The 144,179-nt window shown below is 38.2% G+C and overlaps 1 protein-coding gene and 1 non-coding gene across 2 annotated transcripts; one reads left to right on the top strand and one right to left on the bottom strand.

The window, feature by feature from the left end:
- The first annotated feature begins 41,956 nt into the window (after positions 1-41,956).
- On the top strand, positions 41,957-42,029 carry Trnas-aga. The gene has a single exon. It is a non-coding gene; the product is annotated as a tRNA-Ser (tRNA).
- A 30,815-nt stretch (positions 42,030-72,844) lies between these two features.
- On the bottom strand, positions 72,845-121,762 carry LOC117291619 (titin homolog). The gene is made up of 24 exons (XM_033773444.1): positions 121,224-121,762; positions 119,797-120,069; positions 118,758-118,914; positions 118,450-118,632; positions 117,700-118,013; positions 116,542-116,659; positions 115,055-115,303; positions 114,445-114,648; positions 113,633-113,911; positions 112,373-112,441; positions 110,042-110,245; positions 108,638-108,742; positions 102,395-102,495; positions 101,842-102,027; positions 99,978-100,245; positions 94,367-94,575; positions 93,369-93,588; positions 91,624-91,704; positions 90,218-90,519; positions 86,544-86,570; positions 78,607-78,681; positions 76,598-76,809; positions 75,245-75,417; positions 72,845-74,694 (listed from the first exon to the last, which is right to left on the bottom strand). Exons 1-24 carry the CDS (start codon positions 121,323-121,325, stop codon positions 74,282-74,284), a joined length of 4,524 nt encoding a protein of 1,507 aa, XP_033629335.1. The 5' UTR covers positions 121,326-121,762; the 3' UTR covers positions 72,845-74,281.
- Positions 121,763-144,179: the final 22,417 nt, after the last annotated feature.

The following is a 144,179-nucleotide window of genomic DNA, read 5'->3' as shown; positions in this document are numbered from 1 at the left end:
TTGGGCAATGAACGGTGGCTCATGTTTAAGGTATTGCATTCGAATTACTGCTTGTTGGTAGTTCTTGGCTCTGTTGTAGTTTTGAATTAACATTGTCAGTAGTAAATTAAACTGAGTCTTAAAGTTCCCCGATGGGATTCCGTTTGAACTGTTTCGACAAATCAAAGTTAAGACTAAGATTTTCACATAAATTGTGTCTTTACTTATCTCATTATCCAGAATTTGCGTTATTTTCAAGGACCAAAGTGCTTGAACTCCCGCAGCAATAATATTAAAAATGCAGTATTCTTCAGTGGTTCAAGAAAACAAAATTAAAATTAACTTATTTGCAAACACCGAGACCTCAAGTCCTTAGTATTATCTGATGTACAGGCCAATTTTTTTTTTTTTTTAAGTAACAATTACTATTGTCTCTTACTTAAACATTTATTTGAAAGCTACCGTGAGCCTCTCCAGCTATTTGTTAGTGTTTTTCTCGTGTCCCATTGCGTATTCCATTATTAATCATTAGTGTTTTGATGTCAAACTATACGTGTATGCTCCTTACTCGGTACTTCCTTGCATTAAACACATAACATATTGATGTTTTTGCTATAAAACAAGAAATGTTGTTTGTATTTTGTGTCATTCGTACATTTTTCTTTCCTGTTTCCGGCAAGCATGCCGCAAAGCATTGTAAACGTAGGAACGGCATACCGCTACATTTTACAATTATCTGTTAAATATAATACGCTACCGGAATAGCACAACACATAATACACGAGCACATGTCCTTTATCCGGTATTATAATTTCCCCAGTAAAACAATACTTCACAATTTGCAACCGGCTTTGATGCTAGATAGTATTTACAAACCAAAGTGAAACACGAGTAGGAAATGAAAAATTATATATCTAAATAATATTTAGATTTGGATGATTTAAGAAAACCAAAAGACGCACGAAGTTCTGATGTTGTATTGAACGCACTACACTGATGTAATGTCCATTGTCTAAGATTGAAGTAAATTGATTTGCAAAAGTACATTTTTTTATCTGGGAACATTATTGCGTTACTTCCATAGCTCTATAGTTATACTGAACGTCCTTAACCAAGGCAGAGAATAGACTTGTAAAGTGGAGTCTTTTCTACAGTTAATTTTCTTTTTATAAAGGTTAAGATGCACTAAAAATTGAAGCAGATTATATTTTTCTCTATTGAACCAATTGGGGCAACACTCAGCCATGGCTGTGTAATAAACGAAATAGTTCAGAAATTATGCGTAGACGGCGAGTATGAAAATAAAACGAAAAAGGGGGGAAAGCTGATCGGGTAAATACTTTTGAGATGAACTGGACTTATCTCACGTCCAGGTGATCGATCGCTGTATCTCCGGGTAACAAAACACCGATGGCAATTTGATATGATGAACGTTTCTCTACATCGCGGAAATTAACACAAAACGTACTGGTTCAAAGAACGGAAATGACGGACTCTGTGATACTTTAAGGCAGTGGACACTATTGATAGTTACTCAAAACAATTGTTAGCATAAAAACTTACTTGTCAACGATCAATGGAGAGCTGTTTGTAGCATAACACATTGTGAGAAACGGCTCCCTCTGAAGTAACGTAGTTTTCGAGAAAGAAGTAATTTTCCACGAATTTGATTTCGAAACCTCAGAATTAGATTTTGAGGTTTCAAAATAAAGCATCTGAAAGCACACAACTTCGTGTGACAAGGGTGTTTGTTCTTCCTTTATTATCTCGCAACCTCGACGACCAATTGAGTTCAAATTTTCACAGGTTTGTTATTTTGTGCATATTATGTTGAGATACACCAAGTGATAATACTAGTCTTTGACCATTACCAATAGTGTCAGTGTCTTTAACATTTCTTGTTTCAAGTTGTAAAGTAGCTGCAGATCTTTTAAGACGTCGACTCTTTAAAGATTTCAGACTCGGAGACATCTTTGACAACCCTACACGATGTTTGTCAGTGTTCCTATACACAGATGTATATGTCGGTCTATTGTTAACGCAAATGTCCCTGAGCCAAACTCAAACCTTCTCAGCAATCTCTCTCAATACATCAAGTCATAATTTTGAATACATGACTTTATGAATCTGAAAAGTGACTCAATTTTTAAACTTTTAAATGCGAAACTACATTGTATCTGCGTAACAAAAAAACATATCGGGTTCCAGAACAGTTGTCCGATGCAAGGTGCAATGCTGTGATTTACGTGTTCTTTGTATTATCATAAAAGGCAATAAGACTTAATATTAATGCGACAGAATCTAACTAATTTGTATTCCACAGCCAGCTTTAGTACAAACCATTGAATGAAATGAAAGGAAACAGAAGAAAGACCAGACGGGAGCGGCTTCCTCTTGGGATTGATGTCAACAACAGTGTTAAAGGGTTTGGGTGCTTTGTGTACGACACAAAACACAAACGTCCACAGATTTACATTAATCAAACATCGTTTAAAGAGTGGTGGTAGAAAGCTTCCCTTAAAACCAATGATTAATTGCTGAGGTGCTGTAGTTTTTAACAATCGAGAAAAACACTTTCACGATAGTAATGTGCGTCTCAGTGAAATGACAATTATGTTGGCATGTACAACAGACGTATGCGAATCTCCTGAATACACTTTTATGTGATTTTCACTTTTTTCTCAAAAACTTGACGACTAAGGTAGCTGAAGGTAGATTGTATTGTATACATCATTATTCACAGTAAGTAAATATTCCTGTAATGGCCATAAAATCTTGATCTACAAAAGGCATCGAAAACCCTTTGTATGCAATAATTATACACAAGCACTAAAGATAGAGTGTCACATCCACACGGATGTACTGGATTACATTATCCTTCAAGCCTTAGTTTAACATCCTTGATTTTCGATTCAATTCGAATTTATTTCCATACCGTCAAAAAGACAGCATTATATAAGGGTGCATACAATGTAATAGCGAACAGATCAACATATGCATGAAAGAAAAAAAATAAGATGGCATAATCATGACAGCGGATTTTACCATTAGAATAGATAGGAGGCATGTTCCTGAATGCCGCGGTATCTCTATTATCTCTATGGTAATGTTATTGCATCGAACTGGCGAGGCAGGGGCCAAGCTCATATCCTGTGATCATTGATTGAAGGTCATGTTTTTAATTACTAAGGACATGTAAAGGATGCGTTGCTAAGTGAGACTTTAATTGTCTAGGAAACATGTCAGTTCAGAGGTTTACAATCACAAGACTAAGCTAAATCTTCCACTATAGAAACAAAATCGAGAAGGGACTTATCTGAGCATTCAGACCTATGTACTGTATTCAATGATGAACGACCTATCTGACATGTGTATTCTTTAAAGCCATCGGACACTTTCAGAACAGAACAAAAATTAAAAGGTTCACAGATTTACAACTAACTCACAGGATTTACAGAAGGTAATGGGAAAGACTTCCCTTAAAATATTATTCCATGAAATGCTTTACTTTTTGAGATAACATTAAAACAATTATCAATTCTCGATATCGAGAATAACGGATTTGTCCTAACACATGTCATAACACGGCGAAACGTACGGAAACAAGAGTGTTTTTTTCCGTTGTATTTCCCCGACTTCGATGATCGATTGAGCCTGAATTTTCACGGGTTTGTTTAGTAATTTTTTATTAATAAGTTGTGATACACGAAGTGTTAGGCTTTGGACAATACTATTTACCGAAATTGTCCAATGGCTTTAATACTGTTTCGTGCATTAAAATTAAATGAATGAGGTAGCGAAGAGCGACTCCGGCTACAGCTATAGTTTGATTCATTTACAGCGTTGATGAATACAACGTTGCACTGACTTAGCCGAAGCCACAGCGAGCCGAATTTTTGGACTCGGATAAATTGTGATTTGATTTAGTCCCTATGCTGTCATGTGTTTCTAGTATTTGACCATTAATCCATCTATCTAACCATTCAATCTACGTATCTGTCCGCAAGGCTAACACTTTGACAACGATTTTGTCAGAATTATTATGAGTTACCTCAAGATTGTCAAAAACATTTGACAAAATGTTCCAGGACTACACCGGTCAGACATTGACCGCACTGTACTTACGACGGACACAAAAAACAAATTAAGACTGTTTACTGTTTAAAGGATTTGGGTAGTTTTTGTAACACAAAACATTATGTCCACAGATTTACATTAAACTTACACCGTTTGAAGATAATGATCGTAGAAAGCTTCCCTGAAAATTTTAGATTCTGAGGTGTTGTAGTTTTTTTGAAAATGAGTAAAACAATGTCGTGAAAATACGTTTTTACATGCTAAAATAATTTTCGTCTCATGATCAGTGAGTCAGTCATTTCTCAAAAATTACAGCACCTCAGCAACTAATATTTTCAGGGAAGCTTTCTACTATCATTATCTTCAAACTGTGTAAGTTTAATGTAAATCTGTGGACATTGTGTTTTTTTGTCCCCAAAAAGTACATAGACCCTATAAAGGCACTTGACAGTGACATCTTTGTTATTGTAAAAGACCAGTATTCTCACTTGGTGTATTCCAACTTACTTATGCATAATACATATTTAACCAATCTGTGAAAAAGTTGGCCTTAATTGGTCAAATTAAAGTTGTAAGAGAAAAATGAAACAAATTAACACTTGTTGCAAAAATGTGTGTGCTTTCAGATGCCTAAAAAATACTTGAAGTCTTAATATTTAAGTGAAAAAATACCTCTTCCTCTTCAAAAACTACGTTACTTCAGAGGGAGCCGTTTCTCGCAACGTTTTATACTAACAACATCTCTCCATTGCTCGTTACGTTAAGTAAGTTTTTATGCTAACAATTCTTTTAAGTAATTACCAATAGTGTCCAGTTCCTTTCATTAAATAAGTTTCAACCCTTGCAAAACAACCATGTGCTATAATTATTCACATAAACTGAACAACCGTGAACCAGTCAAGTTCAGCATGCCAACTTGTCCTAACAAGGGTGGCTTTTTTTTACGCATGCACAGACCCATGACTCCCGCTACATTACTCTCACAGTTTGCAGGACTCCGTTGTGTTTCGAGATCGAACCAGCGTGTGGTGGGGAATGTCACCAACAGGGCACACGCGACTTATATCATCAGCCATTAGTAATACTATACAGATATTTTAACTGACTACAATACCATTATTTAATGTTAATATTAACCTAGTAAAATAATAGCTGTATTGACGACTAGACCCACCATAGGGGGTTTGTAACCATACACCTCTGGAACGCAAAGAAAGATGAAACTGCCTGTAGGCGAAATGACCCCAATGAGTCTAATTTAGTTAACCTGGTCCCAGCCTCTCTTTTTAATTACGGGCTAAAGATGAACGGGATGCTCTGATGGCAGGGACATTGCATTGATTGTTAGTCTGGCTCACCTTGGAAAAATGTGGATTAATGGGTTAATTACCTTAAGGATAGGTTGGCTTTTTATTGCTGATGACAAAAAACGTCAGACCATATTAACGTTGGTTTACCCATTCACCGGAGTAATATGCCTGTGTGGTTTTTTTTTTTTTTAAAGAACTCGGGAAAGTACTGAGTACACAGTGCTAACACACATCGGTGTGTATATTGAGTAAAACCAAAAATTAATATTCTTTATCCCAGATGCATCTATTAACCTCCAGACATGCCGCCCAATGCTTTATTTGACATCCTTCGTTTCAATGTTTCATGGTTTAAGTATTATAGTCAAAAAAAAATGGAAATTAAAATTGTACTGTCTGATGCACTCTGATCCACTCGCATTTCACTGTGCAATTATATTTTACATATGACAATACAAATTTAATAATTAATAATAACAATTAACATCACAAATGGTAGATAGATTGAAGCTTATAAAATGATTGTTATAGTTTTTAGTTTTTAAAGAACTTGATAAACATCGGCATACATATTGTTTAAGGACAGTTCGAGAGAAGGGAAAGTATGGTCGCCGCTACTAAACATTTGCATAATTTTAAAAGGGCTCCCGTATTATATGAGACGATGCACACCGGGGATTTTAAACCTTGCACTCTGCGATTAATTTAAACACGGAAGTACATCAATCAAATTTAGTGGCAACTTGTGTCCGATTCTGCACACACCTCTTAGCCTACCACATATTTTACACATTTATTTTAATAAAAGTATATCTTAAAGGCACAGGACACTATTGGTAATTACTCAAAATAATTATTAGCATAAAACCTTTCTTGGTGACGAGTAATGGGGAGAGGTGGATGGTATAAAACATTGTGAGAAACAGCTCCCTCTGAAGTGCCATATTTTTTGAAAAAAAAGTTATTTTCAACGAATTTGATTTCAAGACCTCAAGTTTAGAACTTGAGGTCTCGAAATCAACCATCTAAACGCACAGAACTTCGTGTGACAAGGGTGTTTTTTCTTTCATTATTATCTCGCAAGTTCGATGACTGATTGAGCTCAAATTTTCACAGGTTTGTTATTGTATGCATATGTTGAGATACACCAACTGTGAAGGCTAGTCTTTGACAATTACCAATATTGTCTACTGCCTTTAAAGGCACAGGACACTATTGGTAATTACTCAAAATAATTACTAGCATACGAACTTACTTGGTAACAAACAATGGAGAGTTGTTGTTAGAATAACACAGTGGGGGTAACGGCTCCCTCTGCAGTAACGTAGTTTCGAGAAAGAGGTAATTTCTCACTCAAAATAATATTCGAAGACTTAAATCACACAAAATAGTGTATCAAGGGTGTTTTTCATTCATTATTTTCAGGCAACGAATAATACAAGGCAACGGAGAATACTGGTCTTTGACAATTGTCAAGTAAAAGACGGAAATGGTTAATTGGAACTGTGAATGATATATTGCCCCCCTTTTTAGACCCGCGATCAAAATCCCAATTATGAATACAGTCACGACACTGTCTTAAGCGTCTTCTGCTCACCACATCACCTCCTCGGGGGGTTTTCTTTCGTCATCACTTTTTCTTTTGACAACTCAAGGTGGCGAATTTCCCACCAGTGAGTTTTACAATATTAATGAATTTATGCCAAAGCAAAAAGCTTGTTAATTTCGAGTGAACACAAAATCAATACAAATATAGTAATGGAAGCTGAGAGCGTCTATACACTGTGCGAAACAGTGGCAGAAGTGACAAGTCTTTAGACTAGAGAATGAAGTATTTCGACTTTCGCAACTGAAACGGGAAATGGTATCCGGTTATGTGCATTAGTGGCGGTGACTTTGACTACAGAGCCGTAAATTGACACCAACAATGCATTGCAGTTTTGAACCTTGACCTACTTTCTATAAGATCGTTTAGTGCATAAAATTACTAAGCACAGAAAACTCCTGCTTAGCAGAAATTGAGTTACTAGCTTTACAAATTGAAGGATGTAGTGTACGTGGTTCTACTTCTAACTAACTAAGCAGCACAATGTGGGTAAAGGCAAAGCGTACGTTTGGTTTTTTGGAATAGTTACATTGTCTTAATCCTACACAACTTAGATGTATCTAATATAACTACCTGTCAACATGTCATGGTCGTGTTTTTTTTAGATATTGCCGAAAATCCGCAGGAATACAAACCCGAAATAGAAATACACAGTCTGAGAAACGTTACTAACACTAACGCTTCTCAGATTCAAATTTTGGGGCATTCAAACTGATACCTTTTTGAAGAAAAATAATTTCTTCCAAGTGAATTTTTTTTCGAAATGCTTTATACTATAATAGAAATCTGTTGTGGGCTTAAACCAAAAGGTTGTAATGACATTAATATTTTAAAAGAGGTTACCTAAAGCATTGTCCCGCTTGGAGCTTATGATAGCGCCCTGGTTTTGTCAATTCGATTATAAAGGTCTGCATTTCGTGGGCGAGTTCGAAGAAACAACAAAAGATACACCTCTCAAGATAAACAAAAGTACTTCACCATAAATTAATTTGTATTATAGAGTATGAATTGTGATTTTGCTGCCCGATGGTATAGTGTGAATTTAGAGACAGATTTAGAGTGGGAATTTCAAAGAGCTCTCGAGTCCAAACTGGATTTTCAAAAGAAGAAAACAAGATTTGGAACAAAATATTTTTAATGAGATTCCTTCTACCGGGGGAAAATGGAGAGAAAGAATTTACGGAGTGCGTCCTTGGAGGGATTTGCCACAAAAGAAAATGTAATTGCATCTCTCCGTTGGTCTTTTGTCTCAGGAGACGAGGAAATGTTGCTCCCAAGAAAGTCAAGGCATGAGGCTCTTTCAGCTCCGGGAGAAACGATGTTTATAGTCACGGTTAACAATAATATGATTTAGATAACAAATTTTGAAAAGGCGATTGTCAATTTACTTTTTGTTCATACTTATTCATGGGTAAGCAGAAAAAAATAAGTTTTTGAGGCCTTGAAATAAATGAACGTGCCGGTTGCAGTGTTAGAGCTAGCCCTGTTTTGCACGGACAGTTTTCTGGAAACACGGCCTATTTTTTCAAACACGGCTTGGTGCTGTAAATCAGGCCGTGCAACCAAGGTTGTGTGAAATATGAGCAGAATAATTAACATATTAAAAAAGATCTTTAAATTGAATTTGTGTACCCTCAAAACAAATCAAAAAATAGTTTCAGAATTTAATAACTTCAGAAAAGATATGTCATGGAAACATTGTTGAGGGACTCAGATCCCAAATCTAAGTCGACACAGCATGTGTTTAGTCGTGTGGTTTTTTGGTAAAATCGTACCACCGAAAGACAAACTGAACACTAGGCACTATACCACTCGCTTCAAAATCGCATTGAATGGGTGCTTTAACTTCTAAGACTTTGTTTTAAGCGGACGAAGCATAGATGGAAAGTGACTTCGAAGAAACGAAAGTTATCGAAGGTAAGACTTGACTACAAATCACCACCCCCTTGAAAAGAACATGTCATTAATACAAATTATTCAATAAAAAAGTTCAAAATGACAGCCTACCATTTTTAGGTGATCTTTAATTTTCCAAAAAATTAAACAAGTTATTGGACAAATTTAAAGATGTCCCGCAGCCGAATTCACGAAAGGCTAGGATTAATCCTATCTCGAGTTGGGAAGAGTAACTCGTCCTAACTTAATAGTGTAGTTGTCCTTGTGGTTGTGGCTATGGTTGAGTCGTTGAAGTCGTTGAGGTTGTTGCTACTGGGAGTTTTGGTTGTGGTTGTTGTTATGGTTGTGGTTGTTGTTGCTGTTGTTGTTATTGTTACTGTTGTACTGTTAACCGTAAACCAAAACACCTGATTTAGGCACCATATTTTGGGGACTTTGGAAAACAATTTCAGTTCAAAACTTTATGTAAAATTCTGGTGCATTATTCTGAACAACAGACACGATTATAATCACTATACGTGTAGTCGATTTAATGTACACATTAATCATGAGCAAGGAGTCGACTGTCAGACTAGAATTACAAACCGAATGAGTAATCACCGAGACCATCCTCCTACATATTATTACTCCCATTGGAACAGATTCATGATGGATTTCTCGACTCTCTTGGTATCTATCAACATTTCAACGGAGAAAATGGGTCTATTTCTTGGGTGTCGTTTCTTCATTAACTAGTTTGGCTAGTTTAGAGAAATTATTCTGATACAAAGTCATGGGATTCCAAACAGTGGATCCTATATTTGCTTTCTCTCAGCACGGAGGCACGTGAGTTAGAGTTCTGGATGAAATGAGGGGGGGGGGGAGGGGGGAGGGGTCAGACATGGACTTCGTCTCTGAACATGACTGATGGTCGATAGTTTTTAGACACACTGTTAAAGGGAAAGTGTGCATTTGTTATTTGAAGCCGTTCGATTTATTTAATCCTCAGCCTATATCAAAATAGAGATAATATATACAATAGAACTAACCTGCGAAAGTCTAACTTTAAAGCCATTATACACTTTCGGTACAGAAACAAAAAGTTCACAGATTTACAAATAATTTACTGGGTCTACAGAAGGTAATGGTGAAAGACTTCTCCTGAAATATCATTCCATGAAATGCTTTACTTTTTGAGAAAATATTAAAACAATATCAATTCTCGATAGCGAGAGTTACGGATTTGTTTTAAACACATGTCATGACACGGTGAAACTTGCAGAAACAAGAGTGTGTTTTCCCGTTATTTTCTCCCGACTTCGATGACCGATTGAGCCTAAATTTTCACAGGTTTGTTATTTTATAAAGTTGTGATACACGAAGTGTGGGATTTGGACAATACTGTTTACCGAAAGTGTATAATGGCTTTATATCGCCGAAAATCTGGGAGCGGTTTAAGTTCACGCAGAAAGAACTAAGCCGTACTAACAGGAATACACAATCTGAGAGGCCATACTTACTCACGCTTCTCAGATTTAAATTTTGGGGGATAAAAAAATTATACTTTAAAGTGAAATGATTCTCAAAAATGCTTTATACAAAAGCTGTTGTACTTCTAACCAATGAATTGTGTATTGCCATTACTTTTAAGAGAGTGATTGTATACCTGTCTTTATAATGTGCTGTTTGATTATTCTAATGTCAAGTGCATTTTAGTATACAGTGAAGCGACACTGAAATCAGAGAGTCATAGTTGTTACGCAGACGACCTGTGCGTATTCTGAAAATCAACAGGCCCATTTTCCCGCGCATAATGCATGTACGAATTCTTGTGCTGTATCCGTACCAATATAGGCTAACTTCCTTCTCGGTGACGAATAACCGCATAATAAATCATGTTGCTAACAGGCTGACTGTATACAAAATATACCTCATTTGCAATCATATACGATACGATTATTATGCGGAATAAGGAATTATATCATATCACTATTACCACATTCGACAAGTAGTGATAAATGATTTGAAGCTCAAAGAATTGGCATCAAATCTATTATAATGCGTTGTTTTAATATACGACCTGTTCGTGGTGGTTACGGGTTGTGAATAGGTCAATACTGCAAGCACATACCGAAACCATGCGAATGTGATAGGAACGCTTTCAATGAATATTCTTATTAACGACCTGTATGGTTGGTTACGGGTGGTGAATAGGTCAATACTGCAATCAAACCAAAACCATGCGAATGTGATAAAGGAACTCTATCATATCATTATAATGAATGTTATAATCAACGACCTGATTCGCGGTAACGGGTAGTGAATAGGATATTCAGTACATTTATTTCAATGCTGTCATACAAAACAATAATACAATAGTGTACATTTATGTCAAAATTAAAACAAGCAATATAGTATGAGGTATGATTAGGTACACAATACTTCAAAAAAAATAAACAAGTAGTATTTAAAGACAACATTTAGGTGTAAGGTTAAGCAAAATGCTTTTGTGCCCTAACCTATTGACATACAAACATGATACCAAGGAACACAAACAAAGACAAAGACAAGGGACAACATGGTCAGACAATAGGTGTAGGCCTACAAACAACACAAAGGCGAGTCATCATACTGCAATCATTATACGAACAGAATGTGAATGTGAAGAAACCCTGTCATATCATTATATCTATGCAGGTTTTAATTTACGAATATCAATCTCGACAACTGTGACCCCTTCAAATTACCCTTAAAGAAGGCAATGGGGTAGGCCAAGCATGACGACAACCGCAGGCAACATCGACACCGATTATCAAGGGGCTTATCTAAATAATACTATTGCATTTATTGTGAAAAAAAAATGATGAAAAGGTTCGGTTGTGTTCACTGTAGCTATGGACGCCCTGCGTACGTGTTATCGCTATGGCTATCTTGCGTGTAGGATAGACCGGACAGTCAGCCCGTGTGTGTATATATAGAGATGGTTCACACTTTATAATGATACTTATACTTAATTTATAACAAAAACCCTCATCCATTACTGTTATAAAAGTGTAATGACGTCATACAAAAAAAAAAGCACACGAAGGAGAAAAACACATGCAATATGTATATAAAAAACAACTGACCTATAGTGTAACTGTATCCATCCACGGTAAACGTAGCACTCTTGCACTTTCGTATCTGACGAAATTCCCGCGTTCGGCTTGCCGCCGATGACATATCTCCCTCCGCCACCGCCGTACTATCGACTGGAAACAGAGACCGTGGCAGCAGCTGGTGTTCCTCGTTTGTTTCCCCCGTCTGATATCTTTCTTTCCCCCTTGGCGATCTCGGTGTCGCCGCCGGTGGTCCGGGGGGTACAGGAACATAACTTAAGTCCTGGTTAAGCTTCTGCATCATAGCGAGTTAAGACCATGCTTGTTTCATCATGTTTGTGTTTCCTTTTCTCTTTTGGCGCTCTACACGTGCCCGTCCGTGATCCTCTGACCTACGGTAAATCCACTAGCCGTTGGCTTGAAGATAAAACGATATTATAGCAATCCCGGGGGTGACACGACCGTATAGCATACTACCTGTACACTGTGGGGATAATCACAACCACAGTATGCACGCATCAAGTTGGAACCGCACCACGTTATACTGTATAGTGTCCTTACGCGGTATAGCGCTCCACTATGCGTGGCTTTTACCAGAAACTCATCCACAGTAATTTGATGGAAAACCAGACGCCTGTTTCATGGTTCAATTATTTTAAAGGATTTTAATTCGCTAGAATTGATATCATAAATATAGCCACTGATATTACCCGTACCTGTACCGGCTGTACTTTATATGAATATCATATAAACCATACTGAAATTAAACAATAACATATTCAAATGCAAGAATATGAACAGAGGGCTACGTATGGAGGCAGTGTCGACAGGGGATTATAACAAATTAATCTGCTATGCAAATACACGTATATAAGCAAGGAACCATGCAGTCGAACAAAAAAGGGCATAAGACAAAACGGTATAAATTGGATGGGAACATTTTTCTGTTGACCAGATCTTGACTCCCTAATAAGTGTGATTTCCAATCTGTTTCTGATTTGCTTCATTCTATAAACAGCACTAATTACGGAAAAAGGTTCGTGGCAACAATTCCCAGTGCATTTGCCATGACGTATGTTAAGCAAATAATAGTGATATTATAGTGACTAAATGACTTGCAAAAACTACTTCAAAATAGATTGTCAAATTATATCAGGCAGAGGTCACGCTAAGGTCAAATAGATGCAAGATAGATCTGGTCTTAGCCTGCGGGAACTTAACGGCGGAAACAATGGATTTAGACCTTCCTATTGGTGAAAAACAAAGTGCGCCGGTTGACATGGCCGGTGTAAGCAAACCGTTAAATCGTGTTAAAACAAATTGTGACCAATTTCAATTGTTTTTCTAAAGATTTATAGGTTAAAATATCTTTTATGATTTAATCATTTGTTTCCAACAAATTCAACATATTTGTTAAGATTTGTGTAACATTTCTACAAACTATGGATATCTGTTTCTGATTTGCATTTATGACATAGTTGTCCAACCTCGACTCGCAAATACTCGGGCTGTGACGTTGTGATAGGCTCCATCTCAGTTTAGACTGGTCCCCTGTTCTTATCCTTCATGTATTGGTTTTACACAAAGGTACGTCGGGACATTGGGGGCAAAGGGGGCAGAGTGTAGACTTGGATAGGCTCCATCGCAGTACGTTGTGCTTGGGTTTACCTTTCTTGAAAAAGAGAGGGCCAATATTTTGGACATTGTTGTTATTCATTTCCCGAGAGTTCGATTGATGAATCGATCATGTGACGTGTGTCACATGATATCACCAACATGTAGGAGTCAAAGGCGCGAAACAATTCATAGTTCGTGATATTTGTAGCTTTGCGTGATTATGTGAAGTGCATAAAGCGCTATAAGAGTTAAATATTATTATTATTACAATTAAGACGTAATCCTTCCCATCTAAACGTGCATCCCTCCATTATAAGTACCAGCTTCATCAGCAGTCTAGCATTCTCCTGAAAATTAGAAGAGTATACTGCTCGAAACGTCGAGACGACGACGGCTGTTTTCAGAGCAACAGCCCCTCCCAAAATAGATTATTATACCCGCAAGTTCAGTTTACTTCCCGGATCATGGTACGTATTTTATGTGAAGGTTAACAAAAAGAACGGCGTCCTGACTCGATGGTTCACCCGTTAATCTGGACACATTCAAATTATAATGCAACCGGCAGGAACCAGCTTGTCAGACTACGTCACCACAACAGTCGTATGGGCTATGTTTTGCTACGAGGGGACAATGCATCATCTCGTAACAGTGTCACAAAGTGGTCATATATAATGACAATTTAAAAGCAGAAAAGGGGTGTCTCTACATTACCCGCGAACCAATTTAAATATTCCCCTGTCGTTCTCCCTAGTACAGGTGACTGATTATTGCATCGTATTTTGCTGGGAGACTAAAGTGCTCCAGCTTCATATACCGACCTACGACTCACAAGCGCCATATCAATCCGCTATCACTAAACACTGTTCCTGTTAAAGACACTGGACACTATTGGTAATTACTCAAAATATTTGTTAACTACCAATAGTGTCCATCAGTGCCTTTAAAGAGGACCAGATGTAAGGAATGTTCTCAAATAGACGATACGATCAAGCTGTGACAATAAATTAGTCCAGCCTTCTATTGTTCAGAACGACCCCCAAAAACATTAACCAACTCTTTATTTGGCACATCTCCTTCTACAATACACAAAGGGATATATACAACCAATAGATGAAGAGAATACTATTCCTTGGGTGGATTTCACAAAGGTAGTCCTAACTTAGGACTAGTCCTAGGCAATGCTAAGAGATAGGACCAGTCCTAAATTAGGATGAGTTACTGGCCCTAACTTAGGACTGGTCCTATCTCTTAGTATTGCCTATAGGGCTAGACCTAAGTTAGGACTACCTTTGTGAAATCCACCCCTGTTCATTCAGTACAATCAAGATCTAACAATTAAATAGTCTAGCTTTCTATTGTTCACTCAGAACAACCCTAAAACAATTACCAACTGTTAAATTTGGTACGTCTCCATATACAAGACACAACCATATACAAGACAGGGATATGCAACCAATATACAGCACATGGCTGTGTAGGAATCTTCCTGTCAATTCTGCCCTTGATAGATAAGCAACCTGTATGCCATCAAATTAATCTGTTTTATGGGGCAGAATTACTTAAATATTTATCCCTCTTTCAGCCTATAATTAATTGGTTTGAGCAAAAAACTCTATACCGCACAAAATAACCTATAGCGGTAATAAACTTAATGAGGGATTGCGACATTTTTAATTGTAAGGTCACTGTAAAAATACGTTTTTTTAGGCAGGAAGGGAATCTATTTATTCATCACGTAAAGAACATATAAATTGTTATCCATTGCTATAAATAAATTAAATTCAAGACTCAAAAAAGTACATTGCCACCCATTATGTTAATGGATATATTAATGTATCTTTGCTACAGGTTGGACGTTGAATAACATCGATATTATGCAATTTTAACATTTATTCAAAACAAACTGAATTGGCTCTTTTTTAGTACCCTTTGTCTCCGCTCATTTAGATGACTTTACCTGAATGGTTTATCCCTGCCGCAATATTTTGTTTGTCGTCCTCAAAGTTTTTCCTGATTTTAAAAATTTTATTTTAAGTTTTCCATTTAATTTTTTTTACGAGTTAGAAGAAAGAATCCCAATAGAAAAGTACTACGACAGTGGCAATTTTGATGAACAGACACCGCAATTGCAATATTTTGTTTGTCGTCCTCAAGTTTTTCCTGATTTTAAAACTTTTATTTGAAGTTTTCCATTTAATTTTCTTCACGAGTTAGAAGAAAGAATCCCAATTGAAAAGTACTACGAAAGTGGCAATTTTGATGAAGACACCGCAATTGCATCCCGGTGCGGCCTAAAACATTTCAATTTGTGTCGCCAGTCTCATAATCATCTCAAAAATTCTCCAAGTCCACGTCAGTGTTTTGTACACACAGCAGTAAAACAAACAGTATAATCAATATCATTATGTACGAGTAGTTGGCCGAATCCATAAACGATCTGCTCCATCAAACAATATCGCAAACTGTGATCCAACAAGTGGCTAATCATCCCATACTGGATGCGTACATGCAACAGTCGTCGATCAAATGTTCCGCATCAGGAAGAACGCCTTAAATAACCACTATCATCATCTATTTACACCTTGCATGAAAATCTATATTAACGAACGGACCTGGTTTGTGGGTTTAAGTGCCATTCGTTTCGTCGGGTTTATTATAAGTCTGACATTAACACATAACCTATCATTTACTTCATCGCTCATGTCTAATACAACCACGGGTGCTGTACGGACAGCCGATATATTTAGATGGGTGAGTACTGTGGTGTATGTGGGGAGGTTTTTGTCATCATTGATCAATGTTTTTCCAGTTTGACCCCGCGTAACCAAACCGAGGCTGAAGGTCAACAGCCGGGTCACTTTAAAATGAGATAATACTACGATAGTAATGGTTTTCTCTGTGTAATGTTCACACCATGTTTGTTTATGTTTTTTATCAAGGCATTGTTCTTGTACACATCTCCCAATGACGAAGAATGTATAACAATTAGGCGATGCTTTATGCAAACAAATCAACGAAAAATATTTTTTAATCTTGAAAAATCGATCTTGCAACCTTGTCAAATTAGTTCGTGTATTATGTTTATTACGAGGCTTTCAGCTTTTGAGCGATTGTAAAAACAGACACTGCATAGTAGTTTGTGTGTGTCTTTGCGCTGTCATAGTTGCGCTGAACTGTTTGTGTGAAATGCCAAAGAATAATTATTCGAGTGCGTCCTTGAAATTACCCTTAAACCTGAACCCGAAGTAGGTCTCATTGTAAACCATGATGGGATATCAAACAGTCCATCATTATTAGTCATCAATGATTGGCTTTTAGTCTTAAATGTCATTCAGATTTATTTCAGGTGAATCCATTGTCACGATTTAATGCACTGACGAAATACACACGTCACAGCTTTTGATAACAAAACTAATTAAAATGACATTTATGTATAAATCATCCAGTATTAAGTGATTCTCCACAATTATGTTCACTTTTTGTGTCTCCAAATATAGTATAAGAGTATAATACTATCTGACAAAGCTCTTTTTCTTTTTAAAGGTTACATGAAGGTCGGTACGGAACAAACACATCCGAAGACTTTGCCGCATACGTAAAAACACAATTGGCTGATTTATGTATCTGGAATTAAGTGCTTTCCCTCCATAATTTTCACTTTTTAAAATAATTTTTATTACAAAAACAAGTATAAGAACATAATATTTACATAAAGAACTATTCTCTTTTAAAGGTTACACGGAGGTCGGTTTTAAGGAGCAAACACAACTCGAAGACTTTGCCGGGTACGAAAAACACATTTTATTTTATTTTAGTCCCGAACATAGTGATTTGCCATTGTTCATTTTTTGTGCAACCAAAACAAGTTTAAGAGATTAACATTTACATCAAAAAAACTCTCCACTTTTAAAGGTTACACGAAAGGTTACATGGTCGGTAAGGAGCAAACACAACTCGAAGACTTTGCCGGGGAGATAAAACACACTTGGTTATGTATAAATCCTCCCGAATTTAGTGATTTGCCACAATAATAACATGTTCACTTTTTGGGTACCCAAGATAGTATAAGAGTATTATATTATCAAAAAACTCTTACACGAAGGTCGGAACACACTCGAAGACTTTTCCGGGGGACATAAACACGGTTGATTTCCTCGCGGTATAGACACTTTAAAGGAACACGTTGACTTGGATCAGTCGAGTTGGTATTTAAAAAGCGTTTGTAACCGTTTGTTATAGAATGCATATTATGATTGGAAAGATATTTTAAAAGTAGAATATAATGATCCACACAAGTATCACACGAAATTGCGTGGTTTTCCTTTTACCTCGTCCACAAAGACGGTCGGCCATTTTATGGGAGTCACATTTTTGACGCCCATAAAATAATGGCCGACCGTGTTAGTTCGCAAAGTAAAAGGAAACCACGCAACTTTGAGGCAAATTTGTGTGGATCATTGTATTCTACTTTTTAAACATCTTTCTAACCATCAGTGCATTTTATAACAAACGGTTACAAACGCTTTTCAAAGACCAACTCGACCGATCCACGGCAACGTGTTCCTTTAAGATTGCAATCTTTGTATAGATATCGGGCTGGGTATCCGTAAACACTGTCCCTAGTCTTGGGTATAGATCTTCAATTGATACAAGGCGTAGGCGAAGGCGATTCGAGGAGCAGAATTGGAAGCAACTTCATTATAAAGACGAAAATAGTTCAACTAAAAAAGAATAGCTCTATACCTGCGTTGGGCTAGACTTGATTTCAAGTCTGAGATGGCGGTTATTGTTCTGCATCAGTCACGGCAATAATGTATTGGCTACCGGGTTAGACTAAAAGCCGCGATCGCAGACTTGAAACCAGTTCTAGCATTGGAAATCAGTAATGAACATGAAAACAAGTGCATGAAATCAGTTAACCGAGATGGGATTATTCGGTTTAGCTCTTTGGAGTAGCTAATGAATATTTCGCGATTTAACGTTGTGTTGATGGTGGAAAGATACGGTTCGTTCTGTACTCAGCTCGCTCTCGTAAGAATCAAGAAGTGACTGAGTTCGAGGTTGTTATTTGAGTTGTACAATAAATGATTTTAAAAACACATCTCAGAACATTAATTTTGGTTTTGCCTTAAAACCGAAGAACAAAATCACAGGCATATTACTCGGGTGGGATACTTGCAATTCTAGAGCAGTTTTACCACCTAGACTTCCAAGATTGCCCGGTAGCTAGAGGCAGTTCGAATGGTTTGACAGCGGGTTGACGCAGAGCATTAACTGCTGTTAACATTAAAAGATCTTAGCACGATTGCTGTGTTTTATTTGAAACTTACATTACTGCAGCAGCGGCAGCCACGTCACACGGCCTTGCCATAGAGCTTTACCATAAAGCAAGCCTTGCTCTATCGGTCTTACCAACATGCAATTTGGAGTCATTAGTGATATTATTCTTTGCTTTATATAATCATGATATCCAGCGTCTGACATTTCAGGGTCTATTCATCAAGCTAATTAGCTGGCTCTCTCCATTAGGTTCGTCAACGGGGGACTAATGCAAACCATTGAAGCAATCGAGGGGCGCGATGTGAGCCAATCAAACAGAGAGAGTGAAGGGGGGGGGGGTCCGCCTGGGGGAAGAAGGAACCCTCTCAATGTCAGGGTCCTATTTTATTCTGGATCGGTTATTGATGAAACACACAGACACAATGGATCAATTAGAGTAGACATTGAAACCGACACGTGTTAAGTTTGAATATTGAAGAGAAGGGCACGATGTGTGGAGCAAACATTGCGGCACACCGAATGGTGGAATACATTCAAGTATGTCTTCATTATGTGATGTATTCACAAAAGAGTCACCGAATTCCGAAAAATCGACTCCGTAGTAATAAAAAAAAAAAACATAATCTACCTAGCAAGAAGATAAAAACATGGTGTTACCGCAAACCAACATTGATACCTCACCATGTAACGTCTCAAATCCTATACAAAAATAAAGCTTTTTGTTTTCTTTTGGAAACAGCCGTCTGTGGCTGCAACTCTGAGTTCATCTTCAGTGAACGTAACACACTGCTCTTTGCGTCTGTGATTCCAGGTCAACTACGTAAAATAAACTTCCAGAGTGATAAAAAAGTGCAGTCTCTTTTCATCTTCCCCTCCATGCATCTACACACCCTTGATGGAGAGTTATCATACGGGAAGAAACGGTTGACTCACTCCGTTAACTACTTTAGGCCTTCAGCTTATTTGCTTTTGACAGTATCAAAAGGCTTAGGGAAAGGCATATACAGCTGATGAAGCGTGGAGGAATGGAATTTAGCGGAGCAACATTACCGCGACGAGTGTGAACTATGGTCCATCATGCGAGACGGTCTAACATAAACAAAAACAAACCGTGAGACCAAATATCTACTGGAGAAGAGGTTTTCTTAAAGGGTCTGTATACGTTTGCTAATGAATGTGAAAATTAGAATGGTGATCATAAAACTAACTTGTCAGAAGTACAATGATTTGGGTAATAGAGTGCATTTTGTTAGACTTCTCACGTCGAAGTACTGCGGTTATGGAAAAAAGGTATCACCTTTTATCCTCAACAAATTGAATATAAGAAGCGTTACCTCGGTAACGTTTCTCATGTATTCCTATAGGGAATGTATTGCTGTGGGGATTATTCTTCGTGTGTGGACAAATTCGCTTCTGAGTTGTGGTGATAATCTTAAAAACGCGACCATCCAAAATTTCACATGTTAAATTTATTGTATGCAACTGCATACAATGATTAAAACAATCTAACGGTTATATAATAATAACAATAACAATAATAATGGACACTAAATAAGCGCCAGTATCCGCCGCAAGCGGCGCTCATGGCGCTACTCTACAAAAAAAAACTATTAAGCAATGAAAGCAATATATAGTTAGTAGAGTAAATGCCTACGACCCAACAACCGATCGTTCATGAAATTCGGTACATTTTATACAATTAGTATTTTGGTTAAAATCATGTCATCTTCCTCGATGGTGCTATGACGAGAACCGTTACAAAAGCCAAACACAGTTGGCAAATACAATCAAATATATAGTTCTTGTAGCGAGATGACAAATCTTGCAGTTATCAATAGAAGCTTAGGAAGAAACATTATGCAGAAAGAAAGACAAACGCAACAAATAGTTTACGCGAATATCTATCTTTGTGGGGAGCAAAATAGACCAAAGATGCCTACGGATGCAATACTGAAGTTAAGATGAAGAAAGATGCCATGTGTCACAATACGATTACAATGTTCTAGTTGCACGACTACGAGTTCTCTCTAGAATCGCTTGAGGGCGTGCTATTGGTAATCTTCTTTCTGTTTCTCCGAATTAGTACATTTTCCCATTCATATCGTGGTACATCGAAAGGGCCATCTGTAATACATGCAACTTGTTTGCGTCGATGGTGATCATTTAATCATAAAACAGCCGTCGGCGTTTTGCAGAGGGCTTATGGTGGTGCTAATGATGATTAAGTGCTTCAAGCGCCTAATGTACCGGAATTGGATGCAGCTTCATTTACGTACAGACAGTACATGCCTGAGATGCGTTGAATTCAACCAGTGTGCGTAGCAGAAATAAAATTAACAGTGAATTGAAAATAACGTCTCTTGTTTTGTCATTTTGAGCTACACGACGTCAACCATTTAATTCGTCATTTTCGTTTATTCAGTTCTATTACGGACGCGTTTGTAATCATTGGATAAAAGTAAGCAGAACACTTGACACCTACATCTTTTAATAAATTGCAGTAATATAGGAAGAAGCCTCTAAGCCTTCAATATATGGACACGTATATGTAACGATAGTCTGAACATCTGAAGCCACACTTCGATGCTCGTGAATAACGCCAGGCAAACTGACGTGTATTTTCACCTTTGACCTCACTCATTCCACATAGAGATATGCTGTCAAATTCTATTGCGGACGTGGCAGCAGTGTACTGTTTGGACATCTATGGCAAGCTCATGTCATTGCACGTATCATTGTACCCGATGGAATCACTGGATCTGACAGCAGGGACCTGTCTAATGTCGCGATGGTGAGGTTTGAAGATGGAATTGTGGTTCCAGAGGTCCAGCAAACCGAAAACTACTTCCACAATATAAGTTGGAGGTATTCAGTTGGAAACTCCCCCAAAAAAACAACGACGGCTGTGTTTGCAGGATGGAGGTTTCTTGCAGTCAGAGAGCTGATCGTTCAACGAACTTTGGACCAATTCAACAGCGACATTGAAATCTTAGGAGCAGACTCTTGATGATAATACAAATCAGAATAAACAGGATGAGCAAAGAACATCTACAAAAGTGAAATCCGTCTCCACGTCTGGTCTCAGCCACTCGTCAAATTTTGGGTAAATTTACCCCATTCCAGGCTTCCATTGACTCTTCCTAGGTCAGCGGAATATGTCGAGTCATGCTGACCCATATGTCGAGTCATGCTGACCCAATTCAAACAGACATCAGACGGTCGTCTGTCCCTACTCTTGACCAGAAAATAACGATCTGAATATGAGGTACAGAATAACTCAATCATGAGTTCAATAGGTCTCCTTTTCCGTCCTGACGCTAGTTGTCGGTCCCTGACGGTAGTCCCGGGTATCTCCGTTTTCCCAACTCGCTTGTGTCCATAACCCAGGTTCAAAAGCTGAAACAATACCAGGGGATAAGACACGGTGGATCTGCACTAATATTTACCCTTGCCAATCAGCTGCGTGTTCAGGGTAAATTAACGGCGCGTCAAAAGAGTCATAAAAACCTTTCTCTCGGACAAACATAGATGAGTATCCTTAGAAGACAACTCCAATATACCGTCAGCAAATATCTTGTGTTTGTTCTCCGGCGAGGTACCAAATTAAAGCCGGTCTGCAAACGTCTTATCACCGGTAAATTCCTTTCTTCAATGTTTGTCCAATATGCAGCGGCCTCCTACAATTATCTTCAAAAGGAAATACATGGAACACTATGATGACCATATCATAGGACGTTTGGGGAGAGTTTCGTTGTGTTGAAGGAATTATTTCACTTTCTATTATTAAGTTTTCTTGGTACTAATATCATCAGTGAGGAGTACCAAAAATATGCAGTATTATTATTACCCATCTCCTTATTTTCTTTTAAATATATTTGTTTTATACAATTATTTCAAGCTTGCCGAGAAAACTTTTCATTTGGTTTTAATACTACTACGGTCTTGGCCGAATCCAGGAACTGGGTAAATTTGGCCTTGCCTGTAACAACCTAAGATAATTGTTGAAGCAACAATGATGAGGAAAATGTTGGGTCCATTCAATTGAGCTTTGCAGAGATACAACTCACTCACAGAGCTGATGATGTTTTGCTTATTTCTGGAAGAACCAGCAGCTAAGGAACAGCCTATAACTCGACGTTTTGATCCGTGTACTCTGAATGTCGTCAGGAAAAAGCTTGACTGCTGAGTTGCTGAACTGTGTAAAGGGTTTGCTAAGTTATGAAACATAAGAGTTATAAATTCAGCATAACCATAAATTCGCGGGTAAAATAAAAGAAACTGATTGAACATATATTGTGGCTCGATCGATTTAAGCGATTCGGCTCATTATAGTTAGATGCCAACTTCCTTATTTTTAAAGGAACACGTTGCCTTGGATCGGTTGAGTTGGTTTTTGAAAAGTGTTTGAAACAGTTTGTTTTAAAACGCGTATGGTTAGAAATATGATTTAAAAGTAGAATTCAATGATCCACACAAATTTGCTCGAAATTGCGTGGTTTTCCTTTTACTTTGCGAACTAACACGGTCGGCCATTTATGGGAGTCAACAATTTTACTCCCATAACTCCCGAGGTAAAAGGAAAACCACGCAATTTCGAGTAATACTTGTATGGATCATTATATTCTACTTTCAAAATATCTTTCTAATCACATGGATCTTATAACAAACGGTTACAAACGCTTTTCAAAGACCAACTCGACCGATCCAAGGCAACGTGTTCCTTTAACATCGGTAACTCAAATTACGGCAAAAATAACTCCCCCCCCTCCACACCCCCATCAAAAACAACACCCCAACCAACCCCACCATTAGACAAGTGTACAGCCAAGTCATAGTCTTAAAAGTTATTTCACGTGTCATGAGAAAGTTACAAAAGAATTACGAACAAGTGTCCTAGTCACAACAGTTGGATTCGTGAAATTGCACAAATACCGCCCTCTGCCGGCAAAACAAACAATACAACGTCACCTTGGACTAAGACTAGACCACACAGCAACTATGCATCAACTCTACATGGTTAAGATAGACTGTCTCATATCAGAACAACCTCCAGTAAATCGATCAGAACTAAATAGACAATAATATAATAATATCGAAGTCTTATATAGCGCACGTATCTACCAAACAAGGTACTCAAGGCGCTGAGTATATACAAACTTTCAGAAAGATAGGTTATTGCAGTGATGAATTCTGAGACCCAATTATTTAGCACCTTATAAGGGTTTACAAGGTGCTACGGCGCATTAAGCAGCCACAACCAGGAACACCGGGGCGAACCCCTTCTCTTTACGATAAGTGCACTGGTTTCTTTTACATGCGTTACACAACACATGGGACCAAATGCTTTACGTCCCATCCGAAGGACGAAACAATGGTTAAGTGTCTTGCTCAAGGACACAGTGTCACGGCTGGGGATTCGAACCCACACTCTGCTGATCAGAAACACCAGAGTTTGAATTCGGTGCTCTTAACCGCTCGGCCACGACACTTCCATAATGCTATTATAAAAAAGAGGCCTTCTTTCTACGAACTGCTATTGAAACAGCCGTCTAACAATCATCTTATTACAAAGGCGCATGTATTTGGGAATTCTCGTGAATTGATGCTGTTCTAAGCATCCCTGTAATGAAAAAGATAATTATGTTGACTCGGAAGTAATTCTATCTGACAATAACTTATCACTTTATTGGTTAAACGACTGTTTCAAAATCACACGTTAAATTGTTACACACAAGAGTCGAAAATAAGTATAAACCATTCTAGTTCCAATCATGAAACAGTAGAATCATCAACACAACAACGACATCACTGAATGTTCAGTGACTTTCACCCAATCTACTATACACACCTTGGCCTGTAATCACACAAAACAAACATGCTAAGCACAGAAAAGTATTGCTTGCCAGTAACAGGTTACCAGCCAAAATTACATTAACTTCACATAATTGTCACTGGGGCCCCACTCAATTTTTGCTTAGCACAGAAAATTTGAAAAATCTGGGGCAAAGGTTCCGGCATATAAACTGCCACACGACTGTTATCATAGATCATACGTCTCCTCTAGGTCTTTCTGACAATATGGTGGGTGCCCTTTTTATGTATAGCGTAATAAGACATCTTTCTAGGATCATAACTCTTTAGTATTTGCAGGTGCTGTACGCCTAATGGCTATTAGATCTCCACCCAAATGAAATCTGATACATTTGCAACACAATATGTGTAGGGGAAAGTGCAGGAAACTCTGTAAAAACCTAGCGTAAAACTAGATTTAGACATCAAGGAATTATTGCTCTCGCATTGAAGGGAGATCCTCGAATGCAATTAGGTGCTCGGCGAAAGAACTTTGGTTGAACAGTGGCCAAAATAACGAAGTCGTTTTACAACCCAATCTTCCACATTAACATTACACGATAAAGGATTGTATATGCCTACGTTTGCTAATTTGAACCTATTTTTTTTTTTCAATCCTGTAAACATTCTTTACTGTTTACACCCACAAACTAACCTGCGACAACAAAAATACAATTCAAAGCTGGTATAGTGTTTTTGAGATATTGCCGAAAATCTGTAGCGGTTTTGTACACACCGGAATACTAATCCGTAATTGGAATGCACAATATGAGGAGCAAGTTTATTCATATTCAAATTTTGGGGGAGGCAAAGTGATATAATTTTTCCATAACGCAGTAGGCCTACTTCGAAGTGACGAGTTTCTCAAAATGCATTAATACTAATCAAAACTTACCGATTAAGTTTGTTTTGTCATTCATTTTTAGAGTCATTACCAAACGTAAACAGACCATTTAAAAAAGTACAACACGAAGCAAAAGGATTTTTCGGGTCGAAGGGGGGAGAACCACCGAAAACCATAGTGCGTTATAATAGATTGACAAGAAAGGGAATCGCTGGTTAACTTCAAAGTGACAACAGTGGTAAGAAGTGTAGTGAGGAACGGCATATATTCCGGAACACAGTTGAATAAACTAGAGAATTCGAACAAAGAAATCCAACAACTAGATCAATTTCATGTTTGGTCCACTTCTCTATTTACGTTCCCACGTCCTGGGCTGAACTTTAAAGACTTTTCGGTTTTGGTGCAAGTTCCCCACACGTCCCCTCTATTTACCCCAGATTGAATTCATCACATGTTTTTCGTCATCGATTTCTCCCCCGCTGAGGACATTTCTCACGAGTACAGCATAAATTCGAGATTTTAATACATCCTGTAATCCCAAACTTTTGGTGTACAACTATTTATGGATCAGCGTGTGGATGTGGATAGCACATCGAGGAACATTAGCAATTGAGCTCACGTATGTTTTGTCAGATTCTGACTATCGATATCCAGAAGGAGAGGGTGATGAGGTATATTTTGGTATTAATGCCGGACACCCTAAGGCATTAATTTACTTCTAAAACGTCTCCTCGTGAATCTGTTCTCCTCATTTTTCTCATGACTCAAACAACATGTAGTTTCAGAGTTTGTCATATCTTGTTGGGGTCTATGAAAACAAAGTTATATTATCAGCTCCAACTGGTGTTTTTGTGTTGATATTCCTTATATGCAAGTCGCCAGAACGCCACTTCAGTGTGTGGCTAGAATTTATTGTTTCCCGGCGGGGCCATTGCTACCTTCTCCTGGGCTGAAACACGGATATAGGCCTGGGTATCATCTACCAGAAGCCTGGTTGGTGGATCAGAAAGCACTACCTCCCCAACTTGCTACATCCACCATTAAATTAAGCCCACGTGAAAGACTCTGGTAAGGTCAAAACATCAGGCCATTAACTATTTTTGGGGGCGCACTCTTGGAGTTGCCGCCATCACCTGTTCTCCTTCAATCGCTGCTCTTCTCAGCTCTCCTACACTTCTACCACTCCACTTTGTCACATCCACTATATAGTATTTTCTTTCCAAAATGTTTAACTTCAGACGTCTGTGAAATCATATGTTCCCTCGTCCTTTAACAAATCGAAAGCCAGATTTGACACCGAATGTGAATTGGGAGTCCAGTCTTTCGAGTTATGTACACGTTGTAATGAACCTAAACATCACCTTCTTTATTTTTTAAAAATCATTCCATACCAATGGAAGATGATTGAAACATTTCATGGGCTGTAGACAGCCATTATCAGTAGGCCTACATTCATTATAAACTTGTTACTTTAAAATGACGTGATAATAATTACACCACTATAACACTATCTACTATACAAAATGTTTTGAGAATGATTAAACAATTTATATTTGGGGCCATGAAGCAAATTAATATCACATCGTAGCACACACTTCAGAAGGTCATTACATCACTGCATGCACATTCATTAACACTCATGACACTAATTAACAACAGTAAATAAAGTTTGCACGTTTGATTATAACGAGTAACCAACTTGCCGTAACCAGTGGGCGTGACACATCACGTCTTGAGACTATAGTGACGTGACAACGATCACATCAATGAAACGTTTTCCAAATTATCAGAGAGTAGAGGCCTATGCCAACAGTTAATTGCAAACCCAAACATTATCAACGAACAGCGCTTTGCAAATGTCCACAAAGTTGCACGATAGGTGGTTCATAGGCACTTCGTGTGATTACGGGAACGGTAGAATAATAATAAAAGTATTGATGCATGTTGCACAATGTTTTTGAGTTGATGTTTTTAGTATTATGAAGGCATCTTTACAGTGTACAGTTAATCCTCGTTAAAAGGAGCAGGTTATACGAGGTTTTGCTTATAAAAGATACATTCGGAAGTAGTGAATCTCATGTTCTGCTTTGTGTTTCTTTGTTTTGCTGTCCTCTTACGACAACATTCCTGTAACGAAAAGGTAAGTTGTAAACGAGATACCTCAACTTTACATGCTATTGTGTTTTATATCTTGTTTTATATCTTTTTCTCTTTACAGTTTTTGTTTGTTTTTGTATTCATATTTTTATTAAAGATACCTCTTTGAAACATTTCTCAATATCATTATACATTTTAACAACCTAAGATATTTAATGTATTTCCCATAAACATTTTAATTGATGAATTACACATGTTCATTGAAAGGTGAACTTCAAGTCGAGGTGAGAGCGGGCGCTATAACCATACGGCCAGTTACTTGACGTTAACATTCGAGTTGATACAGAGGGCGCTAGATTGAAATCACGAACGACATTTTCAGCGTTACTCGAGAATCATTATTGTTATAACACAAATCGATTGTCTATAGTTGTTGCTCGAATCTAGTTTTGAGTTTTGTTTATCATATTCCGAGTAACTTTTCTACACCACACGGCGAATAAGGTTTTCCAAATGAATCAAAGCAGAACGTTGGTTGCATGTTTAGAGGTTCCGAACGATCTTGTAGGGCTTGCGAGCAAATGAAAATCACCCAGCTGAAAACAACCTTTTTGACCAAGACTTATGAAAAAGTTGCAATTTCATGACCGTATAAAGTTGGTTTGTATTAGACATTGGACATTCAACTGGGTTTGTACAGACGTGAATGTCTAATGATCAATACTATAACAAACTAACTTTACTGTCGTGTTACTCAAAAATTATTACATTTTGTTTTACTTACCCTCATTTTCCGATGAGACATGCCTCTTCCCATTAGGTTCACTACTCGTTGAGTAGTTTCTACCACTCATTGAGTAGTCACGAGAGCCGACTGGCTGCTGCTTACTCAGCATATGTTTCTTACTCGGGCTCTTACGTTGGTGAGACATGGCTACTGGCTCTGTCCCACTACTGGTCTTGCCAGCCTTCTTATTGCGTTCAAGTTCCCCTGTGGTACCGTCCTTCGTAGATGCCTTTGCCGTAACACTACTGCATGTACTCCCTAGGTTGACGTACTGAACTGTGTTCTTTCCGCGGGGTCCGCATAGCCCAGCACCCATGAGTGTCCGTGATTGGTCACTCAGGACCACACATGCAGTTGTGATTGGTTCAAAAGTTTAGGTTATTGGTTCATTATACTCGTTTTCGCGGTCATTACTGGAGTGGAATGAGTCTGTCACAGACGCTTGGTGGCGCCCTGCTCCTCATTGCTCCAGTATCCCCTTTGTACACGTTTTTGATGATCTTTATTAGTGATACATTCAATTCATAGCCGATTTTCGATAATTAATACTTCGGAGCTAAAGGTTGTCTCAATCGGATGATTCCTTTTTGTCGTCCACAATATTATTGTCCTTGTCTTGCAACAGTGCGACACCTACAGAAGAAAAAAACAGTTCATAAACGTTAATGGATGGTGTCAATTGAGGGTGTTTCGCAGAATGTTTGGGCAACGGTGATTATAGTAGCCTGAACATCTGACGCCACACTTCGAGAAGTGTGAATAACGCCAGAGAGTGGCCTCCAACCTAGGTCAATCCCCGTCCATAATCACATTTCACCTACATTCGTTTCACATGCATGGATATACGCAGTCAAATTCTACGTATAATAACATTACGTGCAAGTGCACTGTTCATTTAATACACAGTGTATGTACACAACATGCAGGTTGTCTTTTCTCTATGCGCAGTCCCATCATGCATCACACTCGCACTGCACCATATTATTTCTATGCACTACATACGTGACGTACTTCCTGAACAAGAATCTGTGCAAGCGATTAGCCCATCCCAGCGGTCCTGCCCCCGATTTCACGAAGCGCTGCGATGCAAGTTGCGACCGGTTACACGTCGTAAGTTGCGATGCGTATAACTCGATTTCATCAAAGTTACGATGCGTCGGATACGTCGCAAGTTCCTCGACAACGAGGAAGAACACGTCGTAAGTTACGACTACCCATAGGGTATGAAAGGACATAACAATTACCACACGTAACTTCCGTGAACCAATCGGGAAGACACTAGACAACAAATGGAAATTTACCCTCCCCCCCCCCAAAAAAAAAGGGCCGGGTAAAGGAAAAGAAAACAAACACACGCATAACAAACGAACACACACAAACTAAAACAACTAAACAAATAAATAATTATAAACCACAACAAAACAAAAAACCTAAACACTAGTCCGAAACGGTTGAGTGAACTATAATACACGACTGTTTCATGACCAAGTTGTACACAACATAAAACATCCGCAGAACTTTAGCAGTTCATCCTCGTCCAAAGGGTTGTTTTTATTAAGAGTGAAAATAGTTTGTATTGCGACTCGTCGCGCTTACGACGTGTTTGGTGAAATGGATTGTGGAACTCGTCGCAGCCGCGACGTGTCTTAGGTCTGCGACGCATCGCAAACCCTACGATGCGTCGCTACTTGCGATGAGTTTCGTGAAATCGAGGGCTGGATAGACTGGCCGCTGGGGCCGAGCGAAGGACGGACCGAAAGTAAGCTTTCCATAATTATCTATGGTTTGATTGGTACGAGGTGATGTTTGTCAGCTGCACCCACATCACCTTGACCAATCAAAACACAGATATGTATACGTCACTGCACGTTTATCCAATGACATCAATGTATCCAATGATATCACTGGTGCCAAAAAGCAAGTCTTTATCCTTGCGGATAAATGACAGGGCACCAGTCTACGGTGATGACGTACCACTTTATCTCGTTGTATGGCAGCAGAGGGCGTCATTTATGATCACCATGACAACTTTTAGTAATTCGTAGGCGAATCAATCCTGCAAAAGAACCATTTTGTATTATTAAATTAAAGGTCGACGAGCAGTTTGTATCATTATTGTGCATTTTTAATGTATCGCAATAGACAACGACAATGTATGCAGTGTACCGCTGCTACAGCTAAAGATGTGAGCTGACTTAGGCCTGTAAGATGTCTACGGTTATTGCTATGTTGTTTGTTGGGGTGTTTGTTCGTCTGTGTGTTGTTTTGTTATCGGGTTGCAGTATTATTTTGATTACTGGGACGTGGGGGATATTTGTTGAGGTGTTTGTTTTTTTATTTGTTTTTCTAATTTCGGTTTTTTTTTCCGGGGTGTTGGGGTGTTTTAGGTGTTTCTTGTGATACGCTTATTGTGGGTCCCCATATACACAATGGAACATATTTAGTCCACACAGTATTTCTATATTCCGAAGAGGAATATTTTTTGAAAACGGAATAAAAACAACAACAATGGAATCTCGCAAGACCATGTATGTTTAGTTATCTGTTTGTTTGAGTTTTTGTGTTTAATTTACTTCGTGTTTATTATGTATAACTTAATGTACTTATTGATTTATGGTTTGGTTTTTTCCCCATCTTGAAAAATGCCTCCCGAAGATACCTCTATTGCTGGTCACTTAATTTTCTTGACTTGAAGGTACACGATTAATAATGACGTCAAATCGTCTACAACTGGTAGGCATTTTGGCTTACCCCCTTTGAATCAAGATAATGAACAACGCTTAAATTGGCACTATTATACCCTCTCCAATCAATGCAACGTACAATATGATCGACCTTTGAACCTTCCGCATTCAAATTTTGTTTATGTTCACTTCAGAACTAGATTGAAAACATTAACACGTCAGTACCGAGTCACGTGCACCATTATCACCGACCATAAGCAAATCCCCAAAGAAGTTGGTTTAAAGGCACTGGACACTAATGGCAATACTCAAAATAATTGTTACATAAAAACTTAGTTGGTAACATTGCGAGAAACGGCCCTTCTGAAGTGACGTAGTTTTCGAGAAAAAGTAATTTTCCACTAAAATATTTGAATTTGATTTCGAGAGCTGAGAAACAGATGTTGAGGTCCCGAAATCAAGCATCTGAAAGCACACAACTACGTGTGTTTTTCTTCCATTGTTATCTTGCAACTTCGACGACCAATTGAGTTCAAATTTTCACGGGTTTGTTATGTTGTGCATATGTTGAGATACACTTAGTGGGAAGACTGGTCTTTGACATTTACCAAAGGTGTCTAGTGTCTTTAAGGCTGACCCCTAAAATAGACGAGTCTGTGTGCACAGTGCCAAGTTTTCTCTTTAAGATAATAGTTGTTTGTTCCTCCTTGGAGACACATTTGAATGCAAGGCTCCTCTATTGGAATAAGATGTTTCACCTTGGCTTCTTGTGACCATGGCATCAGGAAGAAATCGCAGTGTTTCTTGTAAGACGTTAGTTTAACAAACAATTGCTGCATGGATGACGGGGCAGCGAACAATTCAAAGGGAAGACATGGAGGGAAACAGTCGACCTCCTTCCGGTACAAGACAGATTTAGTATAAAAAAAAAATGACTTCGGTGGGAAACGAGGGCGACAATTTCAAGTCATCGAACCACACGAACATGACTTGAACACTGATCAAACATTCACTGTTGTACTTTTTGTATATAGCATTAAGGCATCCATCATCAGTCCTTGAATGCAGTGGACACTATTGGTAACTACTCAAAATAATTATTACCGTAAAATCTTACTTGGTGATGAGTAATGGGGAGAGGTTGATGGTATAAAACATTGTGAGAAACGGCTCCCTCTGAAGTGCCATAGTTTTTGAGAAAGAAGTAATTTTCCACGAATTTGATTTCGAGACCTCAGATTCAGAACTTGAGGTCTCGAAATCAACCATCTAAATGCACACCACTTCGTGTGACAAGGTTGTTTTTTTCTTTCATTTTTCTCTCGCAACTTCGGTGACCGATTGAGCACAATTTTTCACAGGTTAGTTATTTTATGCATATGTTGAGATACAGCAACTGTGAAGGCTAGTCTTTGACAATTACAAATAGTGTCCACTGCCTTTAATATCAGTATATTAATCATTTGTAAAATGCAGCAATTTTGTTTTCGTGACAGGAAACTTGACTCGATTATTGCTCGATCCACTTAAACCATGTGAACGATGTTCAACTTGAGACGTAAAACACATGTGAAACCGTAGATTTGAAAAACTCGAAAACAAGTGCAAGGCCACAAGAGTAAATACATTTTGATCAACAAGAACAACAACTGAAGTCAATCAAGCTGACTGAGTTGTGACATCAAGTTATGCGAGTCAGTAAAAATCTGCTGTGTTTTATAAACATGGGAAACAAAGTAAAGGAAGCAGGCATCTGGCAAGTGTTTCATGCTGTCAAGTAATTATTTCTTAACATTATCTGTTTAATAAGCTCATTACAAAGTGAATTCAACCTGTTCTCTTGTCGTTTTTTTTTCTTTAACAAACTCCTAACTCAGATTTTAAATTATTATCAGTATAATTATTATTGGTCATCTTTGCTTGAATTGTTTTACTATATTTTAGTCCAAATGATTCTGCCCTTTCTTGTTTTGAGTATAAGAAAGACAGTTTTCTTAGAATAAAACTCGACCTGGCAAGTAGATACTCACACATCACCGTGGTCAAGTGGTTAAACTGCAGGACTTGCAATCACAAGGTTGTGGGTTCGAATCCCCCAGCTAACCGCTGATTTCACAATGATAGAACAAATAATGTCGTCTAGTTACTGAATCACAGTTTCTTGATTTGTGTAATTCATCATCATAGACGTTAAACCGTGTAATTCATAATCATAGACGTTAAACCAATGTTTGTGAGGGAGAAATTGGCTGTTGCCAGCTTGGTGTTTATATCCCTTGTGGGAGTTTGCTGAGTTCCCTTGATACCTCATATCCTATAAAAAATGAGCATTGAAATAAATGCTACATTGAATTGAATTGATTAAAATAAATTCACAACCGCTTGTCAACACTTTAAAAACCTTTTAAATTGTGAACCTATATATTTTCCTGTCATATTAAGCACAATTTTGACAACCTTGCTGCCTGAAATCATAAATTTGACGTTTATCAAGCAATTCATTGCCATGGTAACAGCAGGGCGCCAACGTCATACCAATCTCTGGAGAGAACTAATTTGTAAAACAAAAACAATTGTGAGCGTGTCTATAAAATAAATGGGGGGAACTGTCAGGTGACATTTTGAAAAGTAACAATAAAACAAATACTAACAATAAACAATGAATGCCACCTTAAATGCACTGGACACGTTTTGTAGTATTGTCTAAGACCAGTATTCTCAATTGGTGCGTCCCAGCATATTATGCATGAAATAACAGATCTGTGGAAACTTGAGCTCAATTGGTCATCGGAATTTGCAAGAGAATATAATGAAAGAAACAACACCATTGTTCCATTAGTTCGTTTGCTTTCAAATGTATAATAAAGGGCTTCATCTGAAGTATTTTATTATGGAGTGAGAAATTACCGATTTCTCAAAGAGAGCCATTTCTCAAAATGTTTAATACTATCAAAATCTCTCCGTTGCTCGTTACCACGTAAGTTGTTATGCTAAATATTATTTTGCGCAATTACCAATTGATAGCGTCAAGTGCCTTTTAATGTGTTTGAAGGTTTGGTCAACAACAATAACTAATATTCTCTAATTACGAGTACGAAGTAATGACTTTAAGATTGAATTTCATGAGTTCGAATCGATCGAGTGAGAATTTAATTACAGATGCAGAGATGCATGTGCCAAGAAAAACACTAGGTCTTCCTCGAACATAGCGGTGGTAAAGAAACATGGTTACCACTTTACGTTACGACTTCAGGTCTGTAGCCTTTTATTGGGCATTTTAAAGCACGAAATGTGTGCAACAAAGGTGTTGTTTCTTTCATTATTCTTTTGCAACATCGATAAACATTTTTTCAAAATGTTCTCGTTATTGTTTCTTTCAAAAATGGTCACATATTTGTTTCTGTAGGCAGGGATACACAAAGTGTGAATACTGGTGTTTTACCATTGTAAAGGGTGTCCAGTGCCGTTGAAGTGTGAAATCACTAAGTGAAAATACCGACATTTTCTAAGGTGTTGTCATTTCTGCGCGCCCTTTTAGGCGTGTAAATCATTCCACTGAAAACACAACACTTTCCTCTCGAGAAGCATCTTCATGCCGGTGAGAGAATTCAGAAAATCAACGTTAAGCTCTAAAAACAAAAAAATAAATACCTGGACCTTTAGAGCTGCTTGAGAACAAAGTGTAAGCACAAAACAATTTGCTTACCAACATAACGTTACCAGCAAGAATACTATCTCTCATGCACCATTTGCGGCTGGTTACTGCTAATTTACGCTTAGCAGAAATGTGTCAAGCAATATTTTCTGCTTAACAGCTCTATAAAGTAGGTCAATTGATCAACATTTGCTTTGGTAAAACCACCCAATTTTAAGGATAATGTCAATCAGCTAGCTTGTTGTGAACACGAATAGTATAGATGCAAGTGGTAGGGGATATAATTGCATTCCTTTTTTGCCCAATATTTTGCTTTTGCAGAGTGGTAACAGAGTAAACATGCGTACAACAAATAAGAACATTTTGCCATCTGTAATTATATCTACTAAAAGACTGATTATGTTGGCCTGTTTCGGAGCCCGTAGACAGAGACAATGTTTTGCAGAATAATTCATCAACCTTCATCTGGATGAAAAGCCCGAAGGAAAGACCAATACAAAAAACATGTAGTTATCACTTGTGCATACAAAATGTCGAAGCCATGTTGAATGTGAGAATCACTGTGTACGGCTCGTACGCACAAACATAGCGAGAGTGGTGTGTGTATTTTGTTTAAAGCAAAGACCTCGCATGTAATCTTACATTCAAATCAGGCTTACAGCAGACACTTTTAAGGCTTGCTATTTTCTGGGTTGCTTGTCTAAAGGAATGCATTATTTGTTCCCGTTTCATTACACTATACCTTCCACGATGATCTTAATGTATACATTCTTCATCAAAATGGCTCTTGAAAAGGGCTGCAGTTTGTCCACTATTCATATTAAAGGAACACGTTGCCTTGGATTGGTCGAGTTGGTCTTTGAAAAGCGTTTGTAACCGTTTGTTATAAAATGCATATGAGTAGAAAGATGTTTTAAAAGTAGAATACAATGATCCACACAAACATGCCTCAAAACTGCACGGTTTTCCTTCTACCTCGTCGACTAACACGGTCAGCCATTTATGGGAGTCAAATTTTTGACTCCCATAAATGGCCGACCGTGTTAGTTCGCAAAGTAAAAGGAAAACCACGCAATTTCGAGGCAAATGTGTGTGGATCATTGTATTCTACGTTTAAAACATCTTTCCAACCATATGCATTTTATAACAAACGGTTACAAACGCTTTTTGTAGACCAACTCGTCCGATCCAAGGCAACGTGTTCCTTTAAAGGCAGTGGACACTATTGGTAATTACTCAAAATAATTATTACCATAAAACCTTTCTTGATTACGAGTAAATGGGGAGAGGTTGATAGTATAAAACATTGTGATAAAACAAAATCGAGGTCTCAAAATCAAGCATCTGAAAGCATACAACTTCGTGTGGCAAGGGCGTTTTTCTTTCATTATTATCTCGCAACTTCGATGACCGATTGAGCTCAAATTTTCACAGGTTTGTTATTTTGGGCATATGTTGAGATACACCAACTGTAAAGGCAAGTCTTCGCCAATTACCAATAGTGTCATGTGTCAGCTCGATCAAACCAGAGCTTGAGGGAACCAAGTGAAAGTTAGCATTCATTACTTTTGGCGACAGCGTATAATAGCTAGATCCATACCTCCTAGCAGTTAGTTCATGATAATCACTAGAGATGTGACATCATGGATGAATACAAGAATACATTGATTGATAGATTTAACATGTGGGTTCGGTTTGAGAATATCTCAAGATTATGTTACATTTACAAGACATGGTTTTGACTGATGACTGTGGATCATTGATCTTAAAGGCCCTTGGCACCTTTGGTAATTGCCAAAGATCAGTTATCTCACTTGGCGTACCCCAACATATGCATACAATTAACAGCTCTCCATTGCTCATTACCAAGTTATTTTTTACACTAACAATTATTATTGGGTTATTACCAATAGTGTTCAATGGCTTTAACGGTGTATCCACAGTCTGGGGGCCAAGTTTCTACACAGTGATATCGATGTGTAAGCATTTTGGCGATATTGCCCATAAAGTGGTGTTTTTGTGTCATTTTTCAAACGGGATACTGTACATCAAAGATATGCACAAACAGAAGAACTACAATAATGTCTTCAATCTTCTCACATTATAATCTCAGTTACACGCTATAGGGTTTTAATTAGGACCCAGGCATAACGGGGACACTATCTAACGGGTACCGCGTCCCATTGTGACGTAGGTCAACGGCTATACAATGTCAAATACTTACAATTACTACAATGCAACCGCAGTTTACCTGAATTTGTGGAAATTGTTTTGATTTGTAATTTTGTCTGATTGGAAAAAAACGTTATGCTGCACCTGAGGGCAATATCCTGAGTGAATAGTATAAGTTGTTCAGTAGATGGGTGGGGTTTACGTAGGCCTATGTCAAAGGTAAAGTCAATGTGAACGTGATCCTCCCAAATACTGTCCGGCTCCTAGCCAATATACCGATTGCCAAACTGTTTTTTTTTTCTTCTTCTAGATTTCCACACGTCGCCTTCCTTTAGAGTCTGTGTGTTTTTTTGTAAGAGACACCAAACAAACATCCACAGATTTAAGAAAGCTTCCCTCAAAATATTACTTGCTGGGGTGTTGTAGTTTTTGAGAAATGAGTAAAACGATGTCACGAAAATAATGTTCGTCTTTTAAAACGTATTTACGAGTACTGGCATAATAGCAGTACTGGTATGTTTGCTAAAATATACAGTATCAACGCGACTCTCCTGAAAAAATTGCTCTGTGATTTTCAGTTTTCTTTCTCAAAAACTTGGCGACTGAGGAAGCTGAAACTTCTCAAGATAAATTATATTACATACATCTTCATTCACAGTGAGTGGGGATTCATGTCATGGCCAACAACTTGAACAACAAAAGGTACCAAAGCCTCTTATGAAAACACTGCCGTCGATTTCACAAAACTCTTCTTAACTTAGGATTAATCTTATGACTTAAGACGAGTCCCAACCCTGCACTGTAGCATAGTGACCTTAAGATTAACCTTTAGTAACTCGTCCTAACTCGAGATAAGACGAGTCCTAGCTCTTTGTGGAATCGACGGCTGGACAATATTGATAATTGTCAAAGACCAGTCTTCTCACTTGCTGTATCTCAACGTATGCAAACTATTGAAAATTTGAGCTCAATTGGTCGTCGAAGTTGCGAGATAATGAAAGAAAAAAAAACCCTTGTCACACGAAGTTGTGTGCGTTTAGATGGTTGATTTCAAGACCTCAAGAGTTCTAAACCTTAGGTCACAAAATCAAATTCGTGGAAAATTACTTCTCCTCGAAAACTATGTCACTTAAGAGGGAACCGTTTCTCACAATGTTTTATACCCTATTACTCGTCAACAAGTGAGGTTTTATGTTAATAATTATTTTGAGTAATTACCAAAACATGGGTCCACTGCCTGCTTACTTTTGTTGGGGATACAAACAACTATCCCCACCACCAATTAATATTTGGTTCACAAGTATAGAAATTACACTAATTTTGTTGAAAATATTGTTCTGTCAGAATATTGTCCTTAAACTTAATAGAGGAGGAAGCCAGTCAGTAACTGAACGATATACGCAATACACAACATTGACTGGTAACCTGCTTCCAGACATAATTATTATGTGAATAGTGAATACGGATCCGAACCATCTGCAAATGGGATCCTATATAAACGCACAGCCAATAAGTATTACCAATGTCTTTAACCAGCCTGATGGTTATTGTTGTTTTAATGTCCGATGACCTCTACAAACTGAGCGTACATAATTCGCGAGCAGACAGACTTCACTGCCATTTATTTTCTCCAGTTGTTTTCTTTATTCGGCAATGGTGGATTATCAGTCAAACTGCAAACTTTCTTTGAGGACAAAATGTAACAGACCGCATTTTTATTCGCCGAGTTATACAAAGACCATGAAAACAATTGTGCGATCTAATAGATGTTTAATTTGCATCGGGACAAAGAATATTCATTTTGGTTTTACCCATACACACCGATGTGTGTCAGCAATGTATACTCGGTACTTTCCCGCGTTCTGTGAAAAAAAAACATCACAGGCGTATTGCTAAGGTTGGATTAGAACTCACGAACATTGCAATTCTAGAGCAGTGTCTTTACAAATTATGCGACCGTTTGCTAAAATGAGAGTGGATATTAACGTGGGTTAAACACATCAGGTAGATGGCATCTAAAAGCAGACAACAGCCTTTAAGTGACGTTCATTAATTAAAAATCTCATTTAAGAAACACACTTAGAACATGTTTAAAGGCAGTGGACACTATTGGTAATTAATCAAAATATTTATTGTAATAAAACCTTCCTTGATGACGAGTAATGGGGAGAGGTTGATATTATAAAACATTGTGAGAAACGGCTCCCTCTGAAGTGACGTAGTTTTCGAGAAAAAAAGGAATTTTCAATGAATTCGATTTGAAATCAAGCATCTGAAAGTACACAACTTCGTGAGACAATGGTGTTTTTTTCTTTCATTATTATCTCGCAGTTTCGATGACCGATTGAGCTCAAATTTTCACGGGTTTGTTATTTTATGGATATGTTGAGATACACCAAGTGAGAAGACTGGTCTTAGACAATTACCAACAGTGTCCAATGTCTTTAACTAAAGCCCAAGCTCTCCAAACTTACAATATCCGCTGAGCGTTTAGAATAGCATAAATATGTAACGTTTATCATAACATAATATGTAAGGAAATGCATAATTCCCAAACCGCACATCAATAGAAATTCGATCGGTTTCGAACGCAATGTACGCGTATATTATGATAACATTTCCGGTCTGTTAAAGGCAGTGGACACTACTGGTAATAACTTAGCATTAGCATAAAACCTTACTTGGTTACGAGTAATGTGGAGAGGTTGATAGTATAAAACATTGTGAGAAACGGCTCCCTCTGAAGTGACGTAGTTTTTTGAGAAAGAAGTAATTTTTTCCACGAATTTTATTTCAAGACCTCAGATTTAGAATTTGAGGTCTCCAAATCAACCATCTAAACGCACACAACTTCGTGTGACAATGGTGTTTTTTCTTTCATTATTAGGGACTTTTCGTTTTCGACGACGGATGGTTCTGCGACGGTAAAGATGACATTTGGCGTAATCTGCGCATGCGTCGGCTTTGAGGACGGTCGTCCCTCAATTTCTACGACAGTACTTGGGATGAATCTTCGTTGTGCTGAAAACGACAACGTTTAGCTGAACAACCGTCGCAGAACCATCCGTCGTCGAAAACGAAAAGTCCCTATTATCTCGCAACTTCGGCGACCAATTGAGCTCAAATTTTCACAAGTTTGTTTTTTGATGCATATGTTAAGATACACTAAGTGAGAAGACTCAGGGTCTTTGACAAATACCAATAGTGTCCAGCGTCTTTAACCAAGAACTCCTTCTACATTTTAAAGATCAAGGTAATTAAATGGGCCTCACGTAAAATCAAAAATTTGAAATGTAAAAAAAGGGGAATGAATTAATCATTTTCTAATTAAGAAAGGTTGCTCCTAAGTGTAATTAATATAAACTTGCATGACATCCCGGTTGAAGATGTGCAATATATAATGAATAGGGTAGATGGCCTTAGCTTTCGATCCAATCCGGACCTTCTTCAGAGGCATAAGACAAGTACAAACAAATACATATCCATTTATAGAAAAAGAGAGGGGGAAAGGGATTAAGGAAAGGATCCAGAAAGAAGCGGGAAAATAACAGCCAATCAAAGTTCCTATTTCAGAAACAATATTGGGGGCTATGAACCAATAGGAGTGAAGTGGCGAGGACAAAGGATGTTTAGAATGAAAGGAATATATATATATATCAAATAATAAACCACAAGGGAAACTGACTGGGTACATTTTTAAATGATTTTGGATTGAACAAAGAAAAATTGACGAGAGCGGGATTTGAACCACCGACCTCCGGTTTAACGCTGGTGCTCTTCCAACTGAGCTATCTAGCCCTGTATATATATATGTACCCTTGATATGGTTTGCGTTTTACATAACTTATTTACGATACCCTTTTGTGTAACTTGGTTGAATTTGGATCCAACAAAAGGGCGATAGTTTTAGGACTCCTTTTGTAGACTAGAGTCTAGGCTGTTTATGAATCTGTCAAAGTGAGCGAGTCCCAAGGTTGTCAATTTTAGCGTTTTGATACAGGGCATAATAAAAAATATATATCCCCCCATACGTGATCTTCGTTCCCATGGTTACGCTTACAATTGCATTTGTGTCACACTCACAAGACGTTCGTGCAATATCAAAGCTTGTACCTTCTGAACGAAAGTGGAAATAAAATATCTGCTGGTTCTTGTTTTACTTGAAAATTTATACCGCAGGACCGTGAGATTGTATGATACGATGATCAGAAACAAACGGCTATGAATATGGACACAAAATGGCATTGAATAAAATTAATAAACAGAAAGGTTAATGAAAAGAATCGAGTATGGATTCGTGATTTGTCTACATTATGAAAACAATAATAATATCCGGGTGGTTATTGGATGGTTAACTCCGGACGGGATATTCAAATTTGGGAAGAAAAATGAAAACGGAAGACATCTCGGTAATAAAGGAGTAATGCAAACTGCGGATTCGGTTTTAGATTTCACCTACAATAACAAAAAGACAAATCTTGCATGTTTTTTAATTGAAAAATGAAGCAACTTAAACCCTTTCTTTGACGTCACTCTATTGGTGAAAGTGTAGATTGTTTTTTACGAATCTTTTCTCAACCACCAGGCCGTACACAATGAACGCCTGGTGTATAGTTCTCAGATAGAGAAACACGGCCTCCGGCCAACATGGAGATACCATATTGCATCACCGCGAATTTAATCAAAAGGTTCACGGTCGCACAATCTGCGTTTGGTTACAAATAACATGTGATTGTTTAAAGGCACTGGACACTACTGGAAACTACTTAACATAATAATAGCATAACATTTTACTTATATAATGGCAGTGGAGAGCTGTTGATAGTATAAAACATTGTGAGAAACAGCTCACTCTGAATTAACGTAGTTTTGGGGGAAAAAAGTAATTTGAGTTAATCACTCAATAAAAGAAAACTTCAGCTGATTCGTCTTTCTTTATCCCCGATGCAAGTTTAACATATCTTATTATCGTTGCGGTACCCGCTACCAAAACATGGGATTCGAACTGCCTCTAGCTACCGGGCAACCTCGGTAGTCTAGTTGGTAAGACACTGCTCTAGAATTGCAAGGGTCGTGGGTTCGAATCCCACCCGAGTTACATGCCTTTGATTTGTTCACATGACTCGGGAAAGTACTGAGTATACAGTGCTAACACACATCGGTGTGTGGGTAAAAATCAAAATTAATATTTTATACATGTTGGGATACACCAAGTGAGAATACCGGTCTTTGACAATAACCAAACATGTCCATGCCTTCTATCAATAAAGAGCCGTGTATCATGAAAACAAATTCGGACACGAGTGGTATCAAGTACGCGGGTATTTGACAATGACGACGACCACAAAAACAACAGTGAAACAAAGTCAGGACATCATTATTCATGCACAGCTCTTCGATTTGTGATGACGATAATCACTGTCAACTTATTCACAATTACACGTTGGGAGCCGTTAAATCCTAACGGTGCACTAACGCTTGGTCATCACTGTCATCATTATGGCAAAATTTAAATATCCATCCAGGGCAGGTCAAATGGGTTTTTTATGCAACGGTTTATGTATTAATTGTTATCTATCTACAGTTCCCGTTTTTTTTTTTCAAGAGAACATTAATTCCCCTCATCTGGTTGTCATATAAACATCTCTCAATCAATTAGTGAAAATGCCATTAAGTGCACTTTAATTATACAGTGATATTACTGTTATTACATCATGGTTATTGAAGATGAATTCCCCCAACTGGAGAAGGAGTGCAAAACTGAGGACCTTGCCGAGTACAAAGATATTGCTAGTTGCTGAAACACAATATCTAGGGTGTGGTCATGATAAGAAGAAGAAGAAGATAAATTAATTCCTGACATCATCATGCAATTATACACGTAAATACTCCTCTTCAGAAGTCTATTGCCAATGAGAAATTACAAATGACTGAGCTTTCAGGTGTTTTTGTTTTTGTTTTGTTTTTGGGCGGGGTGGGGGGGGGGGGTATTATGCTTTCGATAATAACCAAACCTGTATAGTATAACGTCTACACATGAGTTGATCACAGTTTCGATAAATAATACCATTTCAATAGTGAGCCATGATTGATGCTGTCAGTGATTATATTTGTGCTTACTTGGGGATATTTGTGATTTTACATTTTATCAAAAAGGGCACTTGGATTTGTCCTCGCCCAATATTGCACTTAGGGAAGGCATTACGTTTGGTAATCACTCTTAAAATTAATGGCAATACAAAATTGCTTGGAAAGTACACAAGCGCTTTGTATAGTGATAAAGCATTTTGAGAGTAATTTCACTTCAAGAGAAAATGGGTATGGGCAAAAATACAAGTTTTTATCCCCCTAAGTTTTAGTCTAAGAAACGTTTTTGTCAGATTCCTTTCTCAGATTGTGTATACCAAAGCGGATTGTCCTTCCTGCGTAGAAATAAACATAACCGCTGCGGGTTTTCTGCATTATCTCAACACCTTTTGAAATAAGGGAATAAAGTGGTAGCAACGTGTTTTTTCACGGTCGTTTAAAACAGGCAGTGTCGTTGCCGTGTGATAAAGGCCCGAAGGCGAGGGCCTTTATCACACGGCAACGACCCTGCAAGTTTTAAACGACCGTTAAAGAACGAGTCACTACTCTTTTATTCCCATTCATAAATGCCTTTTTTATTAAAAGGCGTAATCAAGTAATAAACTCTGTAAAACTTATCCGTTTCCGACGTGCTTGAGCTCTGTATGTACATGTACGACGTCCGTGTGTAGCATTGTTAAGACTGAGACGCCTATTTCCGACAGTTTGCGGTTCCGTCCGTGCGCGTATAGTCTTGGTGCACAGCGCGGCCAACTCACCAACAGCGCCCGCATCGCCCGTAACAAGACACGTCTTGCACCAAGACTAGCGCGGAGTATCCGCTCACAACCGGTTATAAACACTGTCGAAGGTTTAAACCCCCATAACAAGCTCTCCACCAATAGGAATAGCGAAACGAATTTTTTTCACAGGCCAGTTTGAATGTATTTAGTTTAAAGGAACGTTACAGAATTGGTAAGAAAAACAAATCGTGAAGATCACAGATTTACATAAAACTTACACGGTCTAATGATGATGATAGTAGAAAACATCCCTTGAAATATTTCTGTCTGAAATTTCATATTTGGTGAGAAATAAATTATCTAATTTCGCGTTTTTAGTTTATCGCTCAGTGAGCGCTTTATTAATTGTTTTTTTGGCATCGATGCAATGCAAAATTTTGTAATCAGGTTTTCACTATTCTCATTTGTGACCCAGATGGCCGATCGATCTCGATTTTCTACAGGTTTGTCAGTTTACGCATATGGTGGATTACATTAAGTGCTTACACTGCCAGAAACTTTTTTGCTAACAAAACCAATTTTGTAATGTTCCTTTAAATATGACTATAACAATCAGATGATTCCCAAAACAAATGTATGCTTTCCTTTTAAGATGGCAATAAACAGAGGACATGGATGATATCAAAATAATAAGAGGTAATTAAGGCTCATGTTCAATTTTTTTCCCGATCATCTCAAAACAAAACAAAAGTATCACCCTTCGGGATAATATAAAATAAATATATAAATAAATATTACAAAAAATTGACATTTTCAGCTTATAGGCACTGGACACTGGACACCTTTGGTAATTGTCAAAGACCAGTATCTCATCAATAGTGACCAGTGTCTTGAAGTGAAAATGTGTACTGACCAAATTTACTTGACGTCATCACCAATATAGGAGTCCAATTTCCACAGTGTTATTATTCAGTGAGTAATTTGGGCAACCCTCTTGCGGTTGGACGCACACCATGTTATCTTTACACGCAATTGACCAACAAAATGGCAGACGAGTCGCCAATTCGTGACGTCAGTGCCAGAAGTCTGTATTCAGTTTGGTTTTCGATTTGAACATACATGCTCCTCTAACATGACACCAAGTCTGGCTTTTGGATAAAATTATATATATCTATCGATAGGTAGTGCTTTTGAAGGCAACAAGCTCAAAGAATGCTTGGTATGAATTCGAATGATGTATACAGCCCGTAAAATTAATATAACATTATTATAATAATTATTTGGATTGCGTCTGGTTGCGTCTGGAGCCTAATGCATTCTGCAAGCGCCTTTACGGTACGCCTAGTCCATCACAATATTGACTCTTGCTGTGATACCAATCTCATCTCACCTGAGCCCCAGTTAATTAATTTAACTGGAAAAGTGTTTCGCAGAACCATTAGCACAGCACATTAAAAATGTGTGGGGCCATTCGCAGGCCACTCTGATCTGATGGCAACATGCCCACTTATAAGCGACATAAATGGGTGCTAGGCAAACTAAGTCATAATAACGTGATGGATCTAAGCCCGACGTATACACAACACCCAAACCTTGTTTAAACCCCTTACGCATATAATTAAACAAATTTAACTTAAACGCAATTCAGGTACCTTTTCCTCTACAAGTTTAATGGCGACTCGTACCAGAACCAACTGTATGGGTCTGTGAGCTTACATTATTACTCAGCAATGTAACGATCCGATACTGTAATACTAGATGTCTGTTTTCTTTAATCTCAAGATGTGATGACGACAGACTGGTTATTTGCAAGAAGACAAGATGGACGATGGAGCTGATTTACAACCGAATGGCAGCCATTATTATGACAGAAGGGAGAGGAGACGACCTTGATCAAAGCAAAACCAAGAGACGATTTGGAGGAACAGATACGCCAGGGTCCTATTGCATTAAAGGAACACGTTGCCTTGGATCGGACGAGTTGGTCTATAAAAAGCATTTGGACTGATAATAATGACACTTTTAACTACTAACTTGGGGTTCAACCCCGAGTTAATTAGAAATTACCCAGTCAGTGGGTTCAACCCCGAGTTAATTAGAAATTACCCAGTCAGTGGGTTCAACCCCGAGTTAATTAGAAATTACCCAGTCAGTTTCCCTTGTGGTTTATTACTTGATACCTTTAATACTTGTTCACGCTTTATTGAACCTTGGAAGGCACTGGATGGACACTATCGGTAATTATTAAAATAATTGTTAGCATAAAAACTACTTGGTATCAAGCAATGGAGAGCTGTTGATAGTATAACACACTGTGCTAGAAACGGCTCCCTCTGAAAGCAACGGTTTTTTTTAGAAAGAGATAATTTCTCACTCAATTATTAAAAGACTTCAGGCTTGAAGCCATTTTTACGCAACTGAAAGCAAAACAATATTTGCAACAAGGGTGTTTGTCTTTCATAAGTATCTTTAAACTGTGATGACCAGTTGAGTCTAAACTTTCACAGATTTGTTATTTCGTGCATTGAATGTTGGGATAGACCAAGTGAGAATACTAGTCTTTGACAATATTACCAAAGGTGTCCAGTGCCTTTAAGTACATCATATCGCTCAGGAATGGCACCCACAATGTATCAAACTACCTGAAAAAAAAACAAGGCTGTGCAATAAATACCAAAATTTAACTGTTTGATTGATTGATACATTAATCTAAATCTTAGCTTGGTTTCCGACGGGTCCGTCACTGAAGTAGCGGTTTAGTAGTCAGGGACAAGGTCTGGTACATGACTCTGCATCCACAATGCTCTTAACTAGTATAATCAATCATTTCATTTAGGGATAGAACATTTATTCCACTTCTCTCATTCTTAAAAAGAACTCATTAAACATTCTGTGGAATTTCATCACACCAGGTGGCCAAGTTTTCGAGTGAACAAAAATATGCGAATAACGGTGTAATTTGAAGATGACTTTGAGCGTGTGATGTGTGCATGTTTCAATTTGGCAAATTGAAAAGGGGACTTTGTTCCTTGAGATAGAACTAATTTCAGATGGAAAATTAAATCTTTGAGAATGAGTATTTTTCCAATCATGTCCGAGGATGCAAACTAAATTGCGGATACAAGGTTGCAACTATATCAGTCGTGTTCCCTGGGTGCAATTGCGCTAATGGGAACCCAAGTGTATATCTAGAAGGAGCTCAGACTATCCTGACGTCATACTCTGGTTGCAGTGAATTTAATAGGTTTTTGTAAAGATGGTTTTTCAATCAAAATCTGCTTGTCCTTAAATGACAAGAACTATAAGTGTGGTTCCCAACAAATTAAATTGTTTTTCCGTTTTGACAAAGTTTTTACTTAAATGTAGTTTCCGATTGTAAAGTTTCGCTATTTGTTGCTTTTTGTAAGTCTATCTCGTTATTGTTGAAATAGGGACTGCGTTTTGTGAGATAGTTCACTCTGTGGCAATTATTGTCATATGGAAAATTAAATCTTTGAGGATGTGTATTAATTTTCCAATCATGTCTGTAGATGCAAACTAAATTGCGTGTAGATCCGTACAAGGTTGGAACTGTACCCGTCGTGTTCCCAGTGTGCAGATGCGCCAACGGGAACCTTAGTGTATATCTAGAAGAAGCTCAGACTATTCTGACGTCATACTCTGGTTAAATAGGTTTCTCAAAGATTTGTCAATTAAAAGTTGTTTATCTTTCAATTTACAAAAACTTAAATTGTGTAACATCACCCGTTGTCAACAATCTTGTTTAAAAAAAAATAACTCCCAGCATTATTTGCCCATTCTTGAGTCAACGACTGTGAATTTCTCCGTATATTTCTCCGATATTTGCATTACAGCATAAGTCGACAAGTGATGGTGCGAAAATGCCCCAAATGGCAAGTAACAATAACGTCACACTGGTTAATCCAATAATGATAGTACACTGATAGAAATTATATTGAAATTATTATTGCACGTCATTATAAAGACATTGTACTTTAAGTGGAAACACGTCAATCGAAGATGAGCGTTAAGATAGTCAGACGTTGTTCAAATTCACAGACTCAAACCGTCAAGTAAACAAACAAATCAATTAGGGAAATGAATTATAGTACACGGTGCATGTATGACAACAGTAATACAAAACTCTTGTTATGCATTGCCTGAACAGTAATAATAGTGGCTTCTTGTATTGCGCCAAAACTTGGCACTCAGTGACGCTCATGTCGCCCTAGTACTATTATAAAACAGAATTCTTCAAAGAATATGGAGCTACGTTTTGAAGTATGAGACATTATTCCTTAACATAGCACCGTGTAATGGTTTACAGGGTGCTGCTGTGCAATATACAGCCAAACAAAACAGGAACTTCGGGGCGAACCCCTCTTTTTTCCGATAAGTGCATTGGGTTTCGTTACGTGCACTACACGACACACGGGACCCATACGGCTTTACGTCCCATCCGAAGGACGCAGCAAAAGTGTCTACGACTGGGACTCAAACCAGCTGATCAGCTGATCAGAAACACCAGCGCTTGAGTCTGGTGCTCTTATCCGCTTTTCCACGACACACATGTATTATCTTAATGTCTTATCTGCCTGAGTCATGTGTCACTGTAGGATATGTGGTATTGTAGGGAGGGAAAGCAGGCACATCGGTCGTGATTCGAACTCACGACACACGTACACCGCAGGCTAGAGAAGATGACTACACAAACCAAACTAGCCTGGTGATGAAAATCCAGTTCAAAGTCTGCAATTAGCAGTGGGCACTGCACACAATTTTACAACGAATCGCAACTGAAATGCCTCACTTACCAATAACTAGCGTGGTGATGAAAATCCAGTTCAAAGTCTGCAATTAACAGTGGGCACTGCACAAAACTTTACAACGAATCGCAACTAAAATGCCTCACCTACCAATAACTTCCAAGCTACTAAAGCTTGATTGCAACGCTATTTTATGTATTAGTCACCGATGAGGGCGTTAAATGGACTTTTTTTTTGCGGCAAGAGGCTGACTCGGAGGGAAGTCTATTAATCTGGAGCATCCATGTTTGTGTGATACATGTGATACATTTATCTCCTCTCCGGTAGATCGTGTAGCGGAGGGGAGTTCTGTTGCAATAGGGAGGTTTCGCATACGAGCGGATACGGTTAGTGCGACGGATACGTCATCATTATGACGTCATACGCTACTCACTATCCGCTATACGTACAGACGACACTGATATCATGCTTGCTACACGTACGTACGTTACGGATAGCTAACCGTATGCGTATCCGTTCGAGTGCGAAACCTCCCTAATATCGGCAACTACGTTAACAAAATGAACGTTGCAATTCAAGACTACCAAGCTATCATCCAGAGCACCCCAGTGCACTGACGCCACAGCTCGCCACAGCCAGGGGGCTCCGTGTACGTTTCCTCATAAGGCTAAAGAACACAACACCACAGTCAATGTCTGCCGTATCATTACTTAGCAGCATAGATAATAACATCCCCGCTAATCAGACGACCATCAGACTAGACAAACCGATTATCCTCAGTAACTTCGTCTTCTCGACTAGACAGTCCTTCTCTCGAACTCCTCACAAATACACAAGTGACCTAATTAAAGGACAAATCACGGACAAACATGTTCTCATTCTCACCGTCCTTTCTTGCTGAATAACAATAAACAAAACTCTCCATAAGACTGTACACATCACAGCTATACCCAAACCACGATAGAGAGACTGTATAATATTAGCACAGTATAATGTCAATGCTAAGGATAATGGACGATGTATTTGCAAGGACCTATTTTCTTACCGTATTTTGAGCCGCTTTCGAGACCAGTGTCTCTGCGTGTCCCTTGATCGATAATTATATTGACTTAACGGCTCGTAGTAATTACTGGAGCAAAACAAAGCACACGCGTGGGGCTATTGAATATCGTGTCATAACGCGTTGTTTTCGTTACGTTTGGTGAGATGACATGCAGTCACAATTTAGCATCTTTTACAGGCAGTTCAACGTAAATAATTATTACTTCCTCAATTATGGAAGTAAAGTTGTGGCGTTCCTTTTGTATACGTAACATCTGGATTGTAATCACAAATGGGTTAAAGGCAGTGGACACTATTGGTAATTACTCAAAATAAATATTAGCGTAAAACCCTTCTTGGTGACGAGTAATGGGGAGAGGTTCATGGTATAAAACATTGTTAAAAAACGACTCCCTCTGAAGTGCCATAGTTTTCGAGAAATAAGTAATTTTCCACACATTTTATTTCGAGACCTCAAGTTTAGAACTTGAGGTATCGAAATCAACTATCTAAACGCACACAACTTCGTGTGACAAGGGGATTTTTTCTTTCATTATTATCTCACAAGTTCGATGACCGATCGAGCTCAAATTTTCACAGGTTTGTTATTTTAGGCATATGTTGAGATACACCAACTGTGAAGGCTATAGTCTTTGACAATTACCAATAGTGTCCACTGCCTTTAACTCTTTCGAGGATTGATGAGTTCAACGGGTATTATAATTAAAGCTGCCAGTTGTGCAGGTTGCTTGTTTATCTAGATTTGGATCTGAATAAATATTTTCAACGCTCTAATTGGAACCAAACGAGAAGAGAAGATGATGAAGAAATTTCAGTTTTAGATTTGGGAGGAAAAGCCCAGAGAAGTATTGCAAGGAAAACCCATGCAGTCAATTAGGGGTTGAAAACCCAATCAACATAGTGCCCCATGTGGGATGCGAATCGGGAACCCGTAGGTTGAAGGCAAAGCAACACACCACCTACTACACCAGCCTTGATGGAGCAAATTGGTGGAACAATTTGGTAATTGAAAACACATTTAAAATAATAAAATGTTCATAACGATTGCTATAATCCAATTAGACTAACAGAGTTCTGTGTAGACATAACTCGTAAACAATTAGACCAATCAAATATTGGTTATTACAAACTAGGCTAATTGAAGGAGATAGAGGTAGATGAGATATCAATAAAGATGTATCAATTTACTCCACAGAATTATGCAATAACAGTATATTAGTGTCTTTAAAGGCACTGGACACTGGTTAATACTCACAATAGTTATTAGCAGTAAAGTTATTTGGTAAGTTGGAACGGAGTGCTGTTGATATTATCAAATATTGTGAGAAATAGCTCCATCTTAAGTGTAGTTTTTGAGAAACGGGTAATTTCTCAAAAATATTTGAATTTAATTAAAAAAAATTCTTAAGGCATCTGAAAGAACACAAAATTGGGTAACAAGGGTGTTTTTTCTTCATAATTCTCTTGCAAGTTCGATGCCCATATGAGTCAAACTTTTTAGGACAATTATTGCCAAATGTGTCCATCGCATTGAAACATCGAGCAAATCCCCGATCCCCACCACTCAAAAATGTACAGGACAACATGAAGCCAAAAAGCCTATAACACATCACTGTTGTCTGCCGCCTTGAGAACTTCATTCCGATGTAATCTCGAACTCGGTACCATATTTTCAACTGGCAGGTACCCGTTTAGAGCTCCGCTTGACCCCCATTACGAACGCAGCGAGAATCGCACGCTCCGAGTCTAATGGCACCACATGGGGGTGTAATGTTACACTTTCTAACACGCAGAAATGGAATAAAATGCTATGAAATGAATGCAATGCCACCAACCTCGTGCAAATTCACTTGATACCGTGATGTCTCGCGTTAAGACATGGGTAATGCATAATAACTCCATTACTGCGAGGACGCCCCACAGAAGAAAGCAAATCGAATCGTCAAACTACGTAGAGATGTCTGTGTATGGTAAATACAATCGCGGGGAGAAGTGTTGCCCCCTTTTTACCCCACACATTTGAGACATAGTGCGTGCTGGACTGAAACAAAAAATGATACCCGGCTACCTCCATTTACAATGGCGGCGTGTTCTTAATCAGCGAGACAGCTTAAACGCACTCACAGATAAATTCTTCATGGAGACAAACGTATCACAGACGATCTTGGTGAACTTTAATGATAAGTCACTGGCTTATTCCCTTTAAAGGCAGTGGAGACTATTGGTAATTACTCAAAACAATTATAAGCATAAAACCTTTCTTGGTGACAAGTAATGGTATAAAACATTGTGAGAAACGGCTCCCTCTGAAGTGCAATAGTTTTCAAGAAAGAAGTAATTTTCCACGAATTTGATTTCGATACCTCAGACTTAGAACTTGAGGTCTCGAAATCAACCATATCAACGCACACAACTTCGTGTGACATGGGTGTTTTTTTCTTTCATTATTATCTCGCAAGTTCGATGACCAATTGAGCTCAAATTTTCACAGGTTTGTTATTTTATTCATATGCTGAGACCCACCAACTGTGAAGGCTAGTCTTTGACAATTACCAATAGTGTCCACTACCTTTAAAAAGAATATTCCATGTGAATGGGGCCGAAGCAACAACAACACACTTTGTGAGGGCCCATTTTTCCCCATTGTTACACTGACTAAATGATCCCACAAGGCAAGGGTCCTTCCGTAAGCACAACAGCTTTGTGTTGCAGTCACTCTGTGAACATTCCTTTGTTGGTAACTTTAGGGAAACCATATTCTTCAACGCAGTAAAAACACTGTGTGGACGTGTCTGGACGTTCACAGTGTGTTTTAAGTTCCCACAGTGGACCCATTTTTTATCAGATCCGAACATCGTATTGTAGTGACAACCATCGGGTTAGGTTTTCTGGACTTTGCTATTGTTGTTCTGTTCCCCTCTTCCAAAGAGTTCCGCTATCGGGTACAAGTTAAACACAATCTATACTAAATCTTGTATGCTCCTACAGATTCGTAACATTTTTGGTCAACCTGAAATATGCAATTACTCGTCTCAGATCTCTTTCATTAACAATGGGCAAATTTCAATTCTTATAAATTTAATCAACCGAATAGAAATACATGTACCTGTCCTCGGCTCCCAATTGCCAATAACTGTTTTTGATAAAAATGGAATATTTCAGTGGCGAATATATAAAAAGCATTGGGGTGCTTTGATGACCGCTGATGGTTACTTTTACATGCACGGGTGTTTCTTTATGGTTTGGTTTATCTTTGTGGGGATAATGGCGTTTAGTTGGAGTAAAGCTGTGTAAGATATAATGTAGACACATGCACTTGGAAAAAGGGAAATGTATCATACAAAAGGAGAACATTTTTCTGATTGTTCGACATTTAACTGATAAATCACTCTCCCACATCAATGCTTGGGTCGTTGTTTGTTTGTTTATCTCTTCATCGTAAAAAAAAAAGTTTTGTTTTTGTTTCTGGGGGAGGTAAAAGGAATATTTAAATATTGTGGCTGCAATGGTTTGGGTTATATTTAGTTTTAGGCCATTTGGGGAAATGAGGTTATAGGAAGGGGCAATATTTTTAATTAAAATTTAGGGTGGTTTGTTGTTTTGTATTGCGTGTTGTTGGTTGGTTGTTGGAGGTCACTCTGACTTGGTTTTATGGTCGTGTTAATATTTCAAACCCCATTATCTGAAGATAAAGGATATGGGTCTAGCGATAAACGCTGATATTTGAGAGAGGGAGGGTTGGAGCGCAAAAAAGGTCGGAATACCTTCAAAACTGATACATGCGACATGTATCGTTGGTTTAATGAATAATGAACAATAAAATAAGTGGAATCGAATCCTGGCATATGACGTCAGAAGCTCATAATGACGTCAGCACCTCTACTGTGGTAAAAGCAAGACGTATTATTGGTTGAGAATTGCGCAGGGTGTAATGCTATAGCACAATTCCATTGAAACTACAAAGCACTGATTGGTGGCCCCGCCTATGCAAGAATTCATGGTTTTCAAGACGTACATTTTATTTCGCTTTAAATCGCCCTGTAAATTTTTCTTAGCCTTCCATGGTTTACCACAAAAAAAAAGTAAAATTGTTCATTGATTTAATTTGACAACAGCATCTGGATTTTTTTTATGACTGAAAACACCTTAAAGTGGGTTTTGGAGAGCTATAGTTTTTTGAAATTTGTACAGTTTTAAACTTAAGATTTGTTCATCGGGGCACCAGTTGCAATAATATAAAATATACAGGAAATTAATTTGGTCTGGTATATTATTTCCTTTGCTACGAACGCTTAGCTTCCAAACGGAAATAATAACCTGTTTCATTTCTTTGAAATTTTATTTTGTACTCATTAGTTTCCTTGTGACAAAAAATTAGATCACAATAATAAGTTTTTCTTTGAAATGAAACTGGCAAGGCTGAGACAAGAATATTGAGCGGGTTTATAGATCTGTTTTTTTGGGACGTAAATAAACGGAAGGTCAATAAAGTCATTCACATCTGTGGACGATCTGCCATCGGGGGCTGATGTTACAAAGCAATCAAATTCATGGCGAGACAAATTGTCAGTATTACTATTGTGACACTACACTTCACTTTTGTACGTGTAAATTGTATGACATGGCGAAAAAAACTTCATCTACAGAAGATATCAAACCCTTTAAAGGAACACGTTGCCTTGGATGGGACGAGTTGGTCTATAAAAAGCGTTTGTAACCGTTTGTTTTAAAATGCATATGGTTGGAAAGATGTTTTAAAAGTATAATACAATGATCCACACAAGTTTGCCTCGAAATTGCGTGGTTTTCCTTTTACTGCGCGAACTAACACGGTCGGCCATTTATGGGAGTCAAAAATTTGAATCCCATAAATGGCCGACCGTGTTAGTCGACGAGGTAAAAGAAAAACCGTGCAATTTCGAGGCATGTTTGTGTGGATCATTGTATTCTACTTTTACAACATCTTTCTACCCATATGCACAAACGCTTTTTAAAGACCAACTCGACCCGATCCATGATCCGAGGCAACGTGAAATGAAATTATTTGAAAGAAATTGTTAATGATCGTTATTTCCGGCCGTGTAAGTAAACTAGAATATAATATTATTCCCCTTCCCTCCCACAGCAGGGCACCTTGGATGTGTTAAACCACAAAGGTGGCGTGACGTTCATTGTGATCACTGCAAGGTCGCTAACTAAATTACGTCTTGTATATCGCCGATGGTGATATCATTCATGCACAAATACCCATAGGCCTACGCCAATCAAGCTGGTTTCTACGTTTACCATAACATACAAGGCATCATTTTCCTCCCCAAAGCTCGTCCTCTAAGAATTATTTCGTTTGGTGTTGATGGGAAACATCAAACCTTGTAACCGTGAAACTTTAAAGTCACTAATTGCGATTACATATTATTAATGATCAAAGGGTCAATAAATGAAAAAATGCATAATTTTACAAGTTTGACAAAAATTTATCAAATTCAACAAATGAATGTTTGATTTAGAAATTATTGATTGTTTCTTTTTGCCAAACAACTACATCGAAGAACACTCTTGATCAATAAACCCCAATTACGAGAAGCTCTAAAATAATATGCAAAAGGAACTTATCAAACCTCTGGTCATTGCCTCGAAGAATACGATGAAAAAATTACCCCCCCCCCCCAACAGAGGAATTGTGAGCATTTTAGCGATACTCTATACACAGAGCACCGCATACATTATTATTTCCAGGGATTTTGCGGGAGATTTTGCGTCAAAACAATTCCAAATGACCATGTTGATGGATTGAACAACCGATTATTTACATCTCATGACTGGTTGCTATGACGCAACACTGAACACTGTGACAACAGCGCCACCAAGTGACGATGTTGTCCAACACCCTAAACTGGTTTCCGAACATCAACATTTTCGACCTGTAGTTACTTCGCACGTGGTCAAAAGGGGTGATTAAAATTGTATTACGGAACTGAGACACGTCATCATGGTCGATGTCTAGCGGCTTTAATTTAATTTATACCGATCCCCGTCTCTGAAGAACTAATCTCCTGAGGGCGCTGCCATCTTGATTTGTGTCCAAATAAACCATTAGTTACAATGAGGCTGCAAACAAAAAATGTTTTTTATATGCGCGTCTATAGCGACGGAGTGTGTGGGTGCGTGAGGTCAGAGCAATATCATTGTCGAAGAATAATCCCCAATCATATTGGGTGCGTTCGTTTAGCTTCCCTGGGTCGACCCCGGTGTGTGGCGTTTTCTTTTTCCAGGACGAACGTGGGTAACTATCTGCACACGTTCGTCCTGGAAAGAAAAAACGTCACACACCAGGGTCGACCCAGGGAAGCTAAACGAACGCACCCACAGGAATACACAATCTGAGAAGGGTAACGGTTCTATGATTAAATCTTTTGGGGGTAAAAACATGATGTTTTTACATAACCATACTACTTCAAAGTGATTTTTTTTCTCAAACCGCTACATACTATCGGAAGATGCTTTATACTTTCAACTGAGTGAGGTTTTTTTTTGCCATTGAATTTAAGAGTGATACCAAACGTATGCTTTTGTTTAAACAAAAAATATCGATCTTTTCACGGGGTTGTTATTTTCAATCACTGTGCCTCAAAATTGTTTCAGGAGCAACGGGTTACCTTTCCCTGGTAAATGATATCTCGATTTTGACCCGAATTCTGGGTCCTGCCGGGTCTGACCCAATTCTGGGTCAGGCTGACCTGGATTATGTTTGAAATGGATCCAGAAGTTTCGTTTTGTCTTATTTAACTAGGGTGTCTCCATCAGTTGTCAATGAACTGTTCTCCCGGGGGCCCTGGAAATTAATCGCACGATCGCAGATTCAGAGTTATAATTTAATGGTTTAACCAGTTTCTGGGTCAGTGTGACAAAAAAAATGGGTCAGACTCCATGCGACGCGAATTCCGGGTCAACTATTACCAGGAGGGAGTGTTTTAGTGGATATTTAATGGAAACCACACATAAACTACATCAAACTTACATTGGTCACTAAAATGCCTATTACATCACTGGTCCTCGACAAATAGTTTGCATAGAGCAACACAAGAGACCGTACATCGTTGCACCGTGTTCAATTTCAAAGACTTCAAATACAACCTCAACTTTTTTTTCTCTTTTTTTCTCCTATCGTATAAAACTCACTCCATTGCATTTCTGCAACTCGTTATATCATAATACGGCATGGTGCATTAACACGTTTAATAATAATAATAATAATAATAAACATTTATATAGCGCCAAATCCATTAAAAATGCTCCCAGGCGCTTTACAACAACAACAATTTTAACCACAAAAACTAAATAATTAAAAGGTCCAAAATTAAGATCCATAAAATATGATCATAAAACAATAAAGATACATGTACAAGTAAAAAGATGAATATATAATCAATCAAACACATTGAGTAAAAGCCACCGAAATTTTTTGATCCAGTAAAAAACACAAACAATAATTATGATAAGAACAATGATAAAAACCGCAGCAATGATATGAAGCAGCAAGGCAGTAAGAACATAGACAAATACATAGCAATGTAGGCATACACTGGCCATTAAACCGCTGTCAAAAATCACATCACATCAGCAAACAAAGGGCGAAAGATACTATAGAAAGACAGAGTGGGAAGAAGTGCAAGTAGCAGATAAATAATATAATATATATGCCTGTTCTAATGCACTTACGTATCTTAGCACTGGCAACCTTGGTTGCAACTTCACGGACATCTTGTGTCAAGAAAATCCTAAATGAATTACAGTATAAACACTCCGGGATCTTGGGTCGGTTACAAGTATATATTTTTTTTCAGAAGCTCACAATTGAAGGCATGGCAGACGGTAAATAAGGGGATCAACATCACTCCTGCGGCATTGCATAGACACATTCTCATATAGAGCATGGATAACACATTATGATTTGAAATTAACACACTCACTCAGATAGGCTTCGTAGTGCACACAAGATCCGCTTGAGGCAGGCAGAGTGGTGGTTGCTAGTTCAAGCAGAAAGCGTTCGTATGTACACAGCACATAAAATAAGGGTTGCATGGAGAAGAGCACAACACAATGTATTATACACGCTGACCCATCAGCCTGTACGCTATTGGAGCTATTGTAATGTACGCAAGCGTCGGGCCACCGGAAGAATTACCAAGTAATAAGCATGTGGTGAGCGCATCCTGGGGACGTGTGTGCCAAAGCTATTACAAGATGTGCATGATCTATGGTCACTTGACAACAAAACATATATACAAACCTTCTTTTTAGTTTCATAGCATAAAACAGCGCAAGACCATTATTGCATTTCGGCCAAAAAGAACCTAGTGTTTGTTTCCCCTTAGGTTGATACGATGACACGTATACTCCACAATGGCTCACGGTTATTTTTTTCCTCTGGATGTGTGAATAAAGGATCGGCATCATTGGATACGCCAGCTTGATCCAATCCTTAGTCACCCTCTCGCCATGACCAATAACACAACATGACACCTTTGCGTTTTACTTGAGTGTCTCTCAAATGAAACACTAATACCAGGAGGACAAGTACGATCCGTCTTGACTATCCAGGTCATATAGGTTGTCGATTAATTAACACTAGTTCACCTATCGGGTGATAGAGTCCCTTTAAAGTCCCTTTAAAGTCCCTCTATATTCCTTAATCTCCCAATCTTCATCTCTTTAATCCACTCGATTGATTCTTCCTTGTATCTTTTAACGTCACATCTTATTCTTTAGTTCTCCAAGAATTCCATCATTAAATCTTTTCAATCGATTCTGGTTGTTTTATTTCATAAGTCCCTTTATTATTTTATTTAAGCTTCCAATCTTCATCTGAGTCAATCCCTTCGAGGTTATCTTCTCCTTCTTGAACCATTTTCAAGTATCTCCGAGCAATCCGTCAACAAATCTTGTCCATCGGTTCTGGTTGTTTTGTTTTAACTTCACAAGTCCCTTTGTTATATTGTTCCTCTGAAGTCACTTCGTTATTCCTTAATCTCCAAAACTTTCATCTTTTTCATCTCAGTTAAACAGCTACCTGAGCTGAATGTTTTCAACAGAAATGGTATTTTTACTTGTTTATAATGCACTTGTTCACCATTTTAATGTAATTTTGATATGTATACACTTCTGAACTTTTCGTAATTATCGATTAAAAAATCAGGCCCCTACCTAAAGGTTTTTTGAAAAACTAAAAACACTTCTGCCGTTGAGAGCGGGCGTCAAAGGACAATGCCGCTGACGTCATTTGTGGGAGTTTGCTTTGGTATACATCCACGCTGCAACAAAGCGGCTTTATCTACTTATGACGTTTTGAGAGTGATTACGTAACGGGGCTTTTCGCAAATCTCGCAGAAAAGCTCTGGACAAGGGCATACAAAATGATTGTTTTTTACACAATTGAAACCTATTTATAATCATATGACTCGATTTCATATTCATCGAAAACATTTTAAGTGGAATTCAGCAAAGTTCACGACTTGACATTTTCGTTCAAGCAGGTCTTTAATCCATTTGAAATTGTTTTCTCATTCTTGCCTCATTTCACGACGCATCTTCAGTTACATCCAAGCGTGCCATCGACAATCTTGTTCACCGGTTATTGATGTTATGTTTCATTGTATGAGTCCCTTTATTAAAATATTCCTTTATCTCCTAATATACATCTCTTTCATCTTATAGTTATTCAAATCGAAAAAAAATTATACCATTTCGCGTTGCATCTTCAGTTAAATCCAAGCACTCCATCAACAGATCTTGTGCATCGGTTCTGGAATCGTTAACTGTTTTATTTCAGAAGTCCCATATTGTATTCCTTAATCTCCCAATCTTGATCTCTTTCATCTCAGTTAATCCTTTCGAAATTGTTTTCTCCTTCTCGCTGTACCATTTTGCTTTGTATCTTCATTTATATATCAGCATACCACCAACATCTCGTCCATTGTAGTGGTATGTCTTGTTTTATATCGTCCCTTAATTATATTCCTTAATCTTCATCCGAGTCAATCTTGTCAATCGTGTTCTCCTTCTTGCGCAATTTCACGGCGAATCTTAAGTTTGTACCTCCACTGAGCATTCCATCAACAAGTCTTATTCACGGTTTCCAGTTTTTTATTGTTTTATTTCACGTGTGCCTTTAATCTTTCTTAGGTCACTTCCCGTCGTCCTCTTCCATGTCACTTTCGCTTCTTTGCAATAGACACGTCTCCCAAGATGCTCCGATGTCGTACAACCTCCAATAAGTATCTCTACTTTAATAGGATCATGATGGGCTTCAATGAGTTTATAAAACAAGGATGAAACCGTACCTTTTAAAGCCATTGGACCCTTTCGGTACAGAAAAACAAAGTTCACAGATTTACAAATAACTTACAGGGTTTACAGAAGGTAGTGGTGAAATACTTCTCTTGAAATATTATTCCATGAAATGCTTTACTTTTTGAGAAAACAGTAAAACAATATCAATTCTCGTTAACGAGAATTACGGATTTATTTTAAACACATGTCATGACACGGCGAAACGTGCGGAAACAAGGGTGGGTTTTCCGTTATTTTCTCCCGACTCCGATGACCGATTGAGCCTAAATTTTCACAGGTTTATTATTTGATATAGATGTTGTGATACACGAAGTGTGGGCCTTGGACAATACTGTTTACCGAAAGGGTCCAATGGCTTTAAAGGCACTTGATACATACTGGTAATTAAATGTTGAAGACCGGTGTTTTCACTTGGTTTATGCACAAAGTAAAAAATATGTGCTCATTTGGATTATAGTTGGTTATCAAAGTTGCACGAGAATAATGACAGAATCAAACACCCTAACATTACTTTCATATGCTCACTGAAAGACTTCAGGCCCTGAAGTATTCTATAACGAGTTCGAAATTACCTCTATCTCATAAACTACGTTACTTCAGAGGGAGCCGTTTCTCTCTTTCCACTGCTCGTTACAAAGTAGGTTTTTATTCGAACAATTATTTTAAGTAATTACCAATAGTGTCCAATGCATTTGAAGGAACACGTTGCCTTGGATCGGACGAGTTGGTCTATAAAAAGCGTTTGTAACCGTTTGTTATAAAATGCATATGGTTGGAAAGATGTTTCAATACATTGATCCACACAAATTTGCCTCGAAATTGCGTGGTTTTCCTTTTACTTTGCGAACTAACACGGTCGGCCAATTTTGGGAGTCAAGATTTGACTCCCATAAATGGCCGACCATGTTAGTTTGACTCCCATAAATGGCCGACCGTGTTAGTCGACGAGGTAAAAGAAAAACCACGCAATTTCGAGGCATGTTTGTGTGGATCATTGTACTCTACTTTTACATCTTTCTACCCATATGCATTTCATAACAAACGGTTACAAACGCTTTCAAAGACCAACTCGACCGACCCAAGGCAACGTGTTCCTTTGAGCATGCTGTTCTTCAAATTGACACATATTATTATCAGCATCCATACACCCAAAAGTGCGCTTCAATTTAAGTGGCTGATGTACTCGTGGTGGAATGAATACAAAATCAGGTTTTGCACTCCACATTAATGAGCCATTTACATGTTTGGTTATGTTAAAATTTAGGCATAAGATTGTTTTTAATTGCCACAAATATGTGATGATTTAATACTTACTAAAAAAAATGTTGTGACCAATAATGTATACATGTCCGTCGATAAATGAAGAACACTCAAATTTTAATCCGGTCTTATCGAGATTTTCATGTCGAGGCAATTTGTTTTGTTTTTCCTGTAAATAATAAGCCTCCCTTTATACGCGAACTAATTCGTTCGAGTGCACGCACACATCTCTTTAGAAAAAAGTGTCAACTCAAGAGCCAAACGCAACACTTCTACCAAAGGAAATTATCGTGTAGTACAACATGAACGCGAAAGGTGAATTCCACCATACATCATGCACGGCCTAAATGCTACACCTTTTGTGTTTCTTTTGGTCAAAATGTGTACTATTTAATATGAGACTTTTGGGACGCTTGGTGGCAGCCGACTCACAAGGTAAAATCCATTTTCTCGGTAAAGTGCGCACTACGTAAACAATGGTAATTTACCAAAGTCTTCCATTGCGCAACACAAAGGGGGGGGGGGTATATATATTATTCAATTTCAAACTGGCACTCGACGGTGGGTATATAGGCTATATCCTATCACGACTGGACCGCGCTGATCCTCTCTTTAAAGGCAATGGACACCTCTTAAAGACCAGTACCACTTGATGTGTCCCAACATATGCATGAAATAACAAATCTGTGAAAATTCGGACTCAACTGCACATCGAAAGTGCAAGAAATATATAAAAGGAGAAACAACAGAACAAAATGTGTGCTTTCAGATGCCTCAGAAGGGTTTAGTGGAGTCTTTTAATATTTGAGTAAAAATGTCCTCTTTCTCAAAAATACCAAACGGTATAACACTAGAGATATAACTCAATGTCCACTTTAAAGGGTTTGGGTACTAAATTTACACTGTTTAAAGTTAATGATGGTAGAAAGCGTCACTTAAAATATTACTTGCTGATTGGCTTTAGTTTTTAGTTTTTGAGAAAATAATGAGCAAAATAATTATTTCACGAAAATAATTGTCGTTTCTGTGAGACGAAAATAATGTATTATGTACAACGGATTAACTCGACTCTCTTGAAAACATTCCTCGGCGATTTTTCACACAAAAAAATTACGACTAATGAGCTAAAACTTCTACAGGTAAATTATATTACATAGATTTTCATTAACAGTGAGTGGGGATTCATCTAAAACAATTTACAAAACAAAAATATCAAATTTTTCGATGGCGTCAAGGTTGCTCTTGTAAAAGATAGACTATTTTATGTAAACAAAATAGCAAAAATAGTGACAAACAACGTGGGCACGCATATTTAATTACAATCTTACTGTTTGTTTGATCGAACAAAACATTTTATCTGAATCACGGAAAAGTTATCCAGGTGATGTACGATTTTATATTTCTAACACCTAAAACACCTCAGGCCTTACATTACATTTTAAATATAATGAAATCTTGATTCTGAAATCAATAGAAACATACGAGCACATAACATCGTGTATCAACTTCTCGGTATGTGCTGTAGAGCTGCAAAACTGGTTCCCTTAGCTACGCCGTTTCCCTAATTAATTGGTGAAATTTACAGCTATATCACGCGCCAGCATTCCACGAAGTAAGAATGGTTGAAGGTCGCTATAAAGGTTCTGTTGGTCCACGAATTAGAACAGAAGCAGTGAGGCTTTATTGCAGACTAGGCCTACATGAATGTTTCACCGTCTGTTGAGATTGTATTCTGCATAACTTTAAACGAAGGCAAGCCAATTGTTTGCCTCACAAAAGATTCAAAGAATGTTGTAGCAGACGTTTAATATAAAAGACCATTTGCATTTTTACACTCTCGACTTGTTACATAACTGATATTGTGGTTTAGCTAATGGGCGTTAGAGCAGCTTAAAGATGTTATATGTTGTGTAAACTTTCACAGAGTCAGAATGGAGTGATGTTAAATTGATTAAATAAAAAAATGCGACTTCAGTATTTTAGGAGGTAGTTGCTCTTATTTTCATGCAAAGCTTAGTTGGTGCATTTTTCCCAATGTTTGAATTTTTTAACGAACAGAAAAACAATAATAATAAAACACTCTGGTATTTATATAGGCCTACTTTGAAGCCGTTTCCAGACCCTTGGAAGTATGGCATTCGATAGACCAGAACGTGGATTTTTCTCGCTTTATTTGCCCAAATTGAATATATAAGGAGCATAAGGAGGAGCAAGTAATTTTCATTTTTATCGAAGACTTATTTAGAAAAAGAAGGGAAAAAAAGTCGCCACCCAGGTCAAATTGATTAAAATTTGGACGTTTTGAGTTGCGTATAAATCGATGGTCTTCACTGCAGTGAAGTTGGCACACCCGTTAAAAAAGCGATATTTTAGACAAAATATCGCTATTTTTATGCCAGTTTTGTTTCGAAAGGCTATTTTATACTGTTAAAGGGAACTTGTACATACGTTGGGTAACACTCTTCAAATTAATGGCAATTATAACATTAATGGCAAGTATACCTCAGCTCTCAGTGCAGGTGTAAAGCATTTTTAAGAGTTATTTTCAACTCGAATTAATGTGGTTAAAGCCTATAAAAAAAAGATTAAAAAAAAAAGTTTTCATTCTCAAAATTTGAATCTGAGAAAAGTTATCATAACCGCTCCGGATGTTCGGTGATATTTCAAACAAAGAAAATGTGTACATGGTATTTTTATTGCATATCTACATTTATATAGGATTAAAACAATCGAACAATTCCATAAATAAAGGTACACACGCTACAAAAGAACATCGCTACAAAAGACTGCACTATCCATGTTATACAGTACTGTATTTTGTTGGTATTTTCTAAAGATGGTACTGCACCAATTATTTAAAGAAATATCTGACTATTTTATGCAGTCGTTTCCGAACAAGCGATGTTTTAATATTGTCAAGTAATAATAATAATGAACAATTCTTGTTAGCGCATCACATACACAAAGAAGTTTTTATTATGCGCGTTAAGATGAAAAAAAGAAAAGTTATTTATGAAATTAAGTATACATGAAGGAAGTATGACACAGTAAGACATATGCCTACTGAAAACAAATGTATTTTAGCATTGTCTTACATGAATCCAGTGTTCCTACTTTTTCGTGTTGTCGGGAAGCCCACTCCATAATTAATTTAATTAGTTAAATTGCCTCTGGCCATTAACACACTCAGGTGTATACAAGTACATTATAACGTATTATTTATGGAGATTCATTGAACAATTGCTGGGGAAAATTTTCTCTGATTAGATTATTTGTTTTCTTTCTGAAAATATTGCCCTGAACTGTATCCTTGAAGAGCAAGATAAATTGTATTCTCTCGAGGTTATAATTCATTGACTGTGGATGTAAACCAAGAAGATGCTCCGAAGAAAATGAGGATTACTCGACCTCTAAGAAGAAATTGAATAAGTCATAGTGTAAGCGTACTGTGTTTAATTCAACAAAAAACACCTTTGAGATTTGAACCGACGATTTAAGATGGGGTGATGTGACCATAGTTTCACAAGCAAGACGAGCCATTCTCAATATTATTATTCACCACTCTGCCAATACGTACGCCCTATGGTATTTTACTCTGATCGTGGTAACTTTCTACGAGTAGGCCTACTCCATAAACATAGAGCAGGGTATCTACTGACTGGACTTGCATTTCGCCGTGGATGTGACAACATTCTGCCCGTGTTACTTAGCCCTACGGTATTTTACTCTCCCGTGTAGTACACCGTGGATGTGACAGGACAAGCGAGTAACTTACCAAGTAGCATTTCTCAAATATTCACCACGTTGTCCAACATTTGGTGGTAATGTTACGTAGGCCCTGCGGTATTTTACTCTGATTGTGGTAACTTCCTACTAAAAATACTAAAGAGCAGGGTGACTGATTGGTTTGCAATTCACCATGGATGTGACAGCACTCTGCCCAACATTTGGTGGCATGTTACGTAGCCCTATACGGTATTTTACTCTCACTGGCATTTTTTGTAGTAACTTCTACGAGTACTCATGTAAACCGTGGATGAGACACCACGAGTAGCTATACCGAGTAGCATTACTCAAATATCCACCTCTCTTTCCGACATTGTGTGATATGTTACCAGCTACGTAGGCCCTTTGGTATTTTACTATAATTGTGGCAACTGCTAGTACTCTATAAACTATGAACAGGGTATTTATACTGACTTCAAAATAGGTTTGCAATTTACCATGGATGTGACAGCAGTAGGCCTAAGGGTAGCTTACCCGCAGGGAGACAGTTGACTCTGAGACCCGTTGTTTTGTACTTAACGGGCCGCTAGTATAAGGACCTGGGAAAATAATAATAGTAAGGCCGAGCAAACCAACCACCGCAGGATATATAGCTGCTTCGACAGCAATATCACAGCTATCCCTGGCTCACAATTTAGCGAAAAACTGGGGCATTCCAGCGAAATATTGACACAGTGTTTATTATCCAACATAGGGAGGGAGGTAAGTCGTTAATAACGACTGTGCTTTTACATGAATTATCATAAAAACACGACGTCACATCAGGGAAAAATAAAAAATGGTTAGGGGAAGACTGTACGGGCATGCTGTAATGGACGAAAGAGCAATTTCATTAGCAATGTACAACGAGTCAAGAACATGGTAGGCCTACTGCTTGTCGAGTTGACGGTTGTCAAGATTGTCTCGCCATTATGCAGTCACGATCAACCCTTATAAGATTTATCTCTGAAACAATGTACTTACTTGAGTTCAATGTTTTTTAATCAGCACGTGCCAAGATCCACAGTAAACGGACACTGGACGACAATAGTGAATGTGTCGACCAAGCGGAATGGGCAATGTCTCTCCGCAAGATATTCTGTTGCAAGGGACTTAATTGCATTCGCAGTGAAGGAGATGCTCGGAGTATGATGATGTATATTATTGCCTTGTACAGCTGTGTTGAAGCGTACGTCTCAAGAACACACACACTATCCTTCGAATTCTGGAAAGACGTTCATCGAATATTGTCCTTCCAAAGCATTAGAATGTTGTTGTGGTTTGAAGTTAAGCGTGACATCTGTGCGCTATTCAAAGCGTTATTTGTAATACTACTCACTGTGTATCTGGTGAAACGGTGAGCAGACAACGTGCACTTCTTACGTTGTGTCACTGCGCATTGATTCCCGCCAATAACAGTTTGCGTAGCGCCACCAACGGCACAAGGTAAGGGAATGGGACAGGCTGTCGGTGGATACAAACGTGCAAACACGCGTATTTTAAAGTCAAATCAATAAAACTCTTTTTCATTTGTTCATGTGTTAATAACAAATACGATGTTAACATTTATTACAGCAGCGGCCGATAATCTCAGATGCACTTGATAAGTACTTAAAACAACACTTATACCTGCTCATGTGTGTTATGTTGTGTTGTGTAGTGTTTTGTCATTCAGGATGAGAGAAAGACTCTGCTAGGGTCGAAACGTCAGGCCATTAAGTCAAGTAAAATAGTAGTATTTTGTAAGCGGGTTGTGTGGGTAGGTACACATGTCTAAACTGGAGACTCGACAGAAGGCTTCCCCGATTGGATGAAGGTCCCAAGTTGGAAACTGTGCAACAAAACACAATGGGATAATATGGTATGTGACCAAAATACATAGGGTGGTGGAATGTCCCGATGGCAGTGTGTGCGTATGGTCGCCAGGGAGGAATACAAACAACAAACATAGCTGACGTCACGATGGCGAAACAATTTCCTGATCAGTCAGGATTTTTTGCTGTAGTAGAAGTTGCCCAGAAGTTTCCCTTCGACAATTCTGCTATCATTTGATGGAGACCGGGGGAGGAGGTTGTGTGCGTGTGTGTGTTTGTATTGCAGCTACCTTCCGAGGACATTAACAAAAGGGACAATGGGTCCGCACTAGTCGGTCCTTTGTTTTTAAGGTGTCCTCACTAGTCATTCGTGTACAAAACCAATGGGGATTGCTTCAATACAAGAACAACAGAAAGAACAATAGGTGTGGGGAGCGGGGCTTCCACTAATCACGGGGGGCGGGGGCGGGGGGGCGGGGTGGGGCTTCCTCGATATCACACCCTCATTTGCAGGAGAATTCAAAGTGCTGTCTCGATCGAGCCCTCAATACAAGATAATTGACCCCCGACAACAATCATAATGGAAGCCTGTTTTGTCATTCTCCACAGTGTATTTTATTTAATTAAACTTCACAAAGATTGCCAATTATATAAAGAGTGACCTTTGTCAATTATTCAAATTACTTATCAAAAGAATTTTACACGGATGGAATACATACAATCTCTTAAAAAGATTTTCTCCCTCAAATCACATACAGACTTCAAGTCTATTTACAATATTTTATTATTTTTACAGCATTACGATTAGAATTCATCATGAATTTGTACAAATCTCAAATCTTTGGAAAAGAAAAAAAATCAATACATTTTTTTAAATAATAACTGAACACACAAAAACCAACGTTGTAACAGGGTTCATTTGGGGCCCTTTCCACACATACTACAGGACGGAATAAAAATATAATAATTTAATTATCACAGTGTTTTTCTTTCTGAAATCAAGTTACTTCATCCCGAAGGCCAGGAGTTTGGAGTCAATTCTGGCCATCTTGTCAAAAACAATATATAAACAATACTTATATTCTTTGGTTGTTTACACACAACATATTTCGGTGAATTCAATGGGGCCTGTGGTTGAAATCCGTGCTCGTGTGCACTGCATCTAAAAACACAAACATAATATGAATCATAAAAAGATAGTGTAGAACCGTTTGTGCATTTACAAATAAACTCTCTTGAAGTTTCGAAACACAAGAGCAAAAGACACATTTACAAATAAACTCTCTTGAAGTTTCGAAACACAAGAGCAAAAGACACATTTACAAATAAACTCTCTTGAAGTTTCGAAACACAAGAGCAAAAGACAAATTTACAAATAAACTCTCTTGAAGTTTCGAAACACAAGAGCAAAAGACACATTTACAAATAAACTCTTTTGAAGTTTCGAAACACAAGAGCAAAAGACACATTTACAAATAAACTCTCTTGAAGTTTCGAAACACAAGAGCAAAATACACATATCATGCTGTCTCCATCTTGGTCATGTTCCTTGAATCAAATAACAATAAAAAATGGTTATAATCATTTTGCAAATATGAACCAGACTATTTTGTTCTTCCAGACTCGGTTCAGTTACACTGATGTCAATGAGGAACAAAATCAAGATGGCTGCACCATGATAAAGGTCTATATTAGTAAAGCACATTTTGCTAACAATTACACCACAAAGTGAACAACCACATATTAATTTTGAATTTAAAAATAGAACACTAAAATATTTTATAATATTATTCATAAAAATAATACAAAATATACTTAAGATTGATTTCTTAACTCTTACAAATATGTAGCGGACGGATTAATTTCATAAACAGCACGACTGCATCTTGTTGTTTTTGACTTGGAAAGCACACGGAAAAGAATACATTTTACAGCAAAAAGATGTTTTATTTTACAGGGTTCCTCAATTGAAAAACATCCCAAAGTTGCTAATTCTACAATATAATTAAAACACTTAATATTTTCCCTAATCGTATTCGACTGCCATTCCATGCAAATCATTCAATTGATAATCCAACCTTTAAGCACATCGTGTTTTGAGGGTTACTGCATCCAACAGCAAACTAATAAGTTTAATTCCAATAAACCCTGTGATGTTGGAAGTCATTGACGCTACTTGTACAATGCCACGAGCTATGGGTCCATGAATAAACACCACAGTGTATTAAATTTGCCTGTAGTCTTTATTTGTTAATATTGCTTCATCATCTATAAGGGGTGCGAACTTGTGATTTGAGTTCATTGATGCGTTATTCTGTGCAATAGCCGATAGACCTCTGCAGACTCTGCAGACCATGCTCTGCAGCCCCTAGCATGCACTGTGCAGTCATCGAAGTGTACTGCAGTTCTAGTTAGGTTCACTGATGTCTTGCTCTGCACTACAACCCATTTTAAAGGCTGGACACTATTAACAGTTACTCAAAATAATTGTAAACATAACAACGTACTTGGTAACGAGAAATCAACAATGGAGAGCTGTTGATAGTAACAAAAGATGTGAGAAGCGGCTTGAAGTAATGTATTTTTTGAGACCTACTTTTGAGGTAATTTCTCACTCAAAATTTAAGGAAGACTTCAGGCATCAAGCCTTTTTTATGCATCTGAAAGCACATCAAATTGTGCAACAAGGGTGTTATTATTATTGTTTTTTTCTTCAATATTTTCTTGCAACTTCGATGACCAATTGAGTCAAAATTTTCACAGATGTTGTTTGTTATGTATACACAACGTGAGAACACTGGTCTGTTTGGTGCCCCCGTCTTTAAATCGGAAACTGAAGTTCAGTAACATATAAAGAGCTTACGTAACTACTGCATGTTAATTGAATATACATGTACACACGACTACATATTATTTCCCCTTCATGCAAATTTGAAAACAGAGAGCATTGCAGACTGCAGTCCATAACACAAGCCATGGCAGCAGTTCAGTCCAAAGCACATGCCCTGAAGTCCATTAACAAATACTTATCCTGACCATAAACATGCAGGCTACACACATATTTATCAAATAAATATTCCTCTTTCATTGTTTGGACCGAATATATTTAAGTAGTCCATTAAAAAATGTACTACCGAAGTCCATTAACATGTTTTGTTATGCAGTCCATTATCACGATTTATAGCAGTCCACTAATGCACGTTGCACATGTCATGCAAGCCATTAACAGCCCTGGAAGGATTTTAGTTTGACATTTATATTACCTCATATGCTGTCAAATTATCCAAAACAATGTTGAATATTTCCTGCCACTTAGAAAGGATTTATCAAAATGATTGTCACTTTCAAGGAAGACATCTAGAAATTGACACGTCATAATGTGCAGATTATAAATTAAAAGTGAACTGATGCGAGCACATCCATTGTACACATACGCAGAGATATCACCGTCTGATGATGCTCTTCACACAATCATCAATACATTCAAGTGCTATTGACAAATAAAACTGTTAATATCTCAGCAACAAATCATACTTTAAACTAATATTGGTTGAGTAGGATTTGAAACTTTGCATGGTGGAAATACGATAAGAAAGACGATCAGAGCATACTGATCGAAACGTTGATTTGAAACCAACGGTTCTTTTCAGAACCACCCTAACTCATTAGAGATAGTCATTACATGGTGTTACCGCAAACCTTTCTATATAATATTGGTTGGTTACATTAAAGATGCATTGCAGAGGGTCTAATGGGTGTCAAATCATTATAAAGACACACCTGGCGCTGGAAATTGTTATCAAATCAGGTTCAAATCTAGTTCAAATCTGGTTCAAATCTGGTTCAAATCTGGTTCAAATCTGATCCAGAGTTTTTAGTCCACTGACCGATAGGGTCCTACAAAATGACCCATCGAAAAAGAAAAAAACACGATTGGGTATTGAGTCAGTGTTATAATTGTGCATATTTGTTTTGAGGTAAAAGATAAACAATTACAACCCCCACAAAATGTCCATTCCACAAAATGTATAGATGATCGAAACAGTAATTCCAACAGTTTTAAGCTCCCCACTAGACACGCTTATCTTTGTGTCCTGGATACAGAAAGGGAAGGTAAACACAATCTATGAATGTAAACTCATTCAAGATTTAGTGGTCATCACTGCATAACTACAGTCCCTATTGGAAAAAGAGCCATTACCATATTAGTTTCCTTCCAAAGTGTAAATAATAATTACCATTTATAGTACACCTCTCATTTTTCTGCTTAAATCTACATACAAGAAAAGGTGCCGAATAAAAACAAAGCCAAACTGCAAAGTTAAATTGTGTATAATTGCTGGATTTTGAAAGAGTGACAGTCATTTATAAGTTGTTAAAGGAAAACTATATCAATATTTGGTGTTTAAAGGTATATAGTCAATGTAAATGCTGATTTATAGACAAAATTAACAAGAACGATACAATAAGGCCACATGTGAAAGTTTAAACTTAATAACATGGTCGAATTGTTGCCAAAGCAAAACAAATCTGTGATGGTAATTTCATCATGAACATTGATTCCACCCATTTACAACCAAGAAAAACTCGCGAGTTTTGGGGATTCTTAAAAAATATTATTTTGAATCGTTTGAATCGTTGTGAAGCATTTTAATCAAGCTATATTAAGTCTCAATGTTTATCAACACCTGGTTTCTTGATAACACAATCTAGTTTTTAAAATTCAGGTTTAGGGATTTTTTTTTAACCTGAATTAGACCACTTTATCTTGGAGCGATTGCAAAATACAATTTGTCAAAAATATGCATTAGCACAAAATCCATTTAGCCTTTTTGAGGTATGTTGGACACTTATAGGAGTGCACCGTTTGGTTTAGGTGTATACCATAGAGTTATAAAGACCTAGAGGGCGCACTAAAGATGCGTCTTGCACAAACGCGACGGGACCGCAAGGACACACGCGCGCGCCATTCTGTACGCGCATTGAATGTGAAACACACGTTGGAGTTTGTGTTTATTGAACGCTACGCGATGCTGTTTTGTCAACTTACAAAATGGCCGCACAAACGCACGCTGTGGGATGCCTGTTTTGTCAACTTAGAAAATGGCCGCCTGTGCGCATGCCGGGTAGCGTATATAGACCAGTGCGCCCTCTAGTTCTTATATATAACTCTATGGTGTATGCAGACACATTACTTACCCAAACCTAATAGTGTCATAGTATTGTGTCCACCGTATCTCAAAAAGGCTTATGACCCCACACCCTTTGCAAAGTACCTTTCAATATTTAGTATTCACAACACGGATTGACTATCCACGGTGGAAGACCTTCCTAAGCATTTCTAAATTCCCACGGGATGCTTTTATAACCGTTCAATTAAAACGGACTCTTATCAATATAAATCACTCCATATATTAAACAGGCTGTGAATTTCTAACTGTAATGAAAGGGCTTCACTCCATGATAAAATAAACCGCATATAAATATTTGACCTTTCACCACCTGATTAAACATTTAGTTTCTGGTCAAGAATAAACACTTTTTGCCAAAATTCGATTTCAATGTTTTTTTGGCAGAATGTTAGATTTCTTGCTTTTTTTTTGTATATTCTTGAAAAGCATCATTAGACATGACCTTTCAATATGGCTGAGAGTCATAACTGTCAAAAAAGCTACAAAACTAGGATCCAAGCTTTATGCTAAAATGATGGCAAACCTGAGGTTAAAGGAACACGTTGCCTTGGATCGCTCGAGTTGGTCTTTGAAAACCGTTTGTAACCGTTTGTTATAAAATGCATATGGTTAGACAGATGTTGTAAAAGTAGAATACAATGATCCACACATAAATGCCTCGAAATTGCACGGTTTATCTTTTACCTCGTCGACTAACACGGTCGGCCATTTATGGGAGTCAATTGACTCCCATAAATGGCCGACTGTGTTAGTTCGCAAAAGTAAAAGGAAAACCACGCCATTTCGAGCAAAATTTGTGTGGATCATTGTATTCTACTTTTAAAACATCTTTCCAACCATATGAAGAAGAAATCAAATGGTTACAAACGCTTTTTATAGACCAACTCGTCCGATCCAAGGCAACGTGTCCCTTTAAGATTTCACAGAGCTTTTAGGAACAGTATACCAAATCGCTGAAGAAGTAGATCAAAAAGCAGGATTTCTGTTACAAATTACTGCTGATTTTCTTCACTAGGCCGACTTAAAAAGTCTGAATTCAGACAAGAAGTCTAAAATATCTCATCCCTGTTTAAAGTCACAAGAAACAAACCAAAGCTGCAAACTTTGAGGATCTTAAACAATTTGGGGTAAAAATATCTCAAAATGTATGTTCATGCATAGTTAAATATCGAACCGACCAGATTTTAAATCTTTTTTTTTTTTTTCCTTTTTTTCAGTAACCATCCAGGGGAATGTCTCATAGCTTTTTTCAAAATTGTTTTCATCATGGTAAATTTATCGGCAATAATTATTAATATTTTAGAGCAATGACCTTTACGACTAACCTTGAAGACAGAAGTGAAGACTCATTTCATTGATTGAAATACCACCCATACCGATTGTTTACAAGTATTAAAGTTTGTATATACTCAGCGCCTTGAGTACCTTGTTTGGTAGAAACGAGCCCTATATAAGACTGCAACATTATATTATATTATTATTACTAAATATGGTGATGACAAATTCCATTCTTTACAATTTCAGATGAAAAGTTCAAATCTCAAAATAGCAGTCCATTAATTTTAGTCAATATTTAATGCATTGTGAATCCAAACAAGTAACGCATCCTTTTAAGAGGTCTTAGAAGCACGTCAATGCACAATAAGATATTATGACCACCCAAGGTCGAATTTTATCATGTGGACAATTTTAGCAAGTTCTTCAGAGATGTTTTTGTGTACTTTTTTTTTAAAGCCAGACTTCAAGTCTTAAACACCTCTAATATTTTCATTATTAAAGGATATCCATCATGGAGCGGCCATCTTGTATTCCCACCGTGCAAGGAAATGTTGCCGAACCAAGGCAGAAAAAGGACAAGAGTCACATCCTATGTTTAGAATTGTATTCATTGTTGCAGTTGCACACAGGGTACGTGACAAACGCGGCTACAGACAGATAAAATTCTATCATGTTCCGAAAGAAAATACAGTCTGTGTGTGCCTGTAAAAACTACTTAGATATTTCTAGCGGAGAAGCGTCATCTACTTGATGCCGACAGAAATGGACTTGAGAGCACACTGTGCAAACTCTGGTCATCAAACCCTTTGCAAATACAATTAAAGTGCTGATTCTTCAAAGAGTAAATAGTAACAGACTGCTAGGCTATAGCCATTAAACCCTTCTTTCATTATGGAAAATAAACCAACAAATCTTGTCTTAAATCTAATGAAAATAAATCATCTTTGCAGATGTTATTTCATCACGTACGATCCATCAAGTCACTTGAGCTTAAAGCAAGGATCTTCAATTATACAAAGGATAATCTCCTAGGGATTTGTTTTACCTTGTTTCATCATAAGCCTGAAGCAGCATCAGATTTATACTGCTGCTTTAAATGTTCTGGTAGGGCGATTCCAAGGTACTCAAGGAGCTCAAAGTATGACCAAGTGAAGGCCGGGGTCATCTCTTGAGAATGGGACAGAATATTATTCTCAGAATGCAACGTCTTGTTGAACATCAGCCTGGCCTCCATCTCCTTTTGTCTCCTTGCGAGCTCAAGAGCAAACCTCTCCGCTTCTTCCTGGGCCAGCCTTGCCAGGATTTCCCGTTTGAGGCGTTCCTCCTCTTCGAGACGCATCTTGATGAGCTCCTCCTCTCGTTTCTTGCGCTCATACTCAAGACGTTCTTCTTCATGCATGGCAGACAACATGGCCTCTTCGGCTTTTCGTTTTTCGTCTTCTTCCTTTTGCTTCCTCAAGTTCTCCTCTGTGAAGAACACAAAAACATCGATTACTAAAGTTCCACAACAAACGTAATCTTCAGAATGAAAAAGAGTAGTTGAAGATATTACTCATATTTTACTTACAGAGCCAGTTTCTAAATAACATTGTCAAAAAAATTCAAGAAAATGCTTGATGACAAAAAGTGTTGTGATGTTCAGTGAGGTATACAATGAGTAATCACCCTTAAAATTAATGGTAATAACAACCTTTGATTAGAAGGCCTAACAGCAGTGTTAGTTATGCTGAAAGATGACCCAACATTTGAATCTGAGAAGCGTACCGTGTAATGCTTCTCAGATTGGGTATTCCTGTTAGGGATTATTCTTCCTGCGTTCATCTAAATTTATGCAGTATTAAAACTATCAAATGCAAAACCAAAGGTATACCTACTTTGGTTTTAATGACAATAAGGAACTTCCACATTTTGGAGGTTTTCACCAAAAGCGAACGAAAAACCAAAGGTATATTTTGCATTAAATGACAAACAAAGAACTTCAACATTTCTAAGTTTTTCCCCCCAAACAGTTCCTTACCTTTCCTTCGTTCATCCTCTTCTCTTTTGTGCCTTGCAACCTCCTCCATCTTCCTCTTATACTCTTCCATTCTCTTCTTCTCTCTCTCTGCGTTGAGGGCTTGTTGTCTCTTCCTCTCCTCAGCTTCCTGCTCTCGTTTCTGCCTCTCCAAGATTTCCTGTTCTCTCTTCATCCTGTTTGATTGAGTTGTTGGGAGTGGACAGACACAAATTTATTCGAAAAGCGTGAAGAATCTATGGGACTTTTATCAGGCATTTTAACCATACAACTATGAATAGGTTTATGTTTGTAGTGTTGTCATTTAGCCTTCGAGAAAGACTCTACTATGGTCGAAACTTCAAACCACTAACTATTTAGAGGGTATTAAGAAGCTAGGGTACTTTAATCAGGAACTTTAAAAAAAAAAGTTTATGTTTGTAGGGTTGTCTAGTAGCCTTTTAGAAACTCTGCTAAGATGGAAACATCAGGCCACTAACATTTCTTGTGCACTAACATCATAGGGCCTTTGGGTTGGTAAGCAGTTTGCAACAGCTAATACTATCTTATATAGGATTTGAGGCATTGCATGGTGAGGTATCGATAGATATTTGGTTTTGCGGTAACACCATGTGTGTATCTACTTGCCAGGTAGAGTTTGTTCTTGACGATGACTAGAGCAAGCTAGTCGAAACGTTGAGACCAACCCAAGAACTGACTCCGTGGTAGTAAAGTTAATTACGATCCAATAAGCTAAAGTAGTAGTCCCAGCCTATTTCTATACCATCCTCCCAGGTAATAGATAATAAGCAGGACAGTTCTTTTCAGAACTGAGAAGTCTGCCGAACACCCGAACAATCTACTCCGCGGTAGTAGAATTAAGCAAGACAGTTCTCCAAGAACAAACTCTACCTGGCAAGTAGATACACACATGGTGTTACTGCAAACCAAATAGTATATATTAATACCATCTTCTCCATTCCCAATAGACTTTTAAACTTTACTTTCTTTAAAGGTACTGGACATGTTTGGTAATTGTAACAAATCAGAGAAAATTGGGGTTCAATTGGCCATCCAATTTGCAAGAGAATAATGACAGGATAACACCCTTGTTGCATTACTTTGTGTGCTTTCAGATGAATAATAAAAGGCTTAGTCTTTTATTATTCGAGTGAGAAATTACCTCTTTCTCAAAAACTAGATTAACTCAGAGGGAGTTGTTTCTCACAATGTTTTATCTTATCAACAGCTCTCCATTGCTCATTACTAAGTCATTTTTTTGCTAACAATTATTTTGAGTAATTACCAATTAGTGTCCAGTGCCTTTGAGGACACTTTTGTCCCAAACTACCACCCCACAGACTAAGTCTTACTTACCTCACACCCTCTTCTTTCCTTCTTTTCTCCTCTTCCCAGTCTCTCTTCATCTTCTCCTGCCTCTCCAGCTCCTCTTGCTGCTTCCTCTTGGCGTCTTCCCTCTCTTTCCGTTTCCTCTCCACGGCCTGTTTGCGTTTCTCGGCCTCGGCAGCACGCTTTGCAGCCTTTGCCTGGGATCGTGAGACGCTACTTGGACCTTGACTTGAGGAATCCTAAGTACCAATCGGTGAGTGGAAAGTGTTATGACCAGAATTTTAGCAATCTTGTCATCTTGAGATGTTTCACATGCGTTCAACACAAAGTGGCATCCTACATAATTAACACTGAGTTTTTCAACCTCTTTATCATTCAGAATACAACATTACAGATGTGATAGATGTTGAATTGGCATCCGGATAAAGAATATGAATTTTGGTTTTCAACTTTCACCAATGTGTGTAAGCACTGTTTATACAGTACTTTCATGAGTTCTGTGAAAAAATCAGAGGCATGTTACTCTGGTGGGATGCAGAACTCAAGTAAGTATAGAGTGCTTAAACACATCAGTGTAAGGGATAAAACCCAAATGAATATTAAATATGTAAACTAGGTTTTTTATGATCAAAGGTGAATATTAAAAACAATAGAAAATAGTAAATGTTCATAAAATATTCAATAAATCACACACCATGCATCTTTAAACCTCCACAATGTAAAAGCATAAATAAGTCAATTCAGAGGAAGAAACAAAACGTAGAGATGAAAAAAGAACAGGAAATACAGAACTAGCTAATAAACTTGTAAAACCATGCTGTTTTTAATTAAAACTGATGTTTTGTTACAGTCTGAAAATATTCACAAAACACTAGGAAAGGTAAAGAAATAGAATTAGGGAGAAAGATATAAAGTTAACTAGTATACAAACTCAAGCACAGTTAACATTTCTGTAAAATAAAAAAGTAATACATTCATGGAAAACATCAATATCAATAATATCCAAAATCAAGAAAAGTTATCAATTTCTTGGGAATCAACCCCCTCAGTAAAAAAAACAAAAACAAATAATACATTGGACTAGACATTGACGTCATGCACTAAGCATTCAAAGACAATTGACGACAAGTGACGCTTCTATAAATTCAATTTGGTGATCTTGTCACACTGATGTGATGATAAACAATAAGTCTCAGCTGTTCAACCTTCTATTTTCCAAGGTGATCTGTTTTTATCGTGCATACATAAACACCCACTTACCTTACTTATGCAAATTCATACTGGGTCGAACTAATAGTCAAATATATTGGTGACGTAAACAGAATCAATACCATCTTAAATTGACATGGGTGCAAATGGGTGCGACATATATGTTGGCACATGGATATAGGTGGTAGGAGTGTGCCTTCATGATAACTAGTATGGAATTATGTCATGAGAATCTCCTATATCGGAGGGGTTTAGAGAATTGAATTTAAGTTCTGGTGGTTTTAGTCATTGGGATGTTGGTTCGAATCCCGGTCATGACACTTTTGTGCTTGAGCAATATGCTTTACTGTAATTGCTTCTCTTCACCCAGGGGTAGCCTATCAATAGGTACCTGTGAGGGAAGATGTTGATAGTGTATGAAAAAGCCTTTGGAGCACTATGTTGCATGCCAAGGATTGTTATTGGCCAAATGACCAAGGCACCAAAGCGCATTGAGAATTTTTGTGAAATGCGCTATAGTACATGTAGTTATTTTCACTTTACAGGGACATCACAGATTTGTCCTATGAAAAAAACTTACAATAGAACAAGCAATTTACCATGTTCTAAATGGCTGCCATTGGTTCAAACTTTTTTTTGTGGTTTTAAAATTTTCAAATTCAAATCTTTGTCTTGTGACATACTCTACATGTAACTGTGTGCTAATTTCATGCTTGTATCATCAAAGGCACAATTCCACTAGACAAAATGTTTACACCCCAAAATACATATAAATTTCTTGTATCAGTATGTAAACAATGTGAATTCATCACAAAATGAGACTGTACCTCAGTGTAAACAGACATGATCTCCGAGTCCACCGTAATATCCGTCTGAGCAACAGAGGGCGGTATAGGATCGGGCTATACAACACCAGGACGAGATGAAGGAAGAGAAACAGATTAGGGATTTGACGGAATGGGATTAAGGGAATGGTAAGGATAAGGGGATTAACAAGATCAAAATATGAACATTACAATAGGGATTAATTACAGTCTGCTATGAAATATCTGTTCACCAAAGATGCGACTTGTAAATATAACTTGGTTTGTTGGTTTGTTGGTTTGTTGGTTGGTTGGTTTGTTGGTTGGTTGGTTGGTTTGTTGGTTGGTTTGTTGGTTGGTTTGTTGGTTGGTTGGTTTGTTGGTTGGTAGGTTGGTTGTTTGGTGGATTGGTTTGTTGGTGGGTTTTTTTTTGGGGGGGGTTGGTTGGTTAGATTGTCGATTGGTTGGTTGGTTGTTTCGTTGTTTGGTTGGTTGGTTGGTTGGTTGGTTGGGTTGGTTGATTGTTTGGTTGGTTTGTTGATTGGTTAGTAGCTTGGTTGGTTAGTAGGTTGGTTGGTTAGTAGGTTGGTTGATTAGTAGGTTGGTTAGTTGGGTGGTTGGTTGGTCAATTGGTCGAACAAAAAAACAAAAGAGTCAAGACAACGTGTTATTCGTATTATCACGGTGCTACCACAAACAAACCTATGCTTGGTGTTAAAAAGAAACAATTCACACTTTTTCAGCAGCGAGTTATACATGTGTAAGCATATTTTGGATTGATAAAAAGCCAGTCCATCTATTTCAGAATCTGCTTTAACCTCTTCATTCAGTTTTAATCCAAGAAATTTAAGCAAAGTCTATTTTTATTGAACTTCCACCACTGTAATTTTAAGGGGTTGGCTGTAGTAAGTTAGTGTGATTTAGTTTAGAGTGACCTGCTACACACAATCATTTGTTAGTTTGTTCAAATTAATAAAAAGCTACTTTAATTGACTGTGCAATCCTCGCACCTTTAGTCACAAATTCTAGGGAACCTTCTAATGAATTCTTAATTATTCCACAGAGTATTCTTGCAACTGTCAGGTTCCCTCTGTGTAGCAACAATAATGAGTACTGAATCTCATCATACAAACAAGGGATCAGACTACTTGGCATTTCCATCCTTAAGTTTAATATTTTAGGGATTAAATTAATGCCGTTTAAATTGGTTCTTTGTAAAAAAGAGTTGCATGTTTAATTACTTAGATAAATTGTATTTAGCCTAAGCTTTTAAAATTGTATCTCTGTGAAGCGCCTTGAGCATCTTTTAGGCAAACTTTGACGTAAATAAGTTAGCCTAACATGAAAATTATTTTAAAAAAGGAAATTTGCATCCGACTGCCTCTAGCTACCGAGCAATCTCGGTGGTCTTACTGGTAAGACACTGCTCCAGAATTACAAAGGTCATGGGTTCGAACCCCACTCGAGTAATACGCCTGTGATTTTTTTCCACAGAGCTCGGTACTGAGTATACAGTGCTAACACAACAATTATAATTATTATTAATATTAAATATGGCGCTTGTGCATGCATTGGAGTGAATTTACTCTGTCAAAGCCAACGGTGTAGTCACACCTTAAATGTCAGAGGGGGCTCACCGAAGTGAATAACATTACGCTTTTAGGGAGTGGTGTCAGCATTTGAATAAACTGAAGGACAAACATCAAGCGTAAATGGGAGGCAGAGTGGCAATGATTTAATTAGTGTTAGACGTCATGGATGCCGAGGACAGAGCCGAAGAATGGCTCATGTTGGAATTATCCAATGGCAGTGTCTCAATTTGCGGCTACAGCTGCGGCTGTTGCTACGGTTGATGAATAACACACGAGGGGGGATGCCAGTATTAGGGCTAGATGGCTAAGTTGGTAGAGCGCCGGCATGTTAATCCAGAGGTCGTGGGTTCAAATCCTGCTCTAGTAAATTTTTCTTTGTTCAACCACAAGTTACTTTTTCAAGAAATAATATGTGATTAATTGTTTAAATGATGGGTGACAGTTTGAATCCAAACTGCTTCCTTTTGAGAATTAAAGTGCCTATATTAGGTATTAATAGATGTTAGTTTGGCTATTTTATATTAGATATCTAGTCACAGTACATGAACCTAAAAACTCTTTATTATTGCTATATTACAATAAACAATAAATGTTTACTGCCTTGCAAATAAACATACATTGTATCCCTAAGAAACTGTATACCATTGGAGAGAGTACACAATTCTCTTGAAAGTGGCCATGAAAGACACTCAAATTTTGTTCTGTATCTACAGGTTTTACCGTAATTAGTCACTGACAGTGGTTTCTTTGTTCTACAGAAAATCCTTTAGTGAGGCAGATATAGATTTAAAAGCCAATATCACACTACATGCACATTGTACATCAAACATACACACTTCATGTCTAATTTCACAAGATTAAAACCTGCCATCTTGTTTTCCGCAAGCCCTCAGAGACCTCTGCGGCAAACTTTTGACATTACCACACTATTTATAGAATGTATCGCTTTCTATCTGAAGTATCCAACATACTAAAATGGCCACAGTATGCCGATCCAGGCAGAGAGAGCTAGTTCAGTCCTAATCAATCAGCATCCTAGAATCCAATAATTGCTCTTCTTTACACCTAGAGGAGGGCCGGGCACGGTCAATACAGTGGCTTTAAAGATACCCCCATCAACCATAAGGCGTTTCTACTTTCTTGATTAATCTGTGCCGGTTGTGAACTTTTCAGTTGCAGGGCATTCAAGTCTGAGGAAAAGTTTAGTGTAGCCAGCGGAAGAAATGAGGGTATCGCTGCTTATGCGCACCTGTTCTTCGTATCGCGGTGTCAGAAGGGGAAGAAATAAACCCCGGTGCGATTGTTAAAAAATAATCCCTCAGGCTTTTTTTTGCCACTGCAATTCAAATTAATGTTCAACTTCCTTTCTGCAAGTGCCTCGTGGCTGCTGAAACACGACCCAGAGCACACATTGAGGAAAAGGTTGCAAATGTACAGCGTCCTTTGACTCTGTTTGGTACAAATTATTTAAGAGCTCTTCTTCACGACGAGCCTGATTGGTAATTCATCTTCCAGATTGTCACTTTGGCAAAATAAATGATTTACTGAAGTGACACTACAACGACATTCCTCTTTTCCTAGCGTTTAGCCTCTAATGTTGACTTAAATTATTAATGCGCAGCTTTGTGATCTACAGTGTGTACACTGTAACGGTTGGTTTTACACAGACCTAGCTGGTGTATCTCCCACTGGTATAAAATATTACATGACTTGGAAAGTACAATCATAGTGAACTAAGTTAATCATTTTAGGGGTTAATTTATAAAGTGGGAAATGAGGCTTATGATGAGAGCAGCCTAATGAGCTTCAAATGAGTACTTTTGATTGATAATGATCTTAGGTTAAAACATTACATGACAAGTTACAGACCAATTTTATGAAAACATTAATAGGATTTTTACTACCTCTACAAATCATTCTTGCATTCTATTTGTAAACCCTGGACTCAATGTCACAGATGAAATTGTATAATTAGTGTTTAAAGACAGTGGACACTATTAGTAATTGTCAAAGACCAGTCCTCTCACTTGGTGTATCTCAACATATACATGAAATAACAAACCTGTAAAAATTTGAGCTCAATCGGTCGTCGAAGTTGAGAGATAATAATGAAAGGAAAAAAACCTTGTCACACGAATTTGTGTGCTTTTAGATGGTTGATTTCGAGACCTCAAATTCTAAACTTGAGGTCTCGAAATCAAATTCGTGGAAAAATACTTCTCTCTCGAAAACTATGTCACTTCAGAGGGAGCAGTTTTTCACAATAATTTATACCATCAACCTCTCCCCATTAATCATTACCAAGTAAAGTTTTATGCTAATAACTATTTTGGGTAATTACCAATAGTGTCCACTGCCTTTAAGCTGATTTAGTGTTTAAAATGATTTGCTGTCAATTTCACCAAACTCTTCCTAACTTAGGATTAATCTTAGGGACTTTTTAGGACAACCTAAGTTCCGTATCCATAGATGTTATGACACATTGAACCCATCCTAAGTTAGGAAGAGTTACTCATCCTAACTCAAGATTGTTTCGTGAAATCGGCTGCTGGTTCTTTTTGCGTGAGCAGTTCACAATTACAATAACATGTACGGGGGACATGACCTCAGCATGATCAAGGTTTACTTAAGACTACATCCAGAGGAAGTCCTTCATGACATTTTTCAGAGAATGACTAAATTATTTTCTTAGGAAATTCCTCCCAATTCAAGACAACAGATTGTTCAAAAACTCTCTCCTACACTGTATTAAAGGTTCTCTACATCCCCGCAGTAAAGCATGCGCAATTGCCAAAACAACTGCGAGCACCATGCTAACCTGAGCCGTATCTGAAGCCGAAGACATGGTTTCGCAAAGGGCCCTAGAACTACATCCTGAGGGTGTCCTTCATACTATTTTAGAGAATGAATAAATGCTTTTCTAAGCAAATTCCTCCCAATGCTCTCTCCTACACTGAAAAATGCCAAGGTATACTAAAGGTTCTTTTACATTGTCTCAGTAGATTGTCAACGAGACAAACGTCTAGTCACTTAGACAGTGACTAGGATCAATACTGTAAATCCAATTCTCTAAAGTGAATTCTGCGAACAGACGGAAGGAAGGTTACAACCCTTTCACTTTAGAACCACTTGAATGGCGAATGTCTTTTGCATTGTCAGATACTCAAATGGTTTTGACATCATTGAAGGGGGTTTCACGTAATGCTTCAAGCATGAAATGATTTGATGAATATTTACATTGATATGGTTGTATGCTATTTCGTATTTTTGTTCAAAGAACGATTGCGACTTTGTTCAATAAAAGACCTTTTAACAACTATTTGTGAACCCATTGAAGACACAAAAATGTCTTTTGCATTGTCAGATACTCAAAATAGTTTCAACGTCACTGAAGAAGTGTTCATAATAATGCATAATAATTTATTGACCTTTTATTGTGCTCTTTCCAGGACCAGCCTGTCCGAGAGCGCATAACAAAAACATAATTCCAGTAAGAAAATTAAAATAATGAAAATTACTCCATCCGAAAAAAATCAAATGTGTAAATTACAGCAAAAATCCATAAAAAGTTACAGCAATGGTTCAAGCATTCAATGCATACTTACATTACTGTTGTGTGTTCTTTTTTGTTACAAGTCAAAGAACGAGTGCAGCTTCTTTTAATAAAAGACCTTTCAGAGATTATTTGTGAACTATTGAAGTAGCATAGTTAAAAAAAATTGATGATACATAATTTCTATTAATATTAGCAAATAGGAATTATAAAGCGCCATATGAGACACTGAATGCAAAAATCGGTCTACGGCTTAAAATTATAAAAAATGAGCCATTGGTGCAACCTGGTATTATCTATAACAGCTATGTACAGACAATTTGCAAGGTACAAACATTCTGTACATGTCTTGGTATATTTTTGATGTAGGACTATAGAAATAACCTCATCTGTAAAAATTATGAACGTTTGGTCTTTTGGGCAAAAAAAATGGCGATGGAACTTTAAAGCAATTACATCCATTTTCAGCCTGTCAGTTTGCAAATGGGAAGCAATAAAACGACATTACCAAGGGTTTGTCAAGACTTCAATTAAACTTCCATATTCAAGATCTTGCATCATTTTACCTTGAGGCATCTTTGTCAAAACGTAACCGTTTTGTATTGGGTACGAAGCAACCAAGTTGATCACGTGGCTCTTGTTTACACTTAAATTGAGGGTCAATTTAGAGGGATTTATCATGTTTGCAAATTTAAATCAGAATTTCTATTAATTCTTGTAGGAAACAAAAACCATATTTTTATATAAGCCTATTACAGTTACATTACATTAAAATTCTGCAATTTCTTCCTTTCCATTGTGCTTTCTCTTCAATGTTTAAGCTTTTCCAAAATCGTTAGTCACTCCGAAAAACATTTTAATTCCCGATTGGGAAATATATTTGCTGACGGCAGCTGAAATGAAACAATTAAAAGAACCGTCCCAAACATCTGCTAACATCCTCACTTAAAAAGATTCTCCTTCTGATAATCTGAATGCTCAGTTTGCGTCTGCTGAACTACAGCCCCCCCCCTCCATATGTCAAGCCCATCCGCTTTTACATCCATAATTTCCTTCGATTTTAAGAAACCTTTCAACCCGCGTCTTCATGTGACAAGAACTTCTTTTGAGTCTCCCTTATAAACAAAAAGCTTCTCCAGGGAGGAATGCCACGAGGGTTTAAGTATTAATTCCCTCCAAGACATAAACGTCCAGAGATGGAGAGAGGGAGGGAGAGAGACGATGCATTACAAGTGAACGTAACAGCAAGAGAGAAACTAAGGGATACGAGCAGACGCTCCATCTCAGAGCAACTGAAGAATGTGCATGCAAAATGCAAACATCGTGCGGAGAGATACAACAACAAGAATCAGATAAAGTGCAGTTACAGTCAAGAACCATTTTTTGATTTAACTCCGTGCAAATAACCCACACATCACACCATGCACTCATTATACGTAAAATAAATTGCGGGACAAACCTATTGCACTCGCAGAGTGAAAGTCAAAATAAATTGACATTGAGAATGTCAAAGCAATTCTCATGAGCCTTGCGCTTGTGTTTGTTTGACCCTGGGAACATCAATTACTGTACAATTTGCCAACTCCCGGCAGACTCCACATGCAGACTCCGCTCTACTACAGAATTTGAATGCTTGTATAATCGCTTGTTTAAGTCATGCGTTATTTTTGCAATATTTTTTTTTTTTTTTTATGATTTCATTCAGATTGTATTATTTTGTTAGTGACTGAAAACAATATTTCATAACAGCATGAAATGATAAGCAGGCAGAGCAAAATATTCCCACATGCAAACTTCTTTAATAATGCTTCCATGCAATGGCAAAAAAACAAAAGCAAATACACACATGTCGCTGTAAGTAGCAAAACCATTTATGATGAAATGCTATTTATCACGCTATCACCAAACATCTCACAGCGCGAGAATAATAAACGGCAAATTTTTCAAACTCACAACAAAACAAAATACAACATGCACTGAAAAACAAAGCAGAAAAACCTGCTCTTGAATATTGTCTTGACTTTAAAAATTCATGAAAACAATCCACAGAATCAATAATAATCGAGTGGATAGCAAAAAACATATAAAAATTTAAAGACCGCAAAAAGCCATGCAGGCATGCATCCACCAAACCATTCAAGCCACATCAATCAATTATGTATGAGGTGTCGCTGTCAACTTAACCTCCCCCGATTAGGCGCTACAGATACCCCAACCCGGGGAGTATACCCCAGATCAGGGTCACCATTCTCCTCATCGGGGTGGTATGTTGACAAAGACCCTCGTTGGCATCAATAACCTTTACACGGCTCTTACAACAATCAATCTCATATCCGGCAGTGATCCGCAGGATTAAGCAAACATTGATTGAACCTGAAGGAGATCGGCAATGCACAGAGAGGCTCGGCCATGCTAAAATTTTCATGATCGCAAATGAAAGCGTTTCCACTGCATGAGAATCACTCGGGAAATCAATGGTTTGAGTTCAACCTTTGGGAAATTCCTAATTGCTTTTGGGTGAACATTTCGAAAGACAAAACAGAACATCCTCTGCCTGATCGTACTTCCTGATCTATTTTGACAGTGCCAAATAGGAATCATGCATTATTTAAACTGCAGTTCATTCGGAACGAGCCAACCACAGTTTCAAAACGGCCTTTAATTTCCGCGCAGAACAGATAAAACCATGTGATGAATTGCACTCTGTGTTTTCCTTTTTAAGTTCCAATTAGCTTCATCCCCGGATCTATGAACCGATATGAGATGAACGAGCCAAGAGCCGTGACCAGAAACGAGAAAGCCTGAAATTTTGGTACCTCCTCTTCTCCAGAATCCGAAAACTCCTTCAATCGCAGTAGCGAGGCAAGAAAGATGGGGGAAAACAAACAGTGATTAGCGTCAATGTTCCTAAACCCACAATGGGAACTTGGGTTCGTGTTGCTGAATTCCCCCCTAGCAATGCAGGATTTGTTTGTAGCGTTTAAACAAAACGCAGCATGCAAAATGTTATCATCTATTATGGATGACAAATTTGAACATCTGGCAACTATTACAAAATGCGATTTGGGAATACAATGTGGCGATTATAATGTTTCTCTTTACAAAAAAAAAAAACTACATGTTTGTCTGAACCATTTTTGTTAAATGTGGCTAATGCTAAAACTACCAGGCCTTTGAACTTCAATCTTGAAGGGGCACATCAATCTTTCTCTGGTAAGGGGCATTTCCATGACACTATGAGAAAAATGTAAATTTGCTTTGAGGATTTACAAGGGGTACCACAGCAAAAGCATAGGGCACCACGGAAATTGCTCTGTGCCCGGAGTTATTTCAGGGCCTGATCTAGTGATAGGTATTGTCTTATTTACACTGCCTTTGGTTGTCACTGCGGCAGGCATGGCATTTTATCTTTGAGGGGCAAAGCTATTTCCTTTTTGCAAACTGTCTTTCCATTGGAATTTTTTTTTTTAAGTCTATTGGTTATTTTTAAAGGGGTACCAAAGAAAAAACCAGGGGCTTTGGCCTCCATGTCATTTAAGTGTGGCCAAACTATCCCTGAAGCCACAACCATGATCATTTGACCATTTGCAAGTGGACTTTGCTCAGGTCTGAGGCAAAGACATCAAGGCATTTTCTCCTTGGTTAAGGACACCCTATGAGGAAATTGTAAATTTCTACCAGGGGGCAGGAGGCAAATACCTTAGTTGAAGCATGGAGGAATAAATTCCTCCATGGAATAAATTCCTCCATGGTTGAAGTATCAGGCCTGAATGTCCGATACAATGATTGGCTTAGGTTGAAACTATGAATTCTTAACCCACTACTGATACTGTGTCAAGCAGTATAATGACTTACTGTAACACACTCATGCATTGTTAGATTCATGATTGAATCTTAAAGCAAGTAACAGTACTACTTTTCTGCAGTGAATTCATACCACTGTTATGATTTGGGGTTAAAATCCTTTGATTAAAATCAAGGAACAAGTAATTAATTTACCATTGTTTTAAATATAAAGAGAATGAGAGAGCAAATTATTCTAGTCTACATTTCAGGAGCACACACAGTTTAATGGAGAAGGTTTGTACACAACACAAGTGCAAACATGAGGCATGTTAAGATGTAAAAGTGGCAAAAAATGTCTGCTGGTATTTTGTCCGTTATTTGTGACATCTTATTTGCGCTTGTGTTGAGTAAAAACCAGCGCCCAAGTTCATAGAGCTACTTCAGCACAAAAATAAGCTAAGCAGAACAAAATTATGCTAACCAGAATAAGGTTATACCAGCAAAACTAACATGTCACATGTACAATGTGTGACTGGTAAGCTGCTCACTTCTGCTTAGCAGAAAATGTTTAAGCACTTTTGTTGCTTAAGCAGCCCTATGAAATTGCGCCCTCAAAGAGCTGTTTAGCTGAAAACACTACTGAGTAGGATACCAGTCGCAAAAGGTACAAGTGACATTGTACTTTAGCTGATAACCATATTCTGGTAAGCATAAAATCGTTGTGCTGAGCTACATATTGTGATTAAGCAACTCTGTGAACTTTTGGGCCAAGCTTTAGAGAGGTTAAAGGAGTTAGGCTGGGGTTAAAATAGAGCCTGCGACACATTCTGATGCAGCTATGCAGAATATTGAAGAGAGAGAAAAAACATTCCCAACACTTACTCTCCTTAATTCTGCTACAATATCCACTTTCTCAATTTCTGGTTCTGTGTTTTCCCTTTCAATCTGATTCATTTCAACAAAGAGTTTTAGACTTTTATCACGAACAGCCATCGTCTTTTTTATTTTCTTCCATAAAATATATATCGCCATTGTGAGGGGGGAAGAAACAAAATAGTCTGGTTCCCTTTATTTAAGTTATAATCCGCATTTATACTTTTGATTGTGTATATCAGAAACCAGACAACGATGGCCACTGCGTGAAAACAGTCTATTGAAAACTCAGGCATGTCCAAAACGGCAGTTCGGCTACAGCTATGGCTTTTAGATCTTGCGTGTCTGCCTATTCTTTAAAGGAACACGTTGCCTCAGATTGGTAGAGTTAAGTAACACGGTCGGCCATTTATGGGAGTCAAATTTTTGACTCCCATAAATGGCCGACCGTGTTAGTTCGCAAAGTAACAGGAAAACCACGCAATTTCGATGCAAATTTGTGTTGATCATTGTACTTTACTTTTTAAAAACATCTTTCCAACCATATGCGTTTTATAACAGACGGTGACAAATGCTTTTAATAGACCGATCCAGTAGGCTCCGCCCACGACGCATGTGTGAGCAAGAACACGTGCACCTCTCCAATGCCTTTCTGCACAACTCTGCCGCGCGCGCCAAGATACGTGCACGCATGTCGGACCTTATTTGTCGGACCTTCGTTGTGTTGTGAGTGGTCAATACGCAATGAGGCGGAGCTTAGTGGATCGGTCTATAGACATACTCGTCCGATGCAAGGCAACACTGGCAGACACGCTGATCTAGCCATGGCTGTAGCCAAAGGTGCTGTTTCAGACACAGCTTCAGACAAGTAAAAAACATGAAAAGTAGAAAAGCAAAACAATTAAGATGCAGAAAAAGCAAAGTGTATTGTGTTCTTCCCAAAACAAATCTGATTAAAAAAAATTAATTCAATAATTAATGTCCATGAGTTTTTCAAGTGCTTTATGGTAAATCCATTATAGTTCTATTTTGAATCAAGTACAAATAAAATATTCATTAGGATATTAATTATGAACTTGTGGTTTCCCTTTGATTAAAAGTGGATGAATGTTTACCTTTGTGGGACTACGATTTACTTTTACCTCAAAACCTCCCAAAACATTGATAAATTACCTTCGGATAGTCATGAACCAAAATAGTGCAGTGAGGTGAATGATTCTGATGGTGACTTTAATGTAATGTATCAGGTTTGTTTTTCCAAGGTTTAAATCTCAAAATCAGGGGAAACTTAAAAAGCCTATTGAAACAGTTATCAAATTATTCACTCTATTATTAAGGGTGGTTGTTTTCCAGGTTTCGTCCCCATGTCTTCAAACCAATGGAAACTCAAAAAGGGTATTAAAACAGTTATCAAATTATTCACTCCATTATTAAGAGTAGTTGTTTTATTTCAAGTTACAAACACAAGTTTGTTTGGGTTTGGAAAGTTTGTTTTAGATGTCGATCAGAAAAAAACTCAAGTTAAATCGATTATCAAGTAAAGTCTGACCCAATCCATTCATGCAAAAACAGAACATTATCACAACTTTAAGAGGAAGAGCTTTTAGGAGAAACAGGCCGGTCCATACAGTACTCTGGAAAAAAAAACTGATGGCTGAGTTTTTACTCTTTTTTTTACTCTAACTTGTAGCTTCCGTCAGTAATAAATAAAAAAGTATGAACCGGCCTTACAACTAAAAAACTGCTGTAAAGAAAACTGCTATGATTCTCACGAGACGAAAAGAAAGAAAGAAAAAAAGGGAGAAAACAATGATTGAATGTCTTGACTTACATCATGGATGATGATGAACTCCGGAGACTCAGGTTTCTCTTCTTCAATTGGCTCCTCATCCTCCTCGTCAAAGTCTTCAGCAATCTCCGGCGTCTGGGGAAGCTGCACATGCTTGAGATGGAAGTCCACATCTTTCTCTTCTTCAGGTTTTGTTGTTGTCGACTCGGCCTGGGGAGGCTCCTCCTTGGGAGGTGCTTTAACTTCCTCTTTGACTTCTCCATCTTTGGGTTTCTTCTTGCCCTTCTTGGGAGCGGCGGGTTTCTTCCCGGTGGATGTCTTCTTTGCCTTCTTGGTTTTAGAAGCTGGTGCGGAAAAAAATGTTCCAAACATTACAAAACGAGTTAGGGTCGTGTACTTCATGTAACCTTACTGACAAGCTCAAAACCACATTGTCATAAAATTTGATCTATGTGTTTTACACGTATTGTTTATGTCAATTTTTGTACAGCTTTCATTAATACAGGCATGGAATTACATGCAAGCCATGGCCTCTGTTGCCCCTGGTCTTGGCCTTGGTGCCCTTGAAATGTTTCCCATTGATTTGGAAGTGCCCTTTTCAAAATAAGAAAAAGGCCTTGCCCTTTCTACTTGTTCAAAGATCAAATTCCAGGCATGTCTTATTTATAGCCTGGGCACTTGTATAATCATTGGTAGTTTAGTAGTCTTTTCAGGGCAGGAGTATTCCATAATTACTATAGTGACAGTCATTCAGCCAGGGCAACAGTAGTATTCTGTAGTTAATGACTAGAAATAGTTATTCGTCAGTCAGGGCATTAGTAAGCAGTCTTTCAGTCAAGGTAACATTATTTCATCATAAATGACTATATAAACTAAGAAGTACATGTATTCCATTGAGGGCCATAGTATGGAAATATTGACTGCTGAGGGGCACAGTTAAAATTATAGACCCAAGGTGATGTCAAAACCATGACTAGCTGAGGGCATAGCAATGGTTTTGACATCACCGAGGGCCTATAATTTAACTGTTCCCCGATTATTAAGCAGTCAATATTTCTTTTATATACCGAATAAAGATTCTTCTTATCAAAAACACTCTGACTATACGGAGAAAGGTCGTCTGCGAAGAAAGGTCGCGTCGTGACACGGAACGCTAGTCATACATCATGCAAACAAAAGTTGCGTCATTTTCAGAGCGGGCATAGTCAATTGACTATGCCCCGGGCATAGTCACTATGACGTCATCTTGGTAGAAGGGGGCGTAGCGATTTCCATGACTCCATTTTCAACCAATCAGATTAGAGGATTCTATACATGAGGTACATGTATATAATATTCTATAATGACAGGTGACAGTCTTACAGCCAGGGCAATAGCAGTATTCCGTAGTTAATGACTAGGAATAAGTCATTCGTCAGTCAGGGCATTAGTATTCTACAGTGACCTACCTTTTGCCTCTGCCTTATCTGCTTTTGTATCCGGCACTGGTTTATACAAAAGATGATCCACCTTATCATCTTGTGGTTTTTCTGAAAATTGAACAAAAATTAAATCAATTTATCACAGACATTAAAACAATTTTAAAAGCAAAACTGGAGGGAAACTGGTGCTAACAGATTCCTTTAAAAGATTGTCCTAATAAGTTGCGAGAGTCTTGTGAGAACAAGACCAGTCTCTTCTTTTATAAAATTATCGCCCAGTCTCACATATTTTTCTTATCGCTTTTTAGTGGTTTTTTTTGTAGCTGTGTATAGCCATTGTCTGGTTTTTTTTAAATGCTTTTATTGTGTCAATGTTTTTACTGTATGTGAGCATTTGAATTACCCTGTTTGGGACCTAATAAAGATTATTGTGTTCTATTGTATTGTATTCTTTTGACCCCTTGCAGACGTAGAACGCAACTCCCCAAAGTGCACATCTACCACTTCCACTATCTTGGGAGTCAATACCTTTGCGTACATACATTGGTGGCGGACAGGATAGGCACTTGCAAGAGCACTGCAAACCATGCAAGAGGTCTAATTGCTTCTTGTTATGAATTCTTGTGGAGGGTGAGAAAGCCATGTTCGTACATTCTACTTCCTGCGAACACAATGCAAAATTTTTTTGCCACAAATTTGCAACAATTACTTCATCAGTTGACTTGTACTGAACTCTTGCAAAACATTCCCCACTGCGAAAAAAGCCCTATGACGTCGCAATTTGTACCGCATTCGCAGGAAGTATGAACCAGGCTTAACAAAGTTTATCTTTGATAAATTCAACTAAATCAAGTGTAATGATTCATTGGAAATTGCGTTAATAATGGAAGCAGTTGCTTCAAATGTAACTTTAAATATCAAAGGCCAGTGTCTTCTTAAATTTTACTGTATTTTCTAGGAGCAGATATTGTGAACTACAATTTCGGCCATATCTCCATGGGCCCTCGCCTCCCGGCCCCTGTTCAATGTTAGCTCACATTGCGCAATCTGCCCTCAAGTTGGGATTAACAGCATTGAGTCGGGAAAAGGGGGTGGGTATGTTAATTGTCTTGTGACAAGCAATTGTTCCGGGATTATAGCATCAACAAAGACAAGTGTGAGAAGATGAAACTTTTCTATCACAAATCCTGAGCTCAGGGATGTGATAGGCGGTTGAAAAAATGAAATATGAGCACAAAGAAAGCTTGTGAGCGCAATACCTGCTTACATACATATTTAGTTGAAAAGCCCTACTCTGCAATCTAGAGTTTTCCATATGGCTTTATCTTCATGTTCTTATGAATTTGATCTTGAGATTATTATAAAATATCAAAACTCAAAACAAAACAAAACAAATTCAAACCGGACTTTCGGTTAAAAAAAGAGGGGGGGGGTTTGAACAAAGAATTGACTCGAGTGGGATTCGAACCAATGCCCTCCGGATCAACGTGCCGGCGCTCTACCAACTGAGCTATCTAGCCCTATATTGGTGGTGTCCCTATTTTGTCAATATGTTTGTTAGGGGGTGCCAGTCAGAAGCCATACAACCATGCTGTGTAGCCAGGATGTGACTTTTTGTTTCCTTGTATGTGGTTCCGAGTTAGTGTTTAAGTATACTCAAACTCTGTTCATTTAGATATCAATATAAACCACAAGGGGAAACTGACTGGGAAAAAACAGAGAAATCACATCTAATCCCTGTGAGCCTAAATCTGTTGGTAGCTGATACTTACTGACAACAAACTCCTTTTTGTTCTCCTCTTTACTGCCATTGTTGGACTTATTACTCTTATTGCTTTTGCCACTCTTAACACTCTTCGCTGCTGCAGCAACTTTGTCTTTCTCAAGGAGTCCTGTCTCTGCTAGGAGTTTAGCCAGCTCCTCATCCTCCGTATTTTGAGCTTGTGGTTTTTCAGAGTCAGCAGCAGGCCGGACAACAGGTGCTTGCTTCTCCTAAAGAAAAAAATAAATTAAAATGAACCCAGAAAACACGACTTTCTTAATACTGTAAGTAATTAAGTTTTTGCAAATAATAGGTAATGGCATGACGTTTGAACCCTAGCAGAGTCTTTCTCGAAGTCTAAAAAGAGAGAAAGACATTGTGAGGCTATGAACGAAAGCATTATATTGGTTCCTTGAAAAAAGTAGGAATATTTTATTTAGTAAAGATCTGACCTACTCGTGCACATGATGTAAGCTCTAATATACATTTCAGGCTATTTAATAATTATTGTTCAGATTTTTCCAAGAGCAAACAAATCGGAAAACTGATTACAGTAGGAAAAACATCACGCCTGCATAAACTATTTTATGCATTTATACCATGGGTCCTTTCCGTTGGTATAGTTGGCAACAGCTATTAAATCTAGTTTCTTATTGTCTGTGCTCTAATGGGAAGTATCTCCGTTCATTTTGATCTCACATTTTCCTTTTATGTGGTTCTGAGTTAGTGTTTAAGTATACTCAAACACTGTTCATTTTTTAACCCAGGCATTCTCATTAAAGTAATATATTACTTTTGAGAATTATATTCACATTTTACTTACAGGTTCTCTCTCTGCCAGTGTGGGGTTGTTCTGTGTTCTAATTTTGCAGTTTTAATTTTGTTTAAAGATATTCCCTATCTTCTAAGAATGGAAAAATATTGTAAGAATGGACAATATTGTTGATTGATTATTCATATGCAGTTTTGCTTCTTCTTTTGCAGCATTTTTTTTTTTTTTTTTTTTACCTGCTCTGCCTTATCTGCAACTCCATAATTCTTCACACCAAACTCCAGCGCCCCTCCAGCATCCCCCTTAGCACTAGGGTTACTCTTCACAGTCCCAGACTTGTCTGATTTGACACTGGGGGCGCTGTCTCCACGCGCCCCAGCAGTTTTGACTGATGGGCCTGACTTACCGGAGCGAACGGAGACCGCATCTCCACTTTCATCCCCACCTGCCAGATAGAAGGATTGCAAAGCTGAGTTAAGGTGAGTTATGAGGGGCTAGATGGAAAGGTGCGAACCGTTGGTGATAGAGTTAACTGGGTCTTATAGCCTTGTCACATGAGGCATGTTCTACTGGGCAAATTGAGGCAACCAACTGCAGTGCATGATTGAAACAGGACCACTTAGGTAGCACAGGAGTAATTTCTTTTTTTAACATTGTCTACAATCCACAAGAGAAATATATATGAACATTCAAATGTGAATGGCTTTTCTCCTTGGAGATTGCCTGGAACTGGTTGCCTGTAAATTGCCTCGTTTGATATGGTCCTCAGTGCAAACTTACTGCAAGTAAAGTGAGGTTGTATTCAAATCAAGAAAGAGGCCTGATACTTCACAGAGGCAACATCATAGGTAAATAGCCTCCTTACGTCTGATGATTGCCTTGGTGCCCATATAAATATCTAAGTAGAACTTACATTACCATCATAGCAGTGCCCCCAAAAGAATGTCAAACTGCCTTGCCCTCAGAAGAACTAAGTATCAGGCCTCCAGATGATTTCACAAAGAGCTAAGATTGATCTGGTACTATTACTAATTGAAAAGCAAATTGTGATGTCAAATCACTATGGCAAAATAAACAACTCATCCTGCTCTAGAATTGCAAGGGTCATGGGTTCAAATCCCACCCGAGTAACATGCCTGTGATATTTTTGCACAGGACTCGGGAAAGTACTGAGTATACAGTGCTAACACACATCGGTGTATGGGTAAAAACCAACATTAATACTCTTTATCCCCGATGCAAATTTAACATCTATTATAAGATGAATCTTGTTGCTTTGTGAAATCATGTCCCAGCTTTGGCTGATGGCTGGAGCCACAATGCTAAAACGAGTCTTTGTGAGATGCTAACAGAAATGTGAGCAACCCAAATATTAATTGGCTAGGTCTGCTACAAGCTCAACAAACATAACAAAGTAAATAAAAATGACAAGGTTAGAATGAAAATATTAGTCCAAATATCAAATGATAAATCAAAGGTGAAGTTAATTATGCTTAGTAAAACAACACTTCAAGACCAACATGTTAATTCACATTATAATTATTTGTACAATGGAAATTAAGACAAACGTTAATAAGTTACAAACTAACGACAGGAACAAATATTTGTGTTACTCAAAAGTCAAACAACATTTATATTTTATAGAAATTAGTATAAAGACTTGTGCAATCAGGGGAAACAGAAGTTGAAAGCAAAAATAATATAGAGAAACAAAACTAGAACATAAAACAGGATTCTTGACCAAAAAAGACAGGAAAGGGTAATATTCCTTTAAACAAAATTTTTGAATGGTTTCAGGAAAATCAAAAGAGGGATGAGCGAGGACTAGCCAGGTTACAAAAGCCTCAAGATTTCCCTTGGGTTGAAGACGAGCAAGGACCACTTATGTCTGACCTATTTAATTATTAGCTATTTAATCATTGGGGAATGCTGAATGTTGAACTAATCACTTTGAGAGCGTTCCATGTGGAAAGATTGGTGAAAGGCTACATTCTTTAAATTAACTCATAGAGATACCATTTGTTTTATTTGCTATAATACTGATGTAAAAAATGTCTTGTATACAAACATGCATCAAACACTGTGAAATCAAATTATTAACAAGCAGATGAGAAAGTTATGGTTTTCTGGAAACAGGCATGATGCAAATCGTAACTCGCTCTAGGAAAAGAAAAATCAGGTATTTTCTTTGACATTAAAGGAACGTTACAGAATTGGTAAGAAACAAAAATCGTGAAGATCACAGATTTACATAAAACTTACATGGTCTAATGATGATGATAGTAGAAAACATCCCATGAAATATTATTGTCTGAAACGTCTTATTTGTTGAGAAATAAATAATCTTATTTCGTGTTTGGAGTTTATCGCTCAGTGAGCAATTTATTCATTTTTCTTTTTGCATCGATGTCATGCAAAAATGTGAATCGTTTTTTCACTATTTTCTCGGGACCCAGATGGCCGATCGATCTAAAACTTCTACAGATTTGTCAGTTTATATATCTGGTGGATTACATAAAGTGCTTACACTGCCAGCAACTGTTTTGTCAGCAAAACTAATTCTGTAATGTTCCTTTAAATATTTTCAGAGAAAGGGACTGCTTGCCTAAAAATAAAACTTTGTGATCCACTATATTCCAGGTAGTACACATACTTTTCAACCGTAAAGAACAGTTCAAGATGAAACGGACTGGGAACGGACTACACACTGTGCTTAAGACACATTGTTTAGAACAGAAAGTGATAGAACAATCAAGACCAGACTAGTGCCACTCTGTGCTGTAAAGAATCCACATCCTGTGCTTGAGAGTTGATTCCAGACTCACTCTTCTCCTGGGTGACGTCTGCCGCCTCCTCACCAGTGGCGGATCTCGTTGGACTGCTGGGTGTCTTGGGTTGCTCTTCGGCAATGAGGGCGCTGTTGTCAGGTGAGGTTAGTCCTTCCTGGGGTTTAGTACTATCACTGGGTGCTATTTCACTGGGGGCTCCCTCAGCTGGGGTTTTCTCACTGGTTGCTGCTACACTGGGCGTTTTCTCACTGGGTGCCATTGCATCAGGGCCTACCTCACTGGACGTTTTCTCACTGGGTGCCATTGCATTGGGGGCTCCCTCACTGGGTGCCGCTGCACTAGGGGCTCCATCTGTGTCTACGGCTTCAGATGAAGTTTCCTCTGCATCCCCATCCATCTCTGACACAGTGCTCTCTTCCACTGCATTATTCTCACTATCAATGGCTCCATCTACAACATCTTTCTCCATATCCCTTCCTGGCCCTTCATCATCACTAGGTGGCGCTTTGATGTGAGTATCCTCATGGGATGCTTCGGAGCTCGTTGCAGTCGGAATACTCCTCAGAAAGGCGGCACTCTGAACACTCCTCTCACTTGCCTCACTCTTTGGACTTCGGACGCCTCGTGCACTCTGGGTGCTCTTACCGCTCTTTGCAGTCAATCTACTTCTAATACTGCCAGCACTGAGGGCGCTCTTCTTGCTACGCATACTCCTACTAGAACCAGCGCGTGATTGGACTTGAAGTGTCCCGGCTTCGTCATCTTGAGTAATGATTATATCCTCAGGAAGGATGGGTTCTGGCTCGGCTAACATCTCTATAACTTCCGGGGCTATTTCTACATTTTTGTTTTCTGCGACTTCTGTTCAAGTTTGGAAGTAGAAAAGTAACATGAACTAACAAAGTTTGTACTTTGTTCAAGTACGATAAATAAAGGCTTGTTGCAGGTCTCAAAATTAACCCAGGGCAACTACAGCAATTGCCGCAGTGCCCTGTGCTTTTGCTGTAATGCCCTTTGCAAAGTTCCAATTCAAATCTACATTGTCCCCATAGAAGTAACCGCTACCAGAGGGAAATTGCCTTGCCCCTTCAAGAGCAAAGTTCAAGGCCTGTTGTTGAGAAGTTTTAGTCCATTATTCATTTATTGAAACGACCAGAATACCCAAGATATAAGCAAGGGGGTAAAATATTAAATAATCACAGCAAGCCGAGAAGTATTTAATATTCTCTTAATGTACCAACTCAATAAGATCTCTTGAATTTGAAATAAAATGTCAGGTACAATCTTGTTTGTAAAGAAATAATTCTGATCAACAAAAATGTTTTCAGTATTAAAAGCATGCATCTCCATTCACATAATGCCAAATTTTGGGGGGTGATTTTGAGGTTCTCAAAAAAAGTTACAATCGTCGGACAAACTATATTTGCTGGTAGAGAAGTGGCAAACTTCAGAGTGTTTCCTGCATTAGATCTTGACATGGTTTTAATTCTGTGGGTCTTTGTGCCATACACGCTCATACTATAATATTGTGTATGGTTCCCAGAGTCTCCTATGGAACTATGCAAAGTTTTTTTTTAGGAATTCCAAAGATACTTGGGTAGAACCTCAAATTACATCTCTTGCCAAATTAAAAAAGTGTCTAATCAAAAATTGTCAGGAATTCTTGGGTGTCTTGATCCCCAAGATAGGCTCAGGCAGAGAATTCCTAAGTCGGGTGAAGTATGGAATAGTTGGGTATAACATGTAATATAGCAACAATGTTTAAGTATCAGAAGCCAAAACCTGAGAATTATTTCATGAGAAAGGGAGACCTTGAACCAAAACATTAATCACAAAAATGTTTTTTCTTTTAGAAAGAGGATACTAAACAACCTGCTACCAAAAACCTACTACCAAGATGCAAGTTTGTTGATTATTATTGTAGCTTCAGACCCATTTAATTCACGGCCCACCACTCAATTCAGTAAACCACCTTGGACAACCTTGTTTTTTTAATTGTCACAAATCAGGGGGAAAAAATCACTTCAAATTTCACCACAGCAACCAATACATACTTATGATGATGTCATCTATGGTTGTGTCATCCACCAGAATAGGCTCCGCCTCCTCATCTGAATATTCATGATCCATGCAAGGTGTGCAATAAGTCAAATGCAAGTGATGAATACATTATGAGGAAGGCGTGGCTAAAATGCAAGGCAGCTATTGGCTAGTGTGATCTAATGATCTAATGAATATTCATGCCGAAACAAATGATTTTCTACTAGCAGCTTCTATTTAAAAAAATGTTTTTCTTGAATGGCTTTCTTCATGGGACAAACTTAAAAGTGGTTTAATTAGTCAAAAAATGTTGTTCTAAATATACATGTACATGTTTTTTCAACAATTTAGTTGTTATAATTGTTGATAAATAAGTTTATTTAAATTAATCATTGTTGATGATAAGTTAGTTTCCAATGTTACCCTCACGCGTTGTTGATAAGTTAATTTTGTTTTTTAATGTTATCATGTTTAGATTAAATTGAAGAGGAATCAGATAATGTGGTAAAGATCTATGGCCTTTTTTGAAACTACAGTTTGAGCTCCAGTTTGGGCTTCGGATTGGGCATTGTCCGCCCATTTGAAGCCCCCCCCCCAAGTTATTAAGTAGCCCCGCTCTGCTAGTTACTCTAAATAACTCGCAGAGCCTAACCCAAAGCCCAAACCCCAGCCCTGGGCCTGACCATTGCTTGATACCATTGAATTAGGTAATGCTTGATAAGTTCTCAGAGACCTTGATGATGACTAGAGTAATTTAGTCAATTGCGAGCAGAAACATGCAGTTTCTGAAGCTTGTGCAACCTCTTGAATCACAAACAAATACAACATTGGGTCAAAGTTGTTTTTGTTTTTCTCAGATTTTCTTAGATTTGATTACATATGAATTAAGTGTATTTGGCCTAAGCTTTTACTTCTGTGAAGCGCCCTCTAAGCGGATTTTGGTGCTGTATGAGTTCAAGTTATTATTACTCTTATTGTTATTATCATTGTCAACAAATAAAATATAAAGTTTCCTTACCTCTTCTCATCAGATTCTTCAAGTAGCTGACAGCAGCTTCAGCCGACTGTATCCTCCTTTGTCTTCTCGAGGTTCTCTTCTTGGTCTTCGTCTTAGTGGTCTTCTTCATACTTGGACCCGTCCATTGGCCGTAATCAGTTGAGGACGCTATGGACGATGCGTCCAGCGAGTTGCGACGTCTTCGGACCATGGCTGACCGGATCCGGTCGGGGTCACCGGATTGGTTGAAGAGGTCACCGAGTTTCTTCATCCATAGTTCCGCAGCGTACTGTGAGGGCGAAGTTTCAGAGGAATTCATGATGATGATTATGGTTTTTATTATTAGTGGAATAAATCTAAATGTATCTTGATGTACCCTGGTGGCCGTACACTTTCGTATTATACAACAGTGACATCCCGGATATCAGGGTCCATTTCTGGGGTGGAAAATTTTTAAAGCAGACAACACTGTGAGAATACAATCAAAACAGGAATTTTTTTATGTTGGGAGCTGCATTATTTCACGAAAAAGATGAATTTGTGAGGAATATTATATATGACGACCAAAACCCATCGCAGAAAAATGTATGCTGCCATGGAATGTGATTCTGTTGAAATTAGTGGCTTCTTGCAGGTAAGATTTCAGTTCACTTTGTGTATCACAACTTATATATAAAATAACAAACCTGTGAAAATTTAGGCTCAATCAGTCATCGGAGTCGGGAGAAAACAACGGAAAACACACCCTTTTTTCTGCACGTTTTCGCCGTGTTTAAAATAAATCCATATTTCTTGATATCGAGAATTTATATTGTTTTAATGTTTTCTCAAAATGCAAAGCATTTCATGGAATAATATTTCATGAGAAGTCTTTCACCATTACCTTCTGTAAACCCTGTAAATTATTTGTAAATCTGTGAACTTTTAATTTTGTTTCTGTACCGAAAGTGTCCAGTGGCTTTGAATTAACATCTAGCAAAATTATTTGTTATCATTAAATCCTTTTGGATTAGACAACTCAAAAGATCAATTAGTTTAAAATGAATCCAGCTGCTAACATAAGCCCTCCGGGCTACAAAATGTAGCGCAGTGGTTTACTTTTAGGACGTCTGCTAAATGATTTGCCAGTTGATTTTCAGTGTTAAGGGTTAAAACAAATTAGAACCAAGCATTGTGAACAAACTATTTAGTTCTGTTTTCATCTTCTTAACTTCCATTATAGCAATTTTCATTTTATGGAAGTGTCTTTAATGTTGGTGCTTTACAATTTCCAACTTCTATACAATTGTATAGTGCATTTTACGATACAGAGCAATGCGCTTTACATTAGTGCCATGGTCATTGGACCAATTACATTCCTTTAAAGCCATTGTACACTTTCGGAACAGAAACAAAATTAAAAGTTCACAGATTTTCAAATAACTTAGCGGGTTTACAGAAGGTAATGGTAAAAGACTTCTCTTGAAATATTAGTCCATGAAATGCTTAACTTTTTGAGAAAACATTAAATCAATTATCAATGCTCGATAAACACATGTCATGACACGGCGAAACATGTAGAAACAAGGGTGGGTTTTCCCGTTATTTTCTCCCGACTCCGATGACTGATTGAGCCTAAATTTTCACAGCTTTGTTATTTTATATATAAGTTGTGATACACGCAGTGTGGGCCTTTGGACAATAGTGTCCACCGAAAGTGTCCAATGGCTTTAATCTTTCTCAGTTCTCCAAAGGCTTTTTAAAACACAATATCAACCTCACAGTTACATGTATACCCTTGGGTGAAGCCAAGTGTCATGACCGGGATTCAAACCCACACTCTCATGACTCAACCACCAGAATGGTGGTTTTACACTGACGGCTAAATCTCATTCATTTGTCTTACCTCTGCATCTTCAGCGAGATCCCTTCCAGACTTTGGCCTCTCCAAGACGAGAGCGGCTACCGTAGCCGCATGGTCCTCTAACTCCTCCAGCTGTGAGGGAGCTCTTTGGGATGCGACATCATCATTTTTGCTCTGTGCTGCGGATCTTGCAGTTCCATCTTCACCTTCCATATCACCTTCATTGACCTGGACAAAATAATAACATTTAAAATCTACACTGTCAGAATGTCATGGGATGTCATGGCATGTAACATACAAATGCTCATGGCTTGATGCACATACTAAAATACTGAGCCCCCCTTGCGCGTATAATTGTGTCCATTTTGGCTACATTGCAAATAAAGCCAGTAGCTTAACTTCAGTAAAAAAGGGTCACAAATAAGAATAAATACAGCTACAAAGAACTTCTTTGGATACTAAAATACAAGAACTACGGTTCAAAAACGGAGATGTGCACAAATGAAAGGAATTTAAATTGTTTTTAAACAATCATAACACCCGAGAGACATCTGGCATCCAGCCACCAATGTACACCAAAGATCAGCAGGCTCACCTCTAGATCATTAACTTCTTGTTCTCCAAACTCTGTAGGCCAACCAGGTTCAGCCTCTGATAAGACGTCTTCACTGCCTGCATGTTCTATCAAGTTATCGTCTGTGGTGACAAGATGAAAATAATGTATCAGGACTATATAAATTTGCTCATTATTCAGAATTGTATACACCTGTAAAAAATATGCTAAGCATAAACAAATTTAGCTTAGCATGGTTCCCAGCTTATGCCATTGGTTGCTATATAGGCTCTCTGCTCCATTTTGCTCAGCAAACATTTTGAAGCAATATTTACAGCTTGATGTAATTAGGATTAGGGAGCTAATTTCATAGAGCTTGTAAAAGATACACCTTTGCTTAGCACAGACAAGTCTTGCTTAGCATGAAGAGGCAAGCAGCCAAATACCATTTGAAATTGACGCTGATCCCACACTGTATATTACTTTAGCAGATAACTTTACTTTTTTAGCACTAGTTACAGTTTAGCAGCTCCACCAAATATTCTGCAAATGTTAATCAACTTTTTTTAAACTGTTGCATTAGTAAAGAAATAAAAATGGAAACATGTTTAGCTATATCAAAATGTCAACAGAGTACAGGTTGCATTACATTTGTTTTAAAACAAAAGTATGTTTATCTGTTTAGGTGGGAACAACCTAATCTGAATAATGACATTGGGACATCTTAAATGTACATCTTGAGTTGTTGCTTTTAAGCATGATGCAAATTTCTGCTCACCAGCTTTATGAGATGATGTGTTGTTTGAACAGGAATTCTGCGCTTACTGCTCACAGAACTACATACTTTACAAGGCATTTTGAGCACAGAATTATTAAAGATAAATGTACAACACCATGAACTTAGTCAGTGGATTTCAAGAATTATTTTTAAAAAGTGACTTGTGAAAATTTAGAAAATAGGTTTAGCTGTTGCCAACCAATTAACCCAAAGGTATAGTTAATGGTCAGACTTTTCGACCCCAGCAAAGTCTTTCAGAGTCATTCTCAAAGACTAAAATCGTCAGAGAAAGACCCTGCTATGATCAAATTGTCGGGCCATTTTTTATTTGTTGTGCTAAAGTTGACAGGTAAACATCGCGGTCATGTCTTTGTTTTCCTTTGAGTGAATTAGTGACATTTTAGACGGAAAGATTTCTGTAGAAGGTTCAAGGTTCCACAGTATCCAAAACTAAAAGGCAATATTGATCAAAAGAAAGCGTTACAAAATGCAAAGTAAATGTTTCACAATATAGGTTTAATGCAAAACAAATATGGAGAGATATCCATTTTTGGGATGCAAAAATGCTTGTACGCAATGGTTCTTGTTTGGAACTATTTCCAGCTTTGTACAAATAAACTTTCTGTTTTAATACAGATTGGCTTTACGTCACATCCGAAAACTTAAAAATCTTAAAGGAAGGTTACAGAATTGGTAAGAAACAAAAACCGTGAAGATCACAGATCTACATAAAACTTACACGGTCTAACGATGATTAACGTAGAAAATATCCCTTGAAATATTTCTGTCTGAAATGTCATATTTAATGAGAAATAAATAATCTAACTTCGCGTTTGGAGTTTATCGCTCAGTGAGCGTTTTATTCATTTTTATTTTGGCATGGATGCAATGCAAAATTTGTAACTTTTTTTTTTCACTATTCTCTCGTGACCCAGATGGCCGATTCATCTCAAACTTCTACAGGTTTGTTAGTTAATGTTTATGGTGTCTTACATAAAGTGCTTACACTGCCAGCAACTGTTGTGTAAGCAAAAACCAATTCTGTAATGTTCCTTAAAAATTTGTAGTTTAATCTGTCAGGAGAAACACTGAGTCAAATGTGTCAAGCATTATTTCGGTTAAATGCAAATGATTCAAGCAAAATTAATTTGTTAAAATTTCATGCTTATTTAGCACGCGACTACACAGGCTTAGGCATGCAAGATGTAATGCACTTCTGGTCATGCGAATTAACTCAGCAAAAAGGGAAAAGGGCTCTGTAAGAAAACTCACTGAATATTAATAATGATGTTTCCGTGCATTTGATAAATAATCTTGTAACATGATATTTAACAATAATATTATAGACTATTTATACCATCCTTGCTTACCAGTAATGAGTATCGCAGGCGTTACTTTTGTTAGCAAGTGAAAAAATAAAGCAAATTATTAAAATCATGATGCAATTATACAAAGGATTAACAGCTGATGGTTTTCTGAAAGAGCATCCAGAAATAAGATGTTAGAACATAGTCGAAATAGCAGCTTCGGCTACAGCTAGCTATTAAGGCTGTTTCTAAGGGTGTTATTAAGGAGTTCCTATACTTAAACACATAATCCGATCCACCCATAGTCCTAGCCGCTAATTAAGACCTAGCCATATTTCAGGCCCTAACATTACAAACAGGAAAGTTGTGGAACAGTTTCCTTTCCCAAAATGGTACACACAGTTTATCAGTTGCTACTCAAAAATCATTGTTTGGACACTAATGGTGGAGACAATAAAATAGCAGTGCCCTGTTTATAGTGTAAAAGTATTGTGTCCATCATTTATCAAAATGGCAAATTGCGTTTCAGATCAAGCCAATAAAATAATCGTTTATAACTGAGTCAGGTATTCTGGTGGTATTTTGCCACTACATACATGTATCCACTAGAATAGCTATACTTGTAATTGTTTACATGTATAAAAGCACTTTTCCAAGAAAAAGGTTTTCTTGTCTTTTCTGCTTTCTTTGTAATTTCGTTACACTTTTGTTTTCTTTTTTTATATTTTGCGAAATCTTGAACCCTACAAGTCACTCTGAAATACACAGCAGCTGCAAACTTTTTACAACCATTGAAATATTAATTTCATTCATTTGTTATAACTGTTCGAACATCAATACTTGAAATGAAATACAAAACTGACGAACATGTTGTAAATCAAATGGGACACTGTGAATCAAATGGCACATTGTGAATCAAATGGGACACTGTGAATCAATTGGGACACTGTGAATCAAATGGGACTCAGTGAATCAAATGGGACACTGTGAATCAAATGGAACACTGTGAATCAAATGGGACTCAGTGAATCAAATGGGACACTGTGAATCAAATGGGACACTGTGAATCAAATGGGACACTGTGAATCAAATGGGACACTGTGAATCAAATGGGACACTGTGAATCAAATGGGACACTGTGAATCACATGGGACACTGTGAATCAAATGGAACACTGTGAATCAAATGGGACTCAGTGAATCAAATGGGACTCAGTGAATCAAATGGGACTCAGTGAATCAAATGGGACAATGTGAATCAAATGGGACACTGTGAATCAAATGGGACACTGTGAATCAAATGGGACACTGTGAATCAAATGGGACACTGTGAATCAAATGGGACACTGTGAATCAAATGGGACACTGTGAATCAAATGGGACACTGTGAATCAAATGGGACACTGTGAATCACATGGGACACTGTGAATCAAATGGGACACTGTGAATCAAATGGGACACTGTGAATCAAATGGGACTCAGTGAATCAAATGGGACACTGTGAATCAAATGGGACACTGTGAATCAAATGGGACACTGTGAATCAAATGGGACACTGTGAATCAAAAGGGACACTGTGAATCAAATGGGACTCAGTGAATCAAATGGGACACTGTGAATCAAATGGAACACTGTGAATCAAATGGGACTCAGTGAATCAAATGGGACACTGTGAATCAAATGGGACACTGTGAATCAAATGGGACACTGTGAATCAAATGGGACACTGTGAATCAAATGGGACACTGTGAATCAAATGGGACACTGTGAATCACATGGGACACTGTGAATCAAATGGAACACTGTGAATCAAATGGGACTCAGTGAATCAAATGGGACTCAGTGAATCAAATGGGACTCAGTGAATCAAATGGGACACTGTGAATCAAATGGGACACTGTGAATCAAATGGGACACTGTGAATCAAATGGGACACTGTGAATCAAATGGGACACTGTGAATCAAATGGGACACTGTGAATCAAATGGGACACTGTGAATCAAATGGGACACTGTGAATCACATGGGACACTGTGAATCAAATGGGACACTGTGAATCAAATGGGACACTGTGAATCAAATGGGACTCAGTGAATCAAATGGGACACTGTGAATCAAATGGGACACTGTGAATCAAATGGGACACTGTGAATCAAATGGGACACTGTGAATCAAAAGGGACACTGTGAATCAAATGGGACACTGTGAATCACATGGGACACTGTGAATCAAGTGGGACACTGTGAATCAAATGGGACACTGTGAATCAAATGGGACACTGTGAATCAAATGGGACACTGTGAATCAAATGGGACACTGTGAATCAAATGGGACACTGTAAATCAAATGGGACACTGTGAATCAAATGGGACACTGTGAATCAAATGGGACTCAGTGAATCAAATGGGACACTGTGAATCAAATGGGACACTGTGAATCAATTTGGACACAGTGAATCAAATGGGACACTGTGAATCAAATGGGACACTGTGAATCAAATGGGACACTGTGAATCAAATGGGACACTGTGAATCAAATGGGACACTGTGAATCAAATGGGACTCAGTGAATCAAATGGGACACTGTGAATCAAATGGGACTCAGTGAATCAAATGGGACACTGTGAATCAAATGGGACACTGTGAATCAAATGGGACTCAGTGAATCAAATGGGACACTGTGAATCAAATGGGACACTGTGAATCAAATGGGACACTGTGAATCAAATGGGACTCAGTGAATCAAATGGGACTCTGTGAATCAAATGGGACACTGTGAATCAAATGGGACACTGTGAATCAAATGGGACTCAGTGAATCAAATGGGACACTGTGAATCAAATGGGACACTGTGAATCCTCATTCTTTTCTATTTTAAAATGATGATAGTTTTTGAAACTAAATGCATTGTGACTGAGCAGACATAATTTTATTTCGCGGGATCTTCTGCTTTTTTAATCTGAATGGTCTAGGCTTCAGTTTGGGCACTCTCTGCCTCTCTGAAGACGTGTGCCAAAAGTTTATGTTTTCAAAATAACAGACATAGTCAAAGCCTAAACCAGACCCTATAAGCGGCCAAAATGGCAAAAATTACACATCGACACTAAAACAGCAAAATAGTCTGACCCCTTTTTAGTAGATTAAGTGTAATTGCTGACTGCACACAGGGTACCTGACAGCAACATTAAACTATACCATGGTTAGAAATGAGCAAGTTCGAGCAAGGGACTATAGTTGACTATTGTCGACCATTTTGCTTGGCCCAGGTTGTAGTGGATTCATAGGTCCCATGGAACATTGACTAGTGGACGACAATTGGTCGCTGCTCGAGCTTGCCCTATGTATGGCTCACTACTCCGGTTAAGACACTTTGCACACTGATGTCACTTAAGTATAAAACAGTTTGAAGGATATTCTGTCTGGCTGTGGCATCCTCCAACTGCTGAACTTGGTTAATGATGGAAGACAGACTAATGGTGTAATCTTAAGGATGATCAATGATGATGTGGTTTAACGCTGATGAGGAAGATTATTATGCGGATGAAGTTTAAGATGAGTATAAGAAACAAAATGAAAGATGATGCAATGATGATGACGAACATGCCATTAGTCCTTCACTGAACTCTGTATAAAAGTGCCATTTGAAAATATGTTGACCGATCATTCAAAAACACACAACTAGCTCATGAAAATAAACTTTCCATGGAGGTTAGTTTTACTCTAAAAGAAATTCGTTCTAAATATCTTTAAAATAAATTCTGCATAAAATTAAGTGACAGGGGATTCTGCTTCAACCAAAACTTCAAAAGTGTTATAAGTTTTCTGTGAAACAAGTGTTTCACGCTGTTAATGTTGTAACTCCATCATTTAAAGTAATTGTGTGGTTTTGCCTAATCAGTCAATTTGGTTAATAAACAAGAACAGCCCCTACAAAGATGATTTTCAAGTCATATTTCAAAGTGGTGCATCTCCTCCGTGCGGCAGACAATCGCAAACACTGGTGAAAAACCTCATCATGCCCACAATTTTACATGTTAGCAAGCCAAACATCATGATTTTCAACAACACATCTCTGCCCAGCCCCACCCCTTCACCCGCCCCGCCCTTACACACATGGTTGCAATAAACAGCACGGAAAATAATCACACACATAACAGGATAACGAAAAAACACTGATGTTATGTTGTGCCAAATATTGTTTACCGATCCCATCTTGACTAAGGGCATCGTCCGCGGCCGATTCGGGCCCATAACTGAAATTGGCGAAGGATCTGGAAGCGTCGATATCTCCTCTTCCTAAATCAACATCTTCAATTTTTGGAGGTAAAATAAGGACAAAATCTTCTGTTTATATAATTACTAATCAAGGAATAAGTCAAAGTGTCAGCTTGTTGGACAGAAAGATTTAGATTCCCTGTAAAAGAAATGTTGAAAATATTTGTTGTAATCTGCTGCAGAATTACAATCTCACTGTGTCATACGGTGGTGCTAGCAGAACAAACTTTGAGTGAAGTCTCCACGCTGTAGTGCAGAAGATTAATGCATATAAAAACAAATAATTTAGTGAAAAAAAGAATGTGTGTCCTTAATAATAAAAATAATATTAATGGGTTCTTATAAAGTTGTTAAAACACCCCACAAGGCACATCAATGTGCTCAGTATTATTTCCTGCAAGGTATCTGGAGCTAAGTTTTGAAGTATGGTACCTGTTCCTTTATAGTACCATGTAATGGTTTGAATTACAAGGTGCTGTGGGGCAATAGGCAGCCAATCAAACAAAGGAAACCGGAGCAAACCTCTTTCCTTTTCGGTAAATGCACTGGGTTCTTTTACGTGCCTTACACAACACTTGGGACGTTTAACGTCCCATCCAAAGAACGCAGCAATAATCGTTGTGCCTTGCTTAAAGACACCGAAGTGTCGTGGCCAGGAATCGTACCCACACGCCATTGACTCGGTACCGGTACCCCCCCCCCCCCCCAAAGTGTTTAAAATAAGTGCTTTGCAGAGTGTAAAGCCTGGTGTTTGTGATTGGGTGTGTTGTAAATCCAAAGACAATTTTAAATTCTTCATCCGTGATTTGTGAGGCCAGCATTCCATAGTGAGTGTGATTTAACAGCATCTCTTGAAGTGTCTATACCTTGTTTAGCGGACGCGGGGGTGTTTCGTGGTCTGGAGGGACCAATGACGGATTTAGCTACTGACTGCCTAGAATGAGCCAGTTCAGGATTATCACTACAAGGTAGTGACGGAGTGGCTATAGAAATAACTGATGAGGAAGAAATATGACGTCATATTAAAAATTAAGACTACACACGAGCCACTTCACATCAATGATCTAATACAGTACAGTTAAATTAAAATTGTAGTTTTATAAAGTAATTTACATTTACCTACAAAAACACATACTGATAGACACTGGACCACAGCTAGAAGAAGGCAATGGCCTCTGTTGCCCTTGGTCTTGTCCTTGGTGCCCCTTCAAAATATTCCCATAGACTTTAAGATTTCCCTATAGAAGTGCCCTTTGCAAAATGAAAACGGCCTTCCCCTCTCAAAGATGAAATTCCCAACTTGAAACAAAGAACACAAACTTAAATTCTTACCTTTCCCCGAGGGTAAGGATTCCTCAACTGATTTCTGTGACTTGTTCATCCTTGACAGAGGCACACTGGGTAAGCTGGGTGGCTTAGACTCGGGTAAATCCGCCCCAAACTGGGCTGTGGGTATCATGACTGGCTGTGGGGTCGGGTCGTGAACTTCGACCTCTTCAGAGGACATGTGACCGGAATCTTCTGATAGGGCGTCATCTGAAAGAAGAAGAAGCATGTTATAAAAAGATCCAGCAGCCGTTTTCATGACACGCTAGGGTTCAGCAATCTATAGTCTATGTTACGGAACTTAACTCATCCTAAGTCCTAAGATTGATCCTAAGTTAGGAAGAGTTTGGTAGAATCGACGACAGATCCCAACAAAGATGGGTGTTATTTTTATTCTGATATATTTATATATGCATAAATCCTGGTCTTTGACTGACTTCTCTAGTGCTGATGATACTTTTTCCAGAAGTTCCTTCAAGTGTGTTATTCGAGGGGCTTTAGGCCACCATTCGTCGCGAAAGGCAATGGAGTTATAAAAAGAGAAGACACTGATTATCTTGGATAGTTAGCGGCTGTGACTTGCAAGGCCTATCTGGAAGTGATAGTCACAATAGCAATTCCTACAGTTGAATGTCGAAGCAGCAGTTTGTAGTCGTTTCGTTTCCTTTGACAGCGTTTCTCATAGGAAGCAGCTACGAGCATAAATAACAAATTTGGTACATTCACCTGCTATTTTCTCAAGATTTTAAAATGTTAAAAACAAAAAACCTTTCTTTATAAAAATAAAAAGAAGCTGTTTTTTTTTAATCAAGTCTCTGCACGCTACAATTAACTGGAATATAAAAAATGAATGTCACATTCTCAAAAGAATGACAGGTGGTTTACAATTATATGAAAATGTGGTTTGCATAAAGTATGGAGTGCAATGGTCAATCATGAGTGAAAAACATATGGTTTATGTTGGTGCAGATCAACAAGTACTTACAAAAAGCACACAGACACGTCAGACAAAATTTAAAAACAAATAAATAAATAATTATTAATAAATATTAAAAGTACAAAATAAATAACAAATAAATAAATAAACAATGACAACCAATTTGGAAAAACCTGTCACAAAAACTATACATCACACAACCAACTTATTTCTGCCAATAGCAATTTGTTTTCTATGCTTAGCAAAAGGTTTTAGCAGTTCTACAATATTAACCTACACGTATTCCTTTTATTGAACAACTTTATTCCAAGATGTTTAGCACAGAATTGTGCTTACCGCAACAAATATTGCCCAGCCAAAAAAAGTGGGTTAGGTGACCAGCCAAAATGGGAAGAAATGTACGGTACTTGTGACTGGTATACTGCTTATTTTTGCTTAGCAAACAATTGTGGGATTTCCCCTGTGTAACAGCTTAATGAAATAGAGTCCTTATCACTTAAAAGGTCTGCTTAGCAAAATTTCCAGGTGGTGTTAATTAATCTTTTGTGACTGTTTCTCCACAATATTTTGTTTACAAACTTCATACATGTAAATGTGATCCACAAAATGATGACAAAACAAAATAAACATATAACTTGTGTTTTACCCATACTATGATATGTATAAAGCACTGCATTCTCAATAATTTCCCAAGTTATGTGAACAAAATCCTCAGGTAAGTCACTCAGGTGAGATTCGAACCCATGACCTAACAATGTAAAGGTCATGGGTTTGAATCCTACCCGAGTGAACTGGATTTTCACAGAACTAGTATAAAAAAGTAATTTTGGTATAGACATTTATTCCAATATTGGTAACAACAAACAAAAGTATCAAAATGTCGTTTAAGCATTATACAGGCTACAGCATCAATTGGAGCATAATTCATAAATACCTCACACAGTTTCGCTATTCCTATTGGTGGAGAGCGGGTCACCTGGGTGTGTATAAACCTTTGTTTAAGACCGGTAAAAAGTGTTGAAACATGGGCGTGACACGCGAGCTTGCACCTGTTCTTATGAGACAGTTTCTTCATTCCTATTGGTCGAGAGCAACGGCTGAAACAGTTGTGCCACATCACGCGATACGCGCAACGCGCACAGCATTCCCTTATAAGGAGTTGTTTACCCGCCTCTTCAACAAACATTGATTCCCTTATTATAACATGGTACTGAGTATACAGTGCTTAGTACACATCAGTGTATGGGTAAAAAAAACTTATATTCTTTCTCCCCGATGCAAAAATCTAATAAAATACACATAATTATAAACAGTCCCTCAATAGTTGATATTGCGATGATTTGATGAATGAAGTGGTGAGATGGGTACACTACAAATGCGTGCACTAATAATACTTTTACCTTCCAGCTCATCACGCTCATCCAAACTTTCCAACTCCCCCATATGGGTAGAGTGGGCCATGCTGGATGCTTCCATTGTCAAAGCAAAAACATAAAGAAAGAAAAGTTGGCAAGGGGAGGTTAGCTTTTCTAAAGAGGAATAGAGGAGGGGTTTAGAAATTATTGGGATGGAAGAGGCAGTCTAGCTGTTTACTGTGCAGCTATTAGGAGATGTTCGATGTTGACATCATTTGACCAAATTCAACTGGGCCCAATTATGTAGTGCTGCTTATAACAGTTAGCAAATTTTCGTGCCAACTCATTAGCAGAAAAATTTGCTTAAACGTAAACATATTTCAGAGGTTAGCAAGAAAAATAGGCAGCCAGCTTGCGCGTATACCATGAATTTGCATTGTTATGTCATACAGTTTCATACAGCAAGCCAAAAAGGTTAGAATGCATTTATTTGTGCTTACGATTAGTAGTGCTATAAAAGGGAAACTTGCGCCTACAGTAAGCACAAAACTGCCATTAGGAAGATCATTGAAATTGGGCCCTGGACCCAATGTCGCATTGTGAAAAACCCAGTTTGGTATGATCAAGGTCGAAGGCCAACTGTTTAGAATTCTGTGTTCCACTGCTTTAGAAAGCCAAGCAGATCTGACGAATGCACTAAATTACTTGCTGTGTAGTCGTCTGATCGCAACACTGCAAACATTTTCACACACTCCTACCTACATGTAAGATGCACTAACTGAAACTAAATAAATTGCAGATTTGTTTGGCAGCATTTTTATCTAGTTCAACTCAGACTACTTTTGTATTTCACAAACTCCAGCAAAGAAAGAAGTTACAAAGCAAAAAGCTCAGTCTTGAAATCATCACCAAGTAAGTTTTCATCAGTATGCCTTGCCAGTGTATTTAAAAGAGACACTTGCAAACAAAAGTAAATGGCCCGGGTCAGAACAGGGTCAGAACATCAGGCCATTAACCATTTTTCTTGCATTAATACCACAAGTTGGTAAGCAGTTTGCAACAGCTACAAGATTCAAATTTTCTCGAAACAGAAGCTTGTTAGAATCACGTAGGTTTCCTGTAAAAGTACTTATCTCTTTTCCTGTTTTTCTTTCTTAAATCAGACATTGTACAAATCAATACCTTTTGACAAAACTGTTTGTTGATTAGGTTTTTCTATTGTGTCAGTTTTATAAGGAGCAAAAAACAGCTTTTAAAATGAAATTAAAGTAAGAAGGCAGAAATAAGCTCCAAGCACCCAAATACCTTGCAAGTTTTCTGTAGCGTCAGCCACCGATGACCCAGCGTCAGCACTGCTACCAACACCGCCCCCTATTGACATGACTTCACCATCTGGACCTAGCACAATGCTTCCCGAGTTACTGTTCTTGCTACCTTTGTATGAGCGCATGGATTCACGCAGGCTACCGGGGATATGGCTACCCTTGATGCTACGGGAATGCTCGCTCGAAGACCCTCCTCCGTAACTCTTCTCGCTGCCGGAGGGATGCTTGCCACCAGAGATGATGGGTCCTGTCAAATCCTCTATAACGTCAAAATGGCAGCCAACAATACTTATCAAGTAATAAACTACAAGGAAAACTGACTGGGTAAGTTTTTAAAATAATTTGGGTTTGAACAAAGACAAGTTTACTGGAGCTGGATTTGAACAAACGAGCTCCGATAGATATTTTGATGATGCCGTTTTGTTCAGGTTGGGTTGATATTGTATAACTGCACATTGACACTGAAAAACACAAGAAGTGCAGTCAAGAACTAGGGCTGTGCATCTATTTTTCCAATCGTTATTCAAAACTTGTGTCTGTAAGATAAGACAGTTCCATCAACAAAATTAAATCATTGTCCCTGGACAGCATATCCAAACTTTCCTTTTATCTGTTCACTGTTGGATTTGTTTATTTTATTTCCTTTGATCTTTCTTTCTATTTACTGTTGGTTTCACTAAGCCATTAAGGTAATTTGTTTTTTACGATTAAGCAGTTAACTGGTTAACTGCCCAACCCTCAAAAGTACCCCCTTTGGAACCAGGAGGAGGGAGGGTCCTCTCTTTTACTTACCCAAGCTGACGCTGACTGAACTTAAGATAGACCCGGACTTGGATGGCACCCTCCGATGGACGTTTGAATCTGACGACTTTGCTGATTTGGTTTTGGTTTCCGATTGAAGAAGCTCCTCTTCATCCGAGTCTTCTTGCTCCGCCTCCTGCTGTTTAAGAAGTTCATCTTCATCAATGTCTGCCTTCCAGATATTGGTCTCATCAGCTGGAACAAAGAAGAAAGACATTCAAGAGGGGTAAAAGAGAGTTGGAAGGCAAAGTATACCTTTTGTTTTTTGTACTATCTGGCTGTTTTAATCCTATATAAATAAGACTAATAAGTGACAATTTCATTTTAAAGGTGGTTGCGTTTCTTTCCAAAAGTCCAATAAACCCTAATAGAAGTACACAATCTAAGTAGAGTCTTGTTGTAACACTTCTCAAAATCAAATTTTGGGGCATAACCTTTGTCTTTTTACATAAACCACATTTCTTCAAAGTGAAATGTTTCTCAAAATGTTTTATACTATCAAACGCTGCTATAAGCTTCTAACCTTAAGTTTATAATTGTAGTCAAACTTGAACCTTCCCTTGAAGGGAAAAATAGATTTTTTTTTTTTAAATTAACTTACAGGGCCATGAGTCCCTCATATCTTCACTATCCTGTCCCCACGATGAGCTCTTCCGGCTGTGTGTAGAACCAAGCACAGGATGCTGAGGTGTGGGTGGTTCCATTGTAATCTGAGGGAGTTTTGTCTCGGCTCGGAGGGTATGTTTCTCCATTTGTGGGGGTATGGGCGATGTAGATAGAATTGGTGGTAGTGTTGGAATGGTCGGGATCTTTGACCGATGGCCACTGCGGTTTATTCCTTTCCTGACAGCTGGAGAAACAAATCATAAATTTGGTTACCGGTGAAAATGCTTTGAAACTTATACTGCTAGAGGATGGTTTCCTGCTAATACTTGCTTAGCGGAGACATTTGTTCAGCTTTCCGCTAAAGCTCTATGCAACCAGGGTATTTTCAATACATAGGAGGAAACTCTAAATTACTAGTAAACTTGCAGGTACAGCCATGGGAAAATCTCTTTTGTGGGAGTGTTGGCTTTGAAAAGAACTGGTGTGGTCTAAAAGTTTGGAACAGTATACTCTGCTCGTCTTCAGGATAATGTTGAAACGTTGAGACCACACCGGCTCTTTTTAGAGAAAACACTCACACAGGGTTGTACCCCACAAGTTTACATTTTATTTATAGTTTCCTCCTGTTTCACCACACCATGCAAAGCTTCAAACAACACTTATTTTCAATACAGTTTTTGTTAAACCATTAACAAAAACAATGTTTCAGATCTTTGATCTGATAGTTCATTCTCTGAAACAAAAACTGCTGCTGTTCTGGAGAGGGTGGATTGCAAATGTTACAAATGTTTGTGCTCATTACAATAAATACATTTCTAGTACTTAAACAAAGGATACCTCAAAAGGGGAACTTAATCACTGTAGCTCGCAAGCCCGAGGAAAACTTGTTAACAAGGCAAGAAACACCTGAAAACACCGGGATAACCCCTACTGTTCCAGGATAAGTGTTCAGCAATCGATCTCACCAAACTCTTCCTTAGGATTAATCTTAGGACTTAGGACGAGTTAAGTTGCATATCCAAAGATGTTAGGATGCATCGAACCCATTCTAAGTTAGGCTGAGTTATCTACGAGTAACTCGTCCTACTCGAGACAGGATTAATCATAGCATTTTCTAAATCGGCTGCTGTTGTTGTTTTTTATGTGCACTACCAATCCTGTTACACGTGACCTTCTGGCTTCATGTTCCATCTACAGGACAAGGCAATAATGGTAAAGTATCTTCCTCAAGCTGGGGCGACTGAGAATCGAATCCAAACTTGGCTGGTAAGAAACAGCAGAGTTTGAGTTTGATGCTTTCAACTGCCCGACCACTGAAACACCACATTTCGCCAGATGTCATTTCAACAAAAACCTTGTTTTAGTGTCTGTTTCGGAACAATGGGTGTCATTTTTCATTTTCGCTCTTACAAAACTGACAAAGATAGTTGAAGCAAAATCAACATCTTAGAATTATCAAACTATTAATAACTGAGTTCTTACCTGGTGGTGATGGCTCAAACGTCTGATTAAATTTCCGTTTGTATAAATCTTTATAACCCTTGTCATCAAATGCTTGTTGTCCATCCATCAGCCCTGATGTGTTTGTGTTTACCAAGGCCTGTAGATAAACAAATAATAATTAGTTTCTGCAGACTAGTAAATAGTAAACAGACCCCTTGCATAACGCGAATTGCTACACTGACGCACACGTGTTTTGGCAGTCATGGCCGAGTGGTTAAGAGCACCGGATTCAAGCACTGGTGTTTGATCAGCAGGGTGTGGGTTCGGATCCCGGTCGTGACACTTGCTACATAAAATTGGGGAGGTAGTGCTTTCTGCTCTACCGGCTAGGCTTCGAATTGAAAATACCCAAGCCTACATTCGTAGGAGTAGGTGGCAACGGCCTCTGGAAACAAATTAATTGTAGCCCACACCTTGAAGTGGCCTTCAGGCCTTGTGTGTCAGGCGACTTGCATAAAAAAATTTTTAAAAAAAACTATCGTCCAATCATTTGCCTCCTTTGACCCCAATGGGGGGGGGGGTGGTCAAAAAGCCTGTGGGTGCTTTTTGAGCGTGATGTCACATGCACGGGGTTTATTATTAGTGTGTCACCACTTTCCAGTCAATCCCAACACACTGTCTGTCCTCTTTACAAGCAATGTCTTAAAGATGACGGCATAATATTAAATAATAAGAAATGTTGTATAGTGTTTGGTAAACACACTCAGTACATGTATCAACTGAGAGTTGTACATGGGGAAAATGTTGCCTTTTTTGTACCCTCCCAGTCACAGTCTAAACAGTTATCAGATGGACCAACTAGTGTGGACAGACCCATTTACAGAGTACATTCAACCCTCATACTGTCAAAACATTCAAATTTATTAGAAATCATTACTGTGGTGTGATGGTGTGAACATTAACATGTATCTGACTCTTCAAAATCACATGGTGAATGGATCTACACACAGATAGGTTTACACAGCTGTGCCACGATTGACCCGTTACACAACACAGAAGGTACCTCCCCACGATGTCCGTCTACCAATTCCACCATTTTGACTCAAAAATACCCATTTCACATCTAAGATGGCAGTGCAGGGAAGACAACAATTGTTTCATAAAAATCAAACTATCTTATCTATTATTTTGACTTACAGCGACTGCATGGACCATATTCAGATCTCGTAACTGCTCCACTGTTACAGGCCGGCTACCAGCCATTGAGGTGGTACTCCCAATGTCCACGCCACCTTTATCCGCGTCGTTCATCAACTGCTCATGCATGGCGCTCTGCAGTAGCAGTCTTTGCAACACCTGCTGCTGTTCATCACGTGCTAGGCTTGAGTACGGGACGGCACGGGGTTTGTTTTGATCGTCTCGTACTACGGCAGCGATGGAGCCTGGGACGTTGAGAGTTGCTATAGGGGTACGGTCTTTATCGTTGTCAAAGTCATCTTCTGAGGGCCTCCCTGAAAGAAAAAGAATCCAAATCTCACTGAAGTTTTTTATAAATGCTTGGACCTCACACAGGCAGCCATATACATGTACTCTGATGTTTTGCTTTGAATTTCCAATTTAAGAATTCAAATTTTCATCATTTAACGGACTGAGTGTTTTATTTTAGAATGTTTTTTCTGTATATGTTGTTTGTTGTTTTTGTTACTACTATTTTGCGTTTGAACAAAGAAAAATCTACTGTAGCGAGACTTGAACCAATGACCTCTGGATTAGCGTAGCGGAGGTTGTGGTTCGAGTCCCCCTCCAGTCTTGTTTCAAACTAAAACTACTTCAACTTTAGAATGAAATAAATGTTGACTAAAATACTATGGCATATTGCCTTGTGTCACATGATTTCCACAATATTAAATTAAATTTAGTTTGAAATAAACTAAGGAACTGCCTTACCTGAATCAGCACTTCTTGGCCTAATCCTGTAGAATTCATAAACGATAGGACTTCCAGGTGCCATCAGCATGCTCCTAGTGACTCTATATGGAGCTGGTAGGCTTGACAGGTCATCGTTGATGCGTCTTAAAATCTTGGGTGACAGAGCATTCTCTTGAAAGAGGTTCTTGTCCAGAATGTGACCTTAAGAATTATACGAACACCCAGATATACAAATTCTTAATTGTCCACATATCAAACACTTTACAGAAGTTTTAAAACTTTGCAACTGGAAACAAACTTTGAATTTTAACGAGTCTGTTACTCACCATTGGTTCTCAATCCCAGCAGAACTGAATCATCCCAGCTCCTTGACCAGCTTGATAGGTATCTCTTGGCTGAAAAGCCTGGACGGATGGTTCGAGGCGAGTTGTGGGAGTGTTTGTTGTGAACAAAACCGAGATACACCGGTTCCGATGTGGAATCCTGGTCAGAGATAAGAAGATGTGCACAGAGTTGTCAAAATACAGTCTTGAAAACATTGAAATTACTCATAGAGGAAATTGGCAAAGTTTTTGTAGTTTTGAATTTATGATCGGGAATCATCGACGGGGAAATTAATGAAGTTCAATCTCCGGCCTTGAATATATTATCTTTGAGTGGACAAAGCCATTTTCATTTTGCAAAGGGCACTTCCACTGGGAACTCTTATTATGTAGCCTACGGGAAACTTTTGAAGGGACTTTTTGGTCCCGGTTGTGTCCTTTGGCAAGACGGTTTTAACAACCTTTATTGCTGCATCCTTAGGATGGGACATAAACCATAGGTCCCGTGCGTGGTGATACAGAAAAGAAGCAATGTACACTTATCATAAAGAGAAGGGTGTTCCTGGTTTGGTTACCAGTGTATTGCACCACAGCACCTTGCAAACCATTATACATGGTGCTATGTGCTATGTATCAACCAATCAATTTTTTGGAGGCTCACCCAAATTTAATTAATAATTTTTTCATTATCTTCTTTTAAGGACTGTCAGTCTACGTGTGCTTTCTTGTAAAATTTTGCCTCAGAATGCCCGAGTTTTAATAATATTTGTGTTTTTTCTTCTTTGTAAATTGCATGTAATTCAGCCTTTGGCTGCAATGTGTTTTTTAACAATAAACCAATTAATAATACAAAAAATAAAAGGGACTAGGTCTCATACATGTACTATACAAATGCACATGTACTCTGATATCTTACAGGAAAATAATACTGAGTGATTTGAGATACCCATCAGGTGTAATAAAGTGCTATAAGAACTCAGTATTGTCATAAGTACAGACTTGCTACATGTAACAATTTGCTCTTGATTTTGTTTCAACTTACCTTTGCCCCATAAGATAAAATTGCACTTCTCAAATCATTAAACGTATTAAGAGAATTAGAGTCTTCTGCTTCCAACGCTTTGGTGCTCTCAACTTTCTCCTTTGCTGTCATCGCAAGATCTTCTGAATAAAGTAGAAGGGCACCTTTTCTTGTCGTGAACGTCTTGTGAGTGTGAAGCTCTCGCGGAGAATCAAACACTAGTTCTTCTTGTGGCCATGCTTTCTGTTGAATCGGTGGCAGGTAGAATTTACGACCCCCAATGTTGTGGTAATCCTGGAGAGAAACAAATTAAATGGTGGATGTTTACATTGAATGTTGGCAACAGAGGTTTTGCAGAGATAATGATTTTTAGGACAAGTTATGTTAATAGTCCAGTCGTTGCAACTAATAATACCTGTATTGGTACACAAATTACCAAATCCTTGAATAAGAAATAGTGAATAGTGATACAATAAACAAATAAGCCTTACCCATTCTTACTGCATTTTGATATATTTGGGGATTCATTTTGATTATTTCTGTTACTCATACACGGGAAAGTCGTTCAGGGCCCAATTCCATGGCTCTGCTTGCCACAGAATTCTGCACTTACATGTACGGCACCCAGTAAACGATTCTACTGGCCGTAATCACATAATTCCGCATTAATCAAGTTCAAATCTGACATAAATTGATCAATGTCAAAGTCTGATCAATTATGATGGTATAAGAACTTTAGGGCCTTTTCCAAATTCATAATTCAAAATGAACTTCAATGTGAACAGTTCTTCCTGTTCTAATATGAGTGTAGTGCCGTTCCAACTTTTAAGTATAAAGGCTGAATTATTACATATATTTAGTTGAAAGTTGTTGTAATCGACCTCCACTTTTTAACCCTTGCTGGCGAACTTCACTTAGTTTGAATGAATTTAATCTGAATCTGGATAAGGTGGTTCTTGTTTGTAATTCTCCTAACTTTGTCTAGTAATATATTGAATAATATCTTGTGTTTACTGTTGTGCAACTGGTATATACTGACCATTCTAAAAAAATATATTTAAGGTAACCAGACATTGACGAATGTCTGTTGTTTACAAATAATTATAATCTTTGAAAACAAATAATGATTGTCGAATACAAAGTTTGACAAAATGCTTAACTTTTGTTTTTGAATTGAAGGCTGAGATGAGAAGGGAGGGCAATTTAATTTATTTGAATTATTTTGATTAAGATAACTGAAATTTTACAAAATACAGAAAGTTAGCTTTATTTAATCAATTATCAATCATTTGGAAAGTTTCCGTATGGCGCCACCACTTTTTCACTCGATATAAAATATTAAATACGTTATCTAATTTACCTCTTAAATGAGATAGGGCCTATCCCTTTCTGTAAAAATTAGTGAAAAAGTGGTGGCACCATATGGAAAGTTATCCAATCATTCTTACCTCAGGTTCAAGACAAACTTCCAACTTTTTATGTCCTCTGCGAACTCGTTCCTCCCCGATCCCTCGAGCCAGCAACGACAACCCGGCGTTTGTTGATGCCATGATGATGATCGGCGGGTGTGTTGTCCCTGTGAGTGTGAGAGTCTTACTCCCCTCAGCTCAGAACACGAAGCAAGAGAGAATTTCTGATCTACTACAGTCTCTGAGAAAAATACTGTCTCGAACAAGTGATGTGACAATTCGCCAGTCAGGCATTGCAGTTGGCGCAGGCAGGTGCAGCACCCCTACCGTAGGTAATTGATTGACTATGGCCGTTTGCAGTTCTTCCACATTTTTACCGCAGTTTTACATTTCCGGACAACTCAAATAGTTACTTAATTTTCCCTTTTTCTGCGAATATCTCTTGAATTTACACCTGAAAGATCACTACAAAAAGCTGAAGTAAATACTTCCTTAATATGTAATGAAAATGACATAATTTACAGCTTAACTTTGAGCCAAAATAGCCGTTCAACTTACAGTTCCTCCCGTTAGAAAATACAAAGTGACACCGGGGTCGCCATATTGTTTAGTCACGTGACTTGGGAGGTTGCTGTGGTTTTGTGCATGTGACGTCGTTAAATTATTGTTGGTGGCGCCCTTTACATTGCTTGTGGATGCGCCACACTAAAAATAAACTGGTGCAAAATGCTAATTCAATACACGCACAAAAAATATTTAAGCTTGAACTATTATTCACTGTGTTCAAATAACACACCCCTACACGGGAACACGGGTGTAAGTTTCTAAAAGTATAAAAATCAGTCTTGAAAATTAAAGTCCCAAACACCTCTCGGCAAGACGATTTATTTCAGGGCCTGCTGTGTCATCAAAAATAATAATATCTCAATGGAAGTCAACATCTCATGTCACAATCGGACAAGAGTTTAACACTGTATCCCCTTTTCTGTCTAGAATCTGTCTAGAGGGAATATTTTGAGGGCCCGCAAAACGATGCTCCGTTTTCTCAAAATTTAGTGGGATGTCGTTTTGCTGATACCACTACTTTCAATCAGGGTTTGAAACTTTGCATGGTGGAAATTCGATATGGCAAGGTTTGCGGTAACACCATGTAATGATAATCTCTAAAAATGAGTTGGGGTAACTGAAAGAACGGTTGGTTTCAAGATAATCAATACTTTAAAATAGCCATAAACAAAATAAGCTTCAAAGCCTCTGGAAGACTTGCATTACAAAAAAATGTACTTCAAACTTTTTTAGGCTAGCTGTAATGTTTAATTTTGGAGCTATGCCATCAGAAAATCATAATAAACTTAATAAACAGGCCATAATGACTCATTCTGAAAAAAAATATGGGCTGCAGTATAGACTAAAGTAAGCCAATTGTAGGGCCTTCACGAAATGCAAGTTAGAGTCAACGAAACCACGGCAACGGTCTGCCGTTTTGTCCATTTTGAGTCATTTAGAAAAAGATTATCGAAACTGAACTGCATTTACGACATGTTCCTTCACTCTGGCGTTCCGGCCTAATAGACGACGGCTGGCCGACCCTGCCGACGGTCAATGACAGCACGATGTGTCAGCTCTTATCGCCATTTTCTAAAGATTCGCAACGATCCCTACCCTCCCGCCATCACTTGGTATCCGCTCGCTGAACACAAGAGAAAACGTCTTAAGAAAGCCGTGTAGGATTGATCATGAATGAGTTGGAATGTGTCATGCCCCCGGCAAGGCGCTAGATCTTAAAACCCTCCCCGGCAAACTCTCTCAACCTTCTCTCCAGCATAATGTCTTGTCTTCAAACAAGAATTTAAAACGCGATGTTTATTCGTCGGAAGGGATTTGTTTTTTAAATCTGTTAAGTAGTTACGGAGTCTCCGGACGGCACAGGTTTGGGTTTTGACAGTTGTTGAATCGAGAGCCAACAATACTTACAACAATACAAGGTCATCTTCTAGACATAAGAAGCTGATGGGGCGAGGTATCACGTCCCGCAGCATGCTTTTCTACTTAAAAACAGACAACGGACATTAAAAAGAGATTTGTTTTTAAGCAACACGCCCACGGCTTTCTTCTGGATTTTGAATACTGTTCAAATGGGGGAGGGAGGTGCTCCGATTAAATTTGAATAATATTATTCTCCGGAAGACGATAAGCATCTTGTCTTTGTTATCCCACATCTTCAACCAAAGAGCAATGCTTCAAACACTCCAAGCGTCAACGGACGTGAAGATGAAAGTACAGACACCGATACTCGAATGCCATCCTGGACCCAATTTCAAAAGTAGCTAAGCACAACAAAAAGTATGCTAACCAGAAGAAGGTTACAAGCTTAATATCCATGTCGAATGCATCATGACTAGCATCCTGCTAGGTTTTGCTAAGCACAATATTTGCAGGGAAAAATTGTCTTCTTAGGCAGCTCTGTGAAATGGGGCCCATCATTTTAACACGATCCCTGAATTTAGCAACAGCTCGTACAACTTTTACTGATACTATAAAAGAAGGAGTTACGCCCAGTCTTGGTTTGGTTACATCATGGAGTAGGATCCTACCTCCATGGCTATCATCATACCTTTAACACACATTATTTAAAACAAAGACACTATCTTGAAAAAGTGTGGCACCATGCTTATTCTAATATCGAAAACTAACAATTGAACACAAGAACTGACGGTGACTTCTTAGATAATGTACTACGCACATCACCAGAGAAGTGAAGTGGTACTTTCTCATTATCGATTCATTACTTCTTTAATTTCCCTTCAAGCTATTGTCCCTCAACAAAAGAAACATCACATGTCAGTATTAGATCCCAAGAATCAAACGTAATTTCCAGCCACTTCAGAGCTCTTGTTGTACAAAGAACCACCGCATGTGTTAATTAGTGTCTTAATTCACCAGGGAGAAAAACCCTTGCACCTCGCTCAACAAAGAGCAAACCAGACTCAAAAAAGTGTTCAGCTCTATATATCCAGATAACAAAACGCACCAAGAACTGAATGTCATCAAATCCTTCTTTTCTAATTACATCCTGGGGCTGTTTCGGTGCGAGCCTCTGTTGAGTGTGAAAGAGAAAAAGCAAAGGGTCCTTGCTCTATGATCAAACCATGACGGTAATACACCGCGAATTTCTGATGAGAAACTTTTGTCATTGCGTGTGTTTTTTATGTTGGCGTTTTTTTGTTCTTCTCCAAGACTTTGTTGAGATTCGTCTGCTTACATCGGAGGTCATGAAACCTGGTCAACGACACGATTACATGGCGTGTAGTTACTGCACTATTATCAGATGAAGGTAGATTTGGTGGTTTTCAACGCAAACTGTGATGATTGCAAAAGATGACACTCATCATTATGTGGACAGTGGTTTCTCCAAAAAACACGAACAGCGCCACCAATAGTAAGAAAGCAACTGGTCGACGATGTTGTAACAACGTTGTTGCGCACATCGAGTAGCACAGGCCTGTGCATCATTATTTGGTCGGGTTCACAGGGGCCTCAAATTCAAACTTCTGTGATGAATGTTTGCAATAACAAAAACAATTTGAGTCAACAGTAAAACAAATGAGGTCATTGGTGATTTTTACTTGTTCGTTTATATTTGTTTAGGCCTAGGCTTTGGTAATTACTCAAAATAAATATTAGCATAAAACCTCACTTGGTAACGAGTAATGGGGACAGGTTGATAATATAAAACATTGAGAGAAACGGCTCCCTCTGAAGTGACGTAGTTTTCCAGAAAAGAGTAATTTTCCACAAAATTTGATTTCGAGACCTCAGATTTAGAATTAAAAGAGGTCGCGAAATCAAGCATCTGAAAGCTCACAACTTCGTGTGACTAGCTCCGACGACCAATTGAGCTCAAATTTTAACAGGTTTGTTATGTTATGCATATGCTGAGCTACACAAAGTGAGAAGACTGGTCTTTTACCAATAGCGTCGAGTGTCTTTAATTTCCTTCCTCCATGGTCCAACTGTCTTTGTCCACAAACAAAACCTAATTGGCAAACTTACAAAACGTGCTAACCACGTGAGCGCTCGAAAACTAATGTAGTCCTCACAACCATGGAGCAATAAACTATGTCACAACTAAAACTTCAAATCATGGAGGATGAATGCAAGTTCCTTTTTCCTGTTCAAATCATCATCCCTTAAGTAACAGCCCAAGCTATCGACTGTCAAATCATGTCAACAAAAAGCGGGAATTCTTTTGTCAAAAGTTAAGTCTCATCAGCCGCATCGGAGAGGATATTCTGGGTAGAATAGGAGGACGCAGTGGAGCACACATGATGAAGTTTGGCGTCGTGTCCGGGCAGGGTTTGCTGTGGTGTAGAAACTTTTACTTCGTAGCCGCGAGGAAGGCCAAGACGTCATGGGAAAGAATGGCTGAAAATACCGGCTAATATACATGGCATGGACGGTCGATGGCTTCCTCCTCCCCGGACTATTCGTTACATGGTTTGAAGGTTGTCTCGTGGAAGAATGGAGATTGATACTATTTCTATCTACAGTTTGTCTTTTGTGTTAAAACGTCTTAAGAAATGTAGCACCAGGAACATGTTTAATAATAAGGCGAACACGCGAGCAGATCCACGTTCTGCAACATACTTCGGCCATAAACTTTGAAAAGATCAAGAATGAACATTTGAAAAAAGAAAGAAAAAAAAGGAAGAAATTATAAGTAGGCCTACATGTAATTTAACAATAACTGAATTCTGCTTGCCTTCAAAGCACAAAATAGCATGTAGCGAAAAGGAAGTGTTTTTTGTTTGAAGATTGTCACACATCGCTTCCTATTATAATCGGGTGAATTTATATGTCAAGTACATTTCATCTTCTTACAAAACATTTCAGTTATACCGCTGGAGTAAGAGACATCAAAAGGGCAATAAAACAAACTAAATAGTGGACAAGAATAGTGGACTGGCAACCAAAGACCGGTAGGCAGGGAGGAAGATGGAGAGATGTGGCAGGAACATAATGGACCAGAACTTCAAGAAATAAAAGTGAATGACGTTCACATGAGGAATGACGTTTACATCTTATTGGATGACTACAGCCTTAATGGACGATGATGATGATAAAAATGTCATGGAGTAAACATTGGAGTTTGTAGTTTTCCCATTCACAAAAAAACCTATAGCTTGCCAACTCCAGGATTCCATAACTTGATTGAGGTCAGCACAGCATAAAGCTATACAACCTGGCGCGCACGTTTCCCGGGCCATCTCGGGCAATTACATACAAACCCCCTTCAGCCAAATTGTTTCAAAATTAAAACACCTTTCAGCTATTGTCGTTAGGCTTATTGTTTCTACATACGAGAAATTTATAGAGCAGCCCCAGGCAACAAAGATACTCATTCAGCAATTTCTTTACATGGTGACGAAGAACTGGAAAGAGGTTTGCCCAGGGACAAGGAGCAGAAATCGATCTGCTGCCCTTATTTGGTATAAGAGTAATTCACACATACATATAGATTTATCATTTGGTTGGAATTTGTTGTGGCTGCACTTCGAATCTTCAGGGAAAAGATGGCGTCATGTAGTAGCAGACGAGTAGCGAGGATGTTCAGGGCGAATGAAGACTGAGTGTAGTAGCAAGCGGTACCCAAAAAATATCGATATTTCTGCTAGATGAAGACTTACAGAAAGCTTATTTCTGTTGTATTCGTATTGGTGTTGTAACTTTCTCATCTTTCCTCTGTCTATTGCCTAGTTCACTTCATTACAGGAGGAACGCATCTTCACCAATTCTCAATTTCAATTTATCATGAGCTGGCTTTTGCCAAGCAATGCTATGTTCTTTGTTCATCTCTCCATCTTCTGTTTTGTTTCTTTTTCTTGGTGGGTTTCTTTGGATATCTCAAGAGAACGTTAATGATAAGCTAATCTTCTCAGTTATAGCTTGTTTCTCTTTCTGGAAATCATAGGTCTTGGAACATCCGCAAGGCAGAAGTACATTCAACATAAATAAGGTTTACGAACTGTTCAAGCGTGGGCTACTTGTGGGCATTTTCTTCGATCACAATCAATCACAATTATTAATCAGCAGCAGCACATTTAAAACTAGACATAAGAATTTGTTTGATAACAAATTCGAGGTGTTCGGATTTCTGGCCTGAATTAACGAGCCATCACTTTTTAAGTTTAGTTGACTGGGGAGATAGTGAGCTATGCTGTGTGTTATTGTGAAAACAAAGTGAATAGCTATTAAATAACCTTTTTTCTAAGCGTTTTTTAGAACTTCCAGTTTAGACAGGTGAACACACTTTGTGCATAACATCTAGAATTGCCAGAGAGCTCAAAATTGATGTAATAATTATTAACGTACCACGTTTCATTAATAAAATACACAATTTTGAATGGACATTTTTTCATATTTTCATTCACTTAGGCTCTAGAGCCCAAAATAACATGAGTTGTTACTTTAACTTCCGATTTCGACCGGAAGTAAAGGTCAAATGGGGTCACGTTGTGCACCGCATTTGTAGATCTTTATAAGAGGTTTCATGTACAAAAAGAATCTTGAACGTAGCTCTTTTGGTTTTGAAGATATGATTTTTCAAATTATTTAAGGTTTATTTAACGTTTATTTAACGTAATGACGTCACCATTCCAAAAAAGTTGTGGTGCCGTCTACTCACCGAGGTTGATGTTCATGAGAAGTTTCAAGTTCATACAAGTTTCAGTTTTTCTCAAAATTGGCGGAGAACGTTCAGGCAGAAGAAGACGGAGAAATGAAGGTTTGTCATATTAAACTTCAGCTTCCGGTTTGACAGGATTTAAAGGTCAAATGGGGTCACACTTTGTGCAAAACATATAGAATTGCCAGAGAGCTCAAAATTGATGTAATGATTATTAATGTACCACGTTTCATTAATAAGATACACAATTTTGTATGTACAAACTTATACTTCCGGGTTCGACCGGAAATGAAGGTCAAATGAGGTCACACATTGTAAACATTTGTAGAATCGTCGAAGGGCCTTAAAATTAAGTTATTATATTAATACACAAAATAATATTATTCAGATACGATTTTTTATAAAACAAACTACTACTTCCGGTTTCGACCGGAAGTAAAGGTCAAATGGGGTCACACCCTGTGTAAGATTTGTTTAATACTTCATGACCTTTCATATGGTGTAAAGATCACGTATGTAGCATATCTGATTCTGGAGATATGAGTATTTTAATAAAAAACTTCAATTTAATATAATGACGTCATCGATGACGTCATCATTCCAAATTTTGTTCTTTGTCATATACACGCTTTGGTCTAAGTACGTGGTAAGTTTCAAGTCCGTACATGCTGTATTTTTTGAGATAGCAAAATAATTTTTTTTTCGACCTCGTGTACCATTTTCGTTGTGACGTAGCTATGACGTCACACATTATATTTTTAGAATGCTCTTGAGTTTAAAAAAATTTTATGCATTGGACATTTTTTCATATTTTTATTCACTTAGGCTCTAGAGCCCAAAATAACATGATTTGTTACTTTAACTGCCGGTTTCGACCGGAAGTAAAGGTCAAATGGGGTCACGTTGTGCACCGCATTTGTAGATCTTTATAAGAGGTTTTATGTAAAAAAAGAATCTTGAACGTAGCTCTTTTGGTTTTGAAGATATGATTTTTCTAATTATTTAAGGTTTATTTCACGTTTATTTAACGTAATGACGTCATCAATGACGTCACCATTCCAAAAAAGTTGCGGTGCCGTCTACTCACCGAGGTTGATGTTCATGAGAAGTTTCAAGTTCATACAAGTTTCAGTTTTTCTCAAAATTGGCGGAGAACGTTCAGGCAGAAGAAGAAGACGGAGAAAAAAAAAAAAAAAAAAAAAAACTTAACAATAACAATAGGTTTTCGGCTAAAAGCCGAACACCTAATTAAATTGACCAAAACCTAGCCAAACACAAAGTAAAGAAATCAATTTAAGAAGAGTCATTTACTTTTTAATTTTTATTATTATTTTTTTTTCATATTAATTGATACAGTCCAGCCACGATGCCGTGAGCTCAAGTATTGACCGAGTCGTTGCGGCTTTTAGTGGCCTCCTTACACGCCGTGGAACGATGCAACAACCCGGTACCATCATCATCACGGCGGTGATGGTGAGCAAAGTTTCATCCCGGACCTAGCCGTCTCTGTCCAATCTGTGCATCATTTATCAAAATAGATCAAAGAAGAGAAGCGCCTCAAAAATTAAAATCGTGACCTATTTACCTATAATATGAGGATGAACAGATTAATAATGTGCAGAAAGTCAAGATTCTTCAATTTAAAAATGTAACACAGACAGGGCAGTATTAGTACATGGTTTCATCATGGAGCTATTGACCGACAAGATGATGGTACGGCGACGAAAAGTGCAGCATTACTCCAGTCACTGCGCTTTCACGTCACAAAGTTGAAATGAGAAATGATCGAAGCCATAATGAAAACGTCATTTTTAAACTACCAGACTCGTACATCCTGCAGTATACAGAATTATGGGCAGGCTTCCATTAAGTTAAAATGGGACAAGGCTGTCATTAAGCACAATGAATGTAATGTGCGACAGATAGGTACAGGAACTGGTTTCCAAAAATGTGCACATTTTTACCACCTCGTCTGCAGAGTGAGACTGTTTCAGCCATTGTCGATCGACTGCAGTATGAGAGCATCATAATGATATCTCCAAATGTCTCTATTTTGAGCTTGTTGATACAAATTGACTGCCACCCGGTATTGTGGCAGCTCGCCTCTCCATCTGTTCACGTTGCCCTCTATTTCGTTTGTTTCTATAAATAATAAGGCGTCCATTGATTGCTGAGCTCCAACGGTTATCTGATCCAGCTCCATTATCTCCTTTTAACTGTTTCTAAGATGTCAGAAAGAAGCTTTCCTTATCCAAAATGTTTGACTGTTCTATCCTTTACTGTGATTGTTTATACAGTTTAGTTTGGTATATTTCAACGCACAAGAAAGACTGGACACGTGGGACAGAATGGTGTACAAACCGAACAACACAAAATACAATTTTCTCGTTTGAACCAAGGAACCAAGTAGTGTCAGGAACATCTTCCCTTATCCATTGTCTGTTTGTTCCATCCTTGTGCGTGATCTTTAATACCATTTTGGTACTTTTCTCTATGGTGTGATAATTCAACGCTATGAAATATAAACAAGGTAGTAAAATAACAATAATCTCATAAATAAACCGCATTATTAAGCACTTGTCACAATCTATAACTTTGTTAAGTACAGAAGTTAGTAATAACGGATTTGTGGTGACATGTATCATCAACCAAAAATGACGAGCAGGTGCCGAGGATATCACAAACAATGTTGGCATAAATTGCCATATAATTATTCAGTCATTACGCACGCCGCACAGGTATCTTATCGTTCAGGTGAGGTTTTGTCTTGACCGGTCTGTCTTACTGCATTAATTATTATGAAGCCGTCATGGATCTTTGTGATAAAAACAAAACATCGACCGGACGTGAACTTCACGGCAGAGTTCGTTGCATATTTTCATGCACTGTGAGTACGGTACCGAGCCGTGACCATATCACATCAATGCACTACTGGCGGCACATCAATCATTCTGTCATGCTTCACCCCCCCCCCCCCCCCGCCCCCACGATGGCTTGTACTGATGCTAGACGAACCGCCCATCTCACATCGCTAGCATCTACAATTATTGTTCAACGAGCACAAGTGCTGACAGAAAACTGAATTTCTCAATTCCAGGCATTTCTCTTTCCACTTGAACAATGATTTGCCAGTCCGATCGATCTCTTATCAGATGAGCAAGAACACAATAATAATTCTCTTCGGATGTCACTGACATTGTTTTCTACCTCAAAGAACACCGTTTTTGGATGACGTCACGATGCTGTAAGTATTGAACTGCGATTTTATTTGAGAAGGACACTGGTACTCTGTCGTTAGCCTCAACCTTAGTTTGTCACAAGATTCAAACATCATAAGGCCACGCTCGATTAAATGGCTTTGAACTTGGCTACGGCTTGCGCCTAAAATGTCTCACTCTTCAACGATGTAAAACTACAGCTATACAGGCATAGCCATAGCCGTAGTTGCTTGCACTGACTGGTATTCATTAGCCACACCTTGTGGCTACGGCTTGCGGCTTAAATGTCATGATCTTCAACGATGTTGCTGCAGCCTATGACCGAAGCCATAGCCGTAATTGCTTGATTCACGCGGCCTGAGCTGCGCCATCATTGTCGTGTTTCCTGTCGTCGATAGGGAAAGTGCATCATTTCCACTGGCCATAAAATGACGACAGACTATGTTGGTTAAATTTTTGATTGGGAAGTCTGAATGACTTGTTTCTTTTTAACTCGATATCTTGGATTTCAGGGGGTATGCTGTTTTTTTCACAGCGTTTTTTTTGTTGTTGTTGTCATCACGTATCTATGTAAAAAGATTTTTTGTTTTTCATTTGACTTGAAGAAAATAATTACAGACGTACAGCGATGAAAGTAAGTTGTTATAGGGCCTCAGCTCCCTGTCACAAACAAACAAATAATGTTGATTATTGTAACTTCTTATGAAACTTGTTTCGAATCCTTTCTCGTGTCCCTTGCGGGTCCATCTAAACCAACAACCATGTAACAAAAACACTACGTCCCGACCTTGTCCCGTAGGAAGCTAAAGTAGTCTTCTGAAACAAAAACATGAGCGAAGTGGCACATTGCATCGTATTCCCATGAAAGAACTCTGCAAAAACAGACTAATCTTTACAAAAGCATCAAAAGCTCTTACACAAAGAAGCGAACATAATAACATGTTTTTCCTTCCCTAAGCCGTCCGGTCCCGTAGTCTCAATAGAATGCTTAAACTCTACCCCTCCATCTCCACCAAGCATCCTCCTCTCGACATGCCCCACTATTTGAGTTTAATCTCTTATCGCCAGTCCATTACTTGTCCTTAGAAAAACAAATGTGTTTTCGCTTTCCCCGAGGATGGCGTGCGCCAGGGGAGAATACTTGTCCGAGCTGTTTCTTTTAGTTTCCTTCGGGAGACCTTTACGGGTATAACACTTCGAGGTATCAGGAATTAGGGCCACAGGAGTACATGGTATATACAAGGTGACATTTTTGGGGCAACATCCCTTCGTCATCATGCACGAAGCTGGGATTTAGGTCGAACGTAAACACAAATACCACGAAATCAGTGTCGCGAATCATTCAAGGTAATGGTTTATGTTGGCGAAACTGTTGAGTGGGTTTTTCTGCACACAGGGAAATAGTCATCATGGTCATGCAATACCATGCCAGGGGATGCCGGGGTGGGGTGGGGAGGGGGCATGATACTTTGTAATATCTATGATTGTGTATTGACGGATGTGAACCACCTATTTGTTGCCCATCCTGAATGAAACCCAATCATTGGCCTCGTAGCCTGTGGGCTAAACTAACCCTGTAATGCAACACATGCTACACTTAGGTACGGGCTTTGGGCTACATTAGGTTTGGGTAGTAAGATTCCTGTCTACGTTTGTGCCTCATTGTATAGTAGTTTCCATAGGTACCGTACAGACAGATAATGCAGGGACGTTAGGTCAATAAATAGGCTTAATTTAACTTTCAGCCCAACACTCGGCCAATGATGACCACGCACGTTTCAACAAAGATGGCGGTCAATGACGTCATCCATCTATACATCTATATATAGCCCAGTGATACAAAATAAAATGTTAGAAATGTCATCTCACATTACGCAAGAGACAGAAAAGCAGACAAGTCAGTCTAGAAATGGAGCAAGATAGAATCATCTTCAATTCCTACTTGAAACTCACAAAGGCACAGTACCAGGAACCGCTTTCCAGCGACCATGGCGGCCAGTGAGTTACTTAGATGTCAGCAATAACAGACGGGTTAAAAATAAACATCTGAATGAAAAATGTTAAAATACATGGAGGACACGGTAATAAAGAGTGAGGACACGATATTCCCGATTTAGATCTTAGTTTCTACTTAATTTATTTCTGGAACAAAGTATACGACAGGTCTGGTTGGTGAGCTGAACACAACCGGAACGGGGTGTGATCCGAGCTTAGCACCGCGTAAAATCAGGACCACTTTAATCTAGGTTGATTCCTTAATCTATTATGGAGGCTTTTATGCATGATAACTGGACCAAAACAACAGGGACTCAATGTGTTTTTTGTATCCAAGTGTCACTTGAAGGTTTTGTACTTGTATAAAGAACTGCCCATGAAAGGGTTAGGGTCGTAGCTACCATTATGCAAGAGAGAAAAGCAGTCACAAAAAGTATGCCAGGTGGCAAATACAACTTGACTGGGCATAGACCCACAATTCTGAACATTGTTTCAAATAATTTTAATTGCGATAAGGATTTACATTTGAAACTAAAAAGATTGTGTATTTCTCTTTTTTTTTTTTTTTTTTTTTTTTTTTTTGGGGGGGGGACAAACCGGTGAATGTTTTAGTTCGCGTCATTGGTAATCCATGGCCCAATTGCCCTGTGCACTGATTACGGCTGCAGATCCCGGTATAAACCCATTGCATTGCCCTGTTGGCCGCCATCTTGAAACGTGATGAAACGTGAACGTTTGAAAGACTACCATTGGCTGAGAGTCGTGCGCAGCGCGTACACGCATACACTTTCCCCATTGTTTCAGAGATGGTGGTCATCGACATCATGTGCAATCCATCTATAGTTGATGCTCCAAGTCCAGTATGTTATACGGCATGGAACATCATTAGGCCTATAACTAAGTACGAAACCAAGGACTTCCCCTGAGCTTCAGTTGTTACTGATAATTTTACTCGCGATTCCTCAAACTAGTTGAGAATGTCTACACTTGCTGATCGAACTACCACACTTTGTATCCGAAACCCCACATATGAAGCACATTACATAGCTTCCGAGCTATCCATCACCATGTCATTGGGAAACACCAGAAGAATGTAAATTATTTGAAAGTCTTTGAGATGAAAGGCAATAGTATCACCGGGTCAAGGAGAATGTAACTGAAACACTTGAGGAAAAAACTTCTTCGTTATTATATAAAGATTAGGAGCATAATGGTTTACCCTCATCTCTGTGTATACTCCCAAGGGGTAGTGCAAGAACCGAAAACCTCCCTCTCACCGAAATATTAACACAAACAAATTGAGTTTTAAAACACCAGTGGGAGGCACTTTGCTGTGAAGAATACATTTATAAACCTCCAGAACAATTAGGTCCTTTTTATGACGTCAAAAGGGCCTTAAATCAGCATTCTTTTGACAAAAACCAATCTTTGACCCTCACCTTTAGAAATCTTGGTTAAAGGTAGGGTCATATCATAGATTTTTATTTATGTTTGTCAACACAATGGTATAGTCACAATGATTACAAAAAAAACCAAAAGATTCGCCTGTGAAATTTTCAGCAGAATGTCTGCTTGTTGAAAAAAATAACAAGAAAGAAAGACAAAAACCTGTCTCGAAAGTTTTTTTTCATCAAGAGCGTTGAACCCATCCATACATTTAGCAAGACGACAGCGGCGGGTACCAGCCACACCTCTGGCCGCAGCATGCTCAAACGTATACACCACGAAAATAGGAATCTTCAATTTTTAAACTAGACTTTCCAGGCGAGTTTGGAGATTCAATTTGTCGACATACTTTTATGATTTCTAATCAACGGGGGCACTTCAGACAAAGACAAAATAACTTCCCAGTATGCTTACCATTCCATCTTTCTGTGTTGGATAGCCTACCCTCTAAGGTGTTTGCTCAGTACCCATCAACAGATGCAGATTTATGCTTTGTTTATGATAGATATTCCACGATTTCTCCTGGGGTAAACATAACTACGTTTTGAAACTATTATCGAAGAGCTACTTATTCAAAGTATCTACTTATTCAAAGTTAACTTCTTATTCAAAGTATCTTCTTATTCAAAGTAGACTTTATTTAAAGTTGGCTACTTATTCAATATATACTTATAGATTCAAAGTAGGCTACTTATCCAAAGTATGTTACTTAAGTATTGCCATAAGCTACTTATTCAAAGGCTACTTTATTCAAAGTACTCTCTAAATGTAATAGAGTGAACAACACGACTCTTTACATTTCGAGCTGTCCCTCATATGGCTCTTCAAAAAGAGTGGTGGTTATTTCACTCTTTTAGAGAGGGGTTTCACTCCAGGACAGAGTGAAAATTCACTCAAAAAGATGCAAACTTCAATCTTAAAGAGTGCAAGACCACTCGAAAAAGAGTTGTCCTTCATATTGCTCTTGAAAGAGTGCTTTTTCACTCTTTTAAATTAAGAGAGTAGGCTACTTATTCAAATTACTCGAAATTATACCAATCTCGGAAGGGACTGGTATAGCTCAAATTGTTTGAACTTCACCTGCCACGAAGAAAGTTCCACTGTTCATAGCCCTGGCGGCCCTACACTTTCGTATTGTACTACACTGACTCTGTATCTGTGTACAGAGGAAGAGTCATAATATAGGGCTACACTGTTCCTTGCTCTTTGGTATCGATGTATAATGTAGGCCCATGTATGTACATGCACATGTACAATGTTCCCCGTAAATCTAAATCAATGTTATGAAGACCAGTTGCACGGAGAATGCAACAGCATCTGCCGAAGTTTATAGGTTAACACACACCTGGTGGGGTTCAATCACACTGACAGCTGAAGAAACTGGATATCCGTCCGAGGGTTTCAATTGTTGCTTGAGAATCCAGCAGGAAAACAAGGGGAAGCCACGGGGTTGTTGGTAGGGGGTCAGGACTGGGGGTCGAGCGAGGTTATGTATCACACTGGAAGAATCATTTAACTTCCTATTTGAAATGATTGTGAATTGATCACAGGGGTGACACCGAGTGTTAAGACAGACACCCCTGGCTTTTAATCCTTTGGAAAAAGAAAATCAATTACTGTATATTTTCAGTCACAGGTGTTGGGTTCAAAGGCAATAAATTACACTGTCGTGCAACAACTGTCTTCCTAATTTTTCAAAATATTTTGTTAAATCAACCAAATACTTGGCACATTCAAAACGATATTAAAAAAAAAATAGCGTAGCTTTGAATAAAAGCTGCCTGGTCCCTCGGTGATAACCTCTCCGTAATATTATGCTATTCAACCCACTGGAAAAAGAACAGCGATAATTGTCGACCGACTGTGTGAGATCTTTACTCTATGATTCGTCCTATGGCAGAGAGAATGGTTGTACGGGGACCTAACTAGAAACCTTGCTCTATGCTATAGGACTGTTATAGCAGAGGTGTCACCTAGTTGTTTCAACTCCCTTAAGGAATTTTCAAGATTGTCCTACATTATTTGCAGGGTGCCAAGTAAAACTTCCACCTGGTTCGTTTAAAACAGTAAGACGCGGTCTTGATCTTGAAAATTGGGCGGTAAAAATGTCAGAACCGTTTAGGGCTAGAATTCGACTCTGAACAGCATTGTTACCGCCGATCAGCGATTGTTACTCTCCCGTATAAGCAACGCCCCACACGACAACGCAGTTGCAGGATTAAATATAAAATGAAGACAACATTGATCTCCTTTAAGTGAAAACACTCCCGGAACAGAAGACATGAAGTGACACTTTCTCGAGGCTTTTGTCATTACTGAAGAAAATCGAAGTCTTTTTTTTCCGAAGGAGACAACGTTTTTGGGGCAGTGTAAACAGTTTTTGGACAGGAAAGTTTAACCCGCTGGAGCATGTAATGTGAAGGTTGGCGGTCACCAGTATAGAGACACCGACAGTTGTTCCGCGGCACTACTGAGGTTGAACAAATACATGTGACAGTTCGAATGGTTTTATGGAAACTGCATAATTCCCCATCCCCATCAAACGTGTTTACGATTTCTGTTCCATTTCCCCTTGTCCTTTTCAATTCAATTAAACCGAAAACGAATATTTTCATTTGCAATATGAACGCACAGAGCCCATAAAGGGACAGGCAAAATAATACGTCAGCTAATAATATAGTAATAATTGAAAATGCAAACATAGTAGAACAATTGTTTTGTCTCCTCCAAATATTATCTCGAGAGAAAGTAATGATTTTGAGTGAACAACATAATATTTCGAGAGAACGATGTATTATTTTGAGGGAACGAAATAATTTTGCCTAGACCCTTTTTTTTTTTTTACCCGTCCCTTTAGGGGCTACCATAAATTACAAAAAAGATCAGATGGAGAAATGTGTATAAGAAGGACAAAATTAAGGTAGACTTGAAGGTATATTCAAAAGACCAAGTCTGGTATTTAGAATAATTGTATGAAACAAGAAACCGGACAAACATAACTAACAACAGATCATAACATGATAGACAATACAAATAAAACAGAAGCAAGTTATGATGGCATACCAAATATCAGGCTATGACTGCCTTGGTTTGGTTTGGTTTGGTATAAGCCACTTGACTAAACAGACTTCCATTTTATATCAACTCCATCACTCCATGTACAAAAAGGTAAAGATGAAATCGCGGTCACGAGGAAATGAGCTTCTGTCATGACAAAAAAAGAAATCTGTATTCAGAATATACAAAATGAGAAAGTTAGAGAGAAGCGTCTTGGAAATGTTAAATAAACATTCATTGAAACCGTAGCTGGCTGAGCAGAAGCATCATCTGAACAACCTCACCTCCCCCCCCCCCCCCCCCCCCCTCTCTCTCTCTTTCACAGTCACAGTACTTCCCCGTGCATCCGAGTTCATCTTTCAATTGTTCATTTCCTTTTTCTGCGGAGGTTCTAGAGGTTTCTTTTTCTTCTATAGTCTTTAGTCACCGAAGAAAACATTTCCGGAGATGTAGAAATTGTATTATATTTAGAATCTAGCTGAATATAAAGGGAGATGATCATTCAAAAATGAAAGTTAATATAGCCCCCCCCCCCCTCCGAACATACTTATTTGTGGAGAGTAACAATACTATTACTATTTTTGTCTTCTTCATAAGTATTTTAAGAAAGCCGTTTGTGCAGGGATGGAAAACATAGTTTGAGTCTCTCATGAGAGTCCCACTTGTCCTCCCTTTGGGTGAATTCTACGCTGATTAGTCATTGTTTAGTTTGGAAACAGAGACGCTGCATTTCCAAGTATAAGTAAGTAACATTGGGCAATAATGAATGTTGCATTCAGAACAGCTGGCTGGCGCTTTGAGGGAAAAAAATGAAATACAAAATCCTTTTAATTTAATCATCACGAGTATGCTACTGGCAAATGAGTCCCTATTGCTGTAAGCATGTTTGAGTTTCATGACAGTCTGGAGTTGATGTATACTGCGAGATGAGCCCGTAATTCCGTCTCGAATGAGCACAGCGGGTACAATACACGCGAGGGGCGATCTCGGCGGTGTACTCGTTTTGCCAGCTGTTTTCTTGCTACTGAACGTTGTTTATGCGGAGATGCCGCCATAAATTGGAAATCAAAACAAATGAGTGCGACTTTGTACGCTGCCTTTAATTTCCATGTTGGATTGATGCTTATAGTGTATGACAGTCGGGGAGAAAACTAGGCGATAGCTATGTCAGTGGGCTGGACCATGGTTGAACTGAAATTTTATTTAAATTTTCATCTTATTGGAAGTTAGTCATAATCATGCAGCACAGAGTGACTTTTTTTGCAAAAGTGTATTTTCTGGCATTTCAGCAAAAGTAGATATCAAACCCGAATGCGGATTTGGAAGTGATAGACCTATAACATTATTTAAAGAGCAAATTGATGTGCTAGAATTCCAACGACTGAGTAAAAGCTGTTGGTTGATGTATTCAAAATTTAAATTACTCAAAATAATTATTAGCATAAAACCTTACTTGGTGACGAGTAATGGGGAGAGGTTTGTAGTACAAAACATTGTGAGATACGGCTCCCTCTGAATTGACGTAGTTATCGAGAAAGAAGTAATTTTCCACGAATTTGATTTCGAGACCTCAGATTTTGAATTTGAGGTCTCGAAATTAACCATCTAAAAGCACACAACTTCGAGTGACAAGGGTGTTTTTTCTTTCATTATTATATTGCCACTTCGACGACCAATTGAGCTCAAATTTTCACAGGTTTGTTATTTTTTTATGCATATGTTGAGATACACCAAGTGAGAAGACTGGTCTGTGACAATTACTAATAGTGTCCAGTGTCTTTAAATTGTACCATTAACTTGGTTATTGAAGTATCTTCCTTTAAATGTGAGCCGGGGTCACGACTTGATTAAACCAAACAAATTTCGAAAAAAGTAAAGACAAAAAAAACGGTGAACAATTTTTCCCAGAGAATGGTGAAGCGATATGAAATTTACAAACAGTAAGCTCTGAAATTAAAATCATAAATAAAATTTATCTATTCAACTCAATCATGTCTCTGAAAATTGTCGTCATTTCTACAGACAACATTTCACTAAAGCTATTTCCATGAATGATTACTCATCCAGTTCGAACAAATTAGACCAGGAGCCAGTTCTCATCCACATAGCTTAGGCCTCGTTGAACCTTTGAGCTTGAATAACATTGATGAAAGGGATCTAAATAACATACAATCATGACAAAGGCCAGTGGTGTTGTCTGCAATGAACAAATTCATCCTGTGTGCGATCTTTTTATACAATGTATACGAAATGATGAATAGCGATTTGGGACTAAAAATGACTCCTTATACAAAATACTCCTTATAAAGCATATCGCACCTCCTCATGCATCAATGAGCTAAGTGTCAAAACTGATAAATGTTACCGAAGTCTTTGTATACTTTTGGTAATTACTCTACAAGTTAATGACCATACACATTAAACTTGGTATTGAGCACCGAAGAGCCGTTTATTATTATAATACATTGCGAGAAACGGCTCCCTTTGAAGTAACGTTAGTTGCAGAGAAAGAAGTAATTTTTCACCCAAATAATTTGAATCGGAGAAAAGCTTCTGAGGTTAAGGCTCTCTCGGGAAAGAACACAATTCTCTGCAAAAGAAGGTTTTTTGTCCTTTCATTTATTTCTCACGACTTGAGATTTATGAGAACAGCATCTTCACATGCAAGAATCTACAATCATAAATATCTAATTCATCATTGTCAATTCGATCTTCGTGTTCCCAGTTGAAGGAGTTGACGTCATGGTGGCGAAGTTGGTGTTGTGTTTTACACATCAAACCAACCGGAAACCACTATTTCATTCGGATCGGAGGATCACCTTTGGCGTCAATAAAAAAAAAAGTCATAATAATATCATGGATGATGTATAACTTATATTTTATATACGACTGCTGTAAATTGTGCACTCTAAACATCTGACCCGGACTCCGAGTTCCAGGGTGCCTGACACATTTCTGGGTCAGGCTGACCCGGAAAGTGGTTTAACTATGTTTTTGTAGTCAGATTCTGCGTCAGTTTGACTCATTTCTGGGCCGTTTTGACAAAGATTCCACGCCATTCTGACACAGTAATGCGTCAGATCCCATAGGACTCAGATCCGGGTCCAATTCTGACAAGATTTTTTGGGAGAGTGTGTTTGTGTTTTAATTTAATTGTTGTTAACGTATCATGACTACAGGTGTAAATTTAAGTGTAATTTGTGTAAAAAGGCCTTTGAAGTGTGATGGGACCCATTGCACCTGTTTGTACACAGGGCAACCGGAATACAAAAGAGCAGAGGTGATTAAAAAATCTGCAACCAAGGTATAATGCATTTGAACTGGATCAATGATATTCTCAGTAGAGATCGTTGGCCTATTTCTGACACTTCCTTCTTGTCTCCTCCTCTCAAAATTCACACCTCATCTCCTCATCTTAAAGTCACTTGAAGCATTCATCTTGAAAGTTCACATCACCTCTATATCCACTTATAGAAGAACATTACAACCAAGAGGCTGTTCCATCAATTATGCACATCACTCTCATCTTTGTTAGCGATCCCACCCCTCTCTCTCTACCTACAACCCTTGCTCTTTATTCCCCCATCCGACCTGTCTTTTCATCTTACAAGAAAATCTCCTCCCAAGACTTCCCTCTGGAGATTTCTATTTTTTCCCTCTTAAATTCCCATCCTCTTGCCTCCCTCTCAAGGGCAGAGCATCAAAGAAGATAATTCCTCCAGATACATGCATGCTTTCACTCGAGTCTCTGTGGCACTGGGCAGAGATAAGAAGACTTACACTAAAAGCATCTTCAAGATTTTCTTTTGTTAGCCGCAGAAGAGAAAAAAAGAAGAAAAAACCCCGAGTCAACAACAACACAAGAATACAGACGCCCACAAATCTCGAGAAACAAAAATCGTTCGCAAGCCACGGTGAACTCTGCTTATTAAATGCACGAGCGAAAAACCCTCGTTTTCTGATTCAATAAATCAATTGGAGGGCACTTAACGCACAAATTCTTTCCCATAAAACTCAAATGCAATCTGTACAACCTTGGCGATGCATTGGTGGTTATGACAAATGTGTTTTTGAGGGCGACAGCTAGATGGAAAAGTGATGAAATTAACCCAATATAAATCGTGAGAAAAACAACAAATTTCAAGCAGGCAGATTTGAGCTTTATTTCATTTAACTGTTCTCTTGTCACTGTGTTAAAGAAATCATCATTTCCTGATGTTGAAATTTACTTCAATTTTATGGTAGCCTACAGAGCTAGTCATGGCAAAAATAAAATGTTACTTTTCCTCATTTTAATGAATATGAAACATTATAATTATTTTACATGGCAAACTGATTCCGGAATGTTGCTTGTAAAAGTGTTGTGACCCACATTTAGTTCTTGAACTGTTTATTATACCATTAATCCATGATAAATTGAAGGAGTAAACACAAAATTTAATTGGGTGAAAAAGAAAAGGATGTTTTAATAAAATATACATTTTACAAAAACATCAAGACTCGCATGCCATTTTGTATTCTGTCTGCAGAAGATTTGAAATCCAGTGAAAATCCACCATCCACCATAGTTACCCCCCCCCCTCCCCCCCAGTCACCATATAGAAACAGAACGTTTTCGCCCGCACATCTCTTGGTAAACAAGACTTCATTTCCACTACTTAATCACAGTCTTATGAATATCTCCATGACAACCGTACCAATGGAAACCATGGTGATGCTGATGCCACAGAAAAACCCTTTATTCGGATGCTGCCGAGGACACAATACAACAAAGATTACGGGTCCCTTCAAATGTCACGGATAATTCATGGTAGATGACGATGATCACAAACTGTCTTCTAAGATGGAAGGTTATTTATTCCGTAATCAATTGAGAAAGCCTGGGCCAATTTGAAGAAATAGATTCAATAAAAATGTCAGATAACATCATGTGAATAAGTCACTCTTAAAAGTGTCTCTTTTTTGAACTACCTTTGATATACAACCCCATTAAGACAAGGTGATAAGGTAATAACTCACATAAACAACATCAGTACAAAGATGTATGATATTGATACTAAAAAATGATTAATTGATAAATAATCACCGCTCGCATCCGCAGCTTGTCACTGGTTCCTTTCTGGTCAGTTAAAGCTGTACACCTTGCTCAATGCGCGTACCAAACACACCGTATAATAGGTCAATACCACTGCATCAACAATGTACATTCTTCTCAAAACTTTCATCCCAAAACATAAAGTTCATTTCCTGTTCGTACACAAAAGGCTTGTCACCTGTGTTGATTGGTCATTGCAAAATCATGCTCTCCTCAAGTGAAAGAAAATTTCAACATTCACGCCCAGCCCTCTTTTTTTCAAGTTAAAGAGTGGCATGTTTTACAGTGGCTAAAGCAAAAAAAAAACACCAATCTTATCCGTCAAATGTGTTACGTCTATCTCATGTTTTGTTTTACTAAATAAATTACAACCTCAACCTTCGAGGTGATGTATATTTTCATAATGGTTTAAAATGGCCTGTTTTATGCGGCTAAGCAATGAAACAACAATCCTATCTAGCATCACTCATCATAATTTGTCACTTCTTTCTCGAGTTTGAACATAATATGCTTTACTAATTAATAAAAGGTACATACAATCTCAACTTTTGAGTATGTCTATTTTTGTCATATTCCAAACATGAACAAAACAGAAAAGTATCCCTTTTTAGTAATATTTTCTGGGGTTTGAGTAATGTCTGAAGTTTTACGCACCCCGCCATTTAGGAGTCATATTTTTGATACCAAACTCCCACGCATAAAATAGCAATATTTCCCATACAGAAATTGTATAGAACCCCGTCAACAGAATTACTCCTTGCACTTCACTGCACTTGATATTTTCCCATCTGTCCCCTTTACTAAAGCTCAAACTAGACGACTTAAATATTGTGTTTCCCTATCTCAATGCCATGGGGTCTAAATCCAACCCACAGACTGGTTTAAACCTCCATCTATTTTATTCAACCTCACAGGGGTTGTTTCTCTATGAGAAAGCTTGTAGAATGGTGAACGACTTGACGGAAGTCTACTATTTAGAAAAGGGATCCTAGGAAATGCATCGTTCTCTTTTGTCCACTGCCCCGATCACCCCTGGCAACAGCAGAACCCACCAATAGCAGCTGTTCTTATAAAATCCCTAACCAACACACCCTACAAACAGGAATAACACTTCAACAAAAGAGGACAAATATGGAAGACTAAAGCGAAGCGTGAACGTACATGATTTACTTCTCACCACGATGTTATTGTGCTCCTGGTCAACAAGTGAACTTGGTCGTTGACACAAAAGTTTATCCCTCTGGCCCAAGGTGTGAGAGAGATCGTGTTTCATTGGTTGTTAAGATCAGATTCACATTGACCCCAAAGCATTCATGGTGGTCCAGCATCAGGTGGAAGGAGCCATGCCATTGGTGGACACCTCCAACGTCTATAAGAATATTATTGATTTGCCAATTGCTGTAATCCTCAAAACCATAAACACAATATTAGAGATTTCAGAATGATTCGTGGGTAACCCCAAATCAAAATTATTTAAGGGGGACTCCCCTTTTAAATCA

Source organism: Asterias rubens, chromosome 6, assembly GCF_902459465.1.
Source record: "Asterias rubens chromosome 6, eAstRub1.3, whole genome shotgun sequence".
Lineage (NCBI taxonomy): Eukaryota > Metazoa > Echinodermata > Asteroidea > Forcipulatida > Asteriidae > Asterias > Asterias rubens.
Note: the sequence above shows the minus strand (reverse complement) of the source record. Positions and strands in the feature narration are given on the sequence as shown.

Bases quoted from the DNA above. Each gene is read 5' to 3' on its own strand.
- LOC117291619 (XM_033773444.1), bottom strand. From the start codon at position 121,325: ATGGCATCAACAAACGCCGGGTTGTCGTTGCTGGCTCGAGGGATCGGG. The intron at 116,660-117,699 runs GTAAGTCAAAAT...GTTTATCTACAG, and splicing joins ATATGGTCCATGCAGTCGCT to GCCTTGGTAAACACAAACAC. The intron at 94,576-99,977 runs GTAAGGAAACTT...TCTATCTGGCAG, and splicing joins GAAGAATCTGATGAGAAGAG to GTGGGGATGAAAGTGGAGAT.